The sequence below is a fragment of the Simochromis diagramma genome, unplaced genomic scaffold (assembly GCF_900408965.1).
Source record: "Simochromis diagramma unplaced genomic scaffold, fSimDia1.1 OVJJ01000685.1, whole genome shotgun sequence".
Lineage (NCBI taxonomy): Eukaryota > Metazoa > Chordata > Actinopteri > Cichliformes > Cichlidae > Simochromis > Simochromis diagramma.
In genome coordinates, this window is record NW_024387477.1 from 15,452,138 (window position 1) to 15,559,884 (window position 107,747).

Genomic DNA, 107,747 nt, shown 5'->3' on the forward strand with positions numbered 1-107,747 from the left:
GAATAATGAGGTTGCACAATTTAATATAAGTACCTATACTGGTCTGTGATTAGTCAATGTGATGTGGCAGAAGCTGGTCTTCGTTCTTTCCACACCCAGGTCTCTTTTCTTTACCTTTGAACCTAGGCCTGGCAGCCCATTTCTGATCTACACAGGGTCTCCTTTTACCCCAATCCCCTTGTAGGCCCCAGTGATAGACGGGCATCAATGTGCCAATACTTCACTGTATTTCAATATCCTGCTCAGGAAAAGGAATTCAAGGGGTTGAGCGAAGTTCAGAGTAACAGCGTGGTGCCTAAAGCTCACAACCTGTCCCCAGCCTCGTGCCGAGAACCTGAGATCCAAACATTCAGCCGGGAAAATTCTTGAGACCAGGTCCTGTATGTGTCAACAAAACAGCCCCTGCTGCCACCATCCAGACTGAGAGACGGGAGCAAAGACGAGCAAACGACAGCAGATCCAACAGCCTGTGAGTGAAACTTTCCAGAACCAAAATTATTATTTATTTTACTCAACAACAAGTAGTCTGTCTGAATGTTTACACCAGTGTCTATCTCAGAACCTGAACCCTCAGGCAAGTATTTGTTAAACATGAGGTTTTACTGTCTCAGTCACAACTACAGCTTAACTCCATATCTCTTTTCTAACTTTGGCCCGACAAAAAGTCCTGGCACACTCCAACTCCTTTATAAAATCCTAAAAAATTGAATGTTCTTTTAAATTTTAATCCATTTTTCTATAGGCTACTGTACCAATATTCTGGAAAAAAAAATACATATTGATGCATAACAAATACTGGAATAATGAAGATGTGTTTGACTTTGTTGTTTGGATTTGTTATATTTATATGCCATGGCAATTCAAACAAACAGGATTATGTACATTGTATCAATGTGGTGAGTAAGGTGGGCACATATCCAGTATGTGTAGGACTGTGTGAATGCACTGAGCCTGTGCCCAAATATAAATGCATGTGTTTAGTGTAGTATTTTGCGATAGGATGACGTGCTCATGTGGTTCTGTTGTCTGTGTGCGATTGGTTGGATCAGTCAGAGGACTGTGGCAGGCACGAAAGAGGCAGCGAAGCAGGCAGTGCGACCTAGTGGTGGAAGAGGGGTGTGTGGTGGAAGAGGGGTGTGCACTATGAATCACACCGATACACTAAAAAATATGCACATTATTTATCTTGTTAATAAATCCACACGAGCGTGCTAACACATACAGTCAACCCAACATGCCTTTGTTAATTCACTGTATAGCAATTTATCTCCTTGAAACACATGCTGTTAAACTCTAACCCATGTATTTGATCTAATGTCCCAAATACCTAATGTAGTGTTCCAAGTTTTAAAATAACATAATTCCCCACCAACCACCCACATATGTAACGTAATGCTCTCTAACCAGGTTTGTACCAGTGTTTTCTATCAGCCCATGCTTCCCTTCTATCCCCTCCACCTTACACCCCCTGCTTTTACTTCCGTTCTCCCATTGCTAAATCTGCTCTTGAACCAAATGGCACGAGTGGTAACTTCAAAGCCAGAACTACCTACATCCCCTTTCCCTGCTATGGAATATTTGAAAATGAAAAAAAAATAGACCATCTGGCATAGCAGTGGTATCTGACTTTTCCCATATCAACCAAGTGACACTTAACCAGGCTGTGTTTTGAGATGATCGGCCTAGGATCGCAATTTAACACCTCCCCACCCCCCAAATCCACAAAAGCATTAAAGATTACCCACTATCCAGATGTGTTTTAGTAGAGATTGAGGGGACAGAAGGAGGAGCTTTAAAAAAGAGGGGGTTATGTAGACATGGGTGGGTGGAGTTAGTAACCAATTCGGGAAAAAAAGAGGAATACAGCATAGACAAGTGAAGTCCCAAAAAGCAGGGTTTAGCAGGGGCCTAGTTCTACTGGAGCTGCGGCCCATTTTGCCTTGAAGGGGATTAATAATGAATTAAAGCACTCCCACCCCCCTTCTAAAAAGATATTCATGCATGTTAATGCATCCATTATTTATAGTGCGCATAGAGGCTGGCTAGTGGTGGCCACATGCAAGTGGGAGGGATGTAAAGATGAAATGAGGAGGTGGGGGTCTCTTCCCCCTGAATGAAGCACTGAGGCTCTGGAAGCAACATCCAGCCATTGTGGCTGGGCTGGGGCTGGGTGGAGATGGCATGGGGAGTGGATATGGAAAAGTAGGAGGAGGTGGGGGATGTGGGGGCCTTGCTGCCAGACAGGCAGCTCGTGCATGGGGCCGCCAAGTGTTGTGGGGGAAGGGGTGGATTAAACAAATAAATACATGATAAGGAATAATCATGCCAGGGAGGCAGGGCGTGATAGAGACAAAGAGGCTAAGAGGGGCAAAGCGGGGGTGTTAGTTCAGTCAGACAGGATTTGTTGTCTGGACTGACCCATTCTTGATCACAAACCTATGTGAGATAACTTTTTTAGATGCTCTTTTAATTGGACTGTTTCATTCGATGACTCATACCAATTATGCTTTCGCCAAGGAGCTAACAAAGTCTGTTTGATCTGAAATAAACTACATAGATCTGAGTAACTCAGAAATTCGGTGTCATGTCCAGTGCATAACATTAGGTATGACTGGTTGATAATTCAATAAAGCATTACAGAAGTTGACACGGCCAAAGCAAAGATGAGAAATAGACATGTAAAATAGAGGAAAAGGCAAGAAGATGTGAACGTGAGAGATCGAGGAAGAAAGATGAGTAAGAAGAGGCTAAACTTTTTTTACGTAGCGAAGCAGTGCAGAAAGGAGCAGGGCAAGGAGGATGATAAGATAAGGCAAAAGCACGAGTCAGATGAGCTTTCTACCCTGCTGATCCCCATATTAGCATAGATACAGAGTCATAAGCATGGCAGGGAGCTTTTGCTGTGGAGGTGACATCAGGGCCATGACACCCAAACTCATCTCCATAGATATCACTGGGGCCATGCAGGTTAATCAAACATAAGGCTTATCTAGGCGTCTGTAGTGCATGAAAATCTGCCAACGGGCTGCCACCTTAAATTTCAGTAATCCTTGTAAGTAACTAATTCTTAATACTGTTTCGCTTGTCGACAAAATGAAGAAATGAAGCACGGCTTAGAAAATTTGCCCTTTCTGTGTGTTTGTTTTGGGAAAATGTTTGCTTCCAGAAACTGCTTCTTCTACAGAAAAAAAAAAAATTAGAGATCACTGTTCATGCCATTTCTACGTGTATGCAAACACCAAACTGCTCTGGGGATATGGTGACATGTAGGCTAAGAGGTCATCAGTGTGGCTTGGCAACACCTGTTTCAACGGGATTTTCCTCTCGTTTCGAAAAGCTGGCCTGGTGTTACACGCATGGCACGTGAGTGGCACAAATCCTCCACTACAATGGAGTATTAAATAGTTATGCCATCATAATGGATAAAAATATTGTTACATGAACTGTATGATTCAGGAACAAAGCAGGTAACAGTGAGACATTCATTAATGGCAGACATGCCACATGTTTCTCAACAAGTAGCACCAGAGGCAAGACCTCCCAGAAGGGACAATCTGCATTGTGCAAACATTGCAACCTTTGTTCCCCCAACAAACACAAGGTGAGGCACTAAAGTGTTTTTAATACGAAAACCTCAACCACACACAGGAAAATCCATAAACATTGGAATGATGTCAAAACAACATTGTGGGGTTTGACGGTTTTAATTTTCCACTGCTCAAAGTAAAAATGGCTCCTGCAACATTTCCTGCACCCCGGTGATTTTTATGACAAATACAACAGCAGCTTAATTATACATGCGACCACCACCGTAAAAGCAGAACCATTAACTACCATCTTGTTAACACAGAGGACCTGCCTTGAAAGTGCTAGAGTCGCATTTTGAAATCTTTTCACTCAGCGCCTGTCTGCAATGTCAGATTTTCACTATTTAGCAAAAACAGAAAGAACGTGGCACTACATGCAAGCCCTACACACGAGACATCTGCTTTAATTGAACTAGACATTAAAAATAATTGTGACGACCTGTTCTTGATGTGTTGGCTAAAATATAATAAAGGAAACATGTCCAAGTCAGTCAAGTAACATCTAGGCACAGATATTTTCACTGACTTTAAGTTGCAGTGTGCAGCTGCGTTGATGTAGGAAGAAACCTGGCTTCTGATGTTCCTGACCCAGCTCAGTGTGTCCACGGAGAAAGCTTTGCAGTCTCCAAATAAGAGTGAACTTCCAACCTTTTCCTGAAGAGGCTTTGGTTAAGTTTCAAAGGCTTCCTGGTTTTACTTTACTAGCCAAACATACCCCAGCTGTACACAAAGTGGTCACTCTCAGTGAGACCCTATGGAGGCAGAGGGAGATCAGACACCCCTTGACGTAACCAAACATCTCTGTTGAAAGCAATGTGAACAGAGGGTTTGCCATTGATGTTATTGCTTGCTTAAACGGGTCAGTCTTCACTCATGGCAAGTGTGACATTACAGACGGTAATATCATACTTGTGAGCAATGCTTCAAGCCTACAGGTCCCAACAAAGAGAATTCGTTGTTTGTCGCTGTCATGAAATAGATCAGCCATCTTAATATTTCATACTCTGCCTATCCTTAAGATGTCCATATGGACTTCATAGAATATGTCAGTCTCTTGAGTGATAGAATGGAAAACCTACAAAGCACATCTCTGAAGGCAATCCCATCAAGCAGCATTCACTTCGAGATGTATAGCCCTGTGTTAGGCAAATGAGCTGAGAAATGGCGAGCTACTGAATCCATTATTTCTCATTCTGTATGTATTGTCTTAAAGCCTGCCTAATGTCCCCAAAATGCCTTTAAAGACATGTTAAGAGAAAAGAGCTCTCTGCCTTGGAATGAGGTAACTTAATTATCATAGCAACTGCCAGTACTCTTTAACATGTCAATGGTACTTGGCTTGCATGCATAATTTTGCTGTGTTATTGTGGTGGCCTCTGTGTTGCTCACTGACAAAAAACCCAAACCACAGGCACGGGGGCCTATTGTCATGGATGCATCCATCTGGATCAAGGCCATTAGAGGATATTTGCACTTCCTCTGTGGATCCTGGCTCTTTTTGACATGCAGCAGAAGGACCAGGCTTCACCCACCAGTGCAGGGCCAATTGAGGTGTAGATTGACCAGAGGGACAGTGAAGAAGGGCAGCCAGCAGGGCAGCACTCCTGTCAAGCTCAGTGATGGACACCCACATGGCAGCTGGTAGTTGGCCTGGGGTTTCTGAGGTCCTATAGCAACTGATGGGACATGACGAGGCAGGCTTCCTGGTTTCATTCCTTTGTCCCTTGGGATGTTGGAATGTGTATCAGAATGTCAGAGGATCTTGGCTTCAGCACACTTTTGGTGTCAGCTGCCTACCAATGCCCCACACTTACCCTGACATGTATTAACAAGTAATTCAGGTAGCTGTTTCATACAAAAATACAATGCCTTTTAAAAATAATGGTAACTTTCTCTGTTTTTCTTCAACCCAATTACATGAATAAAACATTAGCATATATAGCCTATGAATACTGCAAACACTGCTTGAATTGAAATAACGGACCAAGTGATCTGAACCAAAAAGTGCATAAATTGGGCCCTTTGAAGTGATAGAAATATGCTGATCTAGATCTATTGTGGTTAACACCACAGCATTCACAAAGGCCTTTGAATGCTTCTTTATACGTGTATATGCAGAGTGTGTATGCGTGTACTCGTATGCCCAGGTGGGAGAGAAGGCTAATGGTAGATGCAAAGATCACTATACACATCTGGAAAAACAGCTCTCAGAGATATATCAAATAGAACCAATTCATCTCCAACATATAAACACGTTAGCTGTCAATCTACATCTCCCCACATGTAACCTATATGCTTGTTGCGACATACGCAGCCTCTGAGCTGTGTTGGAATGCTGACAGCCCACAGATATGAATCTTGATTTGATTAAAAGGTAAGAGTTGGGGTCTAAACGCTGGAACCAATATCAGTTCGGGCGGGTGGGCAAGGTAACTGTTGCAAAGGAGGTGAGGTGGAGAGGAAGGGGGAAAGTGTGATTGTTGGGGGGGTTACCTGTGGCCTTGGCTCCAACTGGGAGTAATTTGGAACAGACTGCTCCCAGTGTGTTCATTAGGTTGTGATTGGGCTGAACGCAGGTGGGGAGGGCTGCCCAGCCTGACGCTGAATAGTCTTGATTGTGCCCAGCATAAAACGCCATCTGTTTCAATGAGGCAATGAAGGAGAGAGAGAGAGAGAGAGATTGAAGCAAGACGAAGGAGGAGGGAGCTACCGGTGAAAAGTCGTGTTTTGTGATGTCTCGAAAATTTTGTGTACTAACAACGGGACAAAAACATATAGAATAAAAATATAAAGCTGCACTGTCCATTGTTTCGTCTTAAATCGAACACAGAAATGACTTTCCATGTACAAAAATATAATTCAGTCCATAATGTAAATTAATGGGTGGGCACAAGAAAATATTTACATGTGACCAAACTTTGTGCAAAAAATGCAAAGTGGTCAAATGTAACCAGTCCATTTTGAGTCTGAATGGCAGGCCTCATTTTCACCAGGCTATGAGCGGATGGCTGATGAGACAAGGGGATTGGAGATAGGGCCGCAGTTTATTTATGGGCCGCCTGCTTCAAAGCCAGAATGTTTTTGGTTAATCCCATGCTCATACCAAAAGCAGACATACAAATGTTAATCTGGGAGTTTACATGCAAATTTGGGCTGTCTACTTTGCTGTAGACACAACATTACCCAAAATCACATTCCTCGGTCTCATGTAAGAAGGAGGTAAAAACACCGACAAAATATCTTTTTACTCAGTCAGCCTCGCTTTCGGTTGCTTATTTTTTTTTCTCTCGTTGCAAGGCCTTGGAAAGAAAAAAAGAAGAGAGCAGAAGAGAAGAAGGCCACTCTTTGCTGCTCGACTTTTGAAGCGTCTTTATCGGGCTTGGCAGCGTAGTCTTGCGTGTCCAAGCCTCGTCGTGCTTTTCATCCTTTGTGCTGTCCAAGGTGTGTCCAATGCACTGTTGCTTTGTGTGGAGAGGGAGACGACACATCACATTCTGTCTTCTGTCCCAAGCTGGGGGATGGGGAGATTGTTGGGTGGGGTGTACAACAGAGGGGGCACAAAAAGCAAACTTATAGAAGGCCGGAGCGCTTCAAAGCCGCGATGCACAAAGGCGTATAAAGCGTTACTTCATGCAGAGTTGTGCCAGATGTAATTGCGGGGTTCCTGGAGATAAAGAATCACATGCAATTCTTAGCCCCACCCCTGATACTTATGAAAGAGCTGTGGCTAAGAAGCTTCAGCTGCACGAACAGAAAAGTTTGTTTCACTTTGGTGCACAATAAATAATTAACAGTTATTTTATAGGTTTCAGGATGAATTTGCTGTCTTGAAAACAGTAACAGTGCACATCAAGCTTTACAGATGCAGGAAGATGGGCTGAGCCCATTATAAATAGGGAGGGGTGAAAACTGCACTGAGTGACAAGCGAGGTCCCTCCCCTTTTTCACTCTGCCCTCATCTTCGTAGTATAGGCTCTTTCAAGTCTGCCTGACTCCTTTCTACAGAAAATTATGTTGATTCATTGTTAATAAGCCCAGAGGTTGCCAGTGTGAGCACAGTGCGTGGCAAATATAGGTAGACTGTAGTTTTCCAGATCAACCTGACTAGTCCTCATCTGTTTCCTGTGGCCTCCTGCTGAGATGGGACTGGTGTCGAGTGTGCATTGTTAAATATGTTCCCGGGCAAAAATGCTGCCACTGTCAGGTACATTTGCACAGGCTGCTCCTTATGTGTGTGTGTGTGTGTGTGTGTGTGCGCGCGTGCGCTCACGCACGAGAGTGCAGGTGGGTATGTGCATGTGTGATGCTGACAGTGAACAGTGATGGGTGTGGAGGAAAGGGTGGTGCAGTCACTTTAGACTTGAGATGCCATTCCCACAGGAGGGACACGCCCCGGTGTTTTCCAAGACAGAGACGAAGGCAAACATGAAGCAGATCCATCTTTGCATCTTAAAGGTTTCACAAATACTTCTATAGCCAGAGAACAGTAACTTTTTGTTATCTCTTCATGTGGGAAGTCTAAAGGCCTCCTGCTAGGAATGTAGAAACTATGGTGTGTGTATCCACAAGGTCAAGGCTTAGATGTCATGCACAAACAAATTTTAAATTTAACAGCTACAATTAAATCAAGTAGTGTCTCATCAAGGTGACATGGTGTGACGACAATAATAGCATGTAAATGTACCTAACCTAACTAGTAAAATGAGTTAGCTCAGGGATCGGTGTCTTTGACAGCCTTCTTTCGTCACGTTATGGATCAGAGCTCAAGTTTACTTTATATCTTACCGTAAAAAGGGCCAGTGCAGGTTCTATACCAGCCCAATTACAATGGCTGTTCACGACAGAAAGAAATCTTGCCCATGATTAGTGTGGAAATAAGGTATCTTATGAATAACCAAGTGATATTAAATGCCTCCTAGAAGAGCAAGGGCATTAAAACCCGATGCGATACTCCTTTGCATATCAATAAACTGACATTAGTATTTAAAAAAAAATGTTAAAGTGCTGGACTAAAAGAACAAACATTTTTCAAAGCCAGCATAAATTAAATACAGGGCATCGTCTTCAAGTTTTAAAAAGTGTCAACAATCTGTATAGTAAATAAACAGTTGCAGGCAAACAAAGGCAAATGCTGCATGCAAATGCTAAAATTTGCAGCACTCTTTTTGTGACTCATCACTAAAATACGTGTCCAAACTTTTGGATTAGCTAGAAGCTAACCTGTAACTCTTCACATGTAGGCACCATTCTCAGGTCATAGAACAAAGCACAAGGGTCAGCAAGGAGATGTCAAAGATCATGGTAACCCAAGGGTACCTTGAGTCTCATCCCAAAACCTCTAGCATTTTTCAAAGCCCTCCTGCAGCCCAGGCCCTCATCAGCGCGTGCCCCCAATGGCCTTGTGCACATATGCACTACCTCTCTGGTGGGTGAAGGGGGGGCCTGAGTGCATCACCTGCAGCCCCCATTACGTGACGGAACAGGCTTGGCCTACTCAAAACAAGCCTGAGACCCAGTAGGGGGGGTGGTAATGATGCAGGGGGCACTAACAGGTACAGGGAGCAGATTTTATTTTCTCCATATTTCACAAAAGCCTTTCTCAAATTCTTGTTGGGCTCACAGACTATATAGACAAGGTTTCACCCCGTGAGATATAATTACTCATGACCCACATGGCTCTGTGAGAGTGGTATATATACGTTTAAGTTTGCACTGAGGTATAGAGTGAGCGTCCCTATTTAATTTTTAACTACAGACAGCAAACATAGAATAAAGCAAATATTTTACCATCACCTGCTTAGAAAAAACAAGGACAACGAAGGACAATCATTTAAACGAGGGCAATAGTACTTGCACTAATCTTGGATTCATTTGTGAACACGTGAAAGTGTTCATTGGGTCTTGATCAAGAGATGTGGTTAAAACCACTGATGCAGCAAATCTAGACTCACCCCCCCCCCCCCCCCCACCCCCCATCCCCTTGTCTGCTCAATCAACCATCAATAAAATCTCTCCTCTTCACTACTGCTGACAATTAGAACACGAGCCAATCCCTAACCTACATAGGGAAAGAGGCCCCATAACCCAATCTTACATTAAACCGACTCGGGGAAATGAAGGTGTTCTAGCTCTCAGCAGATTATACTATAGCTGAGATGAAGGGCTGAAAAAGAACGAGTGTAGTTCAGTCAAACTAGCTAAACGGGTGAGAATTAAGATGTTGTAGCGTGGGATGAGGCAGTTATGCATACATAACATGTTGAGGCTGGGACCCCCTACTGGGGAGAGGCACGACAAAGCCTCTCTAACAGCAATACCTCTGGGACAGCTAATGATTAATTAGCTTGTGTCATTAAGTGAGGCAAATGTCACCCGAGCTTCCTGGGGAAGCTGTCACACCATGTGTAGGCTACTCACAAGTTTCCCCCTCAGGTGCCGGTGGAGGGGAGTTGGGGGGGGGGGGTAAGTGCACTGTAACTAGTCAAATCCTGACATCTAGTGGTCAAATATAAAACTTTGCCAATTTCCAACAGCAGTAAGAACTAGATTTAGGCAGAAACTTTTTTTCTTTAATTTAATTTATTATCAAAATATGTTACAAAAAAAAATATTCCTTTTGCCCAACATTCCCAACAATTACCTACAACAAAAGTGTTATCCAGATTTGACTTTGGGAATGCTCTCTGATCGCTGATCCTTGATCGCTAAATTAGCTGAGATGACCTCTGACCTTTAAGTGTCATTCACCTCACTGGCCATGTCACTGACCTCAAAGTTGAGGAGCTGACCATTTTTCACACCTAAGTTTTAAGGAGGCAAGAGCTGGCATATGGGCGAGGGTCAGAGTGGCGGGCAAGCTTGGCATCGCAACATTTTAAAAACATCTATCTTATAATTCTATTACAGTTTGCTCAGTCAAAAAAAAAAACAATGACATAAAATCCTACTCGATCCCAAACATGAAAGTAAAAAGGAAAAATTTTTCTTACCAAACAGCCGAGGACCAAGCCAGGTTTGGTGACTTTCCTTGCAGTTTGGAACAAATCCGGACAAACGATCGCCAAAGTAATAGTTCTAATTAGCCAATGTGCTTCCTTTAATAATATTATTTTCTCCATCAGCTACAGCGGGTTTTCCCAGCACACATGTTCACACTTTACTTCTTTTTCTCCACTGCAGGAGCAGTTATTCTGAGCCTTGGAGGTCAGCACTGAATTCTGGCCTGCTGTAAGACCAGACCAAGATGAAGTGAGAAGGCCCCTCTCTTCAACAGGGAGTGGCAGCGCAACGTGGAAAGGCTTAACACACACACACACACACACCTAATGTCTGTTTATTCACATCGGCAAAGCACGTGCAGACACATGTGCGTGTGCGCACACACAAACACGCACGCACACAATCTGCCTCACCCTCACATAGACATGCGCATACAAAAGCACACCTGTCAGGGCCTTTCCACTGTGTGAGCAAAAGCAAAGAAGTCCGGCCCCCCCTCCGTCTCTCTGTATGTGGTATCCCATGTCTGTTATATTAAAGCAAATCTATTCAGTTCCCACTTTCTTATCTGAAATAATGGCATGAGCAATTTTCACATTTAAGTAAGCAAGGACACATGCAGTCTCTCTCTCTTCCACTCTCTCACTTAATGAATGGAATCAGATCTGGGCCCCCGTGGCTGCGGTCTAATCTGCCTTTGAAGATTTCTACAATTTACAGAAATAAATAATTACATACCACTGAACAGTTGTTTGGTTTGGCTTTTTTGTTGTTGTTGTTTTGTTTGCTTTTTGTAAATAGGATATATACACCTATCTACATTTACATTTACTAGTCCACAAGTGCGTTCGATTTCTATGTTATTGGCCAGAGCCAAAAAGGGCCCAGGACATTGCCAGGAGCCTCCCAATTGTGCCAGTCAACTGGTGTGTGACGTCCATTTGAAGGAGGAATCTGTCAAATAGAGTGATTGAATTAAAGTGCACTTTGGTCCGGAGTGCTCTCTCTTTGCCACTTTCCACCATAACATGTCTTGTCCTAAAATAATTAGATTGAGGCTTTGGGTAATGGAGTGGCCGGATCCTCAGTGGTCAAAAGAAGGAATGGTGGCGCATTGAATAGAAGCCTCCAATCTTAAAAAACACTTTATTTCTTTACACTTGAGGTTTGTTGTCTTTTGTGACTATTATCCCCATTCACCAATTGCTTTCATGCAGCTGTGCCCCTCTTAAAAAGTCTTTGTGCAGGCACCATGAATACAGGGAATGTGTCCATGGCAGGTAGCCCTTATTGCAAGTTAATCTCTTGAAAGAGCCTCATACAAGTACTTTTAAATTCTCCCCTAGCCACAGAGGGCTCATCATCAATCGAGCACTTCTCCCCTTTGTAGGGTTGATGAGTGTGGTGCGTGGCTGGTGACAATGGCTGCCAAGTGTGGCAAAGTAATCACCTTCTGGGGAAAACACTAGTAATTACTTCTAAACTGTTTGGGCTTCAGAGACAACTGATATTGTGCAATAAAATGAAAAGGTCCCTTTAGAGAGCAGCGCTGTGATGGTCGATCTCAATATGTTTGTCATCTATTTGTTTACAGACATTTTTCTTTTCAGTTTCCTCACTGCAACCATCCTTTTTATCCTATATGCATTTGTCTTCATGTGGTTTAGTTTATGTGCTGGACAAACACCATAACCACATTCTCCATGCATACTCACAAGACACTTTACATTATATAAGTTTATATAAGTTTCTTAGTTTCAGACAATTAAACAAGTCAAATACAGCTTCCATTCCTAAAGAGTATTTTAATTAAGCTCCTACATTCAGCCACACCTGTATTCATCCTTTAGGCTGTTAATAAGAGGCTATAATTATTTCTGAGCCTTTCTAATGAGATAACATCTTTTTTGTGGATCCTTATTTAGTGCAGTTATTAGGTGTAATGATGTTTAGCCATAATTTTCCTCAGGGTTTCCTCTGAGGTGAGAATTTACTGATCAATTGTGACTTTATAAGTTACAAGTATGAATTGTTAGTTGTTGCTCTCACAAACTAGATAGAATTAAGTCAAGATTACTATGATTAAGACGCTAAAATGAAATTATTTGAATCTGAAAAAGCAAGAAAGGCGCTCTGACACCAGTTTTCTTTGTAACGTCTTTAATATCAAATATCAAAACTGAGTTTACACTGTATACATTTTTTATGTGCACGGATTAATAATAAATGCAGACAAGAAAATTCCAGAGCGCAAGACTCTCGCAAGACTCCTTCGACTTACCTCTGCTTCACCATAAGCTCATCTTGTCTGCTTGACACACGTGTGTGGGGTCTGAGGGGAAAGGCAAGCAAAGCTTTCAGTTTTACTAGAATAAGATATGAGTTAGACTTTTAAACTTTTCTAACCAGAAGTAAAAGCAAATGGCTGCCAGCAGAAAAGAAATATGTAAAACCTTGTGTTTTTTTAAATATCGTTCCTTTTTGTGGACATGGAGTGTCCTTTTACTTGGTCCTGCATTACCACTTTGAGGTACTTATAATTTATCTGAGTATTCTACAATCGTGCTACTAGTTAGGGTTTTTTTTATAAACTAAAATTAAATATGTTGAAAATGAAGTAAGAATTAATCAAAGAAAATCTAAACTATGATATTAAAAATGAAAATGTAGCACTGTCATACTGAGCTCGGAAGAGAGCATTTATTCCCTGCTGGGTTAAAATACAACAACAGACACATTTTCATTGCATCACAACGTTCAATAAATAATCTACAGGGAAAAGCAAATTCAGTGTATTCTTGTATATATAGCCTATACATATTTGCATATAGTCTGTAAGCACATGAGTTATAAAAAGCTTTAAAAGCTTCATATGAAAATATGCTAAGGCTGTGCAAATATTCCCTGTTTTGTAGGTCTTATGCTACCAAAACAATAAAATGAAAATATTCAGACTGCCTGAACAATTACCCACACTTTCATATATAAAGCATTATTCTGCACTTCCTGTGTTTCTGGACAGTTTTTGGAATTTTAACTCTTTCTTTAGGCAATTTCTGAGAGAGAAAAATACCTGACTGTTTCACTGTTTTGTCTGTCATTTGAAGCTGAGCAGCTTCCAGGCATGCAGTGAGTGAACAGTTAAGAAAAGGAGAACGAAAGAAAGAGTATCTGCCAGGCTACAGAGGAAAACATGATTCTCCAGCAGCAAATTTTGGGAAACTGGACAATGCTTGCTTACACTGTATCGTGATACTTGCTGATACTTGCTGATAACAAGTGGTTCCTTGGATAGCTGTACTGATAACAATTCAGGGCAGGTAGCTGAATACGATAAAAAAGCTTTAGCTAGCTTGCAGCACACTCTTACCAATGCAATAAAAAAAACTGCACATTTAATACAAAACTGTCTTCAGCTTGTATTGTTCTTTTCTGCCTCCTACTGGGCAAGCATAAAATTAGGCTAATTAAAAAATTTGCAAGGTGCATTTTGAGAAGAATGTTATATTGGATTGTTTTTAATAATCCACTGTGTTAGGCCTGCAATTAGTGTCTTGATTTATCAGTTAATTGATGCATGCATTAGTGTATTAGGTGATGTATTACTTGATTCTGCAATCCTTTATACAATGCTTCTTATAAATTTGTAATTTAAATTAAATGTACATATTCTGCCATGCCAACAAAGTTTTAGTGCGGTTTTAGGGCTGCTTCATATTGCCTATTCTGTGTCTTGCTTTCTTTCTTTTTTTCTTTCCAGTTTTGTTGGGTTTTACTGTAGGTGTTAGTGAGTGACAGTGAATGAGAGGGAAGCAGAATGACAGAGACGCAGACATCACTACTTGAGGCCAGTGTGAGCATTCAGGCTGTATTGCACATCTAATAATCCCACGAGGCAGAGGGCCTGTGGGTCTCCCTTTGAACCATAGTCCATTCAACACAAGAACACCGAAACATCTCCCCACCCCTTTGCGGTCACCAGCATTTCATTTGCAATCTAAATCTAAAACACAGGGTGCTCGAGAGTCACATCAAAGGGCTTTTTGATAGCTAGGATAGAGCAAAGACTTGAAATAAAATGGCTAATTACGAGTGTTGATTAGTGGGCCATGTAAGCTACAGACTAATTGGATTGCACAATGGAGTAGTGCTTTTGTTTTCTGTGCATCTTAATGAAGTCTTTTTTTTACCCCTTTACAAAGGCTGAAATGTAGAAGCAATTTTTGTGTTTCCAAAGATAAAAATGGCGGCTTTAACAAACGTGCATATTATTCAAACAGTCATATAAAGAGACTTCATCTCATAGGTTGTGGATAATTTGATCAGAACTGGGTTATCCCACATAATTATTAACACCATATGTGAAAGCTTTGTTGTGTTAAAAGAACCATCAGAAGTTCCATTAAGGCTCAGTAACCCATGTCTTTTCAGTGGAGCTGAGTTTTACTTAAATGTTTAGTCATGTTCGGCTTCATCTGGTCAGAGATTGATTAGCAAAACATGAATGAGTTATAAACATAGTTCTATTAATATTTTATCTTTCAAATACATTATACCAAGTAATCTTTAAAATGTTTATTGTTTCATTTTTTATTATATAAATATTAATAGAAAATAGATCTGGAATAGAAATTTGGCATTAGAAGACCAGACTATTTTACTAATTTCTAGACTTTTTTTCTTCTTTTTTTGAACTGCTTCAGCAGATGAGATAAACCAGTAAACATGTGTTTTTGTTTTGTTTTTAACTGTCTTAAAGTTCACACTGTATGAACCATAAAGTAAGATGGGTGGGAGAGCTGATCTGAGGTGGTACAGGGAGAAATCTGCATATAAGTCAAGCTATCTGAAGATGAAGATGGAATTATATGAATGAAAGGACCACAATAACCTCCAAGTGATCTGCATTTAAAATGAGACAAAGGAAATACAGGAGCTCTGAATTAAAACTAATGTGTCTCACGTCTGCGTATCCATGCAGACTGGGCCAGCCAATGCTTCAGTTTACTGCAATGTATCCAGCCAGCCAGACATCCATTTTCTTCCACTTGTCCAATTCAGGGTTGCAGGAAGCTGGAGACTATTACAGCTGTCATGGGGCAGAATGTAATATAATCAAAAAGCATAACAAGTAAGCTAGTGCTTACCATACTCAGCACTGTAATTACCAAAAGACGGTACAAAATATGAATCTGAATTACAGTGTGTAGCCTACCTAGTGTGTATTTCACCACAGGCCATAGCCAGAGTGTTAAAATATGGACACCCTTGAAAAGTATAATTCCAAATCCAAAGGCCGGTGCTCTGGAGAAATGCCCGCAGCGGAGGTCCTATTCTGTTATCTCCTCGGACAGGCTATCCTATCATGTGAAGCTCACACAAGCAGCCATCTGATTGAATCACTTGTTACCTAGGAGATCTGAAGGACTGACTGAGACCTTGATAACGTGTAACTACACCATTCATATTTTTCATTAACCAGTTTTTGCAACAGAACAAAGCAACAAATACACGAGTTATTCTTGTTTTTTTATTTTTATTTGATTTTTTTTTTTCAGTTCGGAGGGGGGGGGGGTCCATTTACATCCTGAAGACTTGTTTTTTTTTTTTTTTTTAACTAGGATAATATTTGCGGTTCTACCATGTATTAAAAACTGTTGCACGGGAATGCTGAAACGCATTTGCACCCTCATAACAAAAGAGGGAAAACGGATGGGAGGGGGTCGGTGACAGGCTCCAGCAGGGGGGGGAGATTTCTGTGCAGGTGTCCTTGTATTTTCTGACACCTCGGAGACAGGACTCGACCGTAAGTAGCCTAAGACTGTTGAGGAAGAATCAAAGCTGATAACATAATAAATGTTTGATCTGCCATGAAATCCGAAAAGAGCAGCAACGGAAAGATATGCTCGTCTGGATGAGAGACCCCCGCTGGGTGAAGACACGCAGCGTATGTTAGCTGAGCCGTGAAAGCTCGCTGCCATTGACTGGAGCTCAGGCTGAAATGGGAGCAAAGCGATGAAGACCGATCGCAGGGGAGTGAGCATCCTCGAGCAAAAATATCGCATCACTGATCATTTCACGTTATTAGACATCAATTCCAGATTAGCAGAACGCGATATTTGCCACTACCCGGACAATTCGCCGTCGATGCAAAGGGTTTGAACGGTGGCATTTATCTCTTTTTTTTCCCTTCTGTTTTTCATTCTGCAGATGTGCGCTGCAAGAGGAATATGGCCTGTTCGATGGGTGAAATGTTGAGGGATTAATCACTGATCATGATGAAAAGCAAATCAGTGCTGACCATTTCCAGCTACTCGTGGATGAGTCTTCTGGACTATTTTCACATGTTATGGATGATATGTCACGTTAGATGAAATGTATTTCAGGACAGTGTGCACCTGAAAATCACTGACTAAGACTACCTGCTACAGCAGCTTATTGTTCTCACTCCCTAAAGATCAAAGCACCCCACAGCTGCTTTTCTCTCCTGTTTAGGATGGGACTAACCTGACTTTATGTTAACACTCTGCTGGGCGTCACATGAACAATGTCAAGTTCTCAGCAGCCTGATGTGGGCACAAATGTCACTGATGTTCCTGGGCAGCTTGGTTTCACCAGCTCCAATCAGGACCCGGTCTGGTCCTCCATTGTTAACAGTGTGGTGAAGATGGTGCTCATATCTCTGATTGTCTGCGTGTCTTTGTTTGGGAATGTGATTGTTCTGCTGGTGTTCCAAAGGAAGCCTCAGCTCCTTCATGTGGCCAACCGCTTTGTCCTCAACCTCCTCCTGGCAGACCTACTTCAGACTATATTAGTCATGCCCTTTGCTATTGCAGCTACCATGCCAAGTGTGTGGCCTCTGGATGCTCGGCTGTGCCAGGCCCTGGTGGTGCTCATGCACTTGTTTGCATTTGCAGGGGTTAACACCATTATAGTTGTGTCTGTGGATCGCTACCTGGCAATTATTCACCCTCTTTCTTATCCCACTCGCATGACCCCTCACTTGGGCACCAACCTGATCATCTGCACCTGGGTGCTCAGTTTCCTGCAGAGCACACCTCCTCTCTATGGCTGGGGGACCATAGACTTTGACCAACATCACAATATCTGCTCAGTGGTGTGGTCTTCTAGTCTGTCCTACTCTGCTGTGGTGTCTACCTTTTCTTTCTGGCTTCCTGTGCTCATCATGCTCGGATGTTACTGGATGGTTTTCAGGGCAGCCCGGAGGCAGAACGCTCTTGTACACCCCATACAGACACAGTCCTACTCTCAGCCCTGCCCGCAGGACTTCCAGGCACCTAGCAGCCCACAGCAGCGATGCCAGCCCCAGCAGCCCAGTTCACCGGAGGGACCTTACTCAGCCAGAAGATACCCAGTTCGAGTTAGACACAGGCGTTTTCACTACCACTGCAAGGCAGCCCGTGTGGTTTTCGTGATCATGGCTTCATACATCTTCAGCATGGGTCCTTACACCATTCTGAATACTATATCTATGTTCACCAGAGCAGCTATACCCTCATGGTTATCCTCCCTTGCCCTTGTACTCTTCTTTTTACAGTGCTGCCTACATCCTTATATTTATGGCTACATGCACCGTAGCGTAAGAAAAGAATTTCTGGCTTTACTCTGTGGGTTGTTCTGCAAGCAGGGCCGTCCCAACCAGAGCTCTGCTGTGGAAAGCTGCTTCACTACGACTGAGGGACGCTCCACCGCTCACCCTCACCTGCCCAGCTTGGCTGCTCGAATCGTCCCCCTGCGGACATGGGAAGAGTGCACAACATCGTCCTCTCCCACTTTTGAGAGGAAGTCGAGAGACAGTCGTAAGGAGACCACCTCTACCAGTATCAGCTCTGAGAAGGAACTTACAGTCAACAGCAAACAAAGCACATAAGCTGCCATGCATCAGACAGACCATAGTTGCTCTTACTTTAGGACGCTGTCATGCAGCATGTTCATAGTTCTCAGCAGGTCGCTGGAATTACAAACAGAAGTATCATCATTTATCACCAACATATGATATTTTACCACTTTGTTAAAATCTCTGTTAAGTTATTGCTACTGGGAAAAACCTAGGCACAGTAGTTGTTGTGTTAATGTGTAAAAGAACAAATTGTAGGAAAGAGTTATTGTGTTTCATATGTAAATGCATTTTTAAGCGTTACCACATGTGCCACATAAAGACTGTGTGCAGCTGTTAAAGTTTGTGCAATCCATCATTCTTGCAAACATAATAATGCTTGCGAGAGTGAACTCACTACTGTTATTTAAAATGGGCATTTAAATCAGTCGAAATTCAAATTATTCTCAATCTGCACGTGTAAAATAGGAAGTTGCTCTTATGTTCGGACCACTCTAATTATCAGATGTCTCTGATGGCGTGTAAATCTGCTGTATCCACACAATTGTCTCCTTTAAACTTTTTGTGTCCTGCTGGAGGTGCAGGATAGCGGACCTTGTCTGCAAGAAAATTTTGCTTGTAATTTTCCAACTCAGGGTATTGCTTGTAGGAAAAAAAAGGAATAGATCCCACCTTGAACCTCGGGTGGGAGAATATGTGTTAAAGTCCCTATCACAGTAACTGCTCTTAGTCGCAAAGCGCCTTTTGAAAAAACAATTAGAAAAGTGATTTATTGTGCCTGTCAGTGAGAGCTTACAAGTGTTGGTGATTCCCTTTCTCTCATGGGATGGCCACACATTCACGTTTGTCTTAGTCCTTTGTTTCTTTTATCTACAGCGTAACTGATGTGGAAATTTTCCTTTCATTTCATACCACTTAATATTTGGACTCGGTGTTTGATGCCTTTCAAATGTTGGCGTGGGGAAAGGGGCGAGTATTTTTGTGTGATAAAAACATGCATGTTGCAAGATCTTTAACAGATTTCTTATATTCCATTGAGCACTCGTAGACTTGTGATGATACCTCATGATAAAGTATTTCTAAAGGAAAAGAAACTGTGTGCCTAAAGCCACGGATGCTTGCCACGACTCCTCTCAGAGAAAGGTAAATCATTAAGTTAGAAGTTTGCTATGATCCATCACCATATTATGTGCATTTATTTAAGTGTCTAGTGCCAAGTTTCTAGGTACCTTCTCAGAAAATGAAAAGAAAAAAAAAGATTTGGCACAATGTGCTCCTGGTGTATTCTTATCACTAGACTGTCGTAGTTTCTGAGATCTGTAATGTACTTCACCTTGAACTATTTAACAGGTTACTGAGGAAATTCAAACTACAGTATTAAAAGTTGACAATCAAACTTGGGTAACGAGTTTGTTAGAGGCTCTGTAAAGGACGGTGTGTGTTTAAGTATACTAAAATATAAGATAAAATGTTTAATAGCCTTTGAAAAGTGCATATTTTTGTGATTTCTATTGTGCTTTTGTAATATTTTCGTTTTCATTATTTAACATCAAACATTGTCTGTTGTTTAATAAAAGTACATTATATGTAATGCGTACAAAAGCATGACTTTACATACAACATACCAAAAAATGCTTGAGTATCAGGCTGGCTTTAGGTTTGAGAAGGATCTTTAAAAGCATATTGAGCCATTTGCATTCCTTCCTGGATCTCTTTATAATCTGCTGACTTTTGAGTGGGTCAATAACAGAATTTAAGACTAAATCTACAAACCTTGTTGGACTTAAGAAGTGTTCAATTTTTAAACCCTTACTTAAGTACATGTTTCACAATTTGAGGTTATATGTTTTGCACAATATTTTGTTTTAAAATAAGAAATTTATGATTTGATTTTTTTTTTTTTTATAAAATATTCAATCACTATCTGTGACTGAGGAGCTAGGGCAGGGCTAAGAGTAGCACATTGCACTGCATCAATAATTATCTCTTTTACAGCGTTTCCCCCAAGCACATCATTTTGCCTTTTGATTTTGCTCCAGCCAAGAAAAACGAATCAGCTGAACGATAAATATTACTAGACTTATATCAATACACAAATAGTAAGAAACACTGTTTGTGGCAGGAATTGTTTTATGTGTTCTAAAGGCTAAAAGACAAAAGCGTGACCTTGGTTTGGAATTCACTGCGTTTATTTGTAAAATGTTATCACCTTGGGTGATGGTGCCACACTGCTTGAAGCAAAAAGCAGCAGTGTTTTTATGTAGTTAACAGTTCAGCAAACCACCTATTAAAATCTAAAGAGGTACATCTCGAAAGTGCATAATGCACCTGACCAGTAAATTCATGGACTACTTTATGATTAACTAGGTGACCATGTCTACTGTTGAGAAACAAATCGGGAGCCTAATATGCAACACACTGCAGCACATAGCTCTATGATACAGATGTGCGCCGTAACCAAGAGTACCCTCTGATTTATACAAACTCAAACTCCAAGAAGATGGACATGTATCATAGCACTGTGAGTGTTTTATATAATTTCTAAACTACAATACAGGCTGATATTTTTACTTTTAAAACAAACCAGAGAAAAGAAAGAAAAGAAAAATATAACTCCCAAAGAAAGTTTCATAATGGTGACAATCTTTAACTTGCATTCTCTCCCTCACTCTCTATACAGTATATGTACACACATTTTTTTAATCATTAAAGTACAGGTAAAGAAAAAAAAAAAGAATTTTAGCCGTAAGGGAATAGAACAGATAAATACATAACATTTTACCTTCCTTAGAAAATTAAAGTAAAAACATTCCCACACACACATTGCTCACTATGACAGCTAGATCATTGGAACCCAGGCTGATTTTCAAGGCGCCATTCAAATTATTACAAGTCAACAGTAAATGCGAAATTATATATATTTTTAAAAAGAAAATAGCAACAGAGGTTTAAAGCACAAAAAGAGGACGGGCTCTGCTCATCAGGGGGGTTTTCTATGATAAGTGATGGTTTTTCAGTTCAGGTCGAATCAGACCTCAGGCCTTTGTCACAAAACCAGCATCGGGGAGGCCAGTGCTGTCGCATCTAGGAGTTAGTCCTTTCACAGAGCTCTTCAGTCAGTCCACTTTGACCACGCTGTAGATCTTATTTACAAACCAGAAGCAGGCGAAGAAGCCAATTGTACCTGAGAATAAAAGACAGGTTAGAATGAACAAAGTGTTATACAGAGACCATCTGTAGACAATGGTGCAATTGTAATAGTAACTTAAATATAATAAATAGTTACCCGCCTCTATAACTACAATTCTTGCATCATTCATCATGAATAAAATACAAAGTCAGTGAAAGACAATATTTTTAGAAGATTTTAGCAAATGCAAAAATGCATACAAGACAGCCACAGTTGGTGTCACTGCCCAACAAATTTCATCCACTAAAAGGTAGAAAATAAGAGATTTTCAGTATTGGGTCTGCAATTTCCAATGCAAAACCAGCATCAGTGCTTAATTTTGTCAACGAAAGAGCATATTTGCATGAGCTCTGAAATGCTGATAAGGCAGACTGGTAAAAATCCCACATCAACTGGGTATAAAAGTCCTATCTGACTACTCAATGAGGGCCACGCAGTCCAATCCCGAATTAAGCAGAGATCAAAGTTGGGATGAGGTGAAAGCCAGACAAGAAAATAAAAAGTTTTTAAAAAGGGATATAGTAGGGATTAGCATTATTTGGATCAAAACTGGAAGTAAGGAGGGAAACTGTTTTTCCCCTTGAATCCTTGGATTACTTCTTGGTGATAATCTTGACATCTTATCCCCTTGGGACTTACAGCTCTGCCTTAAAACATTGTCAAACAGTGTTGCAGTGACAAGCAAAGCTGCAGTCTTACTTTTATCTGACCGGCTGACAGTATAACACCAGAAAACTATGTCATCATTCGACACGTGGCGAGCCGGATATCTTTAGGCAGCCAACAGACTAGGCGTGTATTTCCTGGTTATCTAGTATTTAATATGTTCCTCTTTCTACACACACTCTTACTTTGATTTCAGTTAAAGCGCAAGAAAATTTGATGACATCAAAGAGTTACTACTATATCAACATACGTCAATCTTTATGTGAAGTCTTAAAAATGTTCTATTTATCTTAGCAGTGTGATCATGGGTTCGGCACATAAATTGTGTAAACCCTAAATAGAACTAGACAAGCCCAGAGTAGAGAAAACTATATTAACAAAGAAGGTCAGTGAGTGTGGACAAATGTATCACAATCCATGACAATGCATGAATGTGGTCTTGATCTGCATAACAAAAGAACAAAAATAAAAGAAACCCCCTGAGAAAAGTGGGCTCCATCTTGTCAAACTGGAAAACCATAGAGAGAAAAACTGACCCAAATAAATCTGCAAAACTAGAACTGACCAAGAGGGACTCCTCCCAGTCTCTGATTTCCATTACACTTCAGAGAGACTAAAAATAAAATTATTCTGATTGGGCCATTGCAAATAACTGTTATTTAACAGGATTTGACACTGTGCTTCTCTACAGCCAGTAACAATAAAAGGAAAGAAGCCGACACTCAATATATGACAAGTAAACAAAGGTTGCACAGTAGAGGGAACAGCTGCCTGGAATAAATATTATATGAACAGGATGTTGAATCCTCCTTTTATAGGTGACCTGATGCAAATTGTAATCTCTGACCCAGAGAACAAACATTGAACTTCGCATGTATAAACGACACACCTCTTTCCACCAAAGACGTGCGATCAGCTCTCAGAGCTTTTTCATTCGTCAGAAATAGATCAGATAAGCTTTTTTTTTTTTTTTTTTAAGAAAAAGGATGTTCAGTGCAATTAACATATGTGCAGCAGTATCTAAACTCTCTCTGTAATTAAGTCCTGACTGAGAGCTGCAGTGTGATAAGACTTTGTATTGAGGTTACTGAGACTTAAATTAGTCCAAGATTTATTGTCGATGCACCCATAGAATTATAAAATCCCATGTCGTCTAGCTGAGTTATCCTCTTCACAAATTCATGTGTCCACACTGTCCGCCCGGGAAGATGACAACAATATCCTATCAGCCTTTTACAGCCAGTAGTAGTTTTTCCTTACAATTTGGATATGACAAAAGGCTGTATTTCTGCAAGTTAAGCTAAAGCATTTTAACAGGGTGCAAGTGCTTAAAGTAACTAGGCACCCAAAATAAGCCACTGACATAGAGGAATCTAATGAACCAAGTAAAGACATTGTGTTCGTTTTTCAAGTCTCAGTTAAACATTGTAAACACAACTGTTTTCCCCTTCAGTGGCCATAGTATTTGGAGCATTATGCGAGCCCTTTATTTTAAAATCATCTATATGCCAAGGTAACAAGATACTAACAGTAGCTCCTAAAAGAGCTCATTTTCAAAAAGTAAAGACCTCACCTGTGAAGAGGAAGAAGATCAGGACCATAATCATCGTGTATCCAAAGTAGAGTATAGTACTGGCCATTCCAATGATTTGCAGCTTTGAGAAGAAGTAGTGTACAGCATAGATAAACAGATAGACTGCTGTAAAGCCGCTGGTCAGGAAGGATCGCCACCACCAGTGGTAGTCCTTAACACATAGGACAAAGGATGACTTGTTAGAATTCAGTAATAATGTAATAGTCACACGTCAACTAAAGTCAGAACCTGGGGGACACACAAAATTCAGGTACCTCAGCACAAAGGTGGAAGTAGCACAGCAGAATTGTTGCCTCAGAGCAGGTGATGAGCAGAATGATGAAAACCAGGAACAGGAATCCAAACATGTAGTACATCTGATGAGACCTGAAACAAACAACATATTATTGGATATATGGAAAATTGTGGCACAAAAGCAAAATCCGGAGAGAGAATTCCTGTTTTTGTACCAAATGCTGTTGAGAATGAAGAAAAGCTGAATGAAGATGCAGCCAAAGGGGAGGATGCCACCCATCACTATACCAGGGATGGGTTTGGTGAAGAAGGACTGCTCAGGTATTTGACGGGGGATTTGGTTTGTTCGCACTGGTTGCTCAATTGCCTGCACAGAAGCAAATTGACACATTTAGTTAACAATCAGTTTTAACTGATTGCATAAGAATAATTAAGCAGGTTAACTCACTGGTTTCTTGAATCCAAAGTAGGCACCAACAAAGGTGAGGGGTACAGAGATTCCAAACCACAGGGCCAAAATGGCAACCAGAGTACCAAAGGGGATTGCAGCTGAGGAGCCCTCCCCCCATAGGATCAGATTCATCAAGAAGAAGTCTGCAAATACAATTCTAGGGAGGGGAAGTGGACAAAGATACACATGAGAGGAATAATAGCAGTTCACAAGGTAAATAAAAGGAGATTAACCGCAACACTCAAGGACAGAGCTGAAGTGCGACTGAGACTAATGAGTAGCAGATAAACAAATAAGAAGAGTAAACATACCCTGGGCACAAGAGTGCAGTTAGCAATACGTTTGTCTTCCACTTTTCACCTCCGAAAGCTGAAAAGAAAAGAAAAAAGAATAAGAATTTCATGGTAAGAATCACAAAGTTTTGTTATCCTGTATATATGGACTCTAACGATTGAAAGTCATCACTGGACGCTTACTTTTGTAAAGACGTGCTGACACATAACCAGCAGGTGTACCCAGGAGAACCCAGAGTACCACTGCACAAGTCATGAGAGCCCCTCTGTTGGCCGGTGACAGGAAACCCAGACAGGCGAGGACTACAGTAAACAAACATTCATCAGTGCAGTCATCCATACATAGAATCACGATTGTAATTGAAATGCAAAAGTATCAGAAAACTTCACTTCTATCAGCTTCCCCATTACTTTAGACTCTACAATCCAACTTTGGCTTGACAGAGTCTTTGTTATGATTATTATTGATGGATGCTTAAAGGTAAATATATGTTGATGGGGTCTTTGTTAAGGATATTTAGGGGGAAATGTGAAATAGTCCTTACAGAGAGTAATGAAAGTCATGATGAAGATCTGCGTTCCCTGTCCAAGGAAAACAGACAGCAACATCCCTTTCCTAGGGGGACGGAAAACATCTCCGTGCACCTGCTTCCAACCAGATTCCTCCTGTGCATCCTCCTGGGAAGGTCAATACGCAAAAATATACAATTAATTAGGTATTTGATACTTCATTTAAGCTGAACTTAAATGATAAAAAGCTTAAGATTTACCAACTACTAAATACTAAAAAAAAAAAAGTGAAAGAGGTAAAGATTAAGAAGGTTTTTACCAAAAGCTTTAAAATGAGGTGTAGAAGGAAAAAAAGCGCAGTAAATTCTAAATTATTTGCCTATTTCTTTAAACCTGCATTTTATAGAAGTTTTAAACGTACAGTTCCCACACCACATTTTACATTTTGGTCGAATGTTTCTGCAATGACACACACCCAGCACCCTAAATGTTTTGTTTAAAACAGATCTCGACAAGCTTACATATAGAGTCGATTTTTCCTTGGTCGATGGAACCTTTATCAAGTCTCCCTGTGAAATGTAACAAAATATTTATAATTCTGGATTTATCTTATTAGACTGAGTGGTATCTTACATTTCAGAATTAATTATTAGCCATATAACTTTGATGAAGATGATTTGTAGGCACCGTGTTATTACTAGCCATAAGATTTCAGAGTCTAATGCTCGTCACTTAAATGTTTTAGATAAAATGTAAATATTTCATTATGAACTAAGGCACTAGAACCACAACCATTAAGTAACCCTATAAATGCTAATAAAATTGTGGAGTAGAATATACACAACAGCGCACAGACACCAAGATAGAAACAAGGCTGCTCCTTAGAGCAGGCTGTTGCCTTAGAAAGACAAAGTTTTCATTGATATTGCTAAAGTTTCATTCTCACTTAATATAGTTTACTTTTTACTTTAAAACAAGAACTGATTATAGTTAAATTACCTAATAAAATAACATCTGGTCTCTTTGAGGTTAATACTAACAACTGCAGCTCACATATATGCTGCACCAATAAGACAGAGACTTTAGTGTCTTTACCTGGTCCACCTGGTTGTATCTGGCAATGTCCTTGTGCAGAGTTCTCAGCATGATCATGGCAACCATTCCAGACAGGAACAGCACAATGACCAAGGAGTTCATGATACTGGAAAAACAACAAGATATACTCCACGTTAGCAAACAGGCAACACGAGCAGGAGAGTTTGAGAGAAATATTTTTGGGTAAACAATGTAAAACACATCTTCAGACCTAAACCACTGGATGTTGGTGTGAGGCATGGAGACCAGGATGTAGTCCCACCTAGATGCCCATTTGATAGTATTGTCTTCCTGTTGGGGGAAAATTAAATCACAATTTTAGTTTTCTTTTTTTTTTCCCCACTCATAGTTGCAAAGAAAACTGTATATATTAGTTACATGTAATCAGTATTAAAGTTAGGAGGCCTACCTCAAATGTCACAGCGTAGGTGTAAATAATTGACACATCACCATTAAACTCTGCAGGGACCTCCATTGGGTTGCCTCCATCACAATTTAGGTTTTTCTCATCTGTATGTTTGATACTGTTGTGTACAAAACACAAAACAGCGTCATGTCAGATTAATACTGAATGTCATTCATGACATAGTGTGGTTGGTTTTGTTGTCATTCAGCTGCAACGTCAATGTAGACTAGCTCAAAATTCGGTGCCATCACATCTACTACAAACGCAGCTTTACCTCTTTGGCTCCAGAGTTGCAGCAACCAGTCGAGCTCCTGTCCATCCCTCTTGTTTGCCGCTGTGGTACTTGATCTTGATGTCCACATGATTGAAGACGTAAAATGTGTTCTTCTTGTTGAACTCAGACTGAAATAAATAGGATTATAAATATGATTATGATCATAACTGCAAATGTATCAAATTAATTATTTTTTATTAATGTTAAATATAAATGTAATTTTTTTAAATTAACAATTACAAAGACGAACGCACGGAGTGACAGGGTTCATACGCCTTTTTCAGGGTCAAATTCAAACACTTTTTATAAACCTTCAAGGTCCCTTTTCAAGCTTTTCCAGCACATCACATAGTTCAATTCAACATAAGACTTTAAGAATGCACAAGCATCTACTTAAAATCTATTGAATTTATCATCTGTGATATTATTATGTACAATCCCAATGTATTTTGCATCTCCCTTAAATAAACAGGCAGCCTTAAAGTATGAAATATTCATATGCAAATACACATAAATGTGTGTACTGTCTCAGTGGCTGATAGTGCCCCACAGGCCTCAGTGTGAGCTTGAAGACATTTATAATGTTTAAGTAGTTTAATGTGTAGGTGCTGACGATAAACACATTTTGAATGAAAGCCGGGGAACTTTGGTAGCACAGAAACAAGTGGCTATTCTTTGTGACCATATGGATCGGTCCCTCATATTACCATTATTTCAAATACTCAAAAAAGCTGGGGTCCAGGGAATAATTGGCCGTTTTTGACTACTTGTGATTTGGCCTCTGTATTTCACCTTTAAAAACTGTTTATCTTGCCAATCTGTTATTTTCTCATTTTGACAAACTGCATCAGCACAATTTATATAAATTCAGACAAAATTTAAAATACAAGTAGAAAGTGATATTTTTGACTGTAAAAACCACAAGCATGTTTAACGAATGATTTTCATAACTTGAAATGCAAATAGAAATTGTACATTTTTAAAAATACGCACAAGTTTTGCAAACAACAAAGTTATATGGTACTATTTACCTAAAAATGCAGCCAAGGCTCAGACGTTTTTTATATAACCATTTAAAACTATTTACAGAACAATCAGTTGTTCTGCATCAAATAAGAAGGCACAAAAATTATTTATGCAGCTCCAAAAATAGTATGTGTCCACTATAACACAGATGAGAACAGCACAGGGATAAATCCTGCAGGTCTGACAGCAGGTGTGTCACTCAGCGTTTACACTGCAATCTGCCTTTGGTGGCTTTTTTGCAGCAACTGTGACGTTCACTAGTAGAACTGACACACAAAACAATGACTACACTACACACTAACTACAGAAGACAACACACTAACTTGAGACTCCAAACACGGTAAACGTCACAAATTTTTCATGTATCAAAACTCTCTCTATCTCTCTCTTTCGCTCACTCCTAAAACTTCCCCCTCTTCCCAAACAACCAGATGCCACATGTTGCCATATCATTTTTTTGATTGGTCGACATGGTACATTTTTCCACCAATAGGGACTGAGTGTTTTTTCTTTTTTCACTCACAAGCAAAGCGTGTTTGCTTGCGCTCTCCTTAGAAAACACAGTTTTTACCGTTTCTTCCCAGAGTACACGCCACTGTTTTATTAAAAACAAAAAACATCGGTTTTAAGTGGCCTATCAACACAATTTAAAAACTGGTATATAGTTTGAAGTCCGCATGTTCGACCCAAGTTGAAATGGAGACTCTGGGTCCGTCAACCCCAGAGGGTTAATCAGAAAGCCTTAAGTTGGCTAGTTATGTATCAGGCTAATGTTTAAAGCTTTCACTTGAGTAAATTGTTAATGTTAGATAAGTTCACAGCATTTTCCATAATAGTGCTGCCATACTGCATCACACTCTGTGTATTTAAATCATTTCTCCAGCGAGTTTGATAGCAAAATAACAATCATCATTAAATAGCATGTGTAATGTACACGTACTGGAAAAGTTATTTACTAGGACTCACCTATCATGCGACTGGAGAGCGCAAACTCTGCTCTTGTCGTTTTCCATCAAACACATTAAAACAGCAACCTACAGTATGTTAGCGCACTCATCCCCGACTGGCTGAGGGAGGGGCGGGGTTACACGTTGAAACAGACAGAGGCGCAAGGCAGCCCAGGCGGGGAAATTTTGCTTTTACATTTTGCGACTCATTTCATTTCTCTATCTGATAAGAAAACTATTCAATCAGATAGTTGTTTGTGGTGAATAAAATACAGTTACACTTTCAAGTACTTTTAAGCACCACATCTGAAATTCAAGCACTTTTCAAACCTTGAAAAGACAACATTAGAATTCAAGGATTTCAAGCACCCATACGAACCCTGGAGTGATCCGCGGTAACTCGCTAACAGAGATTTGCCGCGTTAATGTCATTTTAACAAGATTAACCCTGACAGCACTAATTTACACACATACACACTCCAATGGACGCAAGCAACTTATGGTTCAGTATCTTGCCTAAGGATACTTTGACATGTAAACTGGTGCCAAATAACAATACCTAACCTAATACTCATAGGATGTCATTCTTTCTCTCTGTTGCAAGTCCTGCTAATCAAACAGAGCTGGTTAGTCTTCTTTTGTGGAAGGTGAATAAAGGTCAAGACAATTTCTCTGATAAGTGCTGAGTGAAACAAGTCTTTTCTTACTTAAATATTCAGTCAACCAGAACAGCATTTTTACACACCACTGAGTCCCTTTTGTCTTTTGTCAGCGGCTTTTTTTTTTTCCTGATTAAAACAACACAATAACTAAATAAAAACTAATGCACAAGGACAAAAACTATGTTGAAATGTATTGACACAAAAACAAAATAGTAGTAGTACAACTACTCAACTGCTACAACTGCTCAATGTTTCTCACGAAAATGCAACAAAATGGTAACACTTAGGAGAAGAGTAGACATATGGACACATGTTGCATTCAATGTCAAGGAAAACAAGACATTTTGTAAACCATGTGGTGCAACTCACCAGTAAAAACACAAACTTAAACTTTATAATTTAGACAAATGAATAAATTTTAGATTTAGTCTACTATAATCTTATGATATTTAACCAACTAAAACTAGACTCAAACTAAAAGAATGACAAAAACAAAATAAAATTTTAGTCAAAAGTCTATGACTAAAACTAAATCAATACTTGCTGTCAAAATGAGCACCTTACCGCCCATTCGTGTTGCCAGTAAGTCTGAGTGAAGCTCAAATCAATGAAGTGGCTGATTGACAGAAGGTAAGATAGACTGGGTGTTGTGTGTGTTACATCATAAATGTTCATTTTTAGCACTCGGTCACACCTTTGCTTACATTCCTTTACTGAATAATAACCATAATTTACATTCCTTCTTCTTTTTGTCCAGTGATATGTTCTGTATCCACATCACAATTATTTAAAGCCAGAAACTCACATTGATCACACATGCATCCTTAGCCCTGCCATCTCCTGCAACAAGGCAGCCAATGGGGAAACCTGGATTGCAGTACTTCTGACCATCTTCCACATCATAGCACCAAGTAACTGGCATGTTGTCAATGATCCTGTTAAAAAAAAAAAAAAAAAAAAAAAAAAAAAAGAAAGAAAAAAGAAGAAAAAAAATGGGGTTAACTTCAACCTTGATGCATACAGTTTATTAACATTTTCATCCATTGTACAAACAAGTACTGCAAAACACAAAGCATACACAAAAAAGAAAGCGTGGTACTACAGTGTGGTACTACTACTAACCAGTGGTGCTGATAGTTCAGCTGCATTCCCATTTTAATAAAGTCCAGTTTAGCTATATCATCCTTATTTCCTTGCTTGTAGGTTTTTGTGGAGCACACCAGCTTGCATTTAAAACCTTCATTAAATTTAAACTGGGGAGAAAAAAAAGAAGATCAGAGTCATGTTACATCAACAGGATACAGTAAACAAACAAGAGTTAATTCACACTGTTCCTGATAACACCCACCTTGTATGGTGAAGACTCAATTCGTTCACCAAACAGTACCTGTCCAAGGTTCTCAGAAGGCCTTAATTCTTTGGCATCTTTGCAAAAGTCAAACCTTTAACGAAGTTTCAGATTGTCACACACATAGAAAGGATCACAACGAGACAAAAAAGGCCAGTCAAATGCAATTAAGAGAAAGAAAAACAAAACATTAAATGCTACTTACACGTCATACTCATAAGGCAGAACTGATTCCACTGAGTCTAGGCGATTGACAAACAGCTGAATATCTGTCTGTTAAAAAAAAGAAAGAAACACTTGTGGATTGGTAATTCTATAGCACCTTTCTACTGAATTTGAGCACTCAAAGCGCTTTCTATAACAAGTCTCATTCATCCAATCATACACATGCACCATACGCACTTAATCTATGCCTATGCCACACACACCAACTGATGCATCGAGGAGAACTCAGAGTCCAGTTTCTAGACCAAGGATACTCTGATATGCAGAGTAGAGGAGCTGGGGAATCCATAGCCACCCTTCTTTAATTCCTTTTCTTTATTTAAATTTAACAAAGCTGCCTTACAAGCCAATTTGTGAGCAAAAAACAACCAAAGTCCTTGTTATGAGTACTGAATAGTTAGGCAGTTAATACATGCATGGTTTTTAATAAATATGTACCAATTTGTGGTACATGCCAAAGCATTTGTGGGAGAAAAAAAAACTGTCTTAATGTAATGTGTTGGACCAATACTCTGTGTCAGAACAGGTTAAAAGCCACTTATTATTGATTGTAAAAGAATCTGGACTCTACTGGAGGACGTCAATCTTCTATAAAGTTTTTCCATTCAGTAATACCCGAAGCCTTGTAATCCCTATGGATATTGGCACTGTTATTCTAACAAAACTACAAGTTGAAGGCGTTCAAACCGTACATGTATGTATTGATTTACACTCACCCTTCCTTAACACACTAGTTGCCCGAAATTGCGCTTGTAAAATGCCTGTAAATGCATAACAGAGCCACCAGCCCCCTCTGACCAAGAGGGTCAAACGTTCAGGTACTTCCTGTAATTCAGGTGTATAACGGCTTTTATTTCATCGCAACTGGACATCGTCAGGTTATCATTCAGTAATTGAACCAGCCCTATTGTGCTAAGTCTCATGCTAGACTGGTGAAAACAGTAATTCCAGTCAGAAAGAATTTTATTTAGTTGGCACTAGCAGTCAGCACAAATAAAAAACAATTAACAATGCGCCAGAATATTTGCCTACGCTCCTGTTCCAGGCAATAGCCGAGGCCTAGGAGAGGGCTGTCCAACTAGCATGAGTAGGTAAGATTAGGAGACTGGTATAGAAAACGCTAAATACCAATTCATCATCACATTTACTACGTTACATAACAATTTGAGTCGTAGGAATCAACCATACCTGGCAGTCTTCACCAGCTTTGGATTCTTCATCACAAAAACTCACTGGGGCTAAACCCGGAAGATAGAACGCCGAGAATGAACGGATATATAGGGCTAACAAACAAACAAGCGCAAAACTAAAATGTATCCGCATCCTCATTTTATTGCGGACACGGTTCTTCGAAGATTTTGTTTGCTACTTGGGGTTTCTTCTTCGAAAGAAACGTAACGGCTGCTAGCAACGACGAGCTATATGCTAGGTCCCTGGCTTGCAGAAACAGCAACTGAGCTGAACGGTCTGGAACAACCAGCACGGCGCTGACGTCCACCTCTGTCAAGCTATGCGGAAGTCACAAGACGTATACCGGATGTTAAAATATTTTACCCTCAAAATAAATGTATATAATAATTAATCTGTTACCTCTAAAGGTTTAAAGAATTAATAACCGGTGTATATATGCCAGCGGTATGTTTTAGGTTACTTTATTTTGAATAAAAACAAATTAAAAGTACAATCCCATACGTTAATGCGCTTTTTATGCTTTTAATTTAACAGGAGAAAATCGGAAGTCAATGGCACCGTGGAATTAAGACTGACGTTGCTTATTGATAACTCACAGCAGTCCTTGTTTTCAATCAAGCATTCGTAAAAGTTGGAAAATGACATACTTATAATCCATAATGTAAGCTATAAGAGAACCAACAGCAAGAGAAAATGCGTTTGAAACAATACCGAGAAAGCAAAGGTTCATTTTAAATGTAAAGTATGAATAACTGCAAGCTAAACCCGGAACGGGCACATGCATTCTACAGGGTGGGCCATTTATATGGATACATACATATACACCGTAATAAAATGGGAATGGTTGGTGATATTAAAGTCCTGTTTGTGGCACATTAGTATAAGGGGCAAACTCCTCAAGATGGGTGGTGACCATGGTGGCCATTTAGAAGTCGGCCATCTTGGATACAACTTTTGTTTTTTCAATAGGAAGAGGGCCATGTGACACATCAAACTTATTGGTAATGTCACAAGAAAAACAATGGTGTGTTTAATTTCAATGTAACTTTATTCTTTCATGAGTTATTTACAAATTTATCTTTGTTCACAGCCATTGACATGTCGAAGAGGTTAACACGTGAGGAGCGGATCGAAATTGTGTTGATATCTGGTGAACGCAGTAACCGGGTCATTGCAGCAGATTTCAATGCAAGACACCCTACAAGACCACCCATCATGCTACAGTTAGCAAACTGCGTGCTAAGTTTCGTGAAACTGGTTCAGTGTTGGATTTGCCAAAATGTGGACGCAAGAAAACTGTCACTAATGAAGAAACATCATTGGCTGTCCTAGCTTCGTTCAGCAAGAGCCCACAGCGTAGCACTCGCCGCATGTCACTAGAGAGTGGCATTAGTCGAACATCCCTTCGGCAGATATTAGCTACTCACAAATGGCACCCTTACAAACTCCAGCTACTGCAGCATCTCAATGAGGATGACCCAGATCGGCGCACAGAATTTTCAGAATGGGCAAAACAAAAATTGGAACAGGACTCTCAGTTCACGCAGAAGATTTCGTTCAGTGATGAGGCAAACTTTTATGTGAATGGTGAAGTTAACAAACAAAAGCACCGCTATTGGTCTGACACTAACCCACATTGGATGGATCCCTCCAAGACTGTTGGAACAACAAAAGTGATGGTTTGGTGTGGTATATGGGGTACAACGATAGTGGGTCCATTCTTCATCAATGGAAACCTCAAGGCCACTAGATATTTGAAATTGCTACATGATGATGTGTTTCCCGCTTTATGCACTGAAGCTGGCACGTTCCCTCAGTTTTTCCAGCAAGATGGTGCACCACCACATTATGGGTGCCAGGTCCGAGCATTCCTAGATGAACAGTTTCCTGGAAAGTGGATTGGTCGTCGTGGAATGGCCCCCAAGGTCTCCCGATCTGACCCCCTTAGACTTTTATCTTTGGGGTCATCTGAAGGCAATTGTCTATGGTGTGAAGATACGAGATGTGCAGCACCTGAAACTACGGATACTGGATGCCTGTGCTGGCATTTCTCCTGCGGTGTTGCTATCAGTGTGTGAAGAGTGGGAGAAGAGGGTTGCATTGACAATGCAACACAATGGGCAGCACATTGAACACATTTTATAAGTGGTCAGAAACTTGTAAATAACTCATGGAAGAATAAAGTTACGTTGAAACCAAGCACACCATTGTTTTTCTTGTGACATTACCAATAAGTTTGATGTGTCACATGGCCCTCTTCCTATTGAAAAAACAAAAGTTGTATCCAAGATGGCCGACTTCTAAGCACCACCATGGCCACCACCCATCTTGAGGAGTTTGCCCCCTCACATATACTAATGTGCCACAAACAGGACTTTAATATCACCAACCATTCCCATGTTATTACAGTGTATCCATATAAATGGCCCACCCTGTACTATAATAGCATTGGTTTTATGAAAGCGTCGCTATTCAGTTCATAGCTGAACTGAAGAAACATTAGGATGAGAGGTGAAACATTTTAACAAACTTAAAACATTCCTCCTTTTTTAAGCTCTTAATGCTGTTCAAGTCCCCTATTAAAAAGGGCACTGTAACTGCAACTTTATTGAACATAAACATTCTTTATAGTTAGAAAACAATATGGAAGCATTTGCTTTTTAAACACATAAAATTTTAATGTTTCTGCCAAGCAAGCATCTATAAAACCATGAACATTTATTGTTACTCGTGGTTTTTCTTGCCAATCGGTTGCAGCAGATGGCTGCACCTCCCTGAGCTGGCTCTGCTGGTTCTGCTGGTTCTGCTTTCCTGCTGAAAGGGAATTCGTCCTTGTGATTGTTGAAATATGCTTGCTCATATAGTATGTTATTGGATTGTTGGGGTTTTCTCAAAAAATGTAGGATCTTAAGGAACCTTAAGTATAAAGCACCTTGAGGTGACTGTTCTTCCCAATTGGCACATTCTAAACAGGGATAAGTTAATATGGGACTGACTGAATTATCTGCAGTTTTGTAATTCAATTTGATTTAAATACTTGTATGAGACAACATCTTTTAATTCAACATCCTTTTTTTTAAGCAATTTAATTTTACATACAAAAGATAGTATATTCAAGAAAAACCTAGTGCATTATAAAATGGGAATAGTCGCCAATTACAATACAACTACAATTATTTTGTCTACACAGCCATCATCCAGTCTGTCCTGTGTGTCTGGTTCCACTCAGCCACGAAGCAGGACACTCCCAGACAAACTCTTTCAACTGCTGCCTTCAGGCAGGCGCTACAGTGTTGTTTGCCAAAACCAGCTACCACAGAAACAGTTTATTCCCCGGGCTGTCACTCTGATGAACACTGTGAAATGACCCACTGTTATATCATTCAGGTCATATAAACATATGCAGTTTTGCACTCATTGTTTGTATAGTTTCTTAAGACCTATCTATTATATACCACTGTTTTGGTGTGCTCATACATGTTGTGTATCACTGTCACATGTGTTTTTGCCCCTCCTGATAGTCCTTACACATTGTTATTGAAAATTTGTACACTTCTCCATTCCTCAGGCATCCCATGATTTAAAAAATCCACTGCTCTCTCTCTTAGACATCTCTATACCTACACAGATATATCAATTCAACCAGCTGGCTTTCTAATGATTAAGAAAATTACTAATACCCTTAAATGTAGCTTATCATTATATTATAAAATTTGCTTGCCAACTATTAACTCATGTGTTCATAATGATATTTTAATTCTTTTTTTATTTATTTATATAGTGCCAAATCACAACAACAGTCACCACAAGGTGAAACAGAAAGAAACTCCAGGCAGAACCAGGCTCTGGCAGAACCAGGCCCAGGGAGGGGCAGCCACATGCTGTGACCAGTTGTGGAAGAGAGTGGAAGAGAGTCATATTTTAAAAATAAACTAATGATTCAGTGCATAGTTTAAAAATAACTAATGGTTAAAAGCCTTCAGTTAATCCAAAATACTGTAGCAAGAGTACTGACAGGAAGTAGAAAGAGAGAGCATGATTCTCCAGTATTGGCTTCCCTTCATTGGCTTCCTGTTAAATCCAGAATTTAATTCAAAATCCTGCTCCTCACAAACAAGGTATTAAATAATCAGGCCCCATCTTATCTTAATGACCTTGTAGTACCATATCACCCTATTAGAGCACTTCGCTCTCGCACTGCAGGCCTACTTGTTGTTCCTAGAGTATTTAAAAGTAGAATGGGAGGCAGAGCCTTCAGTTTTCAGGCCCCTCTTCTGTGGAACCAGCTTCCAGTTTGGATTCGGGAGACAGACACTATCTCTATTTTTAAGATTAGGCTTAAAACTTTCCTTTTTGCTAAAGCATATAGTTAGGGCTGGACCAGGTGACTCTGAATCCTCCCTTAGTTGTGCTGCAATAGACGTAGGCTGCCGGGGGATTCCCATGATGCATTAAGTTTTTCCTTTCCAGTCACCTTTCTCACTCACTATGTGTTAACAGACCTCTCTGCATTGAATTATACCTGCTATTAATCTCTGTCTCTCTTCCACAGCATGTCTTTATCCCGTCTTCTTTCTCTCACCCCAACCGGTCGCAGCAGATGGCCCCGCCCCTCCCTGAGCCTGGCTCTGCTGGAGGTTTCTTCCTGTTAAAAGGGAGTTTTTCCTTCCCACTGTCCCATTGCTTGCTCATAGGGGGTCATATGATTGTTGGGCTTTTCTCTGTATCTATTATTGTGCGATCTACTGTGCAATATAAAGCGCCTTGAGGCGACTGTTGTTGTGATTTGGCGCTATATAAATGCCTCTCATTTTACTTTCAAATATCCTATGGACCACAAGCCTGCAGTGAAGTACTCAATTGGGACAATATGGTGCTATGAGGTCTTTAAGATAAGATGGGGCCTGATGAGTCAAGACCTTGTATGTAAGGAGAAGGATTTCAAATTGGATTCTGGATTTAACAGAGCCAGTGAAGAGAAGCTCATATAGGATAAATATGGTTTCTGTTTCTAGTGCCTATTAGCACTGTTGCTACAGCATTCTTGATCAACTGAAGGCTCTTTAGGGAGGTTTTAGACTTGATAATAACAAATTACAATTGTCCAGCCTAGAAGTGATAAATGTCCATTTTTTCAGCAACACTCTGAGACGGGATGTTTCTAATTGTATGGCCTATAGTGTAACATCAGTTTTATCTAAATTTAGAAGCAGTAAACTAGTGGTCATCCCAGCTTTTATGTCTTTATGACATTCCAGCAGTTTAACTAATTGTTGCTGTTCATCAGGCTTCAAGGATAAATAAAGTGAAGATTAAACTGCATTACAGTGAAAGTGTATGCAATGCATTTTAATAAGGAAAGCAAGGAAATGTAATTAGAATTGGTCCATATGTAACCTTAGTGTGCAAAGAAGATTCCACATTTACATTTAAAAATCGGGATCTATTAGATAGATATGATTACAATCACTTCAGTGCAGTTCCTTTAATACCTACAGCACTGACTAATCTCTGTAGTAAAATATTATGTTCAAGAGTTACAAATATTGCACTGAGTTCTAGCAGGATAAGCAAAGAGACTAGTCTAGTGTCAGAGGCCATAAGAAGATCATTTGTAACCTAATACGGTTTATGTACTATGACGAATTCTGACTGAACTGCTCAAATTATGCAATATATATTTTTAAGTGCGAGTAGTTTTGAACATGTAGAATGACATGGCATTGTAGAATATGGAGTAATGCTTCTGGACTCTAGGCGGCAGCATCACAATTGGGGTCAACTGGTCTACGGGAAACGGAAATGAAGAAGGGTGAGAAGGCGGAGAGAGGAACCATTTTTATCGTCGCTGTAGCTTTGATAAAGTCGCGGGGTAATGCAGTTAGTTGTGTGTATGCATGCATGCATGCTAAAATTTAAGCTGTAATTTTTTTTATATTTGCTTTTAAAATAGCTTGTTAGTAGACGTGAAGCAGAGTCTTTTGTTAGTAGCGAAATACTTATTAGCTAACGGGCTAAAGAAGCAGCTGAAATCGGTAGCATTTTTATCGCCATTTTGCGCATTCAGTAGCTCCATACTTTTGGCAGCAGAAAGGTAATTCCAAAGTAATGTGTGGCTGTTTATTTCAGGATACAGCGTTCCTTTTTGTTTCAGGGTTGATGCTCATTTTTAAGTTAAATGTATGGTCTTTCTTTCCTTTTAGGTAGCAGACTTCGGAGCATGGCGGAGGCCGACCGACCAGGGAAGCTCTTCATCGGCGGACTGAATACGGAGACCACCGAAAAGGCCTTGGAGCAGTACTTCAGCAAATATGGCAGGATTGTGGAAGGTGGGAATGGAACCCCTTTTGGCCATATCATGTTCAGTGCATATCCTGGATAAAGTACTTCTAAAATTGCTCAGTGTTTGCTGTTTGGCGCCTTTATTCTGGCAAATGGGTGGTAGCGAAATACTGGAACAAATGTTTATTCATCTGTGTGTATATTTAAATTTACTGTTACAGCGTAGGGAAATCTGAATAACCCCTTTTTAATACACTAACTTTGCAGTTTTACCATCTTCTACGTTATCCACATAGTTTGTGACATTTTTTCCACTTCATTTAAAAGAAAGCCTGTTCATCCAAACTCTAATGTATAATACTGTATTTACTGTAAATGGCCGTATAGTCTTGCTGAAGGAAATAAAAAACCTACGAACCATGAAAGGGACACAAAGAAACCGAAATTAGTCACTTTCGATTATGGGGTGTCATAGAAGTGTGCCCTTATCTAATTTAAACTGTTAAAATGAGTCACTTTTGTATTTAACTTGGCTAATTGAAAAACACAAGCTCACTTCTGATCATCAATTCCTTTATTTCAGTTCTTTTGATGAAGGATCGTGAAACAAACAAATCAAGAGGCTTTGCATTTGTAACTTTTGAAAGTCCTGCTGATGCAAAGGATGCAGCACGCGAAATGAATGGAAAGGTAAGTGATGACTCGAGTTGGCTGTAATAAAAATAAAAAAGAATCAGCTAAAAAATATGATTTATACTTGTAATTCTTCTACCAGTCTCTTGATGGCAAGCCTATCAAGGTTGAGCAAGCTACAAAACCTCAGTTTGAGAGTGCTGGCAGGCGCGGACCTCCACCCATGCACTCTCGCAGTCGCGGGCCACCCAGAGGTCCACGTGGTTCAAGGGGAGGTCCTGGTGGAATGAGAGGCCCCCCATCAAGAGGTAATTTATTTAGTTATTTTTTTGGGTCTGCTCAGTTTGTAAATTGAAAGAATCTGTGTAATGATATAATAATCTCTGGATGGATTTTTTGTTGCAGCTTTTGAATGTAGTATATTAATATGTGCATTTCTTGTTTGTTTAAAAGACTACTATGATTCAGGAAGTGTAGAACCCTTCTTTAAAGGGATGTCATCCAGAGGCCCCCCTCCAATGAAACGAGGGCCCCCTATTCGAAATGGAGGTCCCCCACCCAAGAGGTCTGCCCCATCTGGTCCCATGAGCAGACGTAAGTGCTTGTACTCTGCAATATTTAAATGCAGGAAGTGATGTGGAAGAAATTACCAAAAAAAAGTTAATTGTACAGATTTTAGTCTCTAGATTTAATTTAGTATCTAGTTTCTGTTTCTCTTGCAAGTAACTAGATGGGATACTTCTGTCTCATGGTAATTTGGTGATTAATCTTCTCAGTTTCTCATTATGTGTTCCAGCTCCCATGTCAAGGGACAGAGATCCCTATGGTCCACCTCCACCTCGCAGAGACTCGATGATGTCCAGAAGGGATGATTATCCATCACCCAGAGATGACCATTACAACTCAAAAGACAGGTTGGTATTTTCGTAATACACACTAGTGTGACCATACGTGGCAAACCTCAAGATTGATATACTGTAACATGCTGATAGTTGCTGTTACTTAGAGCTATTGTGGTCATCTTTTATATTTGAATTTTCTGTTTAAAAAGTCCACGTATTTAACACAAATGTACGCTCAGGAAACAGTATTGAGGTGTATTGTAATGTTTCACAGCTACTCCAGTCGGGATTACTCCAGAGATTCTAGGGACTATGGGCCACCTTCCAGAGATTATTCCTATAGAGAATATTCTAATTCCACTTCCCGCGATGACTACGGCTCAATGTCAAGAGGATACAGGTATGAGCCTGGATTGATACAAAAAGTAAAAACCTGAGGTCAGATCTCCCTTGGTTGTTAAGTGACAATTGCTTTTTGCAGTGACCGTGATGGTTATGGAGGAGGCAGGGAACCAAGAAGCTATATGGACCGTCCTAGTGGTGGCTCCTACCGAGACTCATATGATGGTTACGGTAAGACATAACTCCATGAGTGAAATGACAATGTGTAATCGCTGTGGCACAAAGAAGAAGTGCGCAAATATTCAACCAAACCTGGCTTGTCCTATCACAAGATACTGCAGTTTTTTTGCATCCTCAGAGGAAACCACATGGTAATTTATTTTTTTTTCTTTCCCTGACCTACAATCCAAGTTGTATATTTTCATACTACTAGCAATATTTTACCATTGGCATCTCCACTGAAAAACAAAAGTGTCTACATACCAAAGTCTGCATTACCCCTGCATTCATCAGGAGAATATGAGTTTGGCAATATCATGTGTATGTGATGCACCTCAAAGTTTTTGCAACCATAAGGAACCTCAAAAATCCTTGGAAACATCTGTTGCCCGTTATGTGTTGTCCAGCAAAGTACTCCCTCAAGGAGTAATCTTCAAAAACCATCAAGACAACTGAAAACCTCACCCTAACCTACACTTGGATCTCTAAATGGAAAAATGGCTACTCAAATCAAAGGCATGCTGAAATGGGTACCACTACCTATTTGTTCTGTGCTTGGATATATTACTGCGCATATCAACAAAATATCCATGTTAAGTATTAAAAGGGTGGAACATTTTAAATATGCCATCCATTAAATTTTATTTATTTTTTGTCACAGAATGAATTCTATTGGCAAAAAAAAAATAGCACTTGACCGTGCAAAGAAAAATGTATAAATTGAACTTTGCCAATTACCTGAACCATTGACCCTGCAGGTAACTCTCGCAGCGCCCCACCTTCAAGGGGCCCCCCACCATCCTATGGTGGGAGCAGTGGAAGCAGTCGTTATGATGACTATGGCAGCAGTTCCCGGGATGGCTATGGCAGTCGTGACAGTTACCCCAACAGTCGGAGTGACCCATATCCACCTAGCCGTGGTGAGCGAATGGGCAGACAGGATAGGGGCCCAGCTCCCCCTGCCGAGAGAGGCTACCCTCCTCGTGACTCGTACAACAGCTCAAGTCGTGGAGGGCCACGTGGTGGCCGTGGTGGCAGTCGAGTCGATAGAGGAATGGCTCGCAGCAGATACTGAACTGGACTTGGAAATGTCATTAAACCAAACGTTAGTCTCCATGCACACTTAAAACGTGTTTTGGAGGAAGGACAAACTAGCCATGTCTAAATTTGTGGAATCTGAAGCTTAGTTTTGAACTGTCTTGACTTTCCCAATTTTTTTTTTTTCTTTTATGTGTAAAAGTTTTTTTCTCTCTTGCTTATGTCAGTACAGTTACCAAGTGAGTGTTAGTTTTTTGTACTTTCAGTGCTGTTGAAATCTGCAATGCCCTATAAGTATGGCTTTCCTAATCCAATAAAGGTTTTAGTTGTACCATAACTTTTTCTCATCGATTTTTCAACAACAGACCGTAACAAATGTTACGTAACAACATGATCTCCTTAAAAAGGTCCTCTGTAAAACTTAGGTGAGTCTGCTAAATATTGGAGTGAGATGCGTTCATTCTTGCCACAAATGTACTTCCAACTGGACGCTACTGTTTTCACGGTTAGGCAAATGTTACTGTCAAAATGTTCCAATGTAGTTCCTTGGAAATGGATTCATCACCCTAGAGCCATTTGATGGCATGCAACGACCAAATGCAACTCGACTGATAGTCAACAGCTGGTAAGCAAAGCAAAACTCTTTGTTTCTCATCTGTAAATGAGTTTCTCATTGTCCTGTATTGCACTCTCCAGTCAAAGGGCGATATTCAAGGAAACTTGGCTTCAAGGGACAAAAGGAAAAAAGGAAGTCGACTGAAATGAACCTTTTCGTTGTAGTCCATTTTCGTCACTCAAAATTGTCAAAAGTGCAGCAACATGCCAAGAAGTTTCTTCCCTTTTCACCCGTGAATGCTTTTAACACCCATTTTACCAACTGAGCCCCAAGGCTCCTTTTTGCCCAACCAGTCATCCAACATCAGTAAAATGATTGGCAACCGTGCATTTTTACATCATGGGGTAATATTTAGTATTTTTTTTCCCTCTATAAACACCTCAAAGCAATCTTTAAATTAAAGACTTGGTATCAAAATCATTTCCTTGAGCATGCCAATTCAAACAATGGAGACCGTTGGAAGAGCACCATCGTCCTAACTGCCAAACCGGAAAACAATGAAACGAATGTACAGTTGGACCAAGGACAACAATATAATTTTCAATTACCTCATAATACATAATTAAGAAAAAAGCACCATACTAATATGATGTTCTCATTGCAGGATGAACATTGCTTCAAGGCAATTGCCCTTTCAACATATCTGAATGTCTTCAAGTTGCTGGACTAGTTGAGCTACAGTGCATCTGCATAACCATGTCTAACAGACTAGTAAGTCTTTATCTACCTGTACACAATTAAGATGGGGTGGACAACTTTTACTGCTGAGACATTTTACAGAAATTTTGCCCCAAATGATGAACACAATGTTTTAAAATCCATGTGAGCCTGTCAGCATCACTAATGATGTAAAGTAAAATCTTCAGTAATTGACTACAGTGGGCATTATGATTATTTTAATACCTTTTTATATTTTCTGCATGTTAGGTATGTTTATGTTTGCTTTTACTTGCATTATTTTCTGTAACTTATTAATGTAAAATGGGAATTTAGAGAATCCTAGAAAGTAGAGTTATGCAGGGCACTTTGATACCAATCTGTGTTTTTGAAAATGGTTTGATATGCCAAAAGAATTTAGTTTATTTTTAAGATGCTAGGAGGAAAATAATTTGAGATATCAAATATACTTAATTCTGTACAAAACAATTGAACCTTTTTTGTATGCGGTGCTATGAGGAAGTTCCTGTTTGGCCCACTAAATGCAACAAACAAAACTAAGTTGGTTGAGTCCTGTTGTGACTCTGTACTATTTTCTTTTTAGATTACTTCTTGAAAGTCCTGTTATGGCTGCCGTGTATATTATTGTGTGTGTATAATTTGTAAAAAAAAAAAATCTGAAATTACGCAAAAAACACCCAAGTTTGTTGGACAAATGATATTGTTGTTAAATGTAACTTTTTATTTCTTTTGCTGTCTTTCAGATGCTGGCACAGCTTTCTGTTCAGAGGTCGGGCTGAATCTTCGTATTGAGCAACGCATTGAAAGTGGGAGAAATGTACAGCCATCAAATGAACTTTGTACTGTTTTCAATAAAAGCTTTGAAGAGGTTTTCCGTTTGCTGTTTTGTTGTCCTGAAATTTAAGATTTTGGCCATGATATGATTAAACTTTTATTTTTTTTTTTTAGCCGAGACACTCATTATCTGCAAATATCACATTTTTCCCCATATAAGGCTTCCTGTGGCAGATGACCCATTTTCCATATTTGAAAAAAATTTGACCCAATTATGTTGAAGTTATTACTCTTTATTATATTGGACTTAAATAGTTGCCTCTTCTGAGTTATCAGTATGCAATTTGCATATATCGGTCATGTTTTCTGAGCCTTGCAGCATTTCAGTATGTAATATGATTGCCCTCTACTAGCATGTGCTACTTTGCAGAGGGGGAAGACGGGAAAAAAACCTATTGTTGAGGTGCCTATTTGCCAGTAGGGGTGATCATCAGTCTTGCGTGTAGAAACAGCGTCGTCGTTCCCCCTCCGCCTCTTTTTTTTTTTTTTTAACTTCTAGCAGAAGTGCGGATGTGAGTTGCATATTGATACGGAACAGGACGCCAGCTTTTTTCTTTTTTTAAATTAAAAGCAATGCAGGCTTAGGCAATGGTCATTTCGTGGAGCTATGAATCCAGAGGAGCAGACTGTAACGTGGTTGATATCATTAGGAGTGCTTAGCTCGCCTAAAAAGAACATAGCGGATCCGGAGGAGTTTTTGAAAACCTCGCTCAAGGATGGAGTCGTCCTGTGCAAGCTCTCGGAGCGCCTCGTACCTGGCTTCACTCCCAAGGTGAGTTATTGATTTAAGCTAACTCGAGTCAACAAATGCCAAAAGATCCGTCGACGGTGAAAAGAAGGGAGGGGTTTGATTAAAGTGATACCGACGAGAACTTCTCCCTCCAGCAGGCCTTTGCGATTTTGTAGCTCACTGAACTCGAACCATGAAGTTTGAACAGCCGTCTGTGACCGTTTTGCGCGATAGGTGTCGCCTCAAAAACGACAACAACAGTTAGAGAGTTTCAGACTTGTGAATACACGATATGGTTTCCTGTGAAGCGACAGAAATGTTCCGCATTCTTGAGAGGTGCGAGTCAGTGTGGACACCCACCAAAACAGGGCAAATTGAGTAGCAAGTGTGCGCTAAACATTGCACATAGGCCGTACTGTACAGAACAAACGGAGAGGTTCGCCACACTGTTTGTCCTTTTTTAAAGGTGATAAATTTTATCACAACTTGTGTTCACTGTTATAGATGGCAAAGTTGATAGTGATAAATAACAGTTGCAAAGACAGTTCGTCACTTCCTCCTGAGCGGCTGCTCTTCCCGGTGCGACCTCCCCTTTGAAGAAAAAAAAAAGAAAAGAAAAAAAAAAGCGCAAAGCGGCGACAACGCGAGCCCGAAACAAAATCGGAAGTAGTAACTTCTCCCTTGTATGGCAGACTGATCACCCTAGTTTTACATACATTCTCTGTGGCAGTACTACATTGGTCTCACAGGAACTGTTAGAAGTTTGCTTAAAAAAATACAAACGTCAGCTTTTTTTTCGTCGGTGGGGATTTTATTTTGAAACTGCAAAATGAGCGGAAGTTGCTTGAGTAAGGCTATTTTGACGGCGGTTTTGTGGTGGTAATGGTTATATATGCATGAAGGAGACGCAGGAAGAATCTACAGTTATTTTCTTAACTTTAGGTTGCCACAGTCGGATTGCGGCATCTCTCTTACTTACTGCGGGGCTCAGTGTGTACCGAAGTGATTTGTAGCTTTGGCCTTGAGCGTTTGATAAGTGTGTCAGATGCCTCTTTGACATACTAAGCCGAGGTATGTATTTATATATTTATTTCGTGTACTCAGTATTGCCAGGACCCGAGAACTGAAGCAGACTGCATTTCCAACATCAAGGAGTTTTTAAAAGGATGCTCGTCCTTGAAAGTGGAGGTAAGTTATCTCAATGTGTGGTCTGTCAAGTTTTATATTCAGAGGCATGTTTTGTTGAAATACACTGAGCTCACTCTGCCGTTATCTCCTGTCTACTGCAAGATGTGAACACACTCTTGCTTGTGTTGTGATCTGCTTACCCTGCTGGCATATGCTTTCCCCTCACGTCCATGTGGAGTGAGACATATAAACAGACATGCTGTCACTCACTCCCACTAATCAGTCAGGAAGTGAAGTGCTGGCCCGCATGACTTCACTGTCTGTTTTCAAACTGGTACAACTCAGTTTTGAACAGCATTTACTTCCTTGTTAATACATTTTCTCCTGCATGCACTCGTGACTTAATGGTTAGTTTTGCTGCAGGTCAAAAATCCCCAAAGCAGTGCTGTTTCGCTCAGTGCATTCCCTAATATTGAAAAGTGGTGTATCTTTTCCAGATGTTGGGAGGTTACTCTGTCTCTGTACCAGCCTGTTTGTTACCACCACACTGAACGTTAATGTCTCTTCCAGCTTTAAAAATAATATTTTTTGGTCTTGAATTACAACGCTTGGTTTCTTTAAAATGGCCAATTGAGTCAGCAAGGCTGGCTGACTGCAAAGTCAAGTGGTTCAGTAGGTCTGCCCAGCTGGCTTGTTATGTCTGGGAGGTCCCCTTTGCTTTTATCCACCAACTGTGCCCTAGCCCATAATTAGACCTTTTGCAGCCAGCCAGTAGCTCATGGGCAGAAGTTTTTGGAGAGGCGCTATTAAATGTAGCAGCCAGGGGATGTCTGTGTGGCATTATGGCAAACCTCGCCCATCCTTTGGTCAGTGATGTGATCATGTTAAGAGGACTTTTCATCCCTTTTTGCTATAGCTGATAATGCCTGTTTGTCCTGTGACTGGAGAAAGCAGTAATTCTGCTTTCACTTCTGCTCCGAGATGCAGAAAGAGGAAGCATCAATTACTGTCGGGGCTCTCCAATATTTGTTCTGTGTTATTAACTCTACGTGAAGATTTATTTGCTCTGATTTTTACGCTCATAAATACATTTTCACTGAAACTACTGACCCCTGCCAAAACTTTTGTGAATGCTGGCAACAGTTATCGTGATGACCAACGGTTTGTTTTGCTTTTGGTGATGTAAAGCCAGTATTTGTAAAGGTAATGTTATGTGCCAGCTCTTTTTTTTTTCAACTTGTAGCGCAAGTCTTGTTAGTTACATCGACCCTAAGGCTCGTCCCACATTAAGCGATGTAATGATCACACTTAAAGATGTTGTACACGACTCATGATGCAGGTTATACTACTCAAACACTATATTTAAGATGTTTTATTTAAAATGTGAAACCTTATCCACTGGAGGAAAGAAGATAGCTGCCTGAGACTGACCGAGCAGCAGTGTGCGAGTGAGCATCTGTGTGTGCCTGCAACGCTGCCTGTTTTATTACAAACCGCTAAGACACAGAATATGGGTCATACTCAACATGTCAGTTTTTGTCTGTCTTGTTAGAGGCTTATTCAAATCCCTGTGTGCATTTCATTATGCGTGTCTCTTTCCATTGTTTGTGCAATAACCTGGAGTGAGTGTCTCTGTCTCTCTAGCTGTGGATGTATGCACTAAAAAAGCATTCCTGCTCAGATCTATTTAATCAGAGGGGGAAGGGGAAGAAAAGATCTAATTTTGACCTTTTGAAATTTTCCATCCAGGTGTTTGAACCAGAGTGGTTATACACTGGTGACAATTTTGGCAAGGTCCTAAATACTTTGCTGGCAGTCAACTTTGCAACACAAGGTAAGAATTTACCTTCTTTCTGATCTTGAATGTTGGAGATTGTTAATGTTTCATCCTCACTGACAGCATAAAAGGGCCGTTAGTCTACATAAATTCTTCTAATGTTATGAAAAGAAAGAATTGGATGCTTTTTCGGTACACTCTATTGTCACTTGATTTAAATAATTCCTATAATAATGGAGCTGAGATAATGAAGTGAAAGCACGTGTAGCTTTATGTGAAAAGTAGTCAGGTAAGATGTCATGTCTTGTATATGTGTCCTGATGAGACTGGTGTTCTTCTGCCTTAATTTACCAGTTGTATCCACGGAGCCCTTCGATATTATGATTGGTTGTAGTATAGGTGGGCAGCTGGCGTGACAGTTTGTGTTTGTGTCACGCTGTGTGCCATATTTACTCATGTGAATCCTTGGCCTAATACACCCCCCCCAAAAAACACCCTGCTCTCTTTTTTTCTGTTTTCTTATGTAACTGAGTACTGTAGTGTTGCTTTCAGACACACATGCATCCCTTCCTCAAATGCATTTCTTCAGTAAGGACACAGCACAAAGTAGTGCGCATTGCAGCATTCCTACAGCAATTTGGGGCTAATTACTTTACTCAAGAGTCCCTGTTTGGGGCGACTGACGAGTTAATAACAATCTCGCTTCAGTATCCGGCTAACAGCTGTCGGAGAACCTTGGAATTATTCAGTCAGCAACTTTTAGAACAAGTCTGCCACCTCTATATGCTTTGTTACACATGTCATTGAGAACATGCATGTGTTAATGTCCAGTCTTTTTTTGTTTTGTTTTGTTTTTATAGTAGAGCGAGAAATGCGTCTGAACTGATACACTCAAATACAGTTAACACAACTGCACCATCATCAAGTTTTGGGCCATTTCCTTCAACTTCATTTGGCTTATTTGATTTTGTTCTCTGTGAATTGATGTGAATTTGCTGTCTGTAATTTGTTATATCAAGTTATTCAGCATAGTGGTTTGAGGACATACATGCATACATAGTGATGAAAAAATTGTTCACTCGAGAAAGCCACTTTCTTTTCTCCATTGTGTTACAAAGATGTTTTTCTACTTAAGTCGCTCCCTTTACTTCTCAGCGCCAACAGCTTGAGGACATGTTGTGTCCTATTCAGCTTTTTCCAGTCCCCAAAGACCCTCAACCTTATTCTCAGCTACAGTTTGATGATTGTTCAGGACAGAGGCATTCAGCCTGCACTAGCTCGATTATTTTGTCAGTTAGTTCATGAACAAAGTCAGTACATTGTGCTGCTAATTTGCTGCCCTGTGATGTAAATGCATTTTTTTTTACCGTTAAGTTTTGGACTCATTGTGGCTTCACCGTGGTCCATCGAGAACGCTGTTCCACGCAGTCATGAATGTTGCAAAAACAAGGTGGTTTAAGGATATGAAGGTTTTCTGAAATCATTTATTTTCTGATACTTTCAGACGAGGTAATTTTACATCAGTTGTTGCAAAGTATCTTTTGGCCAAAAAATACAAATTTTGAGGCGATCCTTGATTTCATAGTTGACATTAGGTTCAAAAAGTGGTCATGTGGGGATTATAACCACCTAAGGCAGATGTTACTTGGACATCATCGTTGTTCCCAGTGATGAAGCGATGCCGGTGTCTCAGAATTACAGAATATTTTAGGAATAGAGCAGAGGCTCCTGGCCCAACTTCACCTACTTCCGCAGTGCAGAAAAGATCATACATGCTGAACAGGTTGTAGCTTGAGCGGTACTTGTTGTGTCAAGAACAACTTTTTTTTGTGTGGCTGACTCTTTTAGGCTTTTGGCCTTGATCACATTATTGTTCACCTGGAAAAATCAGATGCTTTGTTCATTTCTCGTGACCATAACCAACCCCTACCTTCCTTTGGTGGAATATTAACACTTTCAAGGAGTTTCTTTTTGGACAACCACAGTCTTGAATGCACTTAAACAAAAGCAGGATGCATGCCACTGTGTAAAATGTGGAACAGAAGCGTCTCTCAGTGCTCAGATGTAATTGATATGCAAATGTTTTACAGGCTAGCAATGCCCAGCAGCTGTTCTTCCATCTTTGTATTTGAGCTTGACTTGAAGTTGATTATTTAGTTGATATTGAATACAAGTGGTCCTCTGTATTATTGCTTTATGTCCTCTTCTGAGGTCAGCTCCTGTCGTTTGTGTTCCTGCGCCCAGAGTTTGTGTTTGTTTAGATTAACTCCTTTGAATATTGTATGCATACTGAAGTAACAGTGGCAGCCACAGAGCTTAGCTGACAGACGGGCTTGTTAGGCTTCTCTGTGTGTGACGAGTGGCATGCAGACTCCATGAGCCCCACCTGCCACTGCCTTCAGTGCCATTTTCCTCATATTTCTTAGGCTTTAGTGTGTGGCACCCGGACATATTTGCATATGGAAAATAATAGTGAATCGGTAGCCTTTTCCCTTCAAAAGATGTTATGCAGTTTACGTAAAAAAAGCGTCACATTTTCTTCCTGCTAGTGAAAGTGCACTTAAGCGCTTGCCAGTTTTATAGCCTCAAAGCTGAACTCTTTATTTGATCTGAACTTGAGGTTACAAAGGCTAAATAGTCCCCTCACTTTATTTTCCATTCTTCTCTGATTTTTTTTCCTAAAGGATTAGATGGTGGATTTGGCTAGCATCCAGTTGGCATTTGATAGGCAGTCTTCAGTAAGTGTTTCTGCTTGTTAGCTTAGAAGAGGTTCGCAGTACCACCATGTGTCACTTTTCAAGTCAATACTGACAACAAAATTGATACCTCGGTCAGCCCATTTCTAGAGCTGCAGTCATGCTGTGGGACAACTGGCAGCTATTGACCCTAAATCACAGTTCCTCTGCTGCAGTGGCTCAGCGATGACAGCCTAGAGGGGTTCGGTGTCAGCAACATAAACTTGAGCTTGATTTTCTCTTCAAGCAGACATATTTGCTGGACTGAATGCCCACTTGGATATACGTTTTTTTTTTTAAGTTGCTTTGTGATTTTACAGCTGCTTGATCTTTTTTTGGAACAGTGTGTCAGTTTTGGCTAAATCACATTATTCTGTGAGAAACTCTAAATTTGTGGACCGTGTGCGTTCAATGTCCTGGGGCTGCACAAAACGATGGGCCATGCTCTTGAATTATCATCAGGCTGACAGCCCATGGAAGTATGTGTACCTGCATGAACTGTGTGCATGAGAGAGTCATAATTTTAAACATAAAGGTAACTGACGTATGAGGCTTTGTATTTCCTGTGTGTGTGCTTGTAGATTGTGCTGCTGAGAGATGTCCTCAGTCCGGTACCTCCTCTCCTAGTCAGGCGTCTTCACACACGCTGTCCTCTGCCAAATCCAAAGGCTCTCTGCGGAGACAATCCAAATCAGTGGTACAGTCTCACTTTTTTTTAATCTGCTTATTTATACAAATATATTGTTTGCAGCTCATATAGTGGATGTTTGGCACAGATGACTGCACCCATCATACTAAAGAAATAATTGCATAAAGAGAGAAAATAAAGATGGTGTGGAAATTTCATTATACATTTACTTTACATGTAGCTAATTGTCCGTTTGTTTTGCATTATTTAGTTAGGTGGTTACTTTAAAAAGTATTAGTAGTATTCTCATTGTCCATTTCTCTGCCCACATTTGTGGTTGGATTGTACTATTACCTCCTGGCGAAATAACCTCCTGCCAGACACAGTCACAGTCAGCAAGCGTGTTATGTATCAAGCGCATCTTGACCAGTCAGTCGCAGAGGAGGGGTGTGGGGACAGGCACACTCATAAAGGTATTTGAAGGCTTGTAACTGGTTTAAACTAACTGCAAGCAACATCGCTACATCGGCGTATGAGTTTAGTCAGAGTGTATATTTTTATTAATGCCTACCATGAAGTGTAGATGAATCATTGTATTGGCAGATGTACTTGATTCATTCTGTGGCTGTGTGGCTGTGTCCTTGGCTGCTAATGGTACAATTTTAACAATAATCACAAAACGCAGAAATATAAAATTAGCGCCGTAGATTTCTTGATTTAATTTTTTAAGACAAACTGAATTGTTTGAAAACAAACCAGCCATTTGTCAGGTACCTGAAACGTATAATCGAAACCTGCCGATGCATTTGGATGTCTTGCTTTCGGGCTGTGACGACCTTTCTCAACAGGAAATGTCTGAGAACGGTGGAGGTGGGCAGCTGATGGTAAAGGCTCGCTTCAACTTCAAGCAGAACAATGAGGATGAGCTGTCATTCAATAAAGGTGAAGTGATCCTTGTGACACGCCAGGAGGAGGGAGGATGGTGGGAGGGCACGCTCAACGGCAAAACGGGCTGGTTTCCAAGTAACTACGTCCGTGAGATCAAACCCTGTGGTGAGTTTCGCTGCTCTGTCTGGACCGTGAAATTACTGTTTCCAGAGATGTAGCCGTATAATGGTGTTATGAGTTTGTTATTTTGGGACAAAATGCAGAAATTAAATTTTTCTTGGTTTCTGTAATTTGCATTTAGTGCTGTGTTACACTTCCTTGCTGTAGACAGCTGTCACCTTCTTTTTCGTTGCCAGTCATCCCATTCTGCTAAACTTTTTTTTTTCTTTCAAAGTTAGCCTTAACATTTACTTAGACTCAAGATAAATTGATTCATATGTTAACTATCAGAACATTTTACACAAATATCTTGTGCTAAAATAATAACGAGAAATGAAATGTTATATCCAAAAGATCAACCGTTTCACCATATTCTTCTGCAAACGCACTTTTCTGGCCATTCAGCACTATAGTGCAGGAAGAGAAGTTGAGATTATGACCATATTTGGCATATCTGAAAGTGTCCTGATGGTATTGTATTGGCATTGTTATTTTTCTTTTTTCAGAAACGCTGTGATAGAATAGCGCAGTTACACAAAAGCTGACAATATACACCACAAAGTATTTGATATGATTTGCATCTTAGAATAAATATGGATATACGAGGGGGAAAAAATCTGTCTTGGAAGTTAGACAAAGAGGTTGTAGTTTATGTATTTAAGTATTTAATGGCAACTTCTTTTTTTAATAGGACGTATATAATTATTTCCCCCTTCTTCCCCTCAAAATATATAAATGCATTTAATATCTTTTTTGATGGTTATAATCAAGTAATTCTATGAAGCTTAAAAATCCTTATTGCTTTTCTCTCTATAGAAAAACCATTGTCACCTAAAGGAACTCAGCTGACTAAGAACTACTACAGTGTGGTAAGTAGGAGCTATGCAGGACAATGAGTTCGTTTTCTTTGTAAGACTTTGGTTAAAAGGTATTTTATGCAGAGCTTATCTTAATATTTGGGAATAGTAAATGTTGTACCTTAGATGTTTAATGGAGTTAAAGTCAGAATGTACATTTTCTTGGTGCTGACGGATGTTAATCATTGATCGAAAGTGATTTACTTCACCAGAATAAATTAAGATCTGGAAGGTTATGGGATTCAGCTTCAACTTTGTGCGTTTTTTTTGAATACTGCCAGTCAGACTTTCTTTAGGTTTTAGTTTGTTTAGTTTTTTAATATTTGTGTCGTTGATTTCGTTTGTGTGTGTGAGACGTTAAATATTCTGCTCACTGTGCTGCTTCTCCAGGTGGTACAGGACATCTTAGAACACGAGCGAGAGTTTCTCAAAGAATTACAAACAGTGTTGAACTGTTACCTACGACCCCTGCAATCCAGTGACAAGTAAGGGCAATAAAACAGCAGATGTGACAGGATCATGATAGGATAAAAAGCTGCATGCATTTATTACAACTGTGCTTAATGTGAGAAATGTTTACATGTGTGCCAGTATTTTTTGAATTTGTCGAAATTGCAGTGAATTCTAAAATAACTTCTGTGTTTAGGCTCAGCAGTGCAGACAGTGCCACCTTGTGTGGAAATCTGGAGGATATCAATAGCTTCCAGCAGGGACTTTGTTTGGCTTTGGAGGAATGTACTAAGTAAGTAATTCTGGATGTAGACGTGTGAAAAAGTTGTTCATTGGTTACATTTAGCTACTTTTACACCACTCTTAGTAAAGAGCAACAATTGGACCACAATGGACCCTACTCCTGTGATTGTTCTGTAAAACGTAGCGAAACACATCTGTAAAACATTACTAGTTAAAAGTTTCATCTCATTCCTTACGCTGCACAAATTCTATACTTGTTCTCCAAAACGAACGATACTTGATAATATTTTTGCAATCACTTCCTTCCTCCCAGACATCTCTTCCTATTTCTTTCTTTCTGGTACAAATATCATCTTGAAACTGAGCTGATAAAGTGTTTGAAATGGGTCACAGCTACTTATTGCACACACATATTTGAAAAATTCCTTTTGATTTGTTTATGCACTGGTGGTGAAGAAGTTTTAGAGCCGCATAGATTGTGCAGTCCAAACACCTCTGAAATATTTCTAATGAAATAAGTTGGGCTTAATGCTTTAATCTTATATTTACAGACTTAAACCACCTCTAATTTGTTTATAATTTACTGCGAAAACGGAAGATAGAGGTGGTGATACACTGAAATGTGGAAAGTAGTCTTTAGGAATAGTTCTCCAGGCTTCTTGGAGGAGATTCGAGGCTCTTCTTTGGATGTTGCTCTATAAAGAGGACAGAAAAGATGACAGCTGGCGATGCATTTGGGGTAATGCTCAAGGAATGAAGCTAAACCATGGCCGAGCGTCCGCCATGATTTACATATGGCTCTGGACACTCACTGTTGTGTCTTTCCTTTGTAAATAAGGACAATTTCAACCAAAAATTTCAAATTTGGATTCCTTCAGACCTGTTGTCACTGATTTTCAGTTCAGTTCTTGTGGAATTTGGTATACCTCAGACCTTTCTGCTCGTTTCCCTTTCTTAAAAATTGCTTCTTGATAGCCACTCTTCTCAACTGAAGGTCCAGGGGTATCTCCCAGACGTTGTCAGGTCTTTGTCGGATTTTTTCCCGTTTCTTAAGGACATGGTTTTCAGATTCAGTTCATGTTCTGTAGATGTTTGTGTGTGGGGGTTTTTTTTTTTTGTTTTGGGTTTTTTTTAAACACTTCTTTTGTCATTCAAAAGTACAGTTTCCTCTAATTTCATAAGGACACACTGTACACTATGCTGAGATGTACCAAGTTTTCAGCTAATACTGTAGCTCTTTGGGAGTTGCCCTGTTGTTGTAAAAATGCTATTTTATGTGTATCAACTCCATCATCTTTGGTATTTTTCATAGATTCAGCAAGAAACTAGAACAAGTGAAGTGTGCTTGCGACAGTCGATAAAATAGCATTTTAACTTGTTATTTACCAACCTGTCTGTGTCGTAGAGACGATGCTGGTTCAATCCTTGAGTTAGTTGCCTCTGAGTGAAAAAACAGCCAGTGTCCAAAGAAACACTTTGACATAATTTCTGAAAGCCTGGCGAGCTATCGCTAAAATTAAACAAAATTAGGGAAAAAACAGATGCTCACTTCTTTTATTTTATTTATTGTGCCATCTTTTGTTTCTGTGTCTCTCTTTTCTTTAACAACGATCCTGCTTTCCCCCCCCCCTGCTCTTTTCACCTCTCTGACTTTGGCTCTGTTTCTCTGACTTTGCAGGGTCCCAGAGGGACAGCAGCGAGTGGCGGCCTGCTATCTAAACCTAATGTGTCAGATCAAGGCTTTGTACCTGGCTTACTGTTCCAGCCACCCTTCAGCTGTCTGCATCCTCACCGACCACAGGTCAGCCCCCCTGCACACAAAACACCAGAGTCAGCCATGTAGAGACATGCCAGAGAGAAGTCTCGCCTTTTAATTTCAAAGCGAAAAGAAACCAGTGGTGCAGATTTGTAACCAATCCTCTCCAATGATTGAATTTTGATTATTTTAGCTAAACATTGTTTTGCATTTTTAATAAATGTTAGTGGCATTCCTTAGACAATAATATATCCCATGAAACCCCTTTTTAAAAAGCCAAAAGTTGACCTAAAGGTGAATGAAATACTTTCCTGGGGAAAACTAAACAAATTTCTGCAGGTGACAGTTGTTTTTATTTCTTTTGCCTTTTTTCTTTAAGTACTGCATAGTTTGACATCTCCAAGGCCCAGCAAATTATTTAGTTTTTGCAGTCAAAGAAGGGAATATCCTAGGTTTAATATAATCTGTCATTGTTTGGATATGAATGCTGTGCTGTCTTAAACTGACCTTTGAAGTGCACTCTAAAGTTGAAGTTTGATACAGTAAAGCTCCTTCACCTCTTTTTTCCATATGGGTTAATATGATATGGGAGAAAAGAATATATGGTTTGTTTATATTTAATTTCTGGGGGCACTGCGCACCATTTTAATGATCTCATGCCGTTTTACTTTGAGCCACAAGGTGTCAGTAAAGGTAAAGAAGTGTTTGTGTCAAACGTGCGTGTTGTCTCCTGATGTTTCTGGGAGTTCAGTTGCTACTAAAATTCATTATTCTTATTGAGTAAGGGCTTCTCTTATGTGTATAGTAATAATAATGAAAGTTCCATGATGCAGTTTAAGCAGTACCGCCTTGGGTAATGTTAAGGCGTCTAGTCTATTTCTGCACTGCGAGCTGAAGATTAAGTTGAATTACACACAGGAAGTCAACTGTTGACAGGATACTGTGTATAGCGTTGTGGTTATGGGGACAGGCGCACAGAGCGCTTTTCACAGTAAGCACATTTGCATTTCAGTTGCAGGAGCCTTTTTTTGTCACATTCTCATTTACCCTTTTGTACCAGTTAGTGCTGCTGCAGATTTATGTTTTGGATCGCGGAAACTCATGAATGACGATCTCTTCAAACCACGTTTGAAGCGATCATGTTGCAGCTAACCAATGTTGACCTGATTTGCACTGTCTGTGAAATATTTGACCATCAAAGATGGTGCATGTGAAAATCTCACATGCACCACAAATGTGATACACGTGGGTTACTGTTTTTCTGCAGTGCGATCGGCTCGCTTTGCTGTAACAAATAAAGGGCAGTGTGCGGTAATATGTTGTTACTTTTGATTTCATCAATATACCATCACAAAACATGAACATAATACAAATATTACATTTTTAAAAAAAAAATCTAAATATATGATGACTACTACAGCTCAAAAAATTGTAGCATCTAGAAACCTGTTACCAGGCAAAAATATAGCTTAACTTTTATTGATATTTATTTCTTTATTTCTCTATTTAAGGAAACAGGAAGAGGTGCTGTTGTCCGAGGTTGTCGTTTGCATTTCCAATCGAGTTGCTGATCTCGTTAACAACTGAATAGCGTGACAATTAATATACTCAAAGCTTATCACATGGTGTTGTTTTATGAGGACACTCCTATTGTTTCTCAGCAGTGTTTCCACTGTTTAGTGTAGATTTCTGAACTCTGTCGAGTCATTTGTCACTTTAATGAAACATGGATGTATTTGTGTTAAAATGACTAATTCTTTGAGCTTTTCTGCACACTTTGTTTCATTTTACTGGTGGGACAGTTCTGTGAAAGTGAGAGCTTTTGATAATGTGGTTAATGTGTGTTGTATATGGTAACGTTGTGTTATTAAAAATACAAAATTTCACTCCTACGTTTTGCAGTTCAGCACAGCAAGAAATACATGGTTATGTTATAATTTTAAAGCTTATCTTACAATTTATTATATAGTAAAAATGAAGGTTTATATAATAATTTATAAATACCTGGCTTACAGCTTGCATGCAATCTAGACTCAAAAACTTGTGATTTTTCTTGTTACCCGTAATCTTTGATTTTTCGTTTCCCCCCCCCCTGTACTTCATCCCTGGACACACTTTTTTTTTTTTCCCCCCCCCAAATAAAATATTGCCTATAAATTGTGTGTGTGTGTGTGTGTGTGTGTGTGTGTGTGTGTGTGTGTGTGTGTGTGTGTGTGTGTGTGTGTTTTCTTAGTGAGGAACTTGAGAAGTTCATGGAGAGTCATGGAGCAAGTACTGGAGGAGTCATGACCCTGACCACCAGCCTCAGTAAGCCCTTCATGAGGCTTGAAAAATACCCTACCCTGCTACAGGAGCTAGAGAGACATGTGGAGGTAAAGGAGAGAGCATAGACATATAAAAAGCATACTGAAATTATATACAAGTATAAATACAATATTTTTTTACTGTTTTATTCACTTGCTTTACTTACAGAAGCTAAACTACCATTAAAGTTACACTATGTATTTTCATAAATTAAACAACTTGCATTAAATGATTTTTTTCAGTCCTTGAATTCCCTTGGTGTTGCACAGTATACCTGTATGTGCTCTTGTATTCCTTTAGGATAAAGACTGTTATGTTTAAACCTGTAATGTTCATTTGCACCGCAGGAAGCCCACCCTGACTACACTGACATTGTAAAGGCAACAGCGGCGTTTAGGAGCCTTTTGGTAAGTCAGAAGGATCGAAGTGAACTTGCAGAGGAAGCCTGGATAATGTCATGACAGACTTTGAAGCTCCTGGATTTCCTCCTTACAGGACCGTGCTACCTTACCACCCTTACTATCCAAAAAAATACATTTTGCATAAAATTAATAATATGGATTATATTTATTAAAATGTCATTTTTTCCCAGAATAATAATCTTGAATAGTAATTAATTGTCATCAATACATCAATACTTAACATTTAACAGCACATTGCACATCAACTATTTAAGTCAATCATAGTATGTTTTAGTGAAATTAATATACTGTAGGATTTATGAGTACATTTTCAACCTTTTTAGTCATTATAAAGCACTCATTAATCCTTTAGTGTGGCGGTCCCCAACCTTTTTTGCGCCACGGACCGGTTTATGTCTGACGATATTTTCACGGACCGGCCTTTAAGGTGTCGTGGATAAATACAACAAAATAAAACCAGTACCGGTAGCAAAAAATTATTTTATTCATAACACACGGGAAAAGACCCAGGAAAACCGAGTTAACGATAAAAACGATAAAAAACCCTGAAAACCATAAATTTAACACCCGAGCCTCAACCCGGTACCAAACGACTCACGGGCCGTTACCAGTCTGTGGCCCAGGGGTTGGGACCACTGCTTAAGTGTGCTAGTGTTAATAGTGCCCAGCAGTAGTAATTATAGTGAGGTCTTGCCTGCACGTTATTCGCCAATTTAGGTTTCGCTAAGGCAGTTAATGACAAATGCATAAATCTGCAGTTTTTTCAAGGTGTAATCCATTTACTAAGAATAGCTGAATAATTGGTGAAGTCATTTCAGTAGCTGTGTGCTTCAGCGTCGGATCTTGGTGTAAAGAGTAGGCAGTTTTATAAAATAATGAAAACTGTATTCTGAGTTTAAAAAAGCTCGATACAGTTATTTGGAAACTAACACTTGTGGTTTCTTTTGAACAAAAACAGATCAGCTGCAGATAATAGGGAGTGACTGCTTATGTTACAGTGCAATCTTCTGTAATGAGGCTTATACAAAGTAAAGCTTATTATCCTTACATATTGTTATTAAACAGGACTTGGATGGTAACTGAGGGGAAAATGGTTACTAGTTGTAGAAAATGGTGATGCATAAAAGCCATTGTGCTGCTAATACGCACGCTAATAAGGAACTAGTTAATGGTGGAAATGACGCTCTTGGTAAATAATGTTATCACGCTTTCAATTTCGTGTTTACATGTTTTCATTTCATTCCACAGTGTAGTTTAGCACAATTCCTCATAATCAAGCAGAGCTCTGATAGGGGGAAAAAAACCAGAAACAATGCAGTGATCCTTTTTTTCTGCTTTAAGTTGAGTGATCGTATTGTTCCTAAGGTGGGTGGGAACTGAAATGCCATCTTAAAAGAGCTGGATTAGAAACGAGCAACCGCACTATACCTGAGCGAACGCCACCCTGAGACACAAATTCCCCGGTATTGCTTTGACTTCCTCATAAGAGCAGATAAAGTGACTCACTCGTTTCTTCTACACAGGAAACTGGGGAAACAAAAAAAGGCATCACTTATCACTCTCCGTTGTAATTTGCAAGTCTGACGTTTCTTTGTGTGTTTTGAGTGTGGTTAGGATCTCTGGTACTTTAGAAATGCTATGCTAATTTACAGTGCTCTTTAAAAAAACAAACAAAAAAAACCCTAATTTTTGATTGACGTGCAGTGGAAAGTGATAATGTTGCATTGTCACTTTTTTCTGCTTGAACAGGGAGAACCCCTGCACAGCACCTGAAAAATGTACTACTTTATGTTGCATGCTAGTTTTTATGCCTTTTACGTACATGGCAACGGTTACATTTTCAAAGCCATATCCACAGGGGGGAGAGATTATCCTGTTGCTTGTTACTCAGTAGTAATAAAAGGCAAGAAAAAAGGGTCCAGAAAAATATCAGATTTATTTTCACCAGCATGTTGCATAGTTTTGTAAGCTTGTGTGTGCTTGTGTGCTTAAGACACAGTGCCAGGATCTGCGGAAGCGCAAGAACCTGGAGCTGCAGATCTTGTCAGAACCTGTGCGGGGCTGGGAGGGAGAAAGCATGAAGAGTCTTGGTCAAGTGGCCTACACGTCCCTGGTCCATGTGAGAAATGGCTGCAGTGAGGTGAGAGATATGAGGTTTTCCTAAATGAGAAAAAGCTCATTCAGCCAAACTATAGTGGAACTGCCGCAATAATACTAAATACAAAATATCCTTTTGTCAGTTTAGAATATGTGTACAATCAGAGGTTTGGTAGTATTTTCCCATTTCTGAAAGCCAGTCCTTGTAGCATTTAAGAAAAATCATATCAGTTAATTAATTAAGCTGCCTGGCTCCTTTACAGCTCTCTCATAACAACAAATAGTTGTTGTTAATTAAAAGATAATTTATCTGTAGTACATTTTTCTCTTTTCCTGTTGAGATCCAGCAGTGTAGCAATCTTTAAAACAAACTAAGTTTCTAGTTTTCAGGAACTGTAGGTGCGGAAATCTGTTCCCCTTTGTTGCTAAATTATTACCCCCCTCAAGTATGAGAACTGAAACCTAAGTAGGCCATAGGCAGACCCAAAAGCCGTCTCCTCTTTCATGTGTGGTTTCTGTGTAGGGGTCGATTCGTAGTCCGTGGTTGGAAGAAAGCCCAAGATGCACATTTGGATTCACCCCCCCCTTCTTTTTTTTTTTTTTTAATCACTGCCAACCGCTTTCCAACCAGCATAACAATTACCATATTTGTTTCATAGCTCATTTGAATTTCCATTCATATAACAAGCAAGTGTTTTCCCAAACTGGCCTGCTGCAACCAGAGCTAAAATAAGGGAAACCTGAAACGGCTTGCTTCTTGCAAAGAAGTGCAATGAATCACTTTGGTTTACCTTGAATAACTCAAGAAAAAGAACACCAAAAAAAACCATAACCGATCAATGTTGTTGTTGAAAATGCATTTTCCAACCTTCACAATAGGTTTGCAAAAATAATTACTGTGTCTCTCTTTTAGGAAAAAGAGGAGCGTTACCTTATGCTTTTCCCGAATGTGTTAGTAATGCTGTCTGCCAGTCCCCGGATGAGTGGCTTTATTTATCAGGTATGTCGTTTACCTCCCATCTAGAGAAACGCTTTGAAAACGCGCACAAACTTGTGGCCGATTTAGTGTTTAGTCAAACTTAATGTATTCAGTCAGCTGCAAACAGCAGCCTATGCAATAAATAAATAGAGTATTAAATATAAATCCTAAATATGCACTGTTTTCCTTTTTCATTCTATTCCATCAGTTGTGGAAACACTGTCTAAAGCATGAAGTAGATACTATCTTAGAATAAATTGAAGAAAGATTTGAAGTTGCTCAGTTTCAAAATTTTCTTTACATATACATGTTACATATGTGTTTCATTAAACGTCAGTTGTCCCTAATGTTATCCAGTCCTGATTTTCCTTGATTAACCTTTTTTTTTTCTGGTCACGACATACACAGTACTGCATCTTTTAGTTTGTTTACACTTGAGTGTTCCTCTCTCTTTGGTTTTCCTCCATTCAGGGAAGACTGCCTCTAACAGGTACCACAGTAACGAGGCACGCGGAAGAAGGAGACATTTCCCACTTTGCCTTTGACATCACAGGTTTGCATCTAAAATCCAACCAGCCATCCCTCTATTTCCTTCCACTTATCCTGTTCTGAAATCTGAAATTTTAGGACAAAAATAAAGAAAAAAAAAAGATTTGAGAGGACAGTGATATTGTTCTTACATAATAATAAACTATTTGACCAACCAATTCATTGAATTGTTTAACATTTAACATTTGAAGTGATTCAGGACAACACTTTCCCCCTGTAAAGTATTCATGCTTTCATTAGTTCATTGTGTTTGTACAAAGCAGGGTTTTTGTCCGTGTGACAAAAAATTAGCCCAATGGTGAAGTCAGTCTGGCCTCCTTTAAAAAAGCCATACATCCAAAGCTGGAATGCATCCATCCATCCATTATTCCACTCTTCTTTTTCTTTTTTTTAAAGAAAGCTGTTTTCTGTATAACGATGTGAAATGTTATAAATGTGATTGTTTGTAAATGTGAAACCTCATATTTTCAGTGGCTTGACTTCCAATATTAGAACCATAAAGTTTTTCAAAACATGCTTTGATTATTGCTAAAATATAAAGTATGGGTGGTACTGCTCTGGCTGTGACATACGTTGGTCTTATGAATCGTACAGTTGTGGTCAGAAGTTTACATACACTCATCATGGACGTGAATGTCATGGTCGTTTGGGGCATTAGATGATTTCTGTGAACTGTTCTTTATCCTGGGTGGAATGATTATTTAGCATAAACCTTTAATTACTTTAAAAGAAAGAATAATTGTACAATTTTTAATTTATTTTAGATTTTCTCCAATCCGAACAGGGGCAAAAATATACATACACCCCTACTAATATTTGGTTAAATGTCCTTTACCAAGTTTCTCAGTGCACCTTGATGCTACCACCACCATGCTTGACAGTTGGTAACTACAGTTGGTACATACCTCTTATCATTGTGGCCGAATAATGCAGTTGTTTTCCCATCATACCATAAAACTTTGATCCAGAAGACATTTGGCGTGTTCATGTGGGTAGCAGTGGAAATTGTAGTCGCTGCCCAGAAAAAACGTCGGTTTTTCCAGGCAGCGGTTTCTTTTCTAGGTTGGCACCCTTTCAGTCCATGGCGATATAAGAGTTCCCTGTTCATGGCAGGCCTGAGCATTGGTGGTTCCTGGGCTGTTCCTGAAGACCCCACCTGAGACTGACAGTCTGGGTCTTTCTCCCGACCTTGGCGACTTTGTAAATCAGCAGTTCTCCTTAGAGCTTCACTGAGTCACTTAAACTTTCTCATTGTTCTGAGGACATTCATGCCCATCATGAGTCTATGTAAACGCTGTATGTAACACCTGTGAAGGAAAGCAGCTCTTCATTTATTGAGTGTTGTCTTATTTGCTGCAGGAAGCATGATTGATCGCATTACAGTGTTCTGCAGCAGTGCCCAGGAGTTACAGGAATGGCTAGAGCACCTTCAACCTTTTACCAAAGGCGGAAGCCCTGCCAGCACCATTTCAAAGGTTAGGACAGAGACAGACACACGTATACATAAATTCAAAACGGTACCAAAAGTGAATCCTACACAGTTCCCAGGTGTGAAAACCAAAAAGTGACAAACGGCAGACTCATGTTTCACCACACATGCACAGTAATTCTCAAGTATTTGCTTTGCTTCCTTTTGTCTGGTTCAATGCAGAACGCAGATGGTAAACCAGTGAGCATGATCAGCGCCACCACTCACCCACATCACCAGGGCAGCTTCAGCAGTGTCAGTCGTGGCCCCCTGGAACCACCAAAGATTAGCAAGCCCTGGTCTCTCAGCTGTCTGCGGCCAGCACCTCCCCTCAAACCTTCAGCTGCTCTGGGCTACAAAGAGGTAGAAAGTTGCACAAACAAGCCCACACCGGTCTCTTAGTATCAGTCATTCGATACATTGCCAGAAAACTGTACTAATAGCAGAAGTCCCCTTCCTCTGCTTGCCCACCGCTGTATCCGTGTTTGTTGGTAACTTGTCAAGTCTTACAGTGATGTGTTTTAGATTAAGCCTTCCATTACATCACGCACTAAATGCTAATGAAATTCGAGCCATAAAAACTAGACGCGTAATAAATATTAAAAAACAAATAAAGCACACGAACTTTAAATAAACTAAATATAAACATTCGGCTTATACACACGAGAGCTCAGTAGTCTCCGTTTTTGTCTGGTATGTTACATTTTTCAGATGCACAAAGTAGAGGTGTGCGTGTATGAGTTATGGTCCATGTTTGTAAGTTAACTTTCATTTTATGAAAAATTCCTACAATCAATAGGACGGAGAAAATTGTTTGAGATTACAAACACGTGTGAAATCCTCGCTTTACTGTGCACTTCACCGGATGCTGTTTTTGGAGGCACTGGGTTCACTTCAGTTAGTTTTAAAAGACATAGAGTATTATCTTGACTTAGTTATAGATTCATTCATTTATTTATTATTTTACTAGTAAAGCATCATATGGGTTAAATCAAAGCGTCCTGTCCTCCACTCTAGTGTCAGCACTAATTATGGCTCAAATGTCACCGGACACAGGAAGTACTGAGGTGTTGCAATACTAAAGTGTTCCAAAGAGCTGCTTCTTTGTTCTCAGTGTCGCAATTCAACTAGTTAACATATACACATGTTTTTACTCAGTACTTTTATCTGTTATTTGGGAATTTAGCTCTGTTGTTTTTTTTATTATTAATTTAAAATTGACGGACCAGAAGAGATGTGGGACTCTCTTCTGAATTGAGACTCCTACTAAGATTATTGCAATTGGATAAAGTAGTTGATCGGTCTTATCTGAATACTACATTTTTTGAGACATAGTGAACTTATATTTTGGTAATATGTTGTTCTAAATAATCATTTAGTGGTTATAGACTGACACCATTAATCGAAGGAACTGTGGTATTGCTATGCAGTAACTCACATTAATGCTGTTCATCAGCGCAACAAAATATGGTTTGGAGCGTACAGCTTAAAGGTATGTGGTCACAGGCTCTGAAAATGTGGTAATGGCTGTGACATTAACAGTGCAGGGTGTGAGTTAGCTAAAGTGGCCTTTCAAAGGCAAGCAGCGAGCATCATTTTAGCTTTAGTTGCAAGAAGGGGAACAAAATTGAAACTACTGAAATTGTTCCTGAAATATGGGCAGTCAAGGTGTTGTTCTGAGGAAATATTTTCCAGTAATGGCAGCAAGGTCACCAAGGGTGCCTGGCATTTAAGAATGATGACTGCATCAGTGGTTATGAGCTACTTTTCTATGAGCGATGTGATGTTTACGGTGTGGTCTTATGTGGGTGGTGTAAGCTTTTCACAAAAGTATCAAGTCAGCAGTTTTAAAAGTTTCAGTTAGACTTGACTCTGGTAATGTGTTGAATAGATATCAGTGTATCACATGTGATATCTGCAAACTAACATGTGTCTTGTTTAATAGCTTGTATTTTAAATATGTGTTTATGCCTTCTTGACAACAAACTTGAAGACAGGAGCAAGCAGCATGCTTGCAGCCATCTGGGTCTATTTATCTTATAGAGATTGCATGCACATGTCCTGAATGCATTGCTGGCTTTCTGTCAGTTTTCTCTTTTCTTTATACGTCTCTCTTTATACGAAACCAAAATCGCCCTATTCTGCACAGACGAAGAATAGGTGAATGGCAGACGGGTTTTTAAAAATGTTCATCGTTAACTCTCACTAGCGCATCCTCCTCTCATTGTATTTTTCATGCACATTTTCCCCTTTCTCTCTTTCTCCATTCTGCCTTCTGTAGAGGATGTCTTATATCATGAAGGTAAGGTTAGACCTCACTGTGTTTCTATTCTCTGTGTGTGGGAGGATGTGGGCTCAGAAAGGTGGGATGGGGTTGCCTGTGTGTGTGTGTGTGTGTGTGTGTGTGTGTGTGTGTGTGTGTGTGTGTGTGTGTGTGTGTGTGTGTGTGTGTGTGTGTGTGTGTGTGTGTGTGTGTGTGTGTGTGTGTGTGTGTTATCTCCAGTGTTGAGCTAGCATGTCATTGCTCTCTCTGCATCACCCCTCTCTTGCTATCATCTGTTAGTTTCCTGTTTCTGTGGTGCCGCAAACCTGCTATTTGTCTTCTAGTCGTCATGTACGGCATCAGCTATCTTTTGAAATCCTTCTCTGAAGGAGCAATAGAAGAAAATTGTACTAGGGAAGCTATTTTTGGACTTGTAGGCACAGAGCATATTGAGTTCTACAGTCATTCAGCCATGAATATGTTTCCACATTTAAATTATCAGCAGACTAAGTATGCTTTTATGGCTTAGATGACATCCCACTTCATTGAAGTTCAATTTCATTTAATGGAAAACCTGGTGGAAGGAAACTATGTTCTCCATGCATAATGATATAGTGTTTTTTTTGGTTTTTGATCCAGACAGGTGCACAAGTTTAAACACCAACTTCTAAATGAGTGGAAAAGCTCAGCTTAGTCAGTCAGATCAAGCAGTCGTTTAACACGTTAGCCAAAATAGCTTCTTATACATATACTTCATAACCTTTTACGTGTGAGGTCATTCCGCGCTTGAGTAATTGCCGAGTTGCTAATGGAACAGCACCTGAATCTACCTTTCCTTCAACTTTGGGAAATGACTTCCCCGCACACAAAACCAATATAGGGAAACAACCTTTACACCGTGCACCTGCATTATTGTAAGTCCTGTGGCCTCTTCAGTGGTTTCAAAAGACAGGTGGTGACAATCAGGAGTCACTCCGTCCTCCTGATTCTTATGAGAAAATCGTTTCAGCGAAGTTTAGGGATGTCCCATGAATCAACTGTTTCCAGTTGCGTGTTCGACCAACTTTTCAGTTCCAGCCAAGGACACGGGGCAAATGACATCATAAGATGTTCTCAAGTCATTTTGCAGCACCTGTATGTAATGGTACAAGTACATCACCCTCACCGTGACTTAGGAATCGTTTTTAACACGTTAATTAGTCATCAAAGCGCAACTTTTCATGTGTTTAGTGAAACCATCATTTTGACCCCAAAGTCAGCAGCTCATAAAACCACATGGTTTAAATCATTTAGATAAGATCTTTTCTCATGGTTTTCTAATTGATGCAGACCACAGATAAAGCTTTTATATTGAAAGTATTTTTCTTCTGCCTTTGCTGCAGTGGGATGTGGGTAAAGATGTAGATTTAAAAAAAAAAAAAGGTGATGAAATAAGTCATAGTATTTTTTTTTTTTTTTTTTTTAAACTCTGGTAGGCAAGGTACATATTAACACAGATCACTGGCTAATTTGGTCTTGGTCATCATCACATGCTTGCTGCTGTGTTTGTTGATGGACTTCTGTGTGTGGTGTATGTGTGTTTACTGATGTTTATTCACATGGGATGCACATCCCTTTAAGCTTGCATTCTGGTTGGTTTGGACCACTGGCTTTCAGAAGTGTGTTGCTCTGTGTGTGTAGGAGGAGGGATTTTGTGTACAGAGATGTACTTAGTTTATTGTCGACCACCTCCAGGATACCAGCAAGAGCCCACGGCCTATGAAGAAGTTCTTGCCAGGAAATAGGAGGAAAGAGCGCAAGCCCTCTGATGATGACATTCACATGAGAAGAAGTAAGTGTCTTGCCTTATATTAGGGAATGGGAGGTGTGAAGCATTGCTCAAAACAAGCTTTTAAACAAGAAGTTATGTTCTTTTAATGATGTTGCTCAGAAATAATGTAACATATATGGTTTAGAAATCACTAGAGCAGACTTGGGCTTCTGCAGCGCTGCTTTATCTTAAAATGAACAATGAAGAAGAGCACACAGAACAAACCTCTTACCTTACACCTCTAATGTCATTTGCATTCATTTCAGCAGAGTGCTGTGTAATAATGGCAATCTCTGGCTTTTACAGGTACAGTTGCTCTAGAGGAGGATGCTCAGATTCTGAGGGTAATTGAGGCATATTGCACGGGAGCCAGCCTGCATCAGAGCACCACGGGTGTGTATTTGCAGAATGATGTGGATGAATTGCGTCTGTAGTGCCTTTTTAGAGTTATGCTCTAATGATTTTAGCTTTATCATTATTTTGTGTGTGTGTGTGTGTGTGTGTGTGTGTTTATACAGCGGTACGGAAAGAGTGTGTCCCTCAGGTGCTCCTGCCAGAGGAAGAGAAGATCATTGTGGAGGAAATGAAGAGCAACGGGCAGACGGTTATTGAGGAAAAGTAAGAATAGTATTACTTAGTACTCTTTTTATGTGTACTTCAATTCAGATTTACTTTTTTTTGCAGATAGATTCAGAGTTTTGATGTTAATCCCATTTAACCTGTTGAGATGCTGTCTATCAACTGTATATGTGTGGGTATAGATGTACATAGATGTGTTTGAAGTGCAAAATAATTAGCTTTCTTTGAGATGGTGAGGGTGTTTAAAGCGTGCATATCATATCTTGAAGTATGACACAAACACTATGCTACCCTTTTTTTCAGGAGTCTGGTTGATGCCGTGTACGCTTTAAAGGATGAGGTTCATGAGCTTAAAAAGGTGAGTGAGATTGGAGATCACTAATGCAAGAATGTAGGTCGTCTAGGGGCAGCAGTCACTCTGTTTCCTTTCCTGATTGCTTTTCTCTTTTGTGTATCAGATTGAGTTTGTTTGGTCATTTGGACATTTATAATCAGTCACTTTCAGCGTTTAATTCTGGTAATGAAATCATTTCGTTTTTTCCAACTCAAGTTCTGCTCCATGTGTGGGGAGGTGGGGCTTTTACGCATACATGGTGAAACCGAGAGCAGACGAGATGAAAGAAATGAGTGCAAACACTCAAGCACGAAGGAGACTCTCGTGTTCAAAAATTGACTGCTCGCTATTTAGACGTATATCCTCAATAAAATATTGAAAGGTTTGGTGTTTTGGGGTGGTGTTTGGCAGCGAGCAAGAAGCGAACTGAATCGAAATGTCCTCAAATTGTGAAACGCATGCTTGAAAGGCTCTGATATATCTTAACTTTGTTATTTTACACAACGTGTGGCAGGAGAATAAGTGGATGAAGCAGTTTCTGGAGGAGGAGCAGAAGTCTCGCAAGGAGCTTGAGAGACTTGTCCGTAAACTGGCTAAGCAGAAGAACGATTGTGGCTGGGATGACGGCGCCCACTGAGCACAACCATCCAATCATCAGCATTCGTTTGTGGCTGTGCGTGTATGTGTCAACATTTCTGCAACAACGCTTGCGGGGGGGGTGCAGAAAGCGTCAGACGTGTGTGTGTGTGTGTGTGTGTGTGTGTGTGTGTGTGTGTGTGTGTGTGCACGTGCGTGCATGAGTGTGTATTTGTGTATCTATGTTGTGTTATCACATTTCAATCACACAGAGCAGGACTTGCTCTCAGGGGTTCTGGAGCTCGATTTCTTTCTTCCTGACCTAGACGAGACTGTACACGTGCTTCTTTCTGAAGCAGCTCAGCTGAACCAAGACGAAACAAGCAACCCCCCCCCCCTTGGTGACTGGCACTGTGAACACTCCCCAGCAAATGGAAGAATTTCGGACAAGGACAGAGAGAGTTTGCCACCATTTCTTTTGCTTCATTTGGAAATAGAAAAGGAGTATGAAGCCATTAATTTTAATGGGTGTTCTCTTGCATGCACCTCTGTTATCACGGGGACTGATTTTATTCTTTTCACTTTGTCATTGTTGTATTTTATTTGGCATAAGGGTCCCTATGGGGAAAATAGATTTTCTTTTTTTTGGGGGGGGGGGGAGAATCTCTCTTTTGTATGTGTGATTTGTTTTTTGTGTGTGTATTATTCTAGACATTCGCATTACACATTTCCAGGCTGCTTTTTAGGCAAACAATCAGGTTAGCTCATCGTCGTAATCTTAGTTTTAAAACGGAGCCCGTCATCGTTTATTTAAAAACTGCATGAATGTACATGTATCGGTGTGAATTCTGCATCACAAATGTGATAATCGAGAAATTCAGATATATAGTCCAAAGCTATCAGGGATGCAGCTGCATATTAAAATAGAAAAGATCTTACTATGTATCTTTTATTATACAAGAGTACACAAATAATAACAAAGATGTTACCCTTACTCTTCGTACTGAAATATATCCAAGAATCCTTTTAACGTATAAATTGCATAGCTATTTATTGTTCACCCAAGCATTTCATTGTGGTGTTGGCTTTTTAGATATTGTTCTGCTGCCTTTATGTCTGTCTTTGAATAAACTACACTGATATGTACAGGCAGGAAAAAAAAATCCCCCGGTTTTAAGCTGAGGGAAAATACATTTTTTTTGTATCACATAGGAGGAAAGATTACTTTCGTAAAAGAGCACGCCTTGAGAATTTAGATGTTTTTGTTTTGCAGCTTCTATGGTATCCTTGTGGGTTCCTGTTGAGCTGATGGAGAGAGGAAATGGAGACGATTTGTCGGTGTAGAGTAAAGCTCAGCTATTTGTTTTTTTTTGTTTGTTGTTTTTTAAGTGCCTCCTGAAGGGGTGAATAAACTAAATATTGCATATTGAAATATCATGGGTGGTGTGCTGTAATAAATGGCTCAAGCTCTTAGTGTGTCTAAAAAGAAAACAGCCTCTCGAGGACTCTCAACGGTACATTTCCTTATGTGGTTTTAGCGTGTGCACCGTCAACACTGTTTCCTTATCTTACTGCACTGCAGAGAGGCAGTAGATGCTTCTGAAATGCAATAAGTGACTGCTTTACTAACTGACCCTCTGGGTTGGTCCCAGCATGGTGGGCCCAAGTTGGAGAAATTGCAATAAAAAAAATACAATTTATTGACCAAAAAAAAAGTTCAAGTTAAGTATTCATTATATTTCATTTTCCTTTATTTAATTAAGTCTCTTGATGGTGATCAAATTTAAACTTATTAAAAATGAAAATGTATCCTATCGTATTACTGTATGTGAAGTGCTGTTCGCATAGATCTCGTGCGCCTCTTTACAGAGACTCTGAAGCACTGTGTATGATACAGGGCAGCACTGGTACATCAGTAACAGGGTCACTGTCTAGCTTGAGCATGGCTGCGGGGTCATGCCTGCTCAGGTGCTGAAGCTGACCTGTATTATTTGAATTGGGACACTGATAGCATCTAGATTTTATCCGGCATTACTGCTGCTTCCTGTACAGATGTGTGAGTCCGTCTCGTCACGTTCGCTGCTGAGAGTAACATTACCGCTCTTTCTGTAAAAACTGCTCTCATAAGCACCGCATACTGTAGTTTCAAATTCCCAATAGTCTCAGTGAGTACTTACTGGTGGAAAGGGGTTGAAATCCAATTTTTAACCCGTTTATCTGAAATCTTTTCTCCAGACCACTGTGTGTTTTTGTTTTTGAAAGACTGTTCTATGCAATTATTGTTGTTGCAAGTATTGTAATGCTTTTTTTTTTTTTTTTTTTCTAGATACCCTGTACTTTATGTTTGGTATGATCATTCTTTTATTAAAACTTTAATATAATACGTGGAGCTCAGCATTTGGTATTGATTTATCCAAGTGAGTAACGGAAAACTCCTTAAGATTTCTACTAACGGCACGAACAGCGTTCCTTCATTCACACTGGAAATCCACAGAGAGAGGCTTTTCCATGCTGTGTTCATCATGTGTGCGGTTCAGGAGTTTGCATGTTGCTCAGATGCGGTAGTGAGAAACAGGATGGAATGAGTGACTAGAATAGATGACATTCTCTAAGAATGTACCTCCTCTGCAACTTTGTACACCTCCATAGAGATTCACACTTTCCATGCTCTTGTACTCCACTGTGACAGTGACAGTGTGGTAGGTTTTGTTATGTCTAAGGTGTTGAGGGTGTTTGGTAGAATTTTTATATTACTCATCATTTACAGTATTAAAAAAAGAACTTACACTAGACAGGTTACAGTTGAAAAAACCAACCAAACAAACAAACAAAAAAACCGTAGTCACCAGACAGGTTAGAGTAAAATCACCCGGAACTGGAGAGCAATAGTCTTCAGGTTTGAACTCTAAAAGCTAAATGGTCTTTGGATGGTCTGAACTGTATTTTATATTTAATGGTTTTCCTTAAGAATTACTGTATTTCAAACTGAAGTGGGGAACTTTGGATTTTTGAATTGTACACCGCATGTTTTGAGAGTCTGAAGGTTCATGCCCCATTTATCAAAATAACTACTGGCTGCATGGGGGGGTAATTTAAATGATAAATATGCAGCAGACTGGAAATTCTGCTTAAACCACCGGTCCTTTGCTTCCTCTCTTACCACTGAAATTGGTGGGTAGCCTGTACCTTAAGTGGTCCCATTTGGCGATGTGAGAAACTGCAGCTTCTCTTTGTGGTTTGTTTGTGTCCTAGAAATTGAAAACCATAGTGGTGCACACTAACCTAGAACATGATAAGCATCAGGGGTTTTACTGGTGATGAATCTTGGTGTTTTTACACCTGTTAAAGTAACCATCATTACATTAAGGAAATTCAGTTTTTAGGACTTATTCCCGAAGGTGTTTCCTTATGACCACTTAAAATGTTTTGAAAATATACCTCATGGTGGGATAATGTAGCTCATACACGTATAACCTCGGCGCCTTCATCCTTAAACCACTGAGCCTGTGGTTCATTAGTTTGGATGTTTCAGTGTAATGTGTGCGTGTCCTTTAAATGTAACTCGTTCCTGATGTGAGGTTGATGCAAGAAAAACTGAGAAGAGTATAAATGTTTCAGATTAAATATTAGTTTCATTTCACAATCTATTTACATCAATAAATACAACATTTTACTAATCAATACAAAAACAAAAATAACTAAAAAAAAATATCTGGTGTAATAAATTATGTCTCTCAAATCCAAACTAATCCACGAAGATGTTTGAGCCAGCCAATTCAAAAGTGTTTTTGTAGATAAATCCACGAGATCCCATTCTTCAGCTTTTTTCTATTCATGTGTCCATGTATGAGTCTTATAGTTTGTATATCCCAAAGCTTGTTGCGCCTTCTTCATAGTCCACCAGTGAGAGGTCTTGTACCCAGAGACTCAGTTGGTTTCCTTTCTCCAGTAGGATCAGATCTCCCTGAGCGGCTGTGCACATGTGAGGATTCTTTGTGCTCTCCAGGTAGCAGTAGGCCTTCATTACATCCTCGCTTTCATCTGCCTCGTTCTTCCTCAGCTTGACCTTGCTGGCTAGTGGGATCTTGGAATCGCCCTTGGAGAAGGTCACTCTGGAGTAGACGTAGTAAAAACCAGTCTCTGGAATAGTCAGCCAAATCTGTTCATAATAGTTGATGCCTCTAAGAACAGAGTGCATCGTGTCCCACTGAAGACAACCCGCTGGAGAGACAAAGAAGTTTAATTAAACACTCATTAATAGATTTTTGATAACTTGTCACTGCATTTTTTTTATTTAAAAGAAAAAAATGTGTAATATTCTTACGTGTTTTCTTTCCTTCAGCTCGCTTAACTGCCATGCGTGCTAAGGCTTTATAGAAGGTGTCCTGTTTGTCCATTTCCTGCTTTTGAGATGAGGGCAATCCATCTTAGAAAAAGAGAGAACAAATTTTTAAAGAAATTAATGCCATTACATCTTTTTATTTTCTATTTAATATATAAAATTTATTGATTGAACTGAATATACCTCTATCTTCTGCTGAGAAATGTTTTTCCTGTAGGGAAGAAAAAAGTAGAACATTAGAAATGGGTAAAAGAACTTACTGAAGGGAGGTTTTCATAAGCACACCTCGCCAGCATTTCCTATCTTTTAAATGCAGTCAAATTAGCCAGGTAAAACTACACACAGCGGGGGAAAAAAATGTGTGAACCAAAAGATCTAACCAATTCTGCATACTTAACTTCCCTGTTTTAAAATAAAGCTGAATTATTTTAGTATATAGTCATGTTAAAATGTAATAAGAAGAAAACAGAATTTTGAGTTTAACTGTTAATTTTGGTTTTGTTTAAGCTGCCAGTTTTATACAATGGGTCCAAAGTGAATGAGAAAAAAAAAGATTTACCATATGTTCATGGTAGTACAGGTAGAAGAATCCTGCAAGTGAAAGAAATAAATGCAGCACCACTACGGCAACCAAGAACCGGACGAGAACCTTGTTGTGGCCCTGCGATGGAAGTGAAGCTGGGATGAGGACCGGCTGGGACCTGCTGCGTGGAGGCACCGGTGGTGGAGCCAGGCTGGTCTGGTAAGTGTTGATCATGATAGAGCGGAGCGGTGACAGCTGCAGAGGCCTGACGTCCGTGACATCCCATGCGCTTTTGAACTGCTCCTCTCTCAAGCATCTGAGTTTATGTCTGACTACTTCCTGGAAGGTCTCAGTACTTTGACATGCAGATGTCTTTGCAATGTCACTTGGTGAATACATGTGGTGTGCATGTTGGTTTAAAAAAAAAAAAAAACCCTCACTGCATTTTCCTTTGTGTCAGCTATAGCATGTCTATAATGCTGCACATTGTAATGTGATTGTTATGTGAACTTGTGCACTTAGCTGACACTACTTTCACTTTTTTGGCCCACAAAACCAAATCCCCATAAACTGTTTCAATTTTGTATATAAGCTGTTATAACATTAAAAGGTATTTTAAAGTACTTGTATATCACATGGCACACACACATAGTCACACAGAGACACAAAGATCTATATTAAGAGTTCAGTAGTATTTTCACACCATTTATTTTCACATCTTTCTCGCAGACTATATCTGGAAATTATCTGGTCAGCCTAAATGTCAGAAGCAGACAAACGTAACACTGTATCTAAGGCATTATATATACTGAGCTATTCCTTCAAAAGACTAGTGCTATTGTTCACCGGAGTAAAGATTAAAGTTAGCTGTGTAACCACAGGATCATCGTGGTTAATTTTGGTTAATTTTTAACTTCAACCTAACTTTAATTCATGTTGACGAACCGAATGCCCAGACCAAACTCAAACTTAGTTTAATCTGTTGAGAGTTTACTGGCTACAGTTCACACCATGGCATGTCCATTTAGATATACAACACTGTTAACGACCGCAGGATAAGTGAAATGTGCTTAGTTGTGGTAGCGGATTTGTCTGGAATGAGACCAACCATTGACTCTTTTTTTTTTTTTAGCCCACACATGTTGGTTAAGCTAAAGTGAAAACTGTTTAATGTGGGGTTCATACAGTTGCTTACAGAGTTCTGCATACAGCACAGTGCAGCGTGTCCCTGTGTAAGTCGCTATTAGACAGTGAATGTTTCATCTCCAAAACAAGTGGCTGGAAAGATACAATAAAGAGTTTTTACACCAACTACAATAAGTGATCGTGATTAAAAGCCTAATATGAGTTAAAGTTACCCAGGGACTTTTATCACAGTTTTATACACACTAATTATTTTCCATTTTGGACTCATGTAAATGTGAATAATATCAGGGGGAGGTTAAATTTGCCAATGTGCGCAGTACAAGTGTTTCTTGATAAAAGCTGTATCTTTATTTCATAAAAAGGCTACAATTTAAAAAAAAAAAACCTTAAAATAATAATAATATACAGTAATATACCATCTACAAAGTGTTACAATTATTTTTATGCAGCTGTCTAAACAAGAAATGTGTTCAATGTTTTAGAAATCCTTTACAACGGCCCACTGCCTCCTCTAGTGGTTCAAAAAATATTTTTAACTTTAAAATGATGTCAGTACAGAGTTTTCACATGTTTTTTGTGTGTCAAAGGTCCGGAGGAAAAACTGAAGAAAATTGGAATATGATTTTATTTTGTGTAAAATTTTAAAGACATTCATTCACTCATGCACTCATATACACTGCTAGGACCAGGTTAGACCTCCTTTTACTGTCGAAGTGCTTCAGTTATTTGAGGCGCAGCCTGCTCAGCTGATCCCGAATTACGCCAAGAAAATATCTCCCACATCACTATTTCACCAGCACAGGATTGAGCCATGTGTTTGCTGTTTTTGCTAAATTATGACTCCGTCAACTGAATGTCGCAGCAGAAATCGAGACTCATCAGACCAGATGACAAGATTTTTCCAATCTTCTGTTGTACAGTTCTGTAGCCTTAGTTTCCTCTTCTTAGATGACAGCAGTGGCACCTTGTGTGATCTTCTACTGCTGAAGTCAATCTGCTGTAAGGTCCAATGTGCTGTGCATTTACAGATGCTCTTCTACTTTTTGTTGTAATGATGGTTACTGGTACCTTCCTATCACCTTAAAGCAGTCTGACCATTCTCCTCTGACTTCTAATATCAACAAGGTATTTTAATACTCTCAGTCAGTCATTTGAAAACAACAACTTTTTTATGGAGTGTAGTGAACATAAACTACATGTCGGCTGCAGAGCACAGTGTTTCTGGGGCCGCTGGGGATCTGGACTTGTGGGGAGCTGAGGGAAGCTTTCCTATGGACATGGAAATATTCTGACAACTGTGTCCTCGGAGTTCGGTGCTCTTCTCCTTGTACAATCTCAGGTTCTCCTTTGCACTTCATGAAGGCCAAAACACATCTATAAAACTGTGCAAAAGTATAGTGGAGAATGGAATAGAATGGTCAGTCGCAATAAGTAGTGATTTGCAGATCAAAGGACATGTCGAGTGCTCAGTTCAACACTGGTAAATCTCCCTGGAAAGTTCAGTTCATTATATTTAGGATACATTTAACCACGGTTTACATTTAACCCTTGAAAACTAGACCCTAAAATGAAGTATTGTGTAAGTTCGTGCAACATCGTCGTATAATCAGTTTGACAAAGGATCGACCTACTTTACAATAAATGACACCCCTGTATTATCTATGTTATCTATTATGGGATAATCAGAATCATGGCATTGAAATAAAAAAGTAGTAACGAAAATGCTTTTCAATTAATGGTTCTGAATTTAATATCTTAAATTATTCTGTTCAGGAGTCTCATTAGAAACACTGAAAACATATATCATCTTGGGTGCTGCAGAAACTGAGCTGCAGTTAAAACTATTGTGTTCAACTCTGTCAGTGACACAATGCCACTCCATTTTTATAACAAACTGGTCTAGACAAGATACTTTTAGTATATTGTATGCAGTGATATTTGAAATACGGACATTTCTCAGCAGTCCTATCAGTCTATCAGTTATGTCCTCACTCTCACCTGTTTGTTGAAGAAAACATAGATAACAGGGTTGACAACAGTGCTGAACTTGGCCAGGATGGAAGGAATCACACTAGTGATGGGAGTCACCAGCCCCGACCCACCAAAGGTGGCCATCAGTGCCACGATGCCATAGGGCATCCAGCACAGCATGTAGCAGGACACCATAGAGAAAACCATCAGCGAAATGTGGCGTTCTCTGCGCTGAGCTGCCAGAAGATTGATCTTTCCCACCTGGAGATGTGAGAGAGAAGGAGAATAAGAGGTATAGATGTAAAGACACCAGAAAATTCATGTGTTTTGCTTGTGTCTCTAAGAATCTTAGGCTTTTTCAGGTCCACTAATAGGCTTTTCGTGCCTCTTGCATATGCTCTTTTATTTCAGTCCCAACACATTTTATTTTGTGTGAATAATTTGCTTACATAAGCTATCTATCAACTGATTACTAAAATCCACACTTTGCGCTGCAGCATGTAGCATTTAAAAATCTGTCTTTGGTGCCCTCATGTGGTATTATGAAGAGTTGACAGTACACAGGTGATTTCCTACTTAAGTGAAGAATAAATCTTCACTGAAAGTGTTTTTTTAAAATCCAAATATACGGTATAAAATAAACATTAATAACAAGTCAACAAGAACCGTTACTTGAACCAGCTCCACTTCTTAAAAGCAGCGAAGTGAAGTTTAAAGCGCACAGCAAGTTAGTGAGCTGTAAGTGATGGTTGTGTTGCTCACAAAAATTAAAATATCAATTTTAAAGGATATTTCAGAAAAAGAAAAGGAATACACTCAGAAAATAGTATGCATATGAAAAGATATCAAGGATACTTTGTTTCCAGTATATTGGTCAGACTTCAAGAGGATCAGTGAGGATCCCATGATTCCCATAATATCATAATATAATATTAATTATATGTGTTTGATTTGTGCAAAAATAGTATCAATTTAACCCTTAGCTATAGTTGAAGCCCAACAGATAGTTTTGGGAGATATTATAAATATATAAATGTATCATTTCTATGATTTTTAAACTTTTTAATATATTTTTTTATGAGATGTTTTGACCACATTATGCGTGTTAACGTTGCATGGTTTGTCCACCTCAGGGCGCTCTGTAACTTCCTTGTTGGCACGTGTGCGTAAAATGCCACAAACACCATAGTGGACAAAGCATAAATGAGCAAATAAATACATACATACAGCAAATGTTAGAGGAACCTGTTTGTGTTGTGTATGTCTGAAAGAGAAAAAAAAGACTGAAATTTTGGAATACCAAATTGTTACATGTCCAAATATCAGTATAAGTATTAGTCTTAAAAATCCTAAATCAATCAGATTCTAGGTATAATGACAACCTGTTATGAATGACTGCTGGCTCAGCAGAATATGTCCGATGTGTGATAATCAGAAGGGGCTAAAAACAGATACCATGCTTTTAGATCTTGGTCAGAAGCAGTATGACCACATTACATGCCCAGATACGTTTCATCACATTTGTTTTTCAGATAAATCATAAAGCAAGTGGTTACAGCAGCATCTCACCGGTCAGTATTGATTTCATGTGCCCACCTCCGTATGTAATTACCACCGTGATGCTTGTCATGGTGATTTATGAATAAATGAGCATATCTGGCTTGTGAAAGAGGCCTCACAGAGAAGAAAATCTACCCCATCTGTCAAATTACTGCTTATCTCTCATACACTCAATTACACCTCTTGCTATATAGGATTAGATCATGGCCCTCACTGCTCTGTCTGAACAAACCTCCCTCATGTAATAACTGTGGTCACTTCTGCATGACTGACCTTCTATTCTCCGTTCTCTCTCCTAAATCGAGCTACCCGCTGATTATGATGGTGAAATGGTTTTCCCTACTGCCTGCCACAGTTTGATTTGTCTTTGTATCTCTATGCGCTTCTCTTTTATCTTCTCCTTTCCCTTACCTCTCATGCAGTGGCAATAGATGATCATCTCACCCTGAGTTCTTCTTTGTCACTTTTGCTTGCTCATACTCAGAAGATTGTCGTTGTTTTTTCCTCTAATGCCGACACTATGACTCTGTTTACCTTGCTATATAAGGAAACTATTGTTATGAACTTGGTCTCTGTATATAAAAAAATTGAATTGAATTCCATTCCTTTGGGACTGAACTACAACATAAAATATGTTGATGCAACATGACTGCTCGCTCTTTAAATGGGATGCTGTTAGTTAAGAATATAGAAAAGACACAGGTTTGACCCACACCGACAGTGCTGATGCATATTGCGCTTCTCTTTCTGATCTGTTGGTTCAAGTTTTGAGAAGCCAGGAGACGGTTCCTCAGACAGATTGCCAACTCTCTAAAAATAGCTGATGGTTGGGCTCTGAGTTGATGCAGCTGAGCCCCAGTTCGCTGCTACAGTGATCAAGTCTGCAAAGCCGCTTTCTGCTCAGCCTCTTGGGTGCATCAAGCTTAAAAAACGGAAGTGCTTATATAATGACAGGTATCCAATAGCAACAAGTTGGTACCATGATCTACAAATACCTTCCAGAGCATTTGGTGATAGAAGCAGTACGAGCAAGGAGTGGGAAGAACCCAACACTAACAAGAAACTCTTAATTACCAGTTATTTATCTATATGTATCCATAACAAAGATGGTGATACGGTGACCTAGAGGCATGGATCGCTATAAACTGGGCTTGGTTTTACTGTCCTTAAGACAGTAAAGACAAAGACAGATTCAACCCAACACTTGCCCCTTATACATGGTCCCTTCTTTCTCCTCATTGATGACTTGCTAGCTTATCCAACTTGATTTTCCTTGGAATTACCTCGAAAACTCATGATCAAATTTTAATAGAACTCAGCCTCTTCTTAACCTCTAAAATCCGACTTTATGTTACAAGAATTCCAGTATTCAAGATCTTAGTCCTTCAGGGTAGTTACTGTGAAAAAATAGACAAAATGTGGTAGACATAAGCAAAAGCAGATTTCACACTCATGTGAATTTAGATGAATGTAATTTGAGCTCTGTTCTGCCATCTGCTTTCGGATTCGTTGTCTTACTATTATAAATCATAAAATTCTGATGAATATACAGATGACTTATGATTTACTTACACATAAATAAACAACTAAAAATGACATGGTAGCACTGTACGTGGTTGCATGGTTTTCTCTTTGTCTTGTGTGATCGTCCCAAAAGATGTGGTGAAACTCTTCATGTATCTCTGAACTCACCCTCCTAATGGCCATCAGGATTCTTCCATAAGAATATAGCATGAGCAGAAGGGGCAGCAGCAGACAGAAGATGAAGAGACACAGCACATACAAGATGCTGGAGGGTGAGCGGAGGTGCCACTGGACGGAGCAAGTGGTACCAGGACCCTCTGGTCCATAGCTGCTCCAACCGAGGAGGGGAGGCAATGTCCAAAAGAGAGAGTAGAACCAAGAGCCTCCAACAAACAGCCAGGCCTTTCTGAAGTCTGAGACATCAACCTGAGAGGAATGGAGAACGGTGGTGTAGCGCTCATACGATAGAAGAGACAAGGACACAAGGGACACAATCCCTGTTGAAGCAGGAGTGGAGAAATGAAAAGAGTACTTTAGATTTAATCATCAGAGGCCACTTGCCCTTGCAGCACCTCAGGTTGGTTAAAGCTTTTACGATCCCTTCATAAAGCCACATTTTGCATGTTGTAGAGTCTATAATGATGGTGCTGTCCATAATCGTGGAGAAAAGTAGGTTATTGGCTTTATGTAAAGCAGCTGTTTAAAAGATTATATATTTTATATTATACTTAAAAAGGAGAAAGTAAATGTAACCCCAGCAACAAAGGGGGGAAAGTATTTCTTAAGACACAGGTGTTCCTGTATTTTCCTATAGAGTTCTTTAACTTAATTAAAGTCAAGCTAATTAACAAAGATCTGTTTCCCCCTGTAATTATTAATTTCGTTTGAAAGCCTTAAAACTCAGAGGTTTGAAGTGCTTCTAATTTAAGTTTATTACATTTTTATGTTTCTAGAATAAATGACATCATTTACTCTGCTCTACTTCTGAAACGAGACACCGCGGTCATAATTATTTGATTTTAAAGGGTAAACAGGGAAAAATACTACTCCTCATGCAGTTACTCACCAAAGAGGGAATTGGCAAATCCATACCACTTACAGCCGTACTCTCCAATTAGCCACCTCCCGTGCAGGCTGGCAGCAAAACTGAACGGTGTCCCAAAAACGCACACGAGAATGTCACTTAGGCTGATGTTCAACAGGATGAGATTGATGGGCGTCCAGAGGGACCGAAACTTTGCGAAAATGAGCAGAGTGAGAAAGTTGCTGAGGATTCCTGCCACTAAAATAAAGCCGAGGCATACTGCCACCACCGTATGGCCGGTCCGGCTCAGCCCACCGGGGCTGTGGGGCACCGTGGAGCCCCAAAGCGCTTTGTCTGTATTGATGCTGGAGCTGGAGAGGGAGCTGTCGGTGGTACTGAAATTCCAGTCGTGTACGTACACGACCATGGCAGTGACACCGGAGATAAAGGCTGAAGAACAGCTGGACACACACAAGATAACAAAGTCCCGGTGGACCGCAGCTTTACGCGCAGTGGGAGCTGGTGTAACACAAGTATGAGAGTGTGAAGAGACCTAAGACGTGCAATTCTTGCACTCCAATATATGCAACTACCCCCATTCTCTCCCTCTGCCACACAGACTGTTTGTTGTTGTTGTTTTTTCTTTCTTTCTAAGAGTCTCCCTAGTTTAATATAATCAGCCCTTTTGGTTAACATTGCCTGTTTAAATGGAATAAATCACCCAAAGTTACAGCTCCCCAGTCGCAATCACAATGCCTTTTAGGACGCTGTGCTGAGCTTGTGAAACGTGATTCAGACTTGCGTAATTACCCGTATTTCCATTGGGTTTGATCGTCTTTCATGGCGGATATAAATGATTGTCCAAAATAACGTTCTAATTTTACGGACAGCTTGGAATAAATTGCTTTGGCGTTCCGCTCCAGGAAACCAGACTTTGTTGCACGATTTTGCTAAGCTGTGCGTTTCGTATTCATTGTTGCTTCCTGTGCCAGACTTCTGCAAACTGTAGGGCACACAGAAAGTCGCCACAAAGAAAGTTTCACACTTGTTCAGCATTTTCTTTTTGCACCTTCCTTTACCAGTTCAATAATACCTTCTGACCATCCTAGCGCACCCCATTTAAATTCCATTAATCGATGTCAAATGCTCTCACCGACTCTCTGTAATCCCGTGCCTCACAGTATCCTTTGAATTTACTATAGACCTGAAACTATATATTTTTCTTTTAAACGTGTGCTTTTAAAGGTCTTTTGTTGCAATCTGTTGCTAATGGTTTTAATGCTTTCAAAAAGCATCACATGACTAAAAACATATATTTCTGTAAAGTGTAGAAATAAATGTATATTTCAATTGATAAACAAATGTGTTAATGATGTTTACAAAGCAAATTATATTTACATTTCATTCATATTTAATGTTTACTTATTTAATGTTTGTACTTTTACTTGTGCACTTTCAAAGCACTAATAATTGTGTATTGAATCTACCAAGTTGATTTTCCCTCATTTCCCTCAGGCTAGGATTTCCTGGCTTCTGATTGGTTAGGGAAGTCACATGGGGTCCGAACAAGGAACTTGTGTTGCGTTAAAGTGTGCCAAGAGTAAGTAAGAGATCTGAGAGTTATCTGTCTCCATCTTGCTGTTTTTAACAGTTCAGAGAGATTCAGAAGCACATAACGAACCTTCGTGTATAATTTCCATAGAGGAAATAACTGGTAACGAGCAAAAGCCGGTACCTAAGTACAGAAATAAACTTAAAACAATACAAAACATCTGGTATGTCATTCTATCTATATATGTTCTAGGGTATGAAATGTGCAAAAAACACCAGTATATGGTTTTTTAAAGAAAACCTCCTGTGCTTCTTTCTAGCTACACATATTATTAGGTTACACAAAACAAGCTCTGCTGGATTCACAGTTCAAAATCATCCTTATTTATGCAATACTTGGCCTTCGTGCAGGTCCGTTTCTCCGGTCCCTCTTTCTTATGAGTCGTTTGTTCCTTGTAAGGTTATTTTAATTATACCCTGTATAAATTTAAACAACAGAAATGATCCAAACTCCTGTAGAGACAGCCACATTTCCATTCAAGGTCTCGAAAAACCCCAGTTTCAAAATACACGAAAAGGGTTGTTTTGTTGTGTTAACAGTGATTTAGTCATCATTAAACTCTGTTAAGAATTTGAAAATTGATGATTAATCTCGGAAGTCATGACACACCACTCTCCCCTACATAAGTTGCCTTTATAAGATAAAAGTATCGGTATTATTATTAGTATCGACAATACTGGCGATGTATTTACCCGGTGTTGGATCGATACCAAAATGTGCAATAATGCACTGGACTAGTTTGAACAGTGGGTTTGCAGGTAGAAGTGTATATTCTCTGATCATCCTGAATATAAACATTTTAAAATCACGCTGTGTTTTTTAATAAACAGACAAAACAGGCCCACATTAAAATAATGCGTTAAATACAATGATTAACATTTTTATCTGATGCTGCCTGGTGTGTGTGTGTGACAGTGTGCATGTTTACATGCTGAGAAGAGAGCTGCAAGTGTTAAAAAAAACAGCACACCTAAGTGAAATCACAACTGACATCTGACTGATACATATCATTCAGCCGCCATCACGCAGGGCAAATCTCAAATGCTGCAGGTCACTGGTTCCATTAGCTCACATGCAGCAACCGTAAACTCCTTATGCCCCTCTTCTCTGCAACTCTGCAATCAGCATCACGGGCTTGTCGAAAGCTCAGTGGGCAGTAATCACTTCAGAGCCAATTGCCTTACCAACACCGGCCCCCAAACATAGGCCTTAGATTGGCCTGATTATGCTCGACACAAGAGAAAAAGGAGGATTACGGTTTCAAGCCTGCATGGTTTCTGAATCCACGCCGACCCCCTGGTGAGGCACAAATTGTCTGCTCTTCCCCCTTCACACCTGCTGCCAATCTTCTTTCTGCAGTGTTTTTAAAGATACCAGAAAGATCCTTAAATTGTTAACAAGAAGCCCTTCCAATCTGAACCTCTATAGTTCTTTTCACACCTGCTTCTTGTTTTTAAGAGACTGTCAGTCTTAAAAGAAAGTGAGCATTTAAGAATTCTCTTTGCACACTTCACTGTAATTGACTTGAAACACTGCAGAATTTTGTCAGTGTTGGAGACCAATATTTTTAATTTTCACATGAACTATATGTTCTTTACATACCCCATACTGCAATGTGAGCAAACAACATCTTTGCAGTAGAACATTTTTCCCATCTGTTTTATATTGCAAAACAAATATAAATCTAAAGCTTATAAAACCTTAAGTTCTTTATAACTGTCAGTAATCTAACCTGCTTCAAGTTACCAAATATCAACGCCCTCATTATTCTTAAATGTTACATATTACCCACTATATTTAAGGTAACTCCATATGAATATATCACATCTCAAATGTGTGTTGTATCTCTCAATGCACAGCCAATTAACAGGTCTGGAAGCTGTTTTATAGAGAGACAAGTACATTTAGAGTTAACTGCACCTTGTGGTAGCTTAGATGGGATTTATCCAAACATTTTTAATTTCATGCAGTCAAAAATCAATTTCATTTGCATATTGAAATTTAGAAAAAAAAACTGTATAGTGAACACATCGAAATCAACTGACAGAAGCTTAGCATTATAATGGTGTTGCAACAGTGTGAAAATAAAAAAGTCGTCATTATGCAATACTTTATACTTACTATGTGGTTAACAAACTTTGCCTGGAGCTGAAAGTAGTATGCGTGGAAGTTGTGATACCGGCTGGTTCTGCTCACACAGTTTTCTTTGCTTCCACCCAATGTGATTCTATCAATTTCCATAAGCAGGCAGGTTTGCTCGCCTACAGACCCCCGTAAGGCTGCTTTTACAGCTCAACCGCCGTAAACAAGTTTATTATATGCTTATTTTCTAGTGATAGCTGCAACATGTTCCTGCTCTATGAATGTTAAATGTCACATAAAGGTGTTGGCCAGTAGCTTTAATTATAAGATGTTCGACCTCTGAGTACAGACACCTGAAAGTTACCTCATCCTCCAATACCTGCACCTGGTTGTGCCTGTTGGAACAGTGCCCAGAAGGCCCATTTGGTAACCCATTCATGCTGTATTGAAGTAGCAGATGGAAAGAAACTAATAATAACTCAGCATCATCATTAGACCAGCCTCATAATGTGGAGACAGCTCGTCCTCCATCTGTGACCATGAAAAATGTCAACAGTTAAATATACTGTCATCTCTATTAGAAAAACCAGTTGGTGAGCTGACACTAAACATATTCCACTCAGAGTTATCATGTGCTGCATATAAATAACAGTGTTTTCAAAGAAACATAGTTAGTCTATATGGAAACGGATGTAAAACGGCAGCAGTAATGCTGAACTTATCGCTGAAAATGGTCAAAAGTAAAATTAAAGCTCTCAGAAAATGACACATGACGCATATAAAATTTCTTTTTTTAAAGTCAAAATTCGCACAATAGGATGACAAAATAAGTAAGAAACTAAAACATCCTCATCCATCCTACTGCAGTGCACCGTGACAAAAAGATGTCATTATTATAAATGTGACGATTCCTGCCATACTACCCCGCTGTGAAGATTAATGTGAAACTCATCTCTTTTTGACACTTTCTGCTGATACATGATTTCAAGAACACAGTGAATTGTGAAAGGCAGCCTGATTTAGCTCTAATTCGGCGCTTATTCTGCAGACTTCACACAGAAGTGGATCTCTCTTCAGTAATAAAATAGCAGCAGATTTACGTTTGTATTGAATGTGGGTTTAACTTTGGATGACAATTATTCATGTCATTGTTATTAATAATGAAATCTCTGTGGTATCCATAATGACTTTTCACTGTATGTAAGGCAGTATGAAATGAAACCTTTGTTGTCTCACTTATTTATTTATTAAGAAGCACAATGACTGTAAATGGTTTCTGACCTTCTTTCATTCCTTCTGGTTTTGTCAGACCATGCCACTCCGACCTGCAGGCCTTTTCTGTTCAAATAAGTTTCCCTGCTCACTGTTCAGTTATTTTTTCATACCTGAGGTGTTCTTGCACTAAACTGATAAATAAAAGGAATTTATGTAAAAATGTATAATTTCTAAAACATTAAAGAAAAATCTAAGAAAATCAAAAATCTTGGCCTGCATACCTGGAACTATATATAGATATGTATACTATACTTTGAATTTTAGGCAGACAGGCTACTGGGGACCCTGAAGAAACATGCACCTTCCTCGAGGAACATACACATAGCACCCCACTGGCGATATATTTTTGCCTTTGGCCTCATTTTACATTTCCATCCATCTGTAAATGCTAAAAAAAATGGTCTTGCCATGACCTGCTCTAAATGTTTTTATTTTTTCTGTTTGTAATTTATTTGCCTGGTTTTTCTGAGTAAAAGTCTTTACATTTATTTATTGAGCCATGCTTTTGGTTTCATTTTTGATATTCGTGGCACTTCTCGTGGGGTTAGCACTGTTGCCTCACAGCAAGAAGGTCCTGAGTTCAATTCCACCATCAGGCCGGGGTCTTTCTCTGTGGAGTTTGCATGTGACCCTGTGTTTGTGTGGGTTATCTCTGGGTACTCTGGCTTCCTCCCACAGTCCAAAGACATGCAGTTAGTGGGGACAGGTTAACTGGAAACTGTAAACTGCCCATAGGTGAGAGTGCAAATGGTTGTCTGTGTCTATGTGTTAGCCCTGCGACAGACTGGTGGCCTGTGCAGGGTGCACCCTGCCTCTCGCACCGAGACAGCTGGGATAGGCTCCAGTCCCCCCACAGCCCTCATAAGGATAAAGGGGATGGATGGATAATACTTTTTGTGATATGAACTAATGTTTAAGTAAATCAGAAGCAGCAGTTGAAGAAATATTCACATCATTTATTAAAGTACAAGTAGCTGTAGTAGTTGTAATTAAAAGTCATACAACTTATATTTAAGTAAAACAACACAAATATAATAACAAATGTTCTTTAAAGAATCAAAGTTTAAGTTCATTATTTGGGTAAATGCTCTTGCAAAAGCCATAAAACATGCCAAAAGGTGTCAGCATTGTTCATTTTACACGATTATCTGTTGCACGATCGTTATTTTTCAAACCAGAATGAAAATATTATGTCTGTTTAACATTGGATGATATCTGAGAGTTTTATTTGTCTACTGTGTAAATCTGATTTCTTGTTACACCATCAGACACCTTACCTTGACAGTATTACAGAAAATATGTAATTATTACAGTACCATTATCCTTCATTCGTCTGTTCCTATGTACATAAAATATTTTCACTTCAACTAAAGGTCCAATCCAAACAAACTTTAATTGATTAATTAGAAGTTATGTCAAAATCTTACATTTACAACATGTTCATTCTTAATACTGGCCTATTTACTGAAGTACGCCCGCAAAAAAAATGAAAGAGAAAGCCTTCATTCAACTCCACCACAAACAGAGCAGCAGCACATACAGTGCTCTGGAATGACGGACTTGAAGAACCAGTTTGTCAGAGACTGTTCTTTTTTAGAAAGATTGTTCCAGTTACTACATGCTAAGGCACTGAGGTCATTTCGCACAGCTTTTTCCTCTCAGTTCGTTCTCAGATGATCCTTGCAGGCCCGTCGAACAAGTACAAACGGCTACAGAAAGACAGGTGGCTTTACAGAGCCACAGGTTCACAGGGTAGATGAAGCTGTTTTCCCTTCAGTACCAGTGCAAGTCCTTCTTTTCCAGATGCCGTCCTGAAAAAAGGAGGACAAATGCTTAGTTCTAAAGGATGTGCAAAATGAAGTATGTTCAGTAAAATGTTGCTGCAATATATAATGTGATAAATTTATATGTGTTTTATTTTTAACAGAGAAGCAATTTTTATAATAAAGTGCACAAAACTCTTAAGTGCTACAAGTAAGGAAGCTATAATATTAAGTGTCAGCTTTTTGGGGTTTAAAAAACTCCAAAAACAATTAGACTACTGTAGCATATTAACCTCTATAATAATCTCTGGCACATCTGCAGACCTCCACAGTAGTCACCTTCTTAATAAATAATTCATATTAAATGTGGATCAGGTGTTCTGTTATGGGAATATAAAGCATGCTTCCTTTCCTGTGAATTCAACTGTATCAGAGATAATTTAAGAATACTAATGATACTGATTTAATGTGTTAACTTCATTTTTCTTGTTTTGTTTTGGCTGTCGCTTTTTTCTCGGTTATAAAATAGCCCAAATGCCATTCAAGCATGTAAGCTTTACATTTTAAGTTGAGGGACTGGGGGAAACTAGTGAAATGAAGTATTTTTACTTATATTCCTGAATACATGCCAAAATCCAAAATACTGGAACCTGTTAAAAAATAATGGAACAGTGCAATTTGGAATAGATCATGAAAATAATGCAAAGATGCCACAAAACTGCACTGATCAGAAAGAGACTTGAAATCTCCTTCTGAACCACAGAAGACAGTTTACAGCCATTATAATCATCTTAAATAAGTGAAAATCTTAAATCCTCTAATCAGAAAACATTAAGTATGTCAATTCAAAATATTTAATTGCTCCTGTGAGTGCAGTAGTTTTTAAGTTTTTAATTGGCTACTCTAACTAATTATTATTGCAACCTGTCTTTCTCTGAATTTACTTTTATACTTCCTTATATTTTTTTTTGAACCTCTTAGGGATTTTTTTTTAACCTTATTCTAAGACAATTCTCTATCCAAGAAGGATTTCTATCATTTTCCTGTGTGGAAGCTTTTGTAAACATTCTGTATTACAGCTGCAGAATTACCAGGTTCAAAGCCTATAGCAGGGTCCACAGACTCTCTAAACCCTTGAGGTATTGTCCAGCTGGGAAGGAGCTCGGGCTTGGAACTGGAGGCAACTGGTCCCATTTCACCCCGGTCGCTGTGCAGTAGATTGAGGAGGGATGAGGCATACTGCTGACCAGTGAGACTTAACCCATCTGGGGACAGGGAGTATGCAATTGACGACAACCCTGGGCCCTCTCCTGCCCTGGTAGGGAATGTAGACCAGGAGCTAGAAGTATTGTTTGGAGTGGTGATGGTCAGCAGACGTGATGCAGGGGAGACCTGTGACATTGAGTAGGAGTCAATAGCAATGCCCTGACAAGCGCTCGCTGTGTCCTCTGTAGGGACAAAGACAGACAGTCAAAGAATGAAGATAAAACTGGCTGACTCTGCTGTTAGAGTGAGGCCATGTAGTGTTAAGTTTATACTCTCACCCAGTTTAATAGTTTTAGAGTGTTTCTTTGTCTTTATTGCTGATTCCTTAGCACTGTAATCTTTCTTGAGAGCACGGTTGAAGTGAGCATCCACCATGCTGTTAATGTCCCCCTGGAAGTATGTCAGGATGACGAAGTTGGAGTGCTCCTCCACGCTAACAGCGATCGGACTGTCTGTTCTGCTCTCCATGGGTCAGCTGTGACTGGTGAACAGATAATACATCATTTTGATTTATTTACAGACAAAAGGAACTCAAAACCTTATGAGCGTTTAGAGAATGAAAAAGCTTATATATGTTAGTATCATTGTAAAGCTTAAAAACCTATTTTCACTTTATTTATTTTTTTACATTCACGTACATTATATACTTAACACTGACAGATATATTACATCCTATCTGCTCATTTTTTTTAAACCACAAGCATACTTATTTAATATTAAGATCACAGAAATAAAAAGGCCAAAAGGTCCTCCTGCTGCCCTATGACTGACACCACGCACTGCTGTGATGATGATTAACATGTAAAAACATTCAACACAAATAGCAAGATTGTAAAGGACACCTAAATTTGAAATTTAAGGTTCATAAATGATAACAAGTGATGCACCAAAACAAAATCAATGCACTGAATGACAGTAATAATAATAAAAATTAAAACAAAAACACATATCACTTGATATGATACTTGGTAGTAAGAAATATATAAACTATGCATGTGCAATCAAAAATGTCAAAATCAGGGGGCTGAAATGCTTAACAATGCGTATGGGTTGTTAAAAAAAAAAAGTCAGTCAGTGTAGCTTAAAAGTATCAAAGATTGAGATAAACATACAGTATAAAAACCTCATTCAACCTGTTGTGAGAACAGGAAGAATAACTTCCATGTAAGAAGACTGAACTAATAAAAACGTTTCACTTATATTTTTAGTAACTTGTTTCTCTTACCTGACCTGATGATGACCAAAGGTGAGCAAGGACTGCAACCTAGCATTGACTGGTTGATCAAAGTAATGATGAGCAGCAATTGGAAAAAAAAAATGTCGTTTGGCTTTTGTTTAAACACCAGAGTTGTCTATTTGATTCCAAGAACCAACGCCAGGCGTTTGGTCTTTTTCTTTTCTGCTTAAGACAAAACGTTCCCCTCGCAGAGCCTCTAAAGTTACTGGATGTGGTAGCCTGGGTGGGCGTGTGAGCACTCATGAACACACAGAGCTATGAACAGAATGCTATCGAGCAGGTTTCCTCAGAACCTGAACGACAAGCTATTAAAACATTATGCAGTCCAAGTTTCAAAAAGGGTTTTGAGTTTAACTGTAGCTTGTAAGTGACCTGAGCTTTAGGTTTCCCAGTTAACACATCAGGCAGCAGAAAAATCTAACTTTAATTCATTTTTCAAATAATACCAGTGAATTTCATAGATCACTTAGATGGAGCTCTCTGCCCTCTAAAAATAAAAGCAAAATCTGTGTAAGTTTAGTTCGTGCTGCTATCATTTCGACTGTCAGAGAAACACAAGACTATCATCAGAACGCAATGTTTAAACTATGTACACAATCTGTGTACAAGCTAAACTAAATCATAGCCATTTCTATTTATTTAAACAAGGAGACGTGCTCAGTTTTATTTCATTTTAGTTACAGAATAAAATTACGTCATAGGTTAAATCTCGTCTTGCATGCACAGAGCTAAACTGTCATTATACAGTGGTAAGCCGTGACAAATCCTGTATAGGATATCAGAAAATATACTCTAAGAAGTCAGCTAAATCCCTATTACATTACAATCCTATTGAAATTAACCTTAAAAACGACTTTTACGCTCCAATATTTGCATGACATTTAAATGGATAATAATCTAGTGTGCAGAACATTACATTTTGCTTTGTTACAAAGAAAGATTTCTTAAACAGCACTACAACGCATGGATGTGAAAATGAATCATTTTAACCTTTAAAATGAATTGTACGGCTTTTACACGTTTACTGATTTCTAATGGATTTTTACTTTCTGCCTCAAAGCAGTGCTTAATTTTCATGACCGAGTTTAAGTGATGGCCTTGGACCCATTTTCTCCGTGAAGCTGAGACATATTTCAGCTTTCCCTGCACATTAGTTGCACTGGGGAGTTTGTCTTTGAACCTTTTGCTTTCTGTTTGTAATTCAACAACGGAAAACTTTGAAGAATTCATCCAGATGTCCACTCATGCCCCCTGGTGTTGGTTTACTGCTGCTGCTGCTGAGGAGCCAGAAACCTACTGAGAGCTGCCAGAAGTGACCGAATCCGAGTTAACGAGATTCTTCTTTTTGCATCGGTCACCGACTGTCACAGAGCGGCTCCAGTCTGAACACGGAAGGCAAGAAATACAAAAAACTGCATCTTGAAAATGCTTCCTATCAACCACGTGGCTATTATGCTGCAGTGTTGTTATATGTCAAAATGAACTGCTACCTGAGTATTCACGGAGTCTAAAACGTCCACAGCACAGGTGGATTCTCCACTGTTTCCTCACATTTTCCTTCATCAGGCAGTGGAACAAAAACACAAAGAAGCCTTGATGAAAAAAACAAAACAAAAGAAGAATAACAGTGACGTTCAATTGCACTCAGTTTGACATTAAAAATGATATAAATTTGTGTTTTAGTTCATCTTTTTCTCTTAGCCTTGACAACACTCTTAAGGATTTCTTAACACTTGCACTAATTCTAAAAAGAAAAATCTTTGTGAGATGAGAAAACCCTAACAAAATTATAAAATCACTGGAATTTAGGAAAAATGTTTACAGAAGCAATGGAAATTAGTTACACTTGTGCAGCTAGTATCAAGTTAATAGCAACTACAACTCAGTCTTACCCTGCAAACTGTTGAGGAAAACGAACAGGTACACCAGGACTACTCTGGCAGGCCCAAATGAAAAAAAGCCAATTGACCACGTGAGGCCTAACAGAACCGTGAGACTGGCAACCGCCTTCAAGTCCAGCACAGAGCCCTGGCTGTTTGCGGCAAGCTTATTTGCCCCAATCCGTTTAATTTGGATCAGAACCATGATGAAGACAGACATGTTGCACAACAAGGTCAGACCAATAAATGCCACCACTGTCACAAAGAAGACAACGTCATTCTGTATCCAACAGCTGTAGGAAGAGAGGGAGAATTAGATAAGTCAAAATGCAATTTAAACAGTGAGCTATTGCAATCCCATCAATGCCATTAATTTAGCCAAACTTCTACAGTGAGACGACTAGTTCATCAACGCAAACGCACATAGTAAATTGGACACAGCAGCGTCATTATTTTTATATTTTGCATTCATCCATACAAACTAACCAGTGCAAATTAGCACGCTCTTGATTTGTTTATTAGACTAATTACATTTCTAATCCAGTATTCATATCAGTAATATTGCGGAACTGCAGTATTTACAATGCTTCATTGGAATCAAGGACCATTTCAATTTCTTCATCAGCAAGACTGCCGTAGGCATCTTTGTCTATGACCAGCACCAGGCTCACTATTACTGCAGGAATACCTGTGAGAAAACAATTCAACTTTATTCTGTTTGTCCATCCCAATTATTTTAATATGTCCTCTACAATTCAAACAACTGTAACTCCTTTCACAATAAACACATTTTATTATTTTGATCTAATTTAAGATTAGAATCAAGATCCATTAATGTACCCAATGTGTCAGTTAAAGCCACCTGGCAGAGCAATTTTGTTTCTACAGAAAGGGGCACATAGAAATGTTTCCTTACCCCATCCTATAATACAGAACTTGAGGATATAAGAGGGGATATATGTGTTGAAGACTTTGACCAATGCGAGATACATGTGCACAGCTTCCAGGCCCATCCACGTGAAGGAGGCCAACATGAAATAGTGGAGCGTTGCAGCAGTAGCAATACAAAGAGCATAATTGGAGAAAGATGAGAGCCAAGTGTTTAGAAGGAAGAGCATGCTCAGCCCCTGCAGTGCAGATGACAGGTTGATGAGTATCTTAGATGGGTAATCTTGTCGCAGCTTCCTGTGGTAAATAAATGGATAATGAGACCACAGTGCAGACTGATGCTTTAAAAGTCACTCCAAAATTATCACTGTGATTTAATCTCTTATCTACATGATTTCAGTATATACAGACATTTCCATACACTCATTATGAGCACGACTGTTATGTTAATTTGGGTAACTTCTGGGCTTTTAATGATTTCTTTGGAATGACTGTACACCACAAGTTTAAGAACTACCAGCCAATCATGATCAATAACAAGAAGCTGATATGTCTTGAATTCGACATTGTAGAACCTTCAGAATCACTCACATTGGTGTTGTTTTGTAAAGTCATCAAAGATGTACGCTGTACAATCATTTCACCCTGGAAAAAAAAAAAGCACTTCAAAGAAATAATTAGAAGGCCCAAAATACCATGAAATCTGTGCCCACGATCAGTGTATGGAAACTTCTGACCACAAATGTAGGTGGCCATAGACTTTTTATATGCTCAAATCTATTGCAATGCAAAGTCAGTAGTTTTAGCATCAGTATCAGTGACTTACTCAAAAATAAGGTAGGTGAGCAGAGTGAGGCCCAGAAAGATGGAGGATATACCACATCCAATATATGATACCACTGTCAGAATCTGTTCATTAACCTTACTGAAAGGAGTTCTTTCGACATTCTGAAACACAAAAAGTACAAAACCTAAACGCATCAAGAAGACACAGGCACGGAGAGCAGGGCTTTACCTCTCACAGCTATTGGAAAACGAATAATATGACAACAACTTTATTTTTACACATGGTGACTTTAATACCACTATCTCACATTGCTGGCAGAAAAATACCCATGCAGCCAGCACTGACCAGATTGCACACAGTATGTTGGCGCCTGTAGGAGTTTGTTTTCTAGTTAAATCTATAAAACAAAAAACAGACCAATGACTCACCAGGAGCACAGCAAAATGTGTGAGGTGATCACAGAGACAACTGGTCTGATATGGAGAAATACTCTCGGTTTCACAGCCGCTGCTGTTCCAACCACCCCGCCCACCTGACACACACACACACACACCAGCAAAGATTCACCCACACATGCACACAAACACAAATCTTCTTATCAACAGATGCACAGCTTCAAAAGTTTTGAAAGCTTTATTAAATTTAGGGGTTTGGAGTTACAGTCAATCAACTAAATCCAATAATAAAGAATTTTTGACTCACCATTCTTATAAAAATCCCAAAACATGCATTGTACTTTGTCCCGTGGCTGTAAATATCGAGAAGTGGAATGATATTAGAGTCTCATACACTTTCATATCACTCACAAACTGAACAGCACTTGTTTGTCACCTTTGTAGGAATTTGATGACTGAAGGTCACCACTACTCGATCTTCCAGGTTCATGATTTTGCTGTCATTGATGCTGGCAGATACTACATATGAGTTCAACGTCCAGTTGCTCTGCGCATTGTTTATGTCCAGGTCCTATTTAAAATAAAATGGCCAGCACATCAACAACCAGATTAATGAATCGTAGTAAGCAACAATAGTGGGGCCATGGTTTTGTAAAGGCCATTGAAGATGTACTAAATTCTTAATTTAATTTGTAAATATAGAAATATGTAGAGTTCTGCCACTGAGATCATGTGCTTTCAACTGGTTTACTCTAACAACATGTGTATGAACTCAACTGGTTTCACAACTTAACACCTTCCTGCTGTCCAGTAAAAGGAACTGCTGTTATTTTGATTCCAGTTCCAACCAGATCATGCCAGTTTTACCCAGGATGACAGAGCCATGCAGGTCCACCATGCACCAGTAAAACTGCATCCGATTGCACTTCCCACTTGTGTGTGTGTGGGAGGGGGGGTAGTGTTCTGTAGAATCAAGCTAAGCCTGCAAAATAAGCTATACTGTAGATTAAACTGATAATGTGTTTGTAGGGTAAACATCAAGTCGAGAACCCGTGGATAAAGTTAGTATGAAAAGTGTAAAAGGGAAATAACTAATCTGACCCTATCCAGAGATAGCAGAATCTAGCTATCTCTCTTATGTGATGGTAAAAAAAAAAAATGGTTGTCTGGCACCACAGGGGGTCACTGCATCCAGCCAAGAAGTTATGTGGCACTTAATATCCCTGTGAAACCTCAAATTTACCCTATTACAGTAAGCCAGATATATTTTTTTTGATTTTCTCTAGTTAGTTACAGTTGTGAGTGGTTGTGTTATGTGTTTTTATGCAACGCTAGGTTTATTTTCTCCTCGCTCCAGCTTTATGGATTTATAGAGATTTCAAAAACAAAGCAACCTTTCCAAAGTCGAAGTTGTAAATATTACACCTAATAAACTGTAGATTTTTGAAGAAGAAAGAATAACAAGAACAACAATTAACAAACAATGTAACAAATAGCACGGGAAGAATACAGTACCTGAAAAAGCTCGTGTGTTCCATAAAACTGAAACTGAACACGAGTTGTATTTCTCCCTCCAGTAGGGAAAAAATCATTGAGTGCAGAAGGCAAAGAGATTGTTGCATTTGCTGTGGGATGTGGTTTATTCACAAAGCCCTGGTCGACAAACATCTGAGAAAGAAAAATAAAACAGGGTCACATTGCTGCACACTGCTTTAAAACTGCCTGTATGGATCATGGAGCTTTTCCTGTTAAAACCCAATCTGCCATGACTGCTTGAGGCCACAATATCTGTTTGCCAGAACAATCACCTGTGTTTTCAAGGGCATTATTGCAACTAAATCTATCCTATAAGCAGTCAGGTGGAAACTGTTTTCGTTTTTTGCGTTGAGTTAATACAAATATAGCACTTCATTTACTTTAACATATTTTATAACTTTTGTAATTAAGGGAAATTTCTAATATGTCAAATCCACTTCCCTCTTCATTAGAGCATTTCCATCCTCTCACCTCAGGGCTCTTAGTTGGTGAAACAATTGATGCACCAAAGGTGAGACCACTGAATTCCTCTGGATCCACATTGATCATGGAAAATCCCAGTGGGGGAGCGGTTAAATTAACAGATTCACCTTGGAATATCATATTATCCGCCATCCTGTCTGTCAGATTGAGGAAACTTTTTGCAAGGAAGAAAAACATTTAGATTAGCATGTAAATAAGAACTGGATTCAGAAATGCACAGCTCATCAAACTTGGGCAGGAGTCACACTTTCATTTTTCCTTACGTGTTTGAAACCGGAGTAACATCAGTGTTGGAAAGCAGAATATCAGAAACAATAGTGACGATGTTGGCTCCAACCGCAGAGTTAACGATGCTTTCATCGACTACTTCACTGAGCTTTTCCACCACAGATTCCAGGTGAGAAGGCGAGAGCTCCGAGCTATTGCCTAACTGAATAACTACAAGGTCCTGAATCACCACCACAACCTCAGCCGCATTACCTGGAAATCATTAACACCAGAGGGTTTTTTGGCTTGTGTTGAAGCTGTGAAGAAATGGGAATAAAAACAGACTGCACGTCGATCCTCTTACCAGGAGTGACAGTGATATTGTTAAGGTCCGATATTGATAGATGTTGGTGGCAGTTCTTCATGTTAGGATCAGCCCATCTGGTCGTGTCAGTTTCAATGTCTAACTTACTAAACAGACCAGAGAATTGAAGGGAGGAGGAAATAATAAAAAGAGAACATCAAACATCTTTATGGTCTGATCTAATTGAAGTTGTTGCACAAAGTCGCACTGTATCTATATCTTGGCTTCTGGAAGAAAAAAGAAAGAAGAAGAAAAAACAACCCTGTCCTGGGCCAATAATGATTTTAATAAACCTTAGCGTAATCTTAATGTTTCACTAAGAGATCATAAAATTGATTACCCCTATTACACAGTCATTTCCGTGTCGTGATAATGCAATCATTGAAGCATAAAAAACTGAGGTTTGTCATTACACTAATAATCAACTTAAAGGAAATTGATTTTTTTTTTTCAGATTGAGCTGTGGGCTGGCAGGGATCCGTCAGTTTTACGTGTGTGGGCTCAGAATTGCACATGGTGTGGGTGGAGTAGCTGGAACAGGGCGTTATATGAGGAGCTTTCCTCATCTTGCTGAACTGTCTGTGTGCAGTTCTGACAAAGATCACAGAGATCTTAACAAGTTAAAAGAAGATAGAAATAACACCCTATTTTTCCCCATATTTCATTATCAAGATAAATTGATGTTTCATAGCTTGTCTAAAGCGTGTCTCATTGACAAACAAATATTAGCCTACTTTGTTATTATATGGGGGATATTGTGTAATAATCTCTTATATAGCAATAAAGCAGTCTAACAGTCTGATAAATGGTGCTATTAAAGCGTCATTGCCTCTGGTCAAATATTAAATCTGCCGATTAGGAATATGATGATGTCTTACCAGAGTCTGAAAGCTCTCTCTGATGTTGGCGTGATGCATCCCATTACTTGGATTCTTTGTGGAAATGTTTCAGGCCATATGTATTTTCCATAGATTGTGAAGCTAGTGTCTTCTGAACAGTTTTTTGGCACTGAAAAAAAAAATACTGTTAGTCTTCCATAACTTACCTAGGTTTTTGTTTGTACCAGAAATATAGCTCACCTATATGTCTGATCATCACTTCCACAGTTTGGATAATAATGGAGTGATTTTGATACTTTGACACCAAGGCAGCTTGAATTAGGATTTCAATTTCTGCCACAGTGTTTTTGTTGCATTCCTGAACATGGAAGGCACAGTAATATCTGATAATGAAATATGCAGTTAGTAGTTAGAGACACCGATTTTAACAAGTATTTCTGAATTTGAATATAAATGAAGTTGAATTACAGTATTACAGAAAACCAGACATAAATATATCTCTTTCTTCCATATTCATTGTCACTTACTGTTTTGGTTGGTCCTGAGAAATCTAAAGAAAGAAACAGAGACAGCTAAACGTAAATGGAGTCGTTCTTGTCTAATATTAAAATGGATTATACACCACTTTACTTTATAGGCCCTCTCTTGCTTCTATAGTTGAGCGCGTACTCACCATTAAATTGAAATAATGCTCCGTGTTTCTATAAAATATTAGACAGACATATTTGTATGGCAAACATGTTAAAAGGGTCTAAAATGTGCAATAAAAATGAAGTTCTATTGCTACCCACCTGACAGCATTCTCTTTTATGTCAAGATTCAGTACACTCATCGTGTTATTCACCTCTAGCTGCTTTTTCACCTTTTGCCAAAAACAAAAAAAAATTGTTTAAACTGTTTTGCTTTTTTTTCTAAGTATCTTTCAAGTGCAATTATATTAGTGTTTTACCCATTTCTCAATGATATCCTTTGGATCCAAAGGGTTTCCAGTCATATTTAAGACCAAATCGACTCTAAAGAATTGATCTGGTTCTACAGCAGGAGGGAAAACAGTTAAACAGTTAATTTTACAACGTGTTTGAAAAACTGTAACTATTATGATTACTTGTGAAACTAAACTTTAAAAAAAAACACCTCTTAAACTCTCTCAATACTTTGTTGAAAGAAAGGAATTTAATCTGTGGGAATCTACATGAACATTGATGTGAACATTTTATTGTTTAACAGGGTCCTTGTGCAGATCGCCCATCATCTGATTTCATTCAGTGATTTATTTGAATGGACATTTTGTGATATAACAAAGTAAACAGTTGAACCTGTTTACTGAAGAAACAAATCGAATTCATAAATGTGATTTATGTGAGTCGTGCAGTGAACTGACCAGCAGTGTCATTGACATGCAAAGGCTCTCTGGTCGTTGGATGAACTGATGGACTGAGAGTTGGCGTTGTCTCTGCAAATTTAAGTGACATGTTTATAACAAAGCTTGTGGGGAATGTCTTGCAGACTTTGCTTCACATGACAAAACATATTTCCTGCAATCGATTTAGACAATGCACTTCTAATTGTTATATTTTTGCAGGCAGGTGTATCGATACCGGAGCTGACAGTTGGTGCAGGTTCTGTCGAATTGGAGAATTGCTCTGAAAGGAAAAAGAAAGAAAGCTTTAAGTACAATTAGATGTATTTAGAATTGCAGGAATGTGCACTGGTTCTAATTATGCCTGTGGGTGTGAAATATAAACACGTGGAAAGTTCATACATTATTATATTTTAGGCTAATCCAGTAGTGCACTAAAGTACAAAAGAAGGTTATTTTACATGCATGTGTGTGTGAGCGAACTATGCAGAGTATACTCACCTACAGGAAGTACAACAATGTCGTTGCCCTGAACTGACAGATTGAGGAAGTTTAAAGGGGAGCGCAAACTAAGCAATGCTGTAATCTCTGTCTGAACCACTTCAACATCAGCAGGAGGATTCACATGTATGTGCACTTCACAGCTGAAGCTAGAAATAAATCCAAAATACATGAGCTTGTTTGCAGCCGTGTAATTTGTGATTCTCTCTTGTTTTTTTCTAGGTTTTTATTAAATCTTACCAGCTGTCACAGATTGTGTTTGATAACAGTTCCAATTCCTGAAAATAACAGAAATTTTTCAGAACTTTACTGGAAAATTATGTGGTTTCATTTGCTTATTTGTCTCATGACAGATATCAGGGTTTGTGTAGGACGATTGCTTCCTTAGAAAAATAAAGACTTTCATTTATTCATTAATTAGTTTATTTTTGGAGAACATTACTGATTCTTTCCACTGAAAATCAAATTGTACCTGGTCTTTGTCTAGAGTAGCAGAATCATTAACTATGGGGCAGCTACTGCTGGATGGGAACAGAGAGAACAGAAATTAGAGACGGGAGAGTCAAGAACAGCTGTTATAATTAGCAAACATTTAGAATGAAAGCATTTCTATTATTAAACTAAAGGGCCATGCTCAAACACAAATTTGAGATACTTGTATGTCATTTATTTATTTAGTAGTTTTGCGTTCTGCGTTTTTAGGTGTACTGAGAGAAAGATTAGCTTTGAAAAAACATCTTACCAAGGGGATGACACGAAGATGCTATGGATAGATGTGTTTTTGTGGAAAATGCTTTCCAACTGGTAAAAGAGGACAGAGACAGTCAATTACTGCAAAAGACAAATCTGGGTATTTGCATTCAGGCAAGTTTTTCTTACCCAGATTTTAGAGATTTCCTCCAGTGACAACAAAAGATTTCCCGGGTTTAACGTGTTAAATATGCACGTCTCCATTTTGACTGTGTAGAATGACCATGCTAAAAAAATATAGAAAGAAGAACAAATGAACTGTTTTTATCTTAAATAGTTTACTAACTGCAACATTATCCCCCCTCTCATTTAAATAATACATAATTTTTAATGTAGTGTTATGTAAGTTAGTTTAAGACTTATCAAAACATTTCAACAATAGCAGAATCTTAGGACAAAACATTTTTAATAAGTTCAAACTGTTATTAACTTTGTCATGAGCAATTTCACAATGCCTTGTGGGTAATTTTCTGTTTACTAAACTTTATTTAAAATATCCAACATTTGGAATATCATCCACCCATTTTCATATTTGCTATAAGGACCCAGCCTAGCCCAGCAGATTTTGAGTGAGAGCGGAGGTACATCCTGCACACGATGCTATCACAACTCTAACATAGAGCGTCGGACAAAGATTTGAGCTCACATTCACCAATAGCCATTTTAAAATTAACCCAACATGCATGTCTTTGGAATGTGGGAGGAAGCCAGAGCACCTGGAAAGAACCCATGCAGGCTTAGGAAAACAAACAAACTCCACAGAGACTAATCTTTAACAGGCCAGCAGGTGAAAAACTGGAATTTTTATCTTGTAAGGTGAAAAGTCCCAGAATAAATAAATGCCATCTTTGACATTTCAAGACACCAAAACCGACTGAGGACCATGAATGCATCATCAAGGCTGTCTGAACACCACTCTAAGAGTTTACAGATGGGCAGACTGATATATTTTCCCATAATGTCTTGCTCCAAAATCTCCACAACACAACAGCTCAAAGTGCTGCATATGAAATAATGTAAAACACACAGAGGAAAGTTTCCCAAAAAATATTTTATCATCTGAAGACTGAAAATATCTTAAGAAAGTTACACTGAGAAAACATTAAACTTTAAACTTGTGAGTCATGTTTCATAAGAATATATTTCAGAATATGAATTTTAGGCTTGCTTATGTTGCTGGGAAGTTCCCTGTTAGCTAGAAAACTGTGCATAGTCCAAACTAGATGACTGTGAAATGCAAAAATAAAAGCCCATAATGTATTTACCACAGTGTAGGTTGATGCTGGGCTCAGGAGGGCAGCTATAGGTCCACTGCTTTAGGTCCCAGCTCACCAAATCCCCATCTGTACAGTTCAGGTTTTTCAGTTCTTCAAGGCTCCATTCTCTGGCCCACATCCGAAACAGAGCTATCTCACCTACCAAGTTAGTGCCAGTCTCCGGTTGGATTTCACCATTTGCGTTTACATAATGAGACACACCAAGAGTGAGAGTGCCATTTTTGGACAGTTGCTGGCTTGTTGTTAGACATATTTCAATCAGAAAGGTACTGTTGATGGAGATTCTTAGTCGCTGAGCTTGCCCCGACCAGGTAAGACAGACAGAGTGCCACTCATTCACTGTAAGATTATTTTCATATTGCCACTCATGTCCGAACAACTTTACGAATAGTTTTCCATTTTTGCCTCCAAGACCCAGCTCCGTCTCTCTGTTTCCTGGAGCTTTGTATTCAAAACCTGTCCAGTCTGCTGAAATGGTGCGACGTAAACTCATGCACACACTGAGCTCCCTGAGGGCTGGTACCGGAACCCCCGAGTGTAACTGCCACAAACACGGTTGGACTTGAAACACCAGCTTCTTACCCCACAGGCTGGTACTAGCAAAGGCTGCTGAGATTAAAACATGGGAAGAAATTACAGAGATGGAAAAAATATAAAAAGACAGAATACAGAGGATATATAGTAAATTAACCCCCCCCCCACCCCCAATCACTCACAGTTCATTTTTATTTAAGTTTAAATATCAACTTTCCCAAAAGACGAAATACATTTTTTAATTATTTTGTTTATACACATATTATTTTATGACACAATATACAATATTTTGAATATTTTTTTTCTCTTACTTGAACCCAGAGGACAAGCTGACATAAATATACAGAAACAGATGGCCAGAGAAGACAGACTTCTGATTGAGTTCATGGCAGCAGACGAAAACGGTTTCTGTGCGAGTCAACTGGTCATCTGCTGAAGGGCGACAGTAACATTCATTCATTCACCTTTAAAAAAAAAAACTCCCAAAATAAACAAAACAAATCCTACCAATAAACATACATGTGTGACGGAAAACTTACCATGGTCTCCTTGACGTGGTTGAAACCTAAAGATGAACTAGTTTTAAGCAAGCAGAGCCCTCAGACTGCTGGGCAGCGTCACTTTTGACTCCATTAGACCTCCACACCCAATTCCCCGTATTTCGCCGAGTTACTCATTAATCGCAGGCAATAAACATGACTACCAAACAAAGCAATTTAAAACCCATGCCCACATGAAACGTGTGCAAAATAAGTGTTTTTTCTAAGCACATTTATTCCCTTTTGTTCGATATGAGCACGGAGTTTAAGTGATATGCTGACAAAACTCAGAGGTCAAAAAGAAAGTCAGGAACAGTTTTCATTTAACATTCTTGTTTTGTGTGAACGTGCTGAGGAGATTCCTTCTGTCTAAATACATAATACTTTTATTTTAAGGGTTCCTTCATAAACTGATTTCCACATGTGAGTGAATACTTCTGTGAACTGTTCTGATGGATACGCAGACTGTGTTTCTAACGCAGGAGATTTGTTTTATAGACACAAAACATATTGTTGTCATTTTTAATTTCTTGTACAACCAGAATATTTCCAGGTTAATTATGTGAGTATGTTCGTGTGTGTATCTGTGTGCCTGTGCATAAATGCGTGTTTGATGTTATTGTACGTGTACTTTACAATTCTCTTCTAGTGATAACTCTTCAAACAAACCTAATTAGCTTTTCTGTGTGACACGTGCTCAGGCAGACACACGTGAAGTTCACAGTACAGCTTTCCTTTAAGCCTAAACAATTTAAATAATCTGTATATGTCAATATTGTCTTTTTTTCCATGAATGATCATATTTTTTTATTCCATAATATCCTGCCATGCCGGTGAAACTGCTTGAACAAGAATGAACTTTAAATTGATGGCATTGCGTGTGCGTGTGTGTTCATACTGCCACCAAGTGGTCAAAAACTGTATCACTATCACATAGTTTGATATGACTTATTAGTAATCCTTGCTTAATTCACAACCTAAGTCTTACCTTCTGCAGGATGGGTGCGGTAGTAATATTCAAGATTTCATTCCAGCCTGGAAACTCTTTCAAACAAAAACAATACCTTTCTTTTAAATGTCTCTTAACAAAGGTCTTATTCATTCATTTTAATTCCCCTCCCTCCTCTTACCCTCCAGACAAGCCAAGTGGGTTCCCCAGAGGGAATTTAAGAAGGCAAGATGTGACGTCAGGTGTTCAGGTGAGGGGCTTCTATTCACTGGTCAGGTTTGGAAGCTCTCCTGCGTCACGAGTGATGTAAAATGACGGGGATTCCCAAACATCTTTTCCAAACATATCCTATGCTGAGCTGAGGGGAAACTTACAGAGAGACAGACCACAGCCTTGCTTATACCATCTTTAAATAAGTGATTATTCTACCAGAGATATATAGCCTGAACCTTACTGATCACTTGAAGTAAGTTTTTATATCTTATCATTGTTGACTTTTGTAGTTTTTTTTAATCACCTGTCTTCATATGTGACATTGTCCTTATATTGTAAGTTATGCACTTTAGATTCTAACAGTCAGAAAACCATATACTTCTTATGGCTGAGATTTTTGTGTATCAGGAAGGTGCTTAACAGAGAAGATCATGGACATTTGCCTGGTTGAGGCTTGTTTCTATGCTGTTCTGCTCTTGGTAAGTCTGATATTTTTCCTTTAAGAGGTTTCTCAACTTTAACAGTTTAATCCTCCTTCTATATTTTGTGATAAGAAACGAATTTATAGAATTCTAATGAGGTTAAAAGTCAATATTTTGTATGACTGGCTTTATTCTTCAGCACAGTCTGAACTCTCAAGCTTTCTTGTAATTCCCTTTTAGTAGACTTTAGGAATACTTCTCCAGGCTGCTTGAAGCTCTTTTTATTGTACTTGAACTTTATTCCATTCTCTGTCAAGATTATCCCACATTGTTTCTATAGGTAGTTTTTTTAAGGCCTGTCATTTCTTCTTTGTTTTTGCCCTCCATTTGTCCTGTCCCTCAGATTTTCACAGCATGCTGAGATATGCAAAGTTTTTGATTAACAGCTCTTTGGCAATCATCTGGTTGGTGCAAAAATACTGACACATGAGACACTGAGGGACAAAACAGATTAGACTAGGAGAGGAAACACAAAAGGGAATTGACTACATACTGCTTAAGAGACCCAACCCAAACCTTGGATATAGGATGTGACAAAATACAAACAGATACTATGAGAAGATACTTACTGGCAACAACAAAAATATAAACAATACAACTTTTGTTGTATTGTTTCAAGAGAAACAATGATCAAAACTCAAACACAAACAATGATCAAAACCAAAAGGAGCCATGAACCTATAAAAAAATCTCAAAATCCTACAAGAGCTGGACTCAAAACGAGTGAAAAGCACTTATTGCCAAAAGTCCTCCAGAAACAAGGAGAATTGTTTCTCAAGACCATTTCTTTTGCTTATTGGGACATCTGGACCTGTGGAGTCATTTAGTCCTGAAAGTGCTAAGTTTTATAGAAAAACAAGTGCAAAATGCTTACAGTACATATTAACTTCTTCACATTTTCCTTCTGTATTCTAACAGTATGCCGTTACTTTTGTAAAGCCTCTAAGCTCTTTCACTACTCGCAATTTTAAATGTGTGTTTCTTCAGGTTTGCCGTGGGCTCGTGCAGTCTGAGCCCATCTGTGATCAGACAGAGTTCTTACACCCTAACGGCACTTGTGTTGCATGCCCTGCATGTGTGCCTGGAGAAGAGCTCTCAGAGGTAGCACACACACTCCTGCTTGTTTTCTAGATGTGCTACTTCACTCCAGGTCTATAACACATGTGATTTTCAGGACTGTGGTTTTGGAGATGGTGGGGAAGGCGTCTGTATTCCATGCGAAGAAAGAAAGTTCAGTACAGAAACAGGTGTGACTCCCTGCAGAACATGCACCCAGTGCAGCCTGCTGAACCGCCTTGAGGAGACGGCATGCTCACCTACCAGTGACAGCCTGTGTGGACACTGCCTCCCGGGGTGAATTATTCGCACAGTATCAAAATAAACATAAGTCAAATTAGATATTGTGTTAAGCATATCATTGGGTTGTTTGTGCAGGTATTATGAACTCAGGAGCATGACTGGGGAAGTGGAGCTGCTGTGCTTACCTTGTTATAGTCATGACACAATCCATACAGAGTGTTTGCTATTGACATCGAAAGGTTTTAAAGCAGGTAAGGTCCCGAAACAGACAGCATAGCAGTATGTGTTAACAGTTTTGTTGAGTGGTGATTGTTCAGAGATACAGTGGGGCAAAAAAGTATTTAGTCAGCCACCGATTGTGCAAGTTCCCCCACTTAAAATGATGACAGAGGTCAGTAATTTGCACCAGAGGTACACTTCAACTGTGAGAGACAGAATGTGAAAAAAAAATCCATGAATCCACATGGTAGGATTTGTAAAGAATTTATTCGTAAATTAGGGTGGAAAATAAGTATTTGGTCACCTCAAACATGGAAAATCTCTGGCTCTCACAGACCTGTAACGTCTTCTGTAAGAAGCTTTTCTGTCCCCCACTCGTTACCTGTATGAATGGCACCTGTTTGAACTCATCATCTGTATAAAAGACACCTGTCCACAGCCTCAAACAGTCAGACTCCAAACTCCGCCATGGCCAAGACCAAAGAGCTTTCGAAGGACACCAGGAAAAGTATTGTAGACCTGCACCAGACTGGGAAGAGTGAATCTACAATAGGCAAGCAGCTTGGTGTGAAAAAATCAACTGTGGGAGCAATCATCAGAAAATGGAAGACATATAAGACCACTGATAATCTCCCTCGATCTGGGGCTCCACGCAAGATCTCATCCCGTGGGGTCAAAATGATCATGAGAACGGTGAGCAAAGATCCCAGAACCACACGGGGGGACCTGGTGAATGACCTGCAGAGAGCTGGGACCAAAGTAACAAAGGTCACCATCAGTAACACACTACAACGGCAGGAAATCAAATCCCGCAGTGCCAGACGTGTTCCGCTGCTGAAGCCAGTGCATGTCCAGGCCCGTCTGAAGTTTGCCAGAGAGCACATGGATGATACAGCAGAGGATTGGGAGAATGTCATGTGGTCAGATGAAACCAAAGTAGAACTTTTTGGTATAAACTCAACTCGTCGTGTTTGGAGGAAGAAGAATACTGAGTTGCATCCCAAGAACACCATACCTACTGTGAAGCATGGGGGTGGAAACATCATGCTATGGGGCTGTTTTTCTGCCAAGGGGACAGGACGACTGATCCGTGTTAAGGACAGAATGAATGGGGCCATGTATCGTGAGATTTTGAGCCAAAACCTCCTTCCATCAGTGAGAACTTTGAAGATGAAACGAGGCTGGGTCTTCCAACATGACAATGATCCAAAACACACCGCCCGGGCAACAAAGGAGTGGCTCCGTAAGAAGCATTTGAAAGTCCTGGAGTGGCCTAGCCAGTCTCCAGACCTCAACCCCATAGAAAATCTGTGGCGGGAGTTGAAAGTCCGTGTTGCTCGGCGACAGCCCCAAAACATCACTGCTCTCGAGAAGATCTGCATGGAGGAATGGGCCAAAATACCAGCTACTGTGTGTTCAAACCTGGTAAAGACCTATAGTAAACGTGTGACCTCTGTTATTGCCAACAAAGGTTATGTTACAAAGTATTGAGTTGTATTTTTGTTATTGACCAAATACTTATTTTCCACCCTGATTTACGAATAAATTCTTTACAAATCCTACCATGTGAATTCATGGATTTTTTTTTTTCACATTCTGTCTCTCACAGTTGAAGTGTACCTCTGGTGCAAATTACTGACCTCTGTCATCATTTTAGGTGGGGGAACTTGCACAATCGGTGGCTGACTAAATACTTTTTTGCCCCACTGTATGGTTAAGGAAAGGTTATCTGTGGTTCTTTTACAGAGAGCACCACCAACTCACCTAAAGAACATTTCAGAGACCCAGAAGAGAAGAGTGAGTTACTTCATATCATGAACAACTTTTTTTATTAGTCTTGTAGTCACTTTTACCTGACTGCCTTTTTCCCCCCTAAGGAGTCAAAGAAGAAACGTTTTCAGTGGTCCTGATTGTTTCAGCAACAGCTTCCTTGATTTTCCTTCTTGCTTTGCTTCTTTGGGGTTTACACCTGACTGCTGAAAAATTCAGTAAGCCAGATCATGTTTCGGGTTTCTGCTACTTCTCCCCACCTATCTCTTGTTTACTCAACTAACAGGGGATCGTATGCACTTGTTGCAATTTTTAGAGCAAGTTCCTGTATACGCTTCCAAGCCTGAAGGAATATTATCTGCTGCCGACTATCAGCAC

At 39.4% G+C, this 107,747-nt stretch overlaps 8 protein-coding genes across 11 annotated transcripts; 3 read left to right on the forward strand and 5 right to left on the reverse strand.

Annotated features, from left to right (window-relative positions):
- The first annotated feature begins 16,930 nt into the window (after positions 1–16,930).
- Positions 16,931–18,477, forward strand: gpr101 (G protein-coupled receptor 101). Its single transcript, XM_040016072.1, has one exon. It carries the CDS (start codon positions 17,134–17,136, stop codon positions 18,475–18,477), a length of 1,344 nt encoding a protein of 447 aa, XP_039872006.1. The 5' UTR covers positions 16,931–17,133.
- A 2,134-nt stretch (positions 18,478–20,611) lies between these two features.
- Positions 20,612–32,872, reverse strand: LOC120723980 (transmembrane 9 superfamily member 2). 2 transcript variants are annotated; one of them, XM_040015861.1, is made up of 18 exons: positions 32,554–32,872; positions 31,346–31,413; positions 31,141–31,234; positions 30,915–31,045; positions 30,598–30,727; positions 27,158–27,285; positions 26,887–27,001; positions 26,689–26,768; positions 26,478–26,583; positions 25,904–25,951; positions 25,418–25,550; positions 25,056–25,175; positions 24,891–24,948; positions 24,577–24,736; positions 24,344–24,495; positions 24,149–24,260; positions 23,874–24,045; positions 20,612–21,628 (listed from the first exon to the last, which is right to left on the reverse strand). In XM_040015861.1, exons 1-18 carry the CDS (start codon positions 32,692–32,694, stop codon positions 21,561–21,563), a joined length of 2,016 nt encoding a protein of 671 aa, XP_039871795.1. In that variant the 5' UTR covers positions 32,695–32,872; the 3' UTR covers positions 20,612–21,560. The 2 variants fall into 2 exon arrangements, with proteins under 2 accessions (XP_039871795.1, XP_039871797.1); XM_040015863.1 differs by lacking the exon at positions 25,904–25,951 and having other exon boundaries at positions 32,554–32,871.
- A 5,502-nt stretch (positions 32,873–38,374) lies between these two features.
- On the forward strand, positions 38,375–44,077 carry rbmx (RNA binding motif protein X-linked). Of its 2 annotated transcripts, none has more exons than XM_040015169.1 (10): positions 38,375–38,650; positions 38,760–38,885; positions 39,422–39,528; positions 39,614–39,779; positions 39,925–40,065; positions 40,268–40,385; positions 40,588–40,713; positions 40,795–40,886; positions 41,633–43,239; positions 43,950–44,077. In XM_040015169.1, the coding sequence occupies exons 2-9, from the start codon at positions 38,777–38,779 to the stop codon at positions 41,947–41,949; spliced, it is 1,176 nt and encodes a 391-aa protein (XP_039871103.1). In that variant the 5' UTR covers positions 38,375–38,650; positions 38,760–38,776; the 3' UTR covers positions 41,950–43,239; positions 43,950–44,077. The 2 variants fall into 2 exon arrangements, with proteins under 2 accessions (XP_039871103.1, XP_039871104.1); XM_040015170.1 differs by having other exon boundaries at positions 38,377–38,650; positions 43,133–43,239.
- A 431-nt stretch (positions 44,078–44,508) lies between these two features.
- On the forward strand, positions 44,509–71,161 carry arhgef6 (Rac/Cdc42 guanine nucleotide exchange factor (GEF) 6). 2 transcript variants are annotated; one of them, XM_040015166.1, is made up of 22 exons: positions 44,509–44,812; positions 45,875–45,958; positions 47,648–47,732; positions 50,992–51,107; positions 51,887–52,091; positions 52,902–52,954; positions 53,333–53,427; positions 53,589–53,684; positions 55,314–55,436; positions 57,625–57,763; positions 58,043–58,102; positions 60,111–60,257; positions 61,128–61,214; positions 61,665–61,746; positions 63,102–63,217; positions 63,394–63,573; positions 65,492–65,512; positions 67,208–67,304; positions 67,590–67,676; positions 67,802–67,901; positions 68,166–68,220; positions 68,711–71,161. In XM_040015166.1, exons 1-22 carry the CDS (start codon positions 44,648–44,650, stop codon positions 68,831–68,833), a joined length of 2,316 nt encoding a protein of 771 aa, XP_039871100.1. In that variant the 5' UTR covers positions 44,509–44,647; the 3' UTR covers positions 68,834–71,161. The 2 variants fall into 2 exon arrangements, with proteins under 2 accessions (XP_039871100.1, XP_039871102.1); XM_040015168.1 differs by lacking the exon at positions 65,492–65,512.
- Positions 71,162–72,378: 1,217 nt separating this feature from the next.
- cd40lg (CD40 ligand) lies at positions 72,379–73,952 on the reverse strand. The gene is made up of 4 exons (XM_040015171.1): positions 73,674–73,952; positions 73,298–73,325; positions 73,097–73,198; positions 72,379–72,993 (listed from the first exon to the last, which is right to left on the reverse strand). Exons 1-4 carry the CDS (start codon positions 73,869–73,871, stop codon positions 72,626–72,628), a joined length of 696 nt encoding a protein of 231 aa, XP_039871105.1. The 5' UTR covers positions 73,872–73,952; the 3' UTR covers positions 72,379–72,625.
- Positions 73,953–75,918: 1,966 nt separating this feature from the next.
- On the reverse strand, positions 75,919–81,360 carry tmtops3a (teleost multiple tissue opsin 3a). Its single transcript, XM_040015172.1, has 4 exons — positions 80,905–81,360; positions 80,007–80,335; positions 76,782–77,015; positions 75,919–76,165 (listed from the first exon to the last, which is right to left on the reverse strand). The coding sequence occupies exons 1-4, from the start codon at positions 81,287–81,289 to the stop codon at positions 75,953–75,955; spliced, it is 1,161 nt and encodes a 386-aa protein (XP_039871106.1). The 5' UTR covers positions 81,290–81,360; the 3' UTR covers positions 75,919–75,952.
- A 5,406-nt stretch (positions 81,361–86,766) lies between these two features.
- vgll1 (vestigial like family member 1) lies at positions 86,767–90,280 on the reverse strand. Its single transcript, XM_040016347.1, has 4 exons — positions 90,086–90,280; positions 89,139–89,341; positions 88,686–89,042; positions 86,767–87,642 (listed from the first exon to the last, which is right to left on the reverse strand). The coding sequence occupies exons 2-4, from the start codon at positions 89,326–89,328 to the stop codon at positions 87,605–87,607; spliced, it is 585 nt and encodes a 194-aa protein (XP_039872281.1). The 5' UTR covers positions 89,329–89,341; positions 90,086–90,280; the 3' UTR covers positions 86,767–87,604.
- A 6-nt stretch (positions 90,281–90,286) lies between these two features.
- adgrg4a (adhesion G protein-coupled receptor G4a) lies at positions 90,287–102,635 on the reverse strand. Its single transcript, XM_040016346.1, has 29 exons — positions 102,438–102,635; positions 102,210–102,330; positions 101,353–101,973; positions 100,217–100,314; positions 100,080–100,138; positions 99,810–99,855; positions 99,578–99,615; positions 99,338–99,486; positions 99,075–99,119; positions 98,858–98,929; positions 98,426–98,508; positions 98,268–98,338; positions 98,150–98,177; positions 98,004–98,026; positions 97,717–97,859; positions 97,516–97,645; positions 96,638–96,744; positions 96,330–96,546; positions 96,055–96,220; positions 95,563–95,715; positions 94,484–94,618; positions 94,355–94,400; positions 94,081–94,184; positions 93,692–93,813; positions 92,894–93,162; positions 92,560–92,665; positions 91,990–92,270; positions 91,588–91,689; positions 90,287–91,479 (listed from the first exon to the last, which is right to left on the reverse strand). Exons 2-29 carry the CDS (start codon positions 102,283–102,285, stop codon positions 91,391–91,393), a joined length of 3,579 nt encoding a protein of 1,192 aa, XP_039872280.1. The 5' UTR covers positions 102,286–102,330; positions 102,438–102,635; the 3' UTR covers positions 90,287–91,390.
- Between the last annotated feature and the right edge of the window lie 5,112 nt (positions 102,636–107,747).

What these genes read in the sequence shown, in the direction of transcription:
- gpr101 (XM_040016072.1), top strand. Translation starts at nt 17,134, where the DNA reads ATGTCAAGTTCTCAGCAGCCTGATGTGGGCACAAATGTCACTGATGTT.
- LOC120723980 (XM_040015861.1), bottom strand. Translation starts at nt 32,694, where the DNA reads ATGAGGATGCGGATACATTTTAGTTTTGCGCTTGTTTGTTTGTTAGCC. An exon ending in ACTGCACTCTTGTGCCCAGG is followed by an intron (nt 24,737 to 24,890) that starts GTATGTTTACTC and finishes TCCCCTCCCTAG; the next exon opens with AATTGTATTTGCAGACTTCT. An exon ending in ACTTCCACCTTTGTGCTGAG is followed by an intron (nt 24,046 to 24,148) that starts GTACCTGAATTT and finishes CTATGTGTTAAG; the next exon opens with GACTACCACTGGTGGTGGCG.
- rbmx (XM_040015169.1), top strand. Translation starts at nt 38,777, where the DNA reads ATGGCGGAGGCCGACCGACCAGGGAAGCTCTTCATCGGCGGACTGAAT. An exon ending in GAGAGGCCCCCCATCAAGAG is followed by an intron (nt 39,780 to 39,924) that starts GTAATTTATTTA and finishes TTTGTTTAAAAG; the next exon opens with ACTACTATGATTCAGGAAGT. An exon ending in ATCTGGTCCCATGAGCAGAC is followed by an intron (nt 40,066 to 40,267) that starts GTAAGTGCTTGT and finishes TATGTGTTCCAG; the next exon opens with CTCCCATGTCAAGGGACAGA.
- arhgef6 (XM_040015166.1), top strand. Translation starts at nt 44,648, where the DNA reads ATGAATCCAGAGGAGCAGACTGTAACGTGGTTGATATCATTAGGAGTG. An exon ending in GCTCGTCCTTGAAAGTGGAG is followed by an intron (nt 45,959 to 47,647) that starts GTAAGTTATCTC and finishes TTTTCCATCCAG; the next exon opens with GTGTTTGAACCAGAGTGGTT. An exon ending in AGCTAGAGAGACATGTGGAG is followed by an intron (nt 57,764 to 58,042) that starts GTAAAGGAGAGA and finishes TTTGCACCGCAG; the next exon opens with GAAGCCCACCCTGACTACAC.
- cd40lg (XM_040015171.1), bottom strand. Translation starts at nt 73,871, where the DNA reads ATGATCAACACTTACCAGACCAGCCTGGCTCCACCACCGGTGCCTCCA. An exon ending in TGTACTACCATGAACATATG is followed by an intron (nt 73,326 to 73,673) that starts GTAAATCTTTTT and finishes TCTTCCCTACAG; the next exon opens with GAAAAACATTTCTCAGCAGA. An exon ending in AGCTGAAGGAAAGAAAACAC is followed by an intron (nt 72,994 to 73,096) that starts GTAAGAATATTA and finishes TTGTCTCTCCAG; the next exon opens with CGGGTTGTCTTCAGTGGGAC.
- tmtops3a (XM_040015172.1), bottom strand. Translation starts at nt 81,289, where the DNA reads ATGGTCGTGTACGTACACGACTGGAATTTCAGTACCACCGACAGCTCC. An exon ending in ATTTGCCAATTCCCTCTTTG is followed by an intron (nt 80,336 to 80,904) that starts GTGAGTAACTGC and finishes CTGCTTCAACAG; the next exon opens with GGATTGTGTCCCTTGTGTCC. An exon ending in TCCTGATGGCCATTAGGAGG is followed by an intron (nt 77,016 to 80,006) that starts GTGAGTTCAGAG and finishes TCACATCTCCAG; the next exon opens with GTGGGAAAGATCAATCTTCT.
- vgll1 (XM_040016347.1), bottom strand. Translation starts at nt 89,328, where the DNA reads ATGGAGAGCAGAACAGACAGTCCGATCGCTGTTAGCGTGGAGGAGCAC. An exon ending in CTCTAAAACTATTAAACTGG is followed by an intron (nt 89,043 to 89,138) that starts GTGAGAGTATAA and finishes TTGTCCCTACAG; the next exon opens with AGGACACAGCGAGCGCTTGT. An exon ending in TGCTATAGGCTTTGAACCTG is followed by an intron (nt 87,643 to 88,685) that starts GTAATTCTGCAG and finishes TCCTTTTTTCAG; the next exon opens with GACGGCATCTGGAAAAGAAG.
- adgrg4a (XM_040016346.1), bottom strand. Translation starts at nt 102,285, where the DNA reads ATGAACTCAATCAGAAGTCTGTCTTCTCTGGCCATCTGTTTCTGTATA. An exon ending in AGCTTGTCCTCTGGGTTCAA is followed by an intron (nt 101,974 to 102,209) that starts GTAAGAGAAAAA and finishes TTTTAATCTCAG; the next exon opens with CAGCCTTTGCTAGTACCAGC. An exon ending in TTGGGATTTTTATAAGAATG is followed by an intron (nt 94,185 to 94,354) that starts GTGAGTCAAAAA and finishes TGTGTGTGTCAG; the next exon opens with GTGGGCGGGGTGGTTGGAAC.